This window comes from Bos grunniens, chromosome 8, assembly GCF_055505025.1.
Source record: "Bos grunniens cultivar Pamir isolate PY7600 chromosome 8, Bosgru_T2T1.0, whole genome shotgun sequence".
Lineage (NCBI taxonomy): Eukaryota > Metazoa > Chordata > Mammalia > Artiodactyla > Bovidae > Bos > Bos grunniens.
In genome coordinates this window covers 64,249,630-64,393,808 of record NC_141172.1, presented here as the reverse complement: position 1 = coordinate 64,393,808, position 144,179 = coordinate 64,249,630, and the positions used below count along the sequence as shown (strand labels likewise).

General features: G+C 43.3%; 1 protein-coding gene, 1 long non-coding RNA gene and 5 pseudogenes across 5 annotated transcripts; 2 read left to right on the top strand and 5 right to left on the bottom strand.

Moving 5' to 3' along the window:
• Positions 1–31,577: 31,577 nt before the first annotated feature.
• LOC147367277 (small ribosomal subunit protein eS4, X isoform-like) lies at positions 31,578–32,478 on the bottom strand. Its single transcript, XM_086416110.1, has one exon. The coding sequence runs from the start codon at positions 32,434–32,436 to the stop codon at positions 31,645–31,647; it is 792 nt and encodes a 263-aa protein (XP_086272236.1). The 5' UTR covers positions 32,437–32,478; the 3' UTR covers positions 31,578–31,644.
• Positions 32,479–51,983: 19,505 nt separating this feature from the next.
• On the bottom strand, positions 51,984–95,431 carry LOC147367271 (uncharacterized). The gene is made up of 2 exons (XR_015169983.1): positions 95,301–95,431; positions 51,984–52,078 (listed from the first exon to the last, which is right to left on the bottom strand). It is a non-coding gene; the product is annotated as an uncharacterized LOC147367271 (long non-coding RNA).
• Positions 71,407–72,980, bottom strand: LOC147367276 (spermatogenesis-associated protein 31E1-like; annotated as a pseudogene). Its single transcript, XR_015169980.1, has one exon. The product of XR_015169980.1 is annotated as a spermatogenesis-associated protein 31E1-like (transcript).
• Positions 71,657–75,219, bottom strand: LOC147367275 (spermatogenesis-associated protein 31C2-like; annotated as a pseudogene). The gene has a single exon (XR_015169981.1). The product of XR_015169981.1 is annotated as a spermatogenesis-associated protein 31C2-like (transcript).
• On the bottom strand, positions 74,953–76,293 carry LOC147367274 (spermatogenesis-associated protein 31A1-like; annotated as a pseudogene).
• Positions 81,441–82,497, top strand: LOC147367273 (spermatogenesis-associated protein 31A6-like; annotated as a pseudogene).
• On the top strand, positions 82,200–85,886 carry LOC147367272 (spermatogenesis-associated protein 31E1-like; annotated as a pseudogene). The gene has a single exon (XR_015169360.1). The product of XR_015169360.1 is annotated as a spermatogenesis-associated protein 31E1-like (transcript).
• Positions 95,432–144,179: the final 48,748 nt, after the last annotated feature.

Here is a 144,179-nt window from a genome sequence, read left to right as displayed (position 1 = left end):
TTTTCTGGCTGTTGTACTGAAAATGTCAGAATAAATCACTTCACCATGCCTCAGTGTCCAGGATCTTGCTGTGGGAACCTGTGACATCTGAAATTGCCTAGAAATTACTGTTAAACATCCATTGGCCTTCTTTGAACAGAATATTTTGGACTTTCTTCCTTATAATTTTCCTATATTGTTTTGTTTATTTTTCTACACTCTTTTTGAAGGAAATGCTGTGTTTAACTCCAGTTTCTCCTCTATTACATTGAAATCCATGTCTTCTAATTTCACTCTGTTATTGGGATGGGATTTTAACACTCATACTTAAAAGTATATACTTGAAAATCCAAAGTTTAACATATTTCTACAGTCTCCTTAAAATTGTAAAATGCTGAACATAATTCCTTTCCTTTTACATATTTATAAGAGCTCAAGATTTTAGTTCTGTCTTTTTAAACCTAAATGTTCCATTTTTCTAAACAGTCAGTTTTCATTTGGATGTCCTTAACTATACTTATTTATTTTTCAGAATTATTTCCTGTCTCATCTCTTCCTTTAGGAATCTTTTCTTCTTCTGATACTTCCTTTAGAAGTAACTTTAATTATGTTTGTTGTTCGTTATTGTTCAGTTGCTAAGTTGAGTCTGTCTATTGGTGACCTCATGAACTGCAGCATGCCAGGCTTTCCTGGCTTCACTATCTCCTGGAGTTTGCTCAAACTCATGTCCATTAAGTCGATGATGCCACCCAACCATCTCATCCTCTGTGCCCCCTCCTTCTCTTGTCCTCAAACTTTCCCCGCATCAGGTACTTTTCCAATGAGTCAGCTCATCACATCAGGTGGCCAAAGAATTGGAGCTTCAGCTTCAGCATCAGTCCTTCCAATGAATATTCAGGATTGATTTCCTTTAGAATTGACTGATTTGATCTCCTACAGTCCAAGGGACTCTCAAGAGTCTACTCCAGTGCCATGGTTTGAAAGTATCAATTCATCAGCACTCAGCCTTCTTAATGGTCCAACTCTCACATCCATACATGACTACTGGAAAAACCATAGTTTTAACTATATGGACTTTTACTGGCAAAGTGATGTTTCTGCTTCTTAATACACTGTCTAGGTTTGTCATAGCTTTTCTTCCAAGGAGCAAGCATCTTTTAATTCTGTGGTTACAGTCACTGCCCACATTGATTTTGGAGCCCAAGAAAATGAAATCTGACACTTTCCACTTTTTCTCCATCTATTTGCCATGAAGTGATAGGATGGATGCCATGATCTTTGTTTTTTGAATGTTGAGTTTTAAGCCAGCTTTTTGGCAATGAAATTTGTTTTTTCCACTAAAGTACTTGCTGTTGGTACATTTCTGGGTTTTAAATATTCTCTGCTGCATTCTGGCCTCCATTGTTGCTTATGAGATGCCCATCATCAATTTGTTTTCTTTGAAATTAATCTATGTTCTCTTTCTGGATACTTTTAAGATATGTGTTTTACCCTTATTGTTCTCTGAGGCATACCTCTTCCATAAGTGGTACTGGGAAAGGTGGAGAGCTACTTGCAAAAGAATAAAATTAGAATACTTCCTAATACCATGCACAAAAATAAACTAAAAATGGATTAAAGACTTAAATGTAAGGCCAGAAACTATAAAGCTCTTAGAGGAAAACATAGGCAGAACACTCTTTGACATAAATCGCAGCAAGATCCTCATTGACCCACCTCCTAGAGTAATGGAAATAAAAAACAAAAATAAACAAGTGGGACCTATTTAACTCAAAAGCTTTTGCATAGCAAAGGTAACAGTAAACAACATGAAAAACAAAAAAACCCCCACAGATTGGGGGAAAATATTTGCAAATGATATGACTGACAATGGATTAGTCTCCAAAATCTACACACAGCTCATGAAGTTTATTATCAAAGCAAACAACCCAAGCAAAAACTCGGCAGGAGACTATAGACATTTTTCCTCAAAAGACATACAGATGGCCAAGAGGCACATGAAAAGATGCTCAACATCACTAATTATTAGAGAAATGCAAATCAAAACTACAATGAGATATCACCACATAACAGTCAAAATATTAGAGTGGGTAACTGTTGCCTTCTCCAGGAGATCTTCCCAACCCAGGGATCAAACCCAGGTCTCCCACATTGCAGGCAGATTCTTTACCAGCTGAGCCACCAGGGAAGCCCAAGAATACTGAAATGGGCTAGTATTCTAGGCCACTAGAATACTATCCCTTCTCCAGAGGATCTTCCTTACCCAGGAATCAAACCAGGGTTTCCCGCGTTGTAGGCGGATTCCTTACCAGCTAAGCTACGAGGGAAGCCCTACCAGTCAAAATAGCTACCGTCAAAAAATCCACCAATAATAAATGCTGGAGAGGGTGTGGAGAGAAGGGAACCCTCCTACACTGTTGGTGGGAATATAAATTCTTGGAACCATTATGGAGAACAGTATGGAGGTTCCTTTAAATACTACAAACAGAGCTACCTTATGACCCTGCAATCCCACTCTGTTCTATAAATTCAACTTACATGCCCTGAGTTAATTTTCCATGTGAATTTTGCCATTTTTCTTAGCATTAAGTTTCTTTGTTCAATAACAAAAATGTTATTGAAAGCAAATATGTATTGGTGTTGGGAGCAAAGGAGTTGCATCTATGAGGTAATCTATTGAATCATTTTTACTGGAATTTCCTCTAAACTGTCTAAAAATATACATAGTTACAATTATAACCTTGCTTAAAACTCTCAGTGAACCTCTGCTGTTTTGAATACAAAGACTACATTGCATATAATGATGTAAAAGGGCTTCTATATTTTTATTTTTCAGGAAACTCCTCTAGACTTTTTGTGTTTCTCATGTTCTAGAAAGCTATTTAAGACAATTAAATTTTTTGAGTATATTTAACACATGGCTAGAGAGGAAAACATCTAGAACAATTTCTGGTACATAGTGATCAATCTATAGATGTTAGTGGCTATTGCTGTTTTCACATTTAGCCAAATGCTACATTCCACTATTTAATTTTTAAACCCTCTCTATTAGCTGTAAATCATTGTTTTTATTTTGTGCAAGATGAAACTTAACTGCTACTTAAACAGTTTAGATAGAGTTTCTATTATCCAGAGATAGTATAAAAAAGTTAAGATTTGAATTCATATCACTCCTTTTCTTTTTTCCACTAGTTACTAGGATATTCTAAATTATAAGCAATGATGATCATAGTATAAACAGATTTCTGCCACATGTTCAGATATTGGTAGAAAAGACTCAATGTCTACTGTTCTTACTTAAGTGCTAGCATTGTTTTCACCTTTTGTTTTGTCAGACATAACTAATCAATCATTGCACTCTTCTCTGAGTTGAGATGAGGCTTTAAGGATTCACAGTGAATCAATCAGATTTAAAAAAGAGATGAAAGCAATTTCCCATCCCTGCCCAAAATATACTACCATGTACTGACTGCTTCAAAGAAAGCAAATGGCTTACTTTTGAAAGTTTATCACTTTCAGAAATTTTAAACCTACAGCCTACTTTTAATAGCACAAAAAAGATGGAATAATAGATTTTACCAATGAAATTAAAAGTTATAAAGTTCAATGATTAATCTTACTTTGAAAAAAAATTTATAATATGCTGTCTAAAATTTCTGATTATTTTAAGCATATTTAAAGTAAGGTAATTGGCTCCATTGTCTCCCAAGTAATTGTTGAGTGGGAAGCATTGCTTAGGAACAAAAATATATCCAGATCACTTGGTGATAACTGATCGTAAGAAATCAGCACAACCAAAGCACATGTGCACGTCAGGAGGATCTTTCAGAAAATCACAATTTTAAAGAGGAGGACAGTGCAGAAGGACAAAGCGTTTTTGTTTTGTGACCGCATCAGACACATGACCCAGAAGCATGCTCTAAATCTCGGCAACCGCTGATCTTCCAGATCGTCCTAGGACTTACACCTCTAAACTGCATGTGTCCCTTGAACTCACTGAATTACATATTTTTTTCCTATTAACCCATCCTGATAACATTTTTCTACTTCTAACTCAGCACATTCTTTTCTTATCAATGCTTGCCTCTCAATAGTAGTAGAGGTGATTCAAGGAAACACAGAGTATCAGTTCAGTTCGCTTCAGTCGCTCAGTCGTGTCCAACTCTTTGCGACCCCATGAATCACAGCACGCCAGGCCTCCCTGTCCATCACTAACTCTGGGAGTTCACTCAAACTCATGTCCATCGAGTCACTGATGCCATCCAGCCATCTCATCCTGTTGTCCCCTTCTCCTCCTGCCCCCAATCCCTCCCAGCATCAGGGTCTTTTCCAATGAGTCAACTCTTCACATGAGGTGGCCAAAATATTGGAGTTTCAGCTTCAGCATCAGTCCTTCCAATGAACACCCAGGACTGATCTCCTTTAGGATGGACTGGTTGGATCTCCTTGCAGCCCAAGGGACTCTCAAGAGTCTTCTCCAAGAAGTCAAGTGGGCCTTAGAAAGCATCACTATGAACAAAGCTAGTGGAGGTGATGGAATTCCAGTTGAGCTATTTCAAATCCTGAAAGATGATGCTGTGAAAGTGCTGCACTCAATATGCCAGCAAATTTGGAAAACTCAGCAGTGGCCACAGGACTGGAAAAGCTCAGTTTTCATTCCAATCCCAAATAAAGGCAATGCCAAAGAATGCTCAGACTACTGCACAATTGCACTCATCTCACACGCTAGTAAAGTAATGCTCAAAATTCTCCAAGCCAGGCTTCAGCAGTATGTGAACTATGAACTTCCAGATGTTCAAGCTGGTTCTAGAAAAGGCAGAGGAACCAGAGACCAAATTGCCAACATCCGCTGGATCATCGAAAAAGCAAGACAGTTCCAGAAAAACATCTATTTCTGCTTTCTTGACTACGCCAAAGCCTTTGACTTTGTAGATCACAATAAACTGTGGAAAATTCTGAAAGAGATGGGAATACCAGACCACCTGACCTGCCTCCTGAGAAACCTATATGCAGGTCAGGAAGCAACAGTTAGAACTGGACATGGAACAACAGACTGGTTCCAAATAGGAAAAGGAGTACGTCAAGGCTGTATATTGTCACGCTGCTTATTTAACTTATATGCAGAGTACATCATGAGAAACGCTGGGCTGGAAGAAGCACAAGCTGGAATCAAGATTGCCAGGAGGAATATCAATAACCTCAGATATGCACTCACACCACCCTTATGGCAGAAAGTGAAGAGGAACTCAAAAGCCTCTTGATGAAAGTGAAAGAGGAGAGTGAAAAAGTTTGCTTAAAGTTCAACATTCAGAAAATATAGAGTATAAAATGTGGTTATTATCACCTTAGAGCTAGGATACTATTTGCCCTATAAATACAAAATAATGTTGTTTACAGAAAAGTCAGAAAGCACTCCAGAGTGAAGTGAAAGTGGCTCAGTCATGTACGACTCTTTGAAACTCCAGTCCATGGGATTCTTCAGGCCAGAATACTGGAGTGTGTCAGTTCAGTTCAGTCATTCAGTCGTGTCCAACACTTTGTGACCCCACGGAATGCAACATGCCAGGCTCCCTGTCCATCACCAACCCCCTGAGCTTACTCAAACTCATGTCCATCGACTCAGTTATGCCATCCAACCATTTCTCCCTCTGATGGCCCCTTCTCCTCCCACCTTCAAACTTTCCCAGCATCAGGGTCTTTTCTAGTGAGTCAGTTCTTCACGTTAGGTAGCCAAAATATTGGAATTTCAGCTTCAGCATCAGTCCTTCCAATGAATATTCAGGACTGATTTCCTTTAGGATGGACTTGTTGGATCCATCCTAACAAGTTGGATCCATCCTTGGTCCTTGCAGTTCAAGTGACTCTTAATAGTCTTCTCCAACACCACAGTTCAAAAGCATCAATTCTTCAGCACCCAGCGTTCTTTATAGTCCAACACTCACATCCATACACGACTACTGGAAAAACCATAGCTTTGACTAGATGGACCTTTATTGGCAAAGCAATGTCTCTGCTTTTTAATATGCTGTTTAGGTTCATCATAGCTTTTCTTCCAAGGAGCAAGCATCTCTTAATTACATGACTGCAGTCACCTTCTGCAGTGATTTTGGAGCTCAAAAAAATAAAGTCTCTCATTGTTTTCATTATTTCCCCAACTATTTGATGTGAAGTGATTGGACAAGATGCCATGATCTTAGTTTTCTGAATGTTGCACATTAAGTCAATTTTTTCACTTTCCTCTTTCACTTTTATAAAGGGGTGTGTCATCTGCATGTCTGAGGTTATTGATATTTCTCCCAGCAATCTTGATTCCAGCTTGTGCTTCATCCACTCCAGCATTTCTCATAATGTACTCTGCATGTAAGTTAAATAAGCAGGGTGACATCATGCAGCTTTGACATACTCCTTTCCCTTTTGCAACCAGTCTGTTGTTCCGTGTCCAGTTCTAACTATGGCTTCCTGACCTGCATACTGATTTCTCAGGAGGCAGGTCAGGTGGTCTGGTATTCCCATCTCTTGAAGAATTTTCCACAGTTTGTTGTGATCCACACAGTCAAAGGCTTTGGCGTAGACAATAAAAAAGAAGTAGATGTTTTTCTGAAACTCTCTTGCTTTTTTGATGATCCAACAGACGTTGGCAATTTGATCTCTTGTTCCTCTGGCCTATTCTAAATCTAGCTTGAATATCTGTAAGCTCATCTTTGTGCCCATCTTTGCATGAAATGCTCCCTTGTATCTCTAATTTTCCTTGAAGAGATCTCTAGTCTTTCCCATTCTATTGTTTTCCTCTATTTCTTTGCACTGATCACTGAGAAAGGCTTTCTTGTCTCTCCTTGATATTCTTTGGAACTCTGCCTTCAAGTGGGTATATCTTTCCTTTTCTCCTTTGCCTTTCTCTTCTATTCTTTTATAGCTGTTTGTAAGGCCCCCTCAGACACCCATTTTGCCTTTTTGGGTTTCTTTTTCTTGGTGATGGTCTTAATCACTGACTCCTGTACAATGTCATGAACCTCTGTCCATAGTTCTTCAGGCACTCTGTCTATCAGATCTAATTCCTTGAATCTATTTGTCACTTCCACTGTATAATCGTAAGGGATTGATTTAGGTCATATCTGAATGGTCTGGTGGTTTTCCCTACTTTCTTCCATTTCAGTCTGAATTTAGCAATAAGGAGTTCATGATCTGAGCCACAGTCAACTCCTGGTCTTGTTTTTGCTGACTGTATAGAGCTTCTCCATCTCTACCTGCAAAGAATATAATCAATTTGATTTTGGTATTGACCATCTGATAATGTCTGTATGTAGTCTTCTCTTGTGTTTTTGGAAGAGGGTGTTTGCTATGACCTGTGTGTTCTCTTGGCAAAACTCTGTTAGCCTTTGCCCTGTTTCATTTTGTACTCCAAGGCCAAATTTGCCTGTTACTCCAGTTATCTCTTGATTTCCTACTTTTGCATTCCAGCCCCCTATAATGAAAAGGACATCTTTTGGGGGGTGTTAGTTCTAGAAAGTCTTGTAGGTCTTCATAGAACAGTTCAATTTCAACTTCTTCAGCATTACTGGTCAGGGCATAGATTTGGATTACTGTGATATTGAATGGTTTGCCTTGGAAACGAATAGAGATCATTCTATCTTTTTTGAGATTGCATCCAAGTACTGCATTTTGGACTCTTTTGTTGACTATAATGGCTACTCCATTTCTTCTAAGGGAGTCTTGCCCACAGTAGTAGGTCATCTGAGTTAAATCCACCCATTCCAGTCCATTTTAGTTCGCCAATTCCTAAAATGTCTATGTTCACTCTTGCCATCTCCTGTTTGACCTCTTCCAATTTGCCTTGATTCATGGATCTAACTTTCCAGGTTTCTAGCAATATTGCTCTTTATAGTATCATGCTTTACTTCCATCACCAGTCACATCCACAACTGGGTGTTGGTTTTGCTTTAGTTCCATCTCTTCATTCTTTCTGGTGTTATTTCTCCACTGATCTCCAGTAGCATATTGGGCACCTACCGACCTGGGGAGTTCATCTTTCAGTGTCATATCTTTTTGCCTTTTCATACTGTTCATGGGATTCTTAAGCCAAGAATACTGAAATGGCTTGCGATTGCCTTCTCCAGTGGACCACGTTTTGTCAGAACTCTCCACCATGACCCATCCATCTTGGGTGGCCCTACATGGCCTGGCTTATAGTTTCATTGAGTTAGACAAGGCTGTGCTCCATGTATCAGTTTGGTTAGTTTTCTGTGACTGTGGTTTTCATTCTGTCTGCCCTCTGATGGAGAAGGATAGAGGCTTATGGAAGCTTTCTAATGGAAGAGACTGACTGAGGGGGAAACTGGGTCTTGTTCTGATGGACAGGGCCATGCTCAGTAAATCTTTAATCCAATTTTCTGTTGAAGGGCAGAACTGTGTTCCCTCCCTCTGTTTGACGTGAGGCCAAACTATGGTGGAGGTAATGAAGATAATGACGACCTCCTTCAAAAGGCCCCGTGCATGCACTGCTGCACTCAGTGCCTCTGACCCTGCAGCAGGCCACTGCCAGCCAACACCTCTGCCAGAGACTTCTGGACACTCACAGGCAAGTCTGGGTCAGTCTCTTGTGGGGTCACTGTTCCTTTCTCCTGGGTCCTGGTGTGCACAAAATTTTGTTTATGCCCTCCAAGAGTCTGTTTCCTCAGTCTTCTGCAAGTTCTGATGGCTCTGTGGTGGAGTTAATGGTGGCCTCCTCCAAGAGAGCTTATGCCATACCCAGGTCTGCTGCACCCACATCCCCTGCCCTTGCAGCAGGCCACTGCTGACCGGTACCTCCACAGAAGACACTCAAACACAATTCTGGCTCAGTCTCTATGGGGTCTCTGGTTCCTGGTGCACACAAGGTTTGTTTGAGCTCTCCAAGCATCTCTGGCAGGTATGGGGTTTGATTCTAAACTCGATTTCATCCCTCCTACCATTTTGCTGGGACTTCTCCTTTTCCCTTGGATGTGGGGTATCTTTTTTTGGTGGGATCCAACATTCTCCTGTCAACAGTTGCTCAGCAGAGAGTTGTAATTTTGGAGTTCTTACAGGAGAAAATGAGTGCACCTCCTTCTACTCTGCCATCTTGAAACTTCAGTGGATATACATTCCCTTCTCCGGGGGATCTTTCCAACCCTGGGATTGAACCCAGGTATCCTGCATTGCAGGTGGATTCTTTTACCAGCTGAGCTACCAGGGAAACCCGGAAGTTTAAAACAAAAACAGATGCCCCTAGAGTTAGGAGAGAGTGTTCATAGAGCAGAAAGACCTTGAGCTCAGTAACACTGTGTCACTGTTATTTTTGTCAGATCACTAGAGATGGTCCCTGAAGGAGGAGGTCACAGCATACATCTCTGTACCTCTCCTAATACAAAATAGGTATTATCAATGAGACTGGTCACACCTGGAGCACAAGGGATGGCTAGTCAAGGAGACCAGATGGACACACAATGCAGCAGTTGAAGAAACCCAGTGTCCATGGGAAGATAGAGGAACCCAGGATCTGACCACATTGGCCACAACCAGCCAGCTCAGTCTCAGCTCAGCATTACCTGGAGAGTGTTTCAGACTCCACCCCAGATCACCTGTCTCCAGTCAACTCTGATCCCTGACTGTTTCTTTTCCCATGATCATTAGAGGGTCTCACTTATGCCATCAATAAGATTCCTTTATCTTGTTGATGCTTTTAGTGGTACACTAGAGATGAATGCTAGATTTTATCCAAAGCCTCCAGGCTGCTAAAGGGAAACTGCATCAGTGACTTTCTACCTTTGCTTAAATGTTGGCAGTTTTAGAATGAAATTTCAAAAATGTTTTTAATAGTCACCAGAATTCTTACATATTTCTGCTTATGAGAACACTGTTTTTCCTTATTCCCTGACAAATTTACGTTTCATCATCAGTTTCTTCACTAAAATTGAATAACTGTTCAATAATTTTCTTAAAAGTTTTTATCTACGGTTGATGGACTGAGTTCTGTTGCTCTGGGATTATAATCAGTGGGTTTCACCCCCAGAAATAAAGATCTCCACTGAGTCACACTTCAATCTTGTGAGTGAAGACATGACCACTCTGCCTTGGCAACCAGATTAAGTGTTCATAGCAGTTGAAAGTTACAAGCAGTTGAAGGAAGAGACTCATTTGGAAGTAGGCATTTGGTTTTAGACATTTAAATGCAGGTAAATAGAATCTTACTTCCCTGGTAGCATAGTTAGTAAAGAATCCTCCTACAATGTAGGAGACCCAGGTTCGATCTCTGGTTGGGGAACATCCCCTGAAGGGAATGGCAACCCACTCCAGTATTCTTGCCTGGAAAATCCCATGGACAGAAAAGCCTGGCAGGCTTCAGTCCTTGGGGTCACCAAGAGTCAGACATGACTTAGCGTGTGCCTTGCTCTCTTGCTTGCTAAATAGAATCTAGTTACCTAGAAAGACTTTAAACCAAGATATCCCTCTAGGTGTTAGGAGGAAGAGGGACCATGTCATGAGGTAAGAGATGCCAGGGAGATGCACCAGGAATGGATCCAAGCCCTAGGTGGGCATTTCAGGGAGAGATCCCATAGAGTTTGCAATGCATGCAGTACATCTGCCTCTTCTTCCTGCTTTCTTGTCCCCAACCCTGCTCTCCATATGTCTAGATCTACAACAGGAGCACACTGTAGAGCTCTGCAAATGATAATATTTGAGCACATTTATCAGCCACAATATCTCTAAACAGCAGTTGTACCAGCAGACAAAGGAGAGGACAATCCAACTTACCTCCTGAGCAAAAGAAATTGTAGATCCAGGCAACCAACAGTGACAATCCAAAGGGTTGTCTCAGTTGCTGAAGCTCAGTTTTATGCCCAGTTTTAGCAGGTTAGGTCTGCTGCTAAGTCACTTCAGTCATGTCCGACTCTGTGCAGCCCTATAGACGGCAGCCCACCAGGCTCCCCCGTCCCTGGGATTCTCCAGGCAAGAACACTGGAGTGGATTGCCATTTCCTTCTCCAATGCATGAAAGTGAAAAGTGAAAGTGAAGTCGCTCAGTTGTGTCCGACCCTTAGCGACCCCATGGACTGCAGCCTACCAGGCTCCTCCATCCATGGGATTTTCCAGGCAAGAGTACTGGAGTGGGGTGCCATTACCTTCTCTTAGGTCAAGTTTCCTTAAACTTATTGTACCTCCCCTGAAATGTACTAAGATGTTTATGCATCTGAAAAGTATCTAATGCTGCATTTGTTCTTTAACATTTAGAAAATACACTTCTTGTTGCCTGCAATTCATACATTACTTAGAGGTTTTTCTGTGGTCTCATTATCATCATCACAAGACAACCAGACCAAAATCTACTGAATCAGAATCACAACAAAAAGAAAATTTATCAAAGTTTGCAAGAACTGCTTTCCTAACAATGCTGGATACTTGCAAATACCTTCTACTTACACATGGGAGAGCTCAGGGGTTCAAAAGGCTGAAAGAGGGTAAAGTGAGTTTGCTGAGCTCAGTTTCTGTCAGTATCATTTCGCTGGGAATGCATCAACTTAGGCTATTGCTGCAGCACAACCAGTAGGAAAAACATCAAGAGCAAAGAAGTAGAGAGGAAAGACACATCAAAGGGAATCAGCTTAGAGGAACAATACATAGGCTTCAGTGACAAAAATGAAAAAAAGTTTGTATTAGAAAATATCACAGACTAAATACATGACTGTGAATGGAGAACTGAGAAGGGTTTTGAGTTAATTTCTAAATCAATTACATGCTAAATGGGAGGCTCATGGGGTAAAAATACAGGTGGTGGGACCCAGGGTCTGAGTGTCCTTGGTGCTCTCTCCAGGTCATCTACTGGAGTATTGTGGTGGCCACAAAGATGCCCTCCACAGGCTGAAGTTATTTCTCAATCGTTTCATTGCTTAGTTTCCTAATACCCAGATTTTTAAAACTTGCCTGTCATGTCTGTTCTTGGCATTGCCTTCTCATGGCCTTTTAAGCCTTGGCTTGAAATAATTTTGCTGTTTCTAGGACAATAGGTGCAAGGGGAAAATGTGGATATTAATCATCCAGTAGAAGGAAAGGGAGAGAGGGGATAGAGAATGGAGGTGAAATGTCGCTGGAGACAGGCCTCTACACTTTTTCCCTTCCATCCAGAGATTCTTTATTGACTCTGAACATTTCATTTTCATTCTATTTTTTTAGTTAATTAATGCATTTATTTTACTTTACAATATTGTATTGCTTTTGCCATACATTGACTTGAATCCTCCATAAGTGTACATGTGTTCCCCATCCTGAACCCCCCTCCCACCTCTCTCCCCATCCCATCCCTCTGGGTCATCCCAGTGCACCGAGCACCCTGTATCATGCATCAAACCTGGACTGGCTATTCGTTTCACATATGATATTTTACATGAAACATTTTCATTCTTAATGACACTCACATTTTCTTCATGAATTACAGAGCAGGAAGGACCTCAGCTTCCAAAAATGCTGGGAATGTAACTGTACCATGTGGATCTTATTATTTGTTTCAGATCTTTCAAAGGACAACTTCTTGTCTACATTTCTTAAAACGTCATCAGAAGTTTGAAAAATCTGGCCCCACCTCTTTCTCTGGTCCCTCTGTCTATCATTGTTCCCATAAACCTTATACGTAGCTTCAAGCTGCTCTGGACACAGTAGGTTCCCTGTGTTCTGTTTTGCTTGCTCACTTGATCCATTTCTTTACGTCTTTTTTTCCAGAAATGCCCCTCCTTACCTGGGCTCTCCCACTGCCTCTTCATGACCAAGCATCTTATCTTACCTGAGATGCTCTCTCCCACCCCTTCGGAGGAAGTGGTCACTTCTTTTCAGGGCCCTCGGGGCTCTGTGGAGGGCTCAACTTCAGCCCTCGGTACATCGTCTGTTTCCCATGCCCCAGTTTACCTTTATTACCACTTCTCTTCACCTCAGCACATAACATGGGTCAGGCAAATGGGAGACATTCATTAAATGCACTAAATGAATCAATAAAAGAAGAAATGAATGCTTAAATGATATCATGATCACTCCTAAAATCATAGTTTTTGTGGTCAATCAAAATATCTCTTTTATGTCTCTTCTATCGTAGTGAAACAAGGTAGGTTCCCTGCTCAGCACACCTTTGATCTAACTTTTAATCTGCGTCAAAGACCTTGAGGAGTGCTTTAAATCCTCTGTCCAGAATAGCCATGTCTTTGTCATTCAGTAATAACTCTCTGATGGTCCTAAAATCTGACTTTAAAGCACAACCAGGGCTGGAACTTTACAAGAACACTGTAAAAGCTAAATTTTTCAAAGCAAGATAAACCTTAAAATAGGTTTGATCTTTTTTTTTTTTTTGAAGACTGTGATATGCACAACAGAGTCACTTTACAACCAGCATGAACAAATCAAGATTCAGTGAGCCAAAGGTATGAGAAACTTGATAAGACATTTTAACCCAAAATGTCCAAAATTAAATATTGTGATGTGAAATATTATTTCACTGTGCTTGAATATGGCTGAACTTTCTGAAGAAATAATAGTCCTTTGCAATTTTAGAGAGAATGAACTAAACCAAATAGGATTTTGCAATGCCATAGTTCTGGTTTTGTTCTACTAACAACGAAAATAATGTACTCTCAGTTCATAAAAAGTTAGAGAAAATAATCCAGTTAACATGATTACTGCACTTTACATATATATATTCAGCTCAGTTCAGTTCAGTTGCTCAGTTGTGTCCGACTCTTTGTGACCCCATGAACTGCAGCACACAAGACCTCCCTGTCCATCACCAACTCCCGGAGTTCACTCAGACTCACGTCCATCGAGTCAGTGATGCCATCCAGCCATCTCATCCTCTGTCGTCCCTTTCTCCTCCTGCCACCAATCCCTCCCAGCATCAGATTCTATTCCAATGAGTCAACTCTTCGCATGAGATGGCCAAAATACTGGAGTTTCAGCTTTAGCATCATTCCTTCCAAAGAAATCCCAGGACTGATCTCCTTCAGAATGGACTGGTTGGATCTCCTTGCAGTCCAAGGGACTCTCAAGAGTCTTCTCCAACACCACAGTTCAAAAGCATCAATTCTTCGGCGCTTAGCTTTCTTTATAGACCAACTCTCACATCCATACATGACCACTGGGAAAATCATACCCTTGACTAGACGGACCTTCGTTGGCAAAGTAGTGTCTCTGCTTTTCAATATGCTATCTAGGTTGGTCATAACTTTTCTTCCAAGGAGTAAGCGTCTTTTAATTTCATGGCTGCAGTCACCATCTGCAGTGATTTTGGAGCCCCCAAAAATAAAGTCTGACACTGTTTCCACTGTTTCCCCATCTATTTCCCATGAAGTGATGGGACCAGATGCCATGATCTTCGTTTTCTGAATGTTCAGTTTTAAGCCAACTTTTTCACTCTCCTCTTTCACCTTCATCAAGAAGCTTTTTAGTTCCTCTTCACTTTTTGCCATAAGGGTGGTGTCATCTGCATATCTGAGGTTATTGATATTTCTCCGGGCAATCTTGATTCCAGCTTGTGCTTCTTCCAGCCCAGTGTTATATATATAAATATATAAATATTACATATATTTATATATATATATATATATGAATTTTCTTTCAGCAAAAAATACAAAAGCAAAAGCACAAAATGCCTAAATACATAAGAGATAATACATAAGATGTATATGTAGCCCATGTATTGGAACTGACAATTCACTCAAATGGAGTTAATTCACTTAGGAACTGAATAAGTATCACAGACTGTTTAGTTTTCTATTGTCAAGTACTACAAAATTAGTGGCTAAAATGACATTCATTTGTAAGAGCAGTTTTGTAGATCAGAGGTTCAGGAGGACTTGACTGAACTCTTCTCCCGGTGCCATGAGCTAAAATCAAGATTTAGGGTGGGTGGGTGCTTATGGGGAGATTCTGGGAAACCAGTAGGCTTCCAGGCTTATTCAGATTGTTGGCAGAATTGAGTCCTTAGTGGTTTAGGTCTGAGGTTCCCAATACCCTGCTGATTGTTACCTGGAAATCATGCTCTACTCCTAGAGGTCACCCATATTCCTTCTCACATAGCCAACTCCATGTTCAAATCCCTCCAGTGCTTTAATCTCTGATTTCTCCCTTTGCCCCTGTCTTCTGTGACCAGCTATAGATGTTTTCTGCTTTTAAAGGCTCATGTGATTATATCAGGATGACTCAGATACCCTCTCTATTTTAAGGATAACCGCCGTACAGCAGCATACTCACAGGGTTGCCATCCCACCATGCTCACAATTTCCAGGGCTTAACATGGAACCCAAGGGCCTTTCGCAGACTTCTGTCACAGAGTATGGTTTAGGATTAGACCCACAGCAGATCACAGAATGCCAGAATAGAAAGGAAACTTGGAAAATAATAGCTTCACTTTCCAACTAAAGCAAAAATCCTGTACATGGAGTGAAGACCCTTCATTTAAACACATGTAATGATTGAAAACACATTTCCTCATTTTTTTGACCAGTATCGTGTTTCTGTTTCTTTTAATTAATTTTTTGAATGAAGTATAGTTGCTTTACAATGTTGTGTTAGTTTCTGCTGTACAACAGTGTGGATCAGCCATACATATACATATATCCCCTCACTCTTGAGCCTCCCTCCCACCCATCCCCCATCCCAACCCTCTAGGTCATCACAGAGCGCCAGGCTGAGCGTGTGTGCTATACAGCTTCTTCCCACAATTTACTTTACACATGGTAGTGTATATATGTCAGTGCTACTTTCTCAATTCCTCCCACCTTTCTTCCCCTGCTGTGTCCAGAAGTCCATTCTCTATGTCTGGGTCTCTATCCCTGCCTTGCAAATATGTTCATCAGTACCATTTTTCTATATTCCATATACTTGCATTAATATTACATTTTTCTCTTTCTGACTTACATCATTCTATATAATCAACTCTAGATTCACCACATCACTACAAATGACCCAATTTTGTTCCTATGGCTGAGTAATGTGTGTGCTTAGTTGCTCAGTCGTGTCCAACCCTGACTCTGGGATACCATGGACTGTAGCCCTCCAATCTCCTCTGTCCGTGGAATTTTCCAGACTAGAATACAGGAGTGGGTTGCCATTTCCTACTCCAGGGAATCTTCCCAACCTAGGGATTGAAACTGTGTCTCTTGCATCTCCTGCATTGGCAGGCAGATCCTTTGCCACTTTGCCACCTGGGAAGCCCATGGCTGAGTAATGTTCCATTGTATGTAAATACCACAACTTCTTTATCCAGTCGACTGTCAATGGACATCTAGTTTGTTTCCATGTCCTAGCTATTATAAATAGTGTTTCAATGGACGTTGGAGTACGTGTGTCTTTTTGAACTATGGTTTTCTCAGGGTATATGCCCAGAAGTGGGATTTCTGGGTCATATGGTAGTTTTACTCCTAGTTTTTAAAGGAATCTCCATGCTGCTTTCCATAATGGCTGTATCAATTTATATTCCCACCAACAGTGCAAGAAAGTTCCCATATCGCCACATTCTCTCCAGAATTTATTGTTTGCAGATTTTTTGATGAGGGCCATTCTGCTGGTGTGAGATATTACCTCACTGTAATTTTGATTTGCATTTCTCTACTAATGAGCAATGTTACGCATCTTTTCGTGTGTTTGTTGGCTATCTGTATGTCTTCTTTGGAGAAATGTCTGTTTAGTTCTTCTGCCCATTTTTTGATCGGATTGTTTGTTTTTCTATTGAAGTGCATGAGCTGCTTGTATATATTGGGATTAATCCTTTGTGAGTTGCTTCATTTACAATTTCCTCCCAATCTGAGGGTTGTTTTTTAATCCTATTTATGGGTTTATGATTTCCTTTGCTATGCACCTGTGCACCTGGTGGCTCAGAGGTTAAAGCACCTGCCTCCAATGCGGGAGACCCGGATTCGATCCCTTGGTCAGGAAGATCCCCTGGAGAAGGAAATGGCACCCCACTCCAGTACTCTTGCCTGGAAAATCCCATGGATGGACAAGCCTGGTAGGCTACAGTACATGGAGTCGCAAAGAGTTGGACATGACTGAATGACTTCACTTCACTTTGCTATGCAAAAGCTTTGAAGTTTCATTAGATCCTATTTCTTTATTTTTGTTTTTATTTTCAATTACTCTAGGAGGTGGGTCAAAGAGGATCCTGCTGCAAGTTATGTCAAAGAGTGTTCTTCCTATGTTTTCCTCTAAGAGTTTATAGTATCTGGCCTTACATTTAGGTCCTCAATCCATTTTGAGTTTATTTTTGTGCATGGTGTTAGGAAATGTTCTAATTTCATTCTTTTACATGTAGTTGTCCAGTTTTCCAAACACCACTTATTGAAGAGACTGTCTTTTCTGCATTGTGTATTCTTGCATCTTTTTTCAAAAATAATATGCTCAAAGGTGCCTGGGTTTATCACTGGGCCAGCAAGAAACCTGTGATGATATTTGCTGCCAATAATTTTTTGTGAACTAATTATTTTATTGAAGTACATGCTTAAACTACCGTACAATTGCACTCATCTCACATGCTAGCAAAGTAATGCTCAAAATTCTCCAAGCCAGGCTTCAATAATACATGAACCATGAACTTCCAGATGTTCAAGCTGGTTTTAGAAAAGGCAGAGGAACCAGAGATCAATTTGCCAACATCTGCTGAATCATTGAAAAAGCAAGAGAATTCCAGAAAAACATCTACTTCTGCTTTATTGACTATGCCAAAGCCTTTGACTGTGTGGATCACAATAAACTGGAAAATTCTTCAAGAGATGGGAATACCAGACCACCTGATCTGCCTCTTGAGAAATCTATATGCAGGTAAAAAAGCAACAGTTAGAACTGGACATGAAACAACAGACTGGTTCCAAATAGGAAAAGGAGTACGTCAAGGCTGTATATTCTCACCCTGCTTATTTAACTATATGCAGAGTACATCATGAGAAACACTGGGCTGGAGGAAGCACAAGCTGGAATCAAGATTGCCGGGAGAAATATCAATAACCTCAGATATGCACTGACACCACCCTTATGGCAGAAAGTGAAGAAGAACTAAAGAGCCTCTTGAAAGTGGAAGAGGAGAGTGAAAAAGTTGGCTTAAAACTGAACATTCAGAAAACTAAGATCATGGCAACCGGTCCCATCACTTCATGGAACATAGATGGGGAAACAGTGGAAACCGTGGCTGACTTATTTTTGGGGGGGCCCAAATCACTGCAGATGATGACTGCAGCCATGAAATTAAAAGACACTTACTCCTTGGAAGGAAAGTTATGACCAACCTAGACAGCATATTCAAAAGCAAAGACATTACTTTGCCAACAAAGGTCTGTCTAGTCAAGGCTATGGTTTTTCCAGTAGTCATGTATGGATGTGAGAGTTGGACTGTAAAGAAAGCTGAGTGCCTAAGAATTGATGCTTTTGAACTGTGGTGTTGCAGAAGACTCTTGAGAGTCCCTTGGACTGCAAAGAGATGCAACAAGTCCATCCTAAAGGAGATCAGTCCTGAGTGTCCTTTGGAAGGACTGATGTTGAAACTGAAACTCCAATACTTTGGCCACCTGATGGGAAAAGCTGACTCATTTGAAAAGACCCTGATGCTGGGAAAGATTGAGGGTGGGAGGAGAAGGGGCCGACAGAGGATGAAGTGGTTGGATGTCATCACTGACTCAATGGACATGAGTTTGGGTAAACTCCAGGAGTTGGTGATGGACAGGGAGGCTGGAGTGCTGTGGTTCTTGGGGTCACAAAGAGTCAGACACAACTGAGTGACTGAACTGAACTAAACAGAGGATTTAATAATTTTTAAAATTGAATCTAATTTTTTTCTGATATATAGTAGTCTTTTACTTTTTCTATGTTTCAATGCTGTGACTTTATTTATAAATAGTTCACTGTGTTATTTCAGTCTAGAAATACTAAACATCTCTTGTAAAATGAAGGCTGACAAGGAATATAGTCTTCAACATGTGGCCTCATTCTATATAAAACATGGACATTCATCCAGGTGATTCTCTCTGCTACTAAGATATTTTTCCTTTTAAAATTACACTTACTTCAATTCCAGACTCATGTGTTCTCATGAAGAACTTAGTTTTCTGAATAGGCTTCTAGAATTTGGAAAGTCTACTAAAGAGTAAAAAAAAAAAAAGCAGCAAAATGTATTCTTAAATAGTTTCCTGTGATTTAGTATCACCTTATTATATCATTATTTGAAGAACTGGCACTAGTGATAAAGAACCCGCCTGCCAATGAAGGAGACATAACAGACTGGTGTTCAATCCCTGGGTTGGGAAGATCCCCTGGCGAAGGGAAGGGCTACCCACTCCAGTATTCTACCTTGGAGAATTCCATGGACAGAGGAGCCTGGCGAACTCTGGCCCATGGGGTCTCAAAGAGATGGACATGACTGAAGCAACTTAGTATACTTGCACCTATTCATTCAACCTGTGACTTAGTATCGCCTTATTATATCATTGTTTGAAGAAGTGTTAAATATTCCACAAAGCATAGGGTCCTTTGACGTCCTTAAAATGAAACATATAAGTAAGCAAGTGAGAAGAAAAATGCTGCTCGAGAAGACTGTGAGTCCAATCGTGCTTTTGTGGTTTAAACATCTGGTTATCCAACCATCCGGGCTGCCTTTGTGAGCCCAGTAACCCAGGAGCTGAGTGAATGACCCCGTGGATTTCTTTGGGCTTGCTGATTTCCATAAGCAAGAGTCGTTTTCTTTTAAAAGGCTGATTACTACCAAAGAACTAATAATGCAGGAAGCTTAAAACCTGTGAGCACAATTTTTTTCCTTTTATTCTTTCTGGTCATGAGAAAATCTTAAAGTTCATTGGAAATATTTTTGTCAGTTAGATTATGAGTTGAAATGCCACAAAGCAAAAACCAGCTTTCTGCTGAAGCTACATTCCCCAGCCAGGAAGTTAGTTGGTTTGTTTTCATTTTGATTACTCAAATACTAGATTATAGTCCATTTCATAAAAGTTTACTTTTAGTAAAATAATGATGAAATAGCATTATCATCTGGGATATTATGATGAATAATTAGTGCCCTGTGAACTTGAATAGCACAGTGTGATCTTTCTTGGTAAAATCTATATAGCACTTAAATAGCATTCATCTGAAATGTCCAAACTTGTTTCTGAAATAAATAGATTTTTCTCTTCAGCTAGATGGAATTTCTCATGATGGAACTAGAGAGGAAGTCCCTGCTTCCCCTAAGAATGCACTATATTATATTATGTGAATATTTTAAATATATTGCAATTTATAATATATTGAATTCTGAGTTTATTGGGTTATCAAGAAACCTGTGTGGGAGACAAAAAGGTATAATTCATTTTCATGTTCGTGAACTTCCCAGAAATAAAAAAGTTTATAACTTTAGTGATTGAGTATACTCTCCCAACTCAAGTTGCTCCCAATTTTTTTTATTTGAACCACATGTCAGCTGATAGAGCATTTAAAATATCTTTGATTTAGATAATGCCATGATTTTCAACATGAAAACTTGGAGGAGTTAAAAACAATGAAGCAAGGTGCCATAACAAATTCCTGCTCTCTTCAAGTTCTTTGAGTCAGAGTTCATGTACTTGGGCTTCCCTGGTGGCTCAGACAGTAAAGAGTCTGCCTGCAATGCAGGAGACATGGGTTTGATCACTGGTTCAAGAAGAGCCCCTGGTGAAGGAAATGGCTACCCACTCCAGTACTTTTACCCAGAGAATTTCATGGACAGAGAAGCCTGGCAGGCTATACAGTCCATGGGGTCACAAAGAGTCAGACAAGACAGAGAACAACACTTTAACTTTTCACTTCACTTAACGGTATTAGACTGAAAAACAAGAAGAAAGTCAATCCTGAACCCTGTCTCAATCCAGCAGTGAGTGGCATTTATTCACAAGCTCATTAACTAACTGGAAAATAAGCCTCAGCCCTTCCATCTCATCATGAGAAGCATTTTCAGTGTGTTTTACTTTTGCATCATGCTCCTTTGCCCTGTACATTTCACTACTGAACTTGTGGAGTTCAACAGTGTTTTTCTTTAAAATAGAAACCTCTCAACCCAAAAGGAAGAGAGATAGACTGCACGTTGGGACAGAATACCCTGAGGGTTGGGCCCTGAGCTCTCTCTTCCACCACCACTGCTGCACAGACAGCAGGGAGAAAAAGTAAATAATCATTATTAATGTGACCACAAAGTACCACACTTTATATTCTTATAGAGAGGTATCATTCACTTATTTTGGAAAAGAAGTTTAATTCGGTAGGAGGTATATGCCAATGGCTTCTCTGCTCACCTCATTACAGGGTTAGTAACAGGACTGGCTGTTAAGAAAGGACCACCACTCCCTGGGAATGATATATGAAAACTTGCGACAAAGTGTCCAGTTCAGTTCAGTCGCTCAGTAGTGTCCGACTCTTTGCGACCCCATGAATCGCAGCACGCCAGGCCTTCCTGTCCATCACCAACTCCTGGAGTTCATTCAGACTCATGTGCATCGAGTCAGTGATGCCATCCAGCCATCTCATCCTCTGTCATCCCCTTCTCCTCCTGCCCCCAATCCCTCCCAGCATCAGAGTCTTTTCCAGTGAGTCAACTCTTCACATGAGGTGGCCAAAGTACTGGGGTTTCAGCCTCAGCATCATTCCTTCCAAAGAAATCCCAGGGCTGATCTCCTTCAGAATGGACTGGTTGGATCTCCTTGCAGTCCAAGGGACTCTCAAGAGTCTTCTCCAACACCACAGTTCAAAGCATCAATTCTTCAGCGCTCAGCCTTCTTCATAGTCCAACTCTCACATCCATACATGACCACTGAGAAAACCATAGCCTTGACTAGACGGACCTTTGTTGGCAAAGTAATGTCTCTGCTTTTGAATATGCTATCTAGGTTGGTCATAACTTTCCTTCCAAGGAGCAAGCATCTTTTAATTTCATGGCTGCAATCACCATCTGCAGTGATTTTGGAGCCCCAAAAAATAAAGCCTGACACTGTTTCCCCATCTATTTCCCATGAAGTGATGGGACCTGATGCCATGATCTTCGTGTTCTGAATGTTGAGCTTTAAGCCAACTTTTTCACTCTCCACTTTCACTTTTATCAAGAGGCTTTCTGCCATAAGGGTGGTGTCATCTGCATATCTGAGGTTATTGATATTTCTCCCGGCAGTCTGTGAACCGTGAACTTCCTGATGTTCAAGCTGGTTTTAGAAAAGGCAGAGGAATCAGAGATCAAATTGCCAACATCTGCTGGATCATCGAAAAAGCAAGAGAGTTCCAGAAAAACATCTATTTCTGCTTTCTTGACTATGCCAAACCCTTTGACTGTGTGGATCACAATAAACTGTGGAAAATTCTGAAAGAGATGGGAATACCAGACCATTTGACCTGCCTCTTGAGAAATCTGTATGCAGGTCAGGAAGCAACAGTTCAAACTGGACATGGAACAACCGACTGGTTCCAAATAGGAAAAGGAGTACGTCAAGGCTGTATATTGTCATCCTGCTTATTTAACTTCTATGAAGAGAACATCATGAGAAACTCTGGACTGGAAGAAGCACAAGCTGGAATCAAAGTGTCTAAGTGGACATAAAAATACCTGCTATCCTGAGCAAGTATAACAAAATATCATAGTCAGGTGGCTTAGACAACAAACTTTTTCCCTCACAATTCTAGAGAGTGAGAAGTCTCAGATTAAGACAGATCTGGTGTTTGGTGAAAGAGCCCACTTCCTTGTGCATCAGTTCAGTTCAGTCACTCAGACTGGAGTGACTTTGTGTCTGACTTTGCAACCCCATGGACTGCAACACACCAGGCTTCCCTGTCAATCACCAACTCCCAGAGCTTGCTCAAACTCAGGTCCATCGAGTCGGCGATGCCATCCAACCCTCTCATCCTCTGTCGTCCTCTTCTTCTCCTACCTTCAATCGTCTTACAGTGCCCTATCTTTTTGCCTTTTCATACTGTTTGTGGGGTTCTTAAGGCAAGAATACTGAAGTGGTTTGCCATTCTCTTCTCCAGTTGACCATGTTTTGTCAGTAATCTTCACCATGACCTGTCCCTCTTGGGTGACCCTACACTGCATGGCTCATAGTTTCATTGAGTTAGACAAGGCTGTGATCCATGTGATCAGTTTGGTTAGTCCTTGTGCATAGACAGCCACTTTCTCATTGTGTCCTCACAAAGAGGGGAGGAAGACAAATACCATACAATATCCCTTATATGTGGAATATAAAATATGACACAAATGAATCTATCTGAAATGGCAAACCACTCCAGTATTCTTGCCTGGAAAACCCCATGGACAGAGGAGCCTGGTGGGCTATACAGTCCATGGGGTTGCAAAGAGTCAGATACAACTGAGAGACCAACACTTTCACTTTAACAAAACAGAAACAGACTCAAAGACATGGAGATCAGACTTTTGGTTGCCAAGGGGGAGGGGGTTGGGGAGGGACTGGAGTGAAAGTTTGGGTTAGTGGATGGAAGCTATTACATATAGAGTGGATAAGCAACAAGCTCCTACTGTACAGCACAGGGATGTACAGCATGTCCTGTCATCTTGGATGGCCCCATCAGCCTAGATAGTTCTATGCTCTTCCCTTCCTCAATTTCAGTCTGGGCTACAAGCTGAGAAAGAATTTTTCTCAGGTCAGTTCCATTTGTCTCTTAGTCTCCTGCATTGGCAGGCAAATTCCTTACCACTAAATACCACCTGGGAAGCCCCATTCATATCTAAACACCCAAACATTTCAGCCACATCAGGCTCTATGGATATTATTTACGGACAATTATTTCCCCCACTGATTCTTTCTCTATATAGTGGAAGTTTAACAAGAACATGTGTCCTCCCTATTGTGTTTACCACTCATGTTATTTTCACAGTACAATTCACCCTCAAGCCTGTGGGATCCTTTTGCTAAACTGTGAGTCATTGGAAATGCAGGAGGGCGGGGGATCAGTCGTTATTGGTTAAGGTGGAGAAGAGAATATAGATGAAAATTACTTTTAAAAAATCCCGTAGGAGGAAAATCAGTCTAAAGAATGCAAGACATAAATATACTGTGGCCAGTTTGAAGAAATAGGGGGAGTGATGGAGGATTTCATCCACACTTTTATCAGTGTATCTACCAGAAGAGAATGCCCTTCAAGTGTTTGTGGGCTAGCTCCCTGCCTCCCAAATAGCCTTGAGTTGTGTTTATTGTCAAGGTGTGTGCACAGTACGTGAGCATTTAGCACACACACTAAAATCACAGCTTCAGGTCCCAAGTTTTGCAAAACGCTTCAAAGTCAATGTGTTTTCCAACTAAAAATAACTGACTGTATCATTTGTTCCGTTACTCCCTCTTGTCAGTCGGTCCCTTCCAAAACTCCAGGAACAAGGCACTGGTGTCCTATAGAAATGTGAAGATGAGAGAAGAGGAAAAGTATGAAAAAGAAATGCAATTTTATGGAAAAGGCGTTTATTTTAGTGTAGGATAAAGTCAGACAACTAAGATCATGGCATCCGGTCCCATCACTTCATGGCAAATAGATGGGGAAACAGTGGAAACAGTGGCTGACTTAATTTTGGGGGCTCCAAAATCACTGCAGATGGTGACTGCAGCCATGAAATTAAAAGACGCTTACTCCTTGGAAGGAAAGTTATGACCAACCTAGACAGCATATTAAAAAGCAGAGACATTACTTTGTCAGCAAAGGTCCATCTAGTCAAGGCTATAGTTTTTCCAGTAGTCATGTATGGATGTGAGAGTTGGACTATAAAGAAAGCTGAACACAAAAGAATTGATGCTTTTGAACTGTGGTGTTGCAGAAGACTCTTGAGAGTCCCTTGGACTGCAAGGAGATCCAACCAGTCCATCCTAAAGGATATCAGTCCTGGGTGTTCATTGGAAAGACTGATGTTGAAGCTGAAACTCCAATACTTTGGCCACCTGATGCAAAGAGCTGACTCATTTGAAAAGACCCTGATGCTGGGAAAGATTGAGGGCGGGAGGAGAAGGGGATGACAGAGGATGAGATAGTTGGATGGCATCACAATTCAATGGACGTGAGTTTGGGTAAATTCTGAGAGTTGGTGTTGGACAGGGAGGCCTGGCGTGCTGCAGTTAATGGGGTCACAAAAAGTCGGACACGACTGAGTGACTGAACTGAACTGAAAGTCAGACAAAGAAAAACAGAATTTCTAAGGTAAATTTATACTGCTTTCTTCCATGAGTGTTATGAATACACCAGAAATTACAACATGTCATGCACTCAGGTGCAGGTTGTTTCTGATCTTCTCAAAATAATGTGTGAACACTTTTGACCAACGGGTTTAATTCAAGCAGCCAAACCAATCATGAATATGGACACAGAATCACTCACAGGTACTGATCACCATTGCTGGCTTAGGAGGGATCAGTTTGAGGTGTATTGAAGCTGAGAGGGATGAAGTGAAAGGTGTGACTGACTTAAGAAGACCCACTCCTTCATTCATTTATTTGATGAATATTTCTGGGTTCCTTTCACCCACTCATAGGCTACCAATAGGTGCTAAGTAGTAACAGAGAGATCCAGTTGGGACATAGGTGGTACTCTGAAAATACTTGGCCCTGATGAGAAACTGAAATTATAATGAAGCAGTCATAGCCCAGGCATACTAAAGAGTTGTCCATCAGCCGTGGAGGATCTGGTGTTAGATGCTTTTCTGAACTGCTGAGAACTTGAACTTTCTCTGAACTGTATCAAACAAATACCAGGCTATTTGAAACAACATCTGTCACCTGCAACTTAATGGTCTCAAGTTGTTCCCCCATGTAACTCTGTAACCGTTTCAGACACCAACCAATCCTTGCCGGACAAACACTCCTACTTCTTGCCGGCTCCAGGTATAATTCTTGACACATAAATTATGTAACTAACTGTGACCTTGCAGTTTTGGCCTTTAAAAGCTTCTTCCATTCTCAGTCCAGCTACAAAATGTGCTTCTTGAATCCCAAATAAACAGCTCTTTATTTCAATCAAGACTCTACTTCTGAAATTTGGCATAACACTCCACATAAATGTAATATAGGTGCCCATCCCCGGCTTAACTGTGCTGAGCCATGGGCTCTTGTACTTTCAGTATGAGTCTTCTCATGCAAAGGGAGAAGACAGAGCCCTGCTGGCTAGCGGGAGAAATGCTGCTGTCAGAATCGGAGGCCCGCGGTGAAAGGATCCAGGAGCTGCCCAAGAGCAAACCTGTTGTTGAACTATTAGAAAACCGCGTCTCTGGCTTAGCTCCAGCCTGCAGGCCATCAGCCTCTTTGAGTCTCTAGTTAGAAGCTTCATCAAAAAAAAAAAAAAAATAAGTGGCTTGCAAAAAGCCAGCACAATTTCTGACAAAGGAACAAGGACCAATATACACTCGGACTTTTTCCACAAATAGAGCACATTTAAAAGTCGGATTCAAGTAAGTTAAGAACTAGAAAGAACTTTTCAAAGTGAGAGCATTCTTGGCATTAAAACAAAGGAGGGGAGAAGGAAAAAAGATGGATCTATTTGATTACATGAAATTTAATAAATTTTATAAGTGAGAAAATATAATACACAAAGTTAAATCATAACATATGGGGCAATATTTGTAATAGCCAAGAGAAGGGTGTATTAAAAGACCATTCCAATCAATTAAAAGTTATAATGATCCTAATATATAAATGAGCAAAAAAAAAGGCAAATTACAAGATCTTCACTAAAAATGGCAAATGTGTATTTAAAAAAATTGCCTCAAAGGGTTAATAAAATTAAAACTATAAAACAAGTGTGTTTTTTCTTTCATCAATGACAGTGAAAAGACACAAGACACCCCCAGGATTCAGTACTGGTGACAAAGTGCTCATGAACATTGTAGTAAAAAGGAATAAACTGAGAAGTATAGCTCTGCGGAAAGAAAGTTGGTAATGTACTTGAAGAGTCCTAAGAATGTTTAGATAGTTCTACTTCTGTGTGTGTCGTGCTTAGTCGCTCAGTTGTGTCCGAGTCTTTGCAACCCCATGGACTGCAGCCCGCCTGGTGCCTCTGTCCATGCGGATTTTACAGGCAAGAATATTGGAGTGTGTTGCCACGCCCTCCTCCAAGGGCTCTTCCCAACCCACGGATCGAACCCAGATCTCTCGCATTGCAGGTGGATTCTTTACTGTCTGAGCCACCAGGGAAGCCCAGTTCTACTTCTAGGAGAGTATAATAAAAGAATAGTGCAAACTTTGAATGATGCATGAGTTATGTTAGAAAACTGTAAATAATCTTGTGCAAAATAGGAAAATGTTAAGTAAATTATGAAAACACTAATAAGATGAAATATTTAAGATGTTTAATGTTTGCATAGAGCATTTCAATTACATGAGGAATTACTATGGCAGAATGTTAAAAAGAATAAAATTGTAAATAAAGTAAATATCCACTTCAAAAATAAAAAGAAAATAAAGCTTGAAGTAAATATTTTTATAATTTACTGATGTTAATTTCCTAGTTATAACAAACATAACAGAAATATGTAAGTTGTCAACATTATGGGAAACTGGGTGAAGGGTCACACAGGAGCTTTGTTACCATCTTTGCTATTAATACATTTCAGTGAATCTAAAATTATTACAAAATACACAGTTCATTTTAAAAAAAAAGTTATCATGTATGGATGACACTTGGTAAAAGAAAATTTCAGTGAATTTTTCTTTATTTCATGTTCCCATCTTTTTGAAATTTTAATGTACGATCAAGTATTCATAATATGAAGAAAAAGGAATCATTTTTTTAAAGCCTCAGATTTTAAAATCCTCAACACATCAATTATTGGTGGTGGGGAGACAGAAAAGTGTATTGACTTATATATCCTCCCCCATAAAATGCAGAAATCGAGTGATGATGAGGAAATTGAGAATCCATAATGACAAAGACACCTAGATGCCTCCTGTCCGTGAGACTCCGAGAGGAGCACTGTGGTGACTTAGTCATACCACTTCCCCAACATGGGGCGGAGATCACCAAGGCTCTATGAACACAAGATAGGGGTGAACACCCATTACCTCTGGGGCTAACTGGGGAGAGCCCTCTGACCAGCCTGGCCTACGGGAACCTAACATGAATGGATGGAGAGTCTGAATCCAGAAATGTCTCCAAAGAAATGGTTTATTTCAGACACTCCCTGAGCAAGCAAATTTCCCAAGGAAGTGCACTCTTTAAAGAATAATTAAGAATTAATAGTGGGCCAAAGTTAACATATCTACATGTGGTGACTGCTTCTAAAGGACAAAAATATTTGAATTCTCATTGAATACACTATTCCCATGAAAAGATGCTCAACATCACTTATGTTGATTACGTGATTAATTTCCTTCACCTTGATGCAAAGCCTCACAGTTTAAAAAGAGTCAAGGTCAGAACTAATGAATGTTCATGGGTGCTCCAACTTTTCCTATGGGAAGTGTTTGAGATCTTCCAAGAATGGCCTTTTTCACTCATATTTTTACAAGTACATTTTCCCCTCTGTAGGCTATTCATGTGGAGAAGGCAATGGCACCCCACTCCAGTACTCTTGCCTGGAAAATCCTGTGGATGGAGGAGCCTGGTGGGCTGCAGTCCATGGGGTTGCAAAGAACCGGACACGACTGAGTGACTTCACTTTCACTTTTCACTTTCATGCATTGGAGAAGGAAATGGCAACCCACTCCAGCGTTCTTGCCTGGAGAATCCCAGGGACAGGGGAGCCTGGTGGGCTGCCGTCTATGGGGTCGCACAGAGTTGGACACAACTGAAGTGACTTAGCAGCAGCAGGCTATGCCTGTGGAATTGAATCACCAGCCATCCTGACTTATTTTTCCCCCTTTCTTTGAGTTTTTTTTTCCTACCAGCTTTATCAAGATATAATTTACACACAGCACTGTATAAGTTTAAGGTGTACAGCATAATGACTTGAGTTATGTATATCATGAAGTGATTAGCACAGTAAGTTCAGTGAATATCAGTGATCTCATATACATACATAATGAAAGAAACAATTTTTTTTCCTTGTGATGAGAACTCTTAGGACTGACTCTCTTAGCTTTTACATATATAGAATAGTATTAATTTATCAGGTTGTACATTACATCCATAGTACATATTTATCTCATAACTGGAAGTTTGTACCTTTTGACTGCCTTCACTGATTTGCCCTTCTCCTGACCCCCATCTCTGGTAACCACAAATCTGCTCACTTTTTCTTTGAATTTGTTTCCTTTTGAAGTACAATTATTTCCTATTGTACAACATAGTGATTAGTTATTTCTTTATATCCCAAACTAATCACACAATAAGCTTGACATCATTAGTTAATGACAATATTCCCCACACTGTACATTTCACACCCAGGACTCATTTGCTTTGCAACTGGATATTTGTGCCTCTTAATATCCCTCAGCTAATTCTTTCCCTTTTAATTCCAAGTTGTAACTAACACTTGCTAGCTTTATGGTTAAAACTCATGGCGGTCCCAAACTTCTTGAGGTGGAAGTGTCTTTATTGATGAACATGTCAGGCACCATGGGTCTATGTCTCTTTGACTGTCCTGGTCTTGACATGGAAAGCCTTGCATCCTTCCTTGGGATGTGAAAGTGCTAATTTCGGTGATGGGTGGTTGTGGAGGTTGTAGGGAAAGCTCAGAAAAGAAGGGTTGAAAGTAACCCCATGTTCGGTGTCAAATGGTCATGGCAAAAATTATCCTCCTGACCACTGGCTGATATCGCCACCATGATGTGCAGTTTAGGACAGTGGATGAGGCATTGCTGCTTTGACCTAAGTGTGGAGCCTGAGTGTTGTAAGCCTGAGCACTACAGCTTCTCTACTTTGCGTGTGAGTTCATTACTGTACTTTGATAGTGCTAGTTTACTTTTTAACTTTATGAATAGTATAAATATGTTTGCTACTTCTACTGAAATTCCCTGAAAGTGTTAGTCATTCAGTCATGTCCAACTCTTTGTGATCTCATAGATTGTAGATCACAGGCTCCTCTGGCCATAGAATTCTCCAGGCAAGAATATTGGAGTGGGTAGCCATTCCCTTCTCCAGGGGATCTTCCTGACCCAGGGATCGAACTCCAGTCTCGTGCATCGCAGGCAGATTTTTCACCATCTGAGCCACCAGGGGAGGGTTAAGTCCCCTCAGTTAGTTCAGTCACTCAGTCATGTCTGATTCCTTGTGACCCCATGGACTGCAGCACACCAGGCTTCCCTGTCCATCACCAACTCCCAGAGCTTTCTCAAACTCATGTCCATCAAGTCAGTGATACCATCCAACCTACTAGACTTTTATATTTTATTGTTTATCTTACAATGACATTCCTCTCAATCTCTACTTGAACCCAGCCAATCTTAATTCTCAGTCCCCACAAAAACAGCAAAAAATGTGTTAAAGCTGCAAATAAGTAAATAAGGGCATAAAAGGTACACCAATCAGGTAAAACATAATATGAAAATGACACACACATTCAATAGTTTCAGACTCAATCCTCCCTGCCTCCTAAGAAGGAACATGAAGGAGTCTCACGGGACTGAGCCCTTAACCCGTGGGAGCTGAAACTTCTAGGTTAATATTGTCAAATGGAATAGAATCAAAGACACCCAACTGGTGTCAGGGAATTGTTTGGTGGTGTGGAAAACACATACACACATATACACTGAGAGGCTGAGCTACAGATGAAATTATTGACCTTAATACTCAACCCTCTCTATGGTCATGTCTTTTCTCATTCAATTTTGCAATTCCTCCCATAAAAGATGGAGTGCATTTCCCCATTTTTTGATAGTGGACTCAGCTGGTGACTTGCTTTTAATTCCTTCTAGGTCCAGACTCAAGTGATCCCCGTTTTCTGCTTGCCCTCTTGTGTTTCTGCAATTGCCAGGTGAAGAGCATGCCCAGACCAGCCTCCCAATCAGAGTAAAAGGTCAGATTCTTGGAGGATGTCCTCATGCAATCCACAGATTGTCCAGCAGAGTTAAGCCTGACCTAAATGGGCAGACCTCTGGAAAATCTTCTGCCCTGGAGGACAGGCATGTTTCTTATCTGCTCTGAGATTGATCCTTCAAAAAAACAATCCCCTGCATTATTTTTTGACCAACAAACTGATGTAGGGTGGATTGGGCCAGTCTTCGCCCAGATTGCTCTCAGATTATTCCTCATAGTTTCTTTGCACTTCCTCTGTGTTACAGGGGGGCTGGCTCCTGCAGGCTGCATTTCCCAGGCACCCAGGTTTGGCTTCTGGATGGGTCTGACAGTGAAGACCTTGTTGGGAGACTGAGAAACATGAAGAAAGGAGATGCTAGTGCCCTCTGGCTGCTCCTCCATTGTCGCAGGCCATGGTGAAGAAGCCCACCTGTGATGCCAGCTCCCAGCAGTGGTCCTGGTCATCAGGGACACTCCTTCCTACCTGGGCCCTGTGATCTGGGGTTAGCAATTCCCAGTTACACCTCTGGTGGCCTCAGTGTTCCATCTGGCTTGTCAGTTCCATGTGTACCCTACCCCTGCAATGACACCTCCTCCCCTTTTCCCTTGGCATGTTGACAAAATTTATTTTATTGATGTCGTGCCATATGTTGGGCTTTTGCTTTGCTTTCCTTTTTTTTTCACTTGGTATTATCTTTAATTACAAAGACTTTTCCAATCACATCATATAGAGATCATTTTATCCACTGCTCTGTTTGGCTGCCAATCTCTTATCTCTCTCCTCAGCAATGGTAAGGCAAATACCCTTTCCACGGGGAAGAGAGATCCACGGTTTGTTGCCTTTACCAAAAACGAAAATGTTTGAGAGCCGTGTGGCAAAGCTGTTGCCGTTCGCATCTTTCACATGAACCACATCGAAAGAACCTGGATGTCTCTCCCGGTTTGTAATCACACCAATTCTTCCCAGGCTAGCACCTCCAGTCACCATGCACAGGTTACCAGTGTCAAATTTGATGAAATCAGTAATCTTGCCAGTCTCCAAGTCAATCTGAATGGTACCATTCACCTTGATGAGTGGATCAGGGTAACGGATGGTACGAGCATCATGGGTTACCAGATGAGGGATTCCTTTTGTCCCCACAAATATCTTTCTTACTTTGCACAATTTATACTTGGCCTCCTCAGGTGTAATACGATGAACAGCAAAGCGACCCTTGGTGTCATAGATCAAATGAAAATTCTCTCCAGTCTTATCAATGCTGATGACATCCATAAAACCAGCAGGGTAGGTTATATCTGTGCAGACTTTGCCATCAATCTTAGTGAAACACTGCATGCAAATCTTCTTTACTTCATCTCCAGTTAGGGCATACTTAAGTCTATTCCTTAGGAAAATGAATAGGGGGAGACATTCCCTTAGCTTGTGGGGGCCAGTAGATGGACGAGGGGCAAACACACCAGTCAGTTCATCCAGCATCCAATGTTTTGGAGCTGCTACGTATTTCAGGTGCTTCTTGGGACCCCGAGCCATAGCTGTGCTAGGCACGAAAAGAGCTGTTTTTCTTTTTGTTCTGCAATTATATGCAATACTTTCCCATACAACTTAAAGTTACTCCTTAAAGCTAAGTTGGTTTCTGTTTCCTAGTTAGGCCCTTGTTAGGCAAGGTGTGGTGGTGCAAGGTTAGGCAATTTAGAAAGATAGCCTTGGAGTAGAAAAGGAATTGACTTGAGACACTGTCGTTCCAGCCTGATACCCAGAATAGGAATTCCCTTGCAGTCTCTATGAAGAGGGCCATCAAATGTGACCTTGGTCCTCATGGGGACAGCACACTCCACTCAGTGCTCGTGGAGGCAGCACGTTTTCTGGCCTTGTTTTCTCAGTCCCTGGTGAGATTTCCCTTATAGCAGCCAAACCCAACCCCCTCCTTGCTACTCTTCACAGAATTACAGCAGGTAGTTCTGTACCTTCTCTTCCTCTCCTTGCCCCAATATCTTTTTCTTCTTCTCCAACTTTTTATGGAAAGCGTACAGACCGTCAGCATCATGGTGCAAGGAGCATCTGGAGCATCACTTTTAAATGGTTCTTATGGCCATCTTCCCCTGCCAAAGGACTGATTCAGATTGCAGGGGCCAAGACTTAACCTTAACTGCAACACTCTCATTGGCTGGAGTCTGAGGTTGCATTAACTGTTGATGTAGCCACGTTAGCTCACTGGTTTATATGTAAATGTTCAGTCCAATAAAACCCCTGGCAGCTTTGGGAAGCCATGAGAGCTTGTGACTTGCAACACTCAGTAAAAAGTCTCCAGGCTGTTGAATCAGAGGGATGGTATGGGGAGGGAGGTGGGAGAGGGGTTCAGGATGGGGAACATGTGTACATCTGTGGTGGATGCATGTTGATGTATGGCAAAACCAATACAATATTGTAAAGTAAAAAAAATAATAATAATAAATTTAAAAAAAAAGAAACAAATAGAATGACAGATTTTTTTTTTTTTTAGCAAAGGTGGGTTTAATTGGGGTCCACAGAAAATTGCAATTCAAGTTTTGCAATTATGGTAAACCGTGTACAAATACCTAAGCAGCAAAAGAAGGATAACAATTTTATAGAGAGGAAAAGGAATATAAGCAGAGTCCATGGCTTTTCATTGGCTGACTCCTTGTCAGGAACGAAGAGGAGTCTTTCTTCTTCCTAGTAAGGTCTGCTAGCCTCTCAGGACATGAGAACTTGCCCTTCTGGTCTCCCAATTCTATTTAATTGAGGTTTCTGTTTATTCATTTTTTTATGAAGCCTCGATTGGAGTCTCTGATGTACATTCAATTTTCTGAATGGAAGATGCTACAGCTTCAGTGATCAGAAATAATTTGGGGCTGACTGTCCCACTGATTGTTACATCTTTCAGGTTCACCCTTTTTGTGACCCCCTAGTCCTTTCTTGGTTCTGTGTTTTTGTCAATAAATGAAATGTTTTATTGTAGGCGCTCTTAAGTTTCCAACATTACATTTTCGGGAAGCTTGGACACTTGGCCAGGGTAGTAATGGTCATCAGCCTGACTACCATTTATAACGGGTTCCCAAAGAGGCAGGCACTTTATACACATGGTTTAATCCTCTTAATAAACCTATAACACAAGAAATATTACTATCTCCACTTTACATGTGAAGAAACTGGGCACTGGAGAATGAATTGGGAGTGACGGCAAGGCTACAGGCAGCTGGGGTCTGAAGCCTGACTCACCATCTCAGGCCACCATAGCAAATGCCCTCCCCCAAGTTCACCAACTCAGGACATGAGTATTGTGCTGAACTGAATTCAGTTGATAACATTATCTGAAAATGTGGGTGGGCTGATTACTTATGGAATTAAATCAGCCATGCAATCTAGGGACCTAAGAGCAAGCACATGGTGGTTTTCTTCTTATTCTAAAAGTAGTTCTGAGCTTTTCTCTTTTAGGGATTTCTACTGTGTTTACAAATCATTGAGCCTTATGCTTTCCTAGGCCAGTAATAAATGGAACAAGAGGGAACAATAGAGATTAGAAATGTGTTGGGTGGATCACGTCTGATAAATAGATAGCTGTATTTTTAATGAAGATGGCATGACTGGAAATCCCATTTATAGTTATCTAGTTTTCTTATTTTTTAAATGGATAACAATAATAATAATATAGGGCTCATTTCCAAAACCACTTGAAGAAAATAATATGAAATTTTAAGAAATATTATAGAGTTATTATAAATTATTTGGTTGCAAAACAAAAATAAAAGGTCACCTCAAAAATCAAGATTTTTACCCAATTGATGCAAAAAAAAAAAAATCCTAATACATTTCTCTAATGTTCCCAGTCGAAAACAAAATCATTTTTAAAAGGACTGCCAATTCATTCAGAACTAAAAACTTGATTCATCTTACCACACGATTTGGTTTCTCCCAGTTCACTTTTGAGAAGGATTAGATGACAGGTGTTCAACCAAGACTTTCTGTATTACTTGTTTGATGATTAATGGGGTCTTGGCACAAGAGTGGAGTTTTAGAAAAGAAATAGGAGACGCTTTGTTGAATAGACATGGAGCTTCATTGTCCCAGAATGTAGGTATCATTTCAGAAAGGAATCTCTCCCTGAGAAAACACATTCATGAAAAGTAAAACTGTTCATGAAAACAAAATCTGAAAGCAGTAATACAAAGGGAAGTTAGGATGCCTACTCCTGAAATCTTAGTTACCACAATGTCAGCTGGCAAGCCAGGGTGAAGTGGGCTGTCTGGAGAAACAAAACAAAAGCATAAACTGCAAAAGACAAATCATTTTAAGCATCAATTAACCATTTACTGGATGCTAAAATTGTGCAAAAAGTCTTTTTCTTTCTTTCTTTTGTATTGGGGCATAGTTGATTAACAATGTTGTGTTAGTTTCAGGTGTACAGCAAGTGATTCAGTTATACATACACATGTATCTATTATTTTTCAAAGTCTTGCCCCATTTAGTTTATTATAAAATATTGAGCAGAATTCCCTGTGCTATACAGTAAGTCCTTATTGATTATCTATTTTAAATATAGTAGTGTGCAGAGGGTCTTTTAAACCTTTAAAAGATAATGTGTTCTGACCCTATGAGAAGTCATGACAGTATTGCCCAGACTAAGGTTGAGTCACTGAGTAGAGAATTCAGAGGAAAGAAAGATTAATATAAGCTTATGAGATGAGGTGAAGACTGTTAACCCGAATAAAGAGGTAAATTGAGGCAGGTTCAATTGAGAAGAAACTGAGTTGTTTTTCTGGTTTAGCAGAAGAATTATAATTTAGGAAATGCATGCGTTAGTGCTACAGGTGAGTCCACTGAGGGCTTGGGGTCTGCTTTACTTATGGCCTGATGTGCAAAGAGGGGAACGTCCACACAGAATCCAAGCAGTAAGTTCCTTGGCTTGAGGATGGGAAGAGATCCTTGGTGAATGTTCATTGATCAAGAGATATCTCTAGGTGTTCTGTAAATCAGGCATTTACAGGAAATCAGTCTCTCCATTCTTCTGAGGGTACATGCATGTGATTCTCCATTTCATATCCTCCAGTTTCATTTCACATTGAAATCCTTTCACACATCTAAAGTGAAGTGAAGTCGCTCAGTCCTGTCCGACTCTTTGTGACCCCATGTACTGTAGTCCACCAGGCTCCTCCCTCCATGGGATTCTCCAGGCAAGAGTACTGGAAAGGGTTGCTATTTCCTTCTCCAGGGGATCTTCCCGACCCAGGGATTGAACCCGGGTCTCCTGCATTCCAGGCAGACACTTTAACCTCTGAGCCACCAGGGAAGCCCCAAAGGAGAGGTGTAATGCCCTGGACTCCTGGTTTTTCTACAGCTTTTGTTTGGGGAATCAAGTCCCTCCATCCTCTCTAATTCCCTTGGCTCATGTCCCAACAACTGGCCAGACAGCCCACTCTCCTGTGGCTGTCTGGAGAACAGACACCACTGCAGCCAGCACTTTGGGTAACCCTGAACTTACCACCCACTTTCTAGCAGTCTTTTCACTGTCTCAAGGTCTTATTACTTACAGGATAATCTGGGTCCCATTGGGCACTAGACTCACGGAGAAGGACCTGGGCCAGGAAGTGTCACAAGCAGGCAGGGCAGCACCAGGACCTCTGTCAGGGTCAGTCCTTGCTGCAGTCCAGTGCCCAGACACAGCGCAGGTGAATGAGGTGACAGCAGGTCCACCTGGGTACTCAGAAGCCCCAGCCCCACAGGAGCCCGGGTCTCTCCTGTCGCCAGTCCCAGTAATGAGTCACCTCAGTTGGAGAAGCTTCCCACCAGACATGCCCATACACTCTCAGAGCCCCAAAGTCAGATGCAATTTACATGGTCGGGGTTATTTCACCACAGTCGGTGCTGCCTGGTGGCTCAGCTGCCAGCCCCTTTCTCAGGGTTCAGGGGAACAAAAATCACAAGGTCAGCCTGAGGTCAAATGTGCCCTCAAAGGAGAGGGTTCTGCCAACCCTCCACACACAAGGTCACCTGGTATTTTGATCACAGGGGTCCTTGAGAAGAAGGTGATTTCTATTACAGTTGGGTTGGCTTTGGAGAATAAAACAAGAACAGAGAGGAGCCCCATGTTTCCCTGAACTGGGATGCACTGTTTTCTTCTCTTCCTCATCAGTGTCTAGGTCCACTCTTATAATTCTTATCTTTTTTGCACCTCTCCACATCCCATAACCAAAACCCCATAATTGAAGAAGCAAATCTGCAAAGATGATGCTGGGAGAGGGCAACGCACAAACATACCCTGATGAGTCAACACAGGCTGTGAGTTCCAAACAGATGGTGAGTGTCAGCAATTCAAATAAAGAATGTAAATATGTAATGTTTGGAAGTCTATTGACCAAATTGATAATAGTATTTATGTCTATGGGAAGATAATAAGATCTTTAGCTTTCAGCACTACTAATTGCAATTTTGAATTTTCACTGTGTATATTTCTTTTACAATTTTTAAAATGGCTTCCCATTTTCTCATATGGTAAAGAATCTGCCTGCAAGGCAGGAGACCTGGGTTCGATCCCTGAGTTGGGAAGATTCCCTGGAAAAGGGAATGGCTACCCATTTCGATATTATTACTTGGAGAATTCCATGGAGGAGCCTGGCAGGCTACAGTAGGGCTTTCAGCACAACTGATTGCTATTTTGAATTTTCAGTGTGTATATTTTTTTACCACTTTTTTTAAAGCAAGTATTCATAATTTATACTATCCTGATGAACCGAAGCAAGGATCCTAAAGTGGGGAGAATGTGGGGCCCAGGTGTCCCAGGCCATGCATGACTGATTCATAGGGAAGCACATGGAGCCCAGTTGAGCACCCAGTATGAGAGCAGCAGGCACCCATAGCAACTAGTCAGGCGTTGCTTGATCCCTTTTGGGGCTGCTGCATCTTGTTCCCTAGAATCAGCTCAGGGCTCCTGGCACATTTCAAAGTCTTTGGCTCCTTCTTCTGGACAATCTCTGCACAGCAACCATTTTCCTCGGTGAAAGCAAGAGCCGCGTTTCTGTTATACAGAGGCAGAAATCAAACACTGAATAATTCATGGAAATTCTGTTTAGAAATGATTGCTTAATTCTCCAAGAGACAAACTCCATGAAATAGGAGTCTGAGTGCCTGTAGTGCAGAATGTTTCCTTCGGCTGCATCCTTCTCTCCTTGGAGGTTCAGAGAACTTCCCAATGCTACTCCAGCAAGCTTGCCAGGTGGCACCAGTGGTAAAGAACCTGTCTGCCAGTGCAGGAGACATAAGAGATTCAAGATCCATCCTTGGGTTGGGAAGATCCCCAGGAGGAGGGCATGGCAACCCATTCCAGTATTCTTTTCTGGAGAATCCCATGGACAGAGGAGCCTGGGGGGCTACAGTCCATAGGGTCAAAAAGAGTTGAACAGGACTGAAGCAACTTAGCATACATGCTCTCCAGCAAGAGATTAAAACACTTTTAAATCAGTCTTTCTAATTATTATCATGCTATTAAGCTTTAGCCCCAAATGTGAAACCTCATAGCCATGTTTCCTCTTTGCCTACAAAGATGGACAAAAGATACCTGTCCTCACAAGTGTTCACACAGCCCAAACTATCACCTCTGTTGGGGCAGTGACACAGGGGTGAGGCCCATATCAGGCCTCAGTGGAATCCAGCAGAGCTCTAAGCCTGAGGAATGTGGAAGGTTGAGTCATGACCCAGAAGCATCCTAATCCCTGGGACGTGTGACTTTGTTATCTCAGGGGGCAGGCATGATTAAGGTAAGGATCTTGTAGGGACTTGACCCTGCAGTACCTGGATTATCCCCATGCAATTATCAAGGTCCTTATACAAGGAAACAGAGCAGAAGCTGACTACAGAGGGAGCAACATGACAGAAGGCAAACAACAGGACAGAAGGCAAACAACAGGGAGAAAGAGATTTGAAGAAGCTGTGCTGCAGACCTTGAAGGGGGAAAGGGGGCCATGAACAAAGAATGTGGGTGGGCTCTGGCAACTGAAAGGGGCAAGGGACAGGTTGCCCCCTGCAGCCTCCAGAGAGACCACAGCCCTGCCAGCCCATTTTAGACTCTGACCTCCACACTGTAAGACAATACATTTGTATGGTTTTAAGCCACTGGATTTGGGGTAATTTGTTACAGAAGCAATCAGAAACACACAGGCATGATAGGGTTAAATGATGGACTCTCTGTTCAGTGAGGAGAGGAAGGCAGCTGTCTTCCCTTCTCCCCTCCTCAGAGTATCTCCTTGTAAGCAGGAGGTTCAGTAAGAGACTGACATCTCAATATTATAGCTCCAAGGTCAAAGGCTTGTAACCCCTGGAACTGTAAACACATTCACCTCCAAAATTAACTCCTGAGGTGTGCCAGAGACATCCCAGAGGCAGCCACTTGTCTCTCAAGGAGATAAGAAAAGCTTTAATTGTTCTACTTTCCTGTACGCATTTGCATGAAAGTCTCATCCAACTTTGCAATCTATTCATGCTTGCTGCTGCTGCTGCCGTTGCTGCTAAGTCGCTTCAGTCGTGTCTGACTCTGTGCGACCCCATAGACAGCAGCCCACCTTGCTCTCTAATAAACCCTCTGCCTCAATCAGTCTCTCTCTCCTTCACTCTCTGTTTTTCTGTTTCTGTCTCTCTCCCCAACCCCTATACTGTATAGGGGGTGGGTATTTTGTCATTGTCTTTCCCCAGCAAGGCCCCCATGGCCATACTGTGTCCATCATTACTGAAGTCATCCAGGGGCTACCCAAGGCCTGAGCACCAGGCAACATCAGTTTGGGATGCCCAAGTGACAAGACCGTGGGCAAGTGGTGGGAGGTGAGTGCCCTGGGTGTTTCTGCTAGAACTCTGACCTGAGGTCAGGGAAACTTTAGTGCCCTTCCAGGTTCTGCCAGTCAGAGGAGCAGGACCTCGGTGGAATCTATTCCTTTAGAGATCCCAGGTTCCTAAACTGAGAGAGTTGGTCATTAGCTGGACTCCAGGCTCTGCAGCTTTCATCAGAGGTTCAAGAATAAGAGAGCACCTCTCTCTAGATGATGGACTGTGACCCTCTTCACATGGCTCCAGTGATCAGACACATCTGTGCAAACAGACTACAGGACAAGCCCAGAGCAGGGAATGAAATTCAAGGGGGCTGGTTATCACACGTGTACACTCGGTCAGAAAGCTGGCCTGAAGTTTGGGGGAGGGTGGCAGAGCCAGGGACAAGACTAAGAAATCAAATGGCTCCAGTCACCCCTGACTTAGACTGATGTGTGGTCAGAGCTATAGTCCTACCCACACGGCATCTTCAATTGAAGGCTTACCACAGGAAGTTCACTGTTCTTGATAGTAATTCACTGTCAGGTCAGTGTGGCTAACATCAGAGTGAACCTGGAGAAAACATAGTCATTTCAGCCTGCTAGAATTCTGAACCTGAAGGAATAAAGTAGAAATATAACTTCTATTGTCCGTTGGCCATCACAGGCTGGGCACTGTCAACTGAAAAAAAAAAAAAGATGTACAACGTGAGAGTTGTGAGTTAAGTTTTATTTGGAGAAAAATGAGGACTGCAACCCAGGAGGCAGCATCTCAGATAGCTCTGAGAGGCTGCTCCTAAACGGCAGTGGGGGAAAGTCAATATATAAGATTTTGGTGAAGGGGGAGTTCAATGCCATGAAGCACTCATTTTACAAAAGGTTTTCATGAGGATCTGATATCACCATGAAGGGATTTAGTGCTTCTCTAGTATGAGGAGATGCAAGGATTGAGGTCATAAAATCTGTTGCTAAAAACATCCAACTACCTAAAGACCGGTCCCAGCTGATTCCCTGGAGCACAGAGTGCCTCACTCCACCCTGAACTCCCTTAGATATTGTTGAAGGTCAACAGCTATAGCAGCATGGGGTTCAGTCTCCATAGAGGCAGATGGCAGATGCCTTCGTTCAGTTGTTCAGTTGTTGGCAATGCTCTTGGTAAGTGCCAATTTGTAGTTGACAGCACCGAGTTGAAGGCAATCAGCAATAGAATGAACTGAAGTGTTTCTCTCTGGCACTCATTTTCCTAACATCCCCAAACTGTTACTGAAGTATCGCTCAAACACTTCAATTCTAAGATATTCTGAATATATGTATATGCATAACTGAATCACTGCTGTATGCCTGAAACCAATATGGCATCATATTAATACATCAATTATTGTTGTTATTCAGTTGCCCAGTCATGTCTGACTCTGTGACTCCATGGACTGCAGCACACCAGGCCTCACTGTCCCTCACCATCTCCTGGAGGTTGCTCAAGTTCATGTTCATTGCATCAGTGAAGCCATCCAGGCATCTGATCCTCTGATGCCCTCTTCTCCTTCTGCCCTTGATCCTTCCCAGCATCAAGGACTCTTCCAATAAGTTGTCTGTTCCCATCAGATGATCAAAATATTTGAGCTTCTGCTTCATCATCAGTCCTTCCAGTGAATATTCAGGTTTGACCTCCCTTAAGATTTGGCTTAAAGCTCAACATTCAGAAAACTAAGATCATGGCATCCGGTCCCATCACTTAATGGCAAATAAATGGGGAAACAGTGGAAACAGTGGCTGACTTTATATTTCTGGGCTCCAAAATCACTGCAGATGGTGATTGCAGCCATGAAATTAAAAGACGCTTACTCCTTGGAAGGAAAGTTATGACCAACCTAGATAGCATATTCAAAAGCAGAGACATTACTTTGCCAACAAAGGTCCATCTAGTCAAGGCTATGGTTTTTCCACTGGTCATGTATGGATGTGAGAGTTGGACTGTGAAGAAAGCTGAGCGCCGAAGAATTGATGCTTTTGAACTGTGGTGTTGGAGAAGACTCTTGAGAGTCCCTTAGACTGCAAGGAGATCCAACCAGTCCATTCTAAAGGAGATCAGCCCTGGCATTTCTTTGGAAGGAATGATGCTAAAGCTGAAACTCCAATACTTTGGCCACCTCATGCAAAGAGTTGACTCATTGGAAAAGACTCTGATGCTGGGAGGGATTGGGGGCAGGAGGAGAAGGGGATGACAGAAGATGAGATGGCTGGATGGCATACTGACTCGATAGACATGAGTTTGGGTGAACTCCGGGAGTTGGTGATAGACAGGGAGGCCTGGCATGCTGCAATTCATGGGATCGCAAAGAGTTGGACACGACTGATAGACTGAACTGAACTGAATAGAAACCAAGATAATAATGCTGAGCACTAAGTCAGTTTCAGGCAATGGGGAACTGGCTGCTCTGGAGCAGACATTCGGTCCATCTGTTATGCAGATATGGCATGTGTTGGAATCCCCTGGTTAGAGGTCTAAGGACAACCAGAAGGGGCAGGGAAATAGAGGAAAACAACAGGCTCTAGGTCAGTGATCACACCATTGTGATTATCTGGGTCATGAAGATCTTTTTTGTACAGTTCTCCTATGTATTCTTGCCACCTCTTCTTAATATCTCTGCTTCTGTTAGGTCCATACCATTTCTGTCCTTTATCGAGCCCATCTTTGCATGAAATGTTCCCTTGGTATCTCTAATTTTCTTGGAGAGATCCCTAGTCTTTCCCATTCTGTTGTTTTCCTCTATTTCTTTGCATTGATCACTAAGGAAGGCTTTCTTATCTCTTCTTGCTATTCTTTGGAACTCTGCATTCAGATGTTTATATCTTTCCTTTTCTCCTTTGCTTTTCGCTTCTCTTCTTTTCACAGCTATTTGTAAGGCCTCCCCAGACAGCCATTTTGCTTTTTTGCATTTCTTTTCCATGGGGATGGTCTTGATCCCTGTCTCCTGTACAATGGCACAAACCTCATTCCATAGTTCATCAGGCACTCTGTCTATCAGATCTAGGCCCTTAAATCGATTTCTCATTTCCACTGTATAATCATAAGGGATTTGATTTAGGTCATACCTGAATGGTCTAGTGGTTTTCCCTAGACCTAGACCTAGGAGTTCATGATCTGAGCCACAGGCAGCTCCTGGTCTTGTTTTTGTTGACTATATAGAGCTTCTCTATCTTTGGCTGCAAAGAACATAATCAATCTGATTTCGGTGTTGGCCATTTGGTGATGTCCATGTGTAGAGTTTTCTCTTGTGTTGTTGGAAGAGGGTGTTTGCTATGACCAGTGCATTTTCTTGGCAAAACTCTATTAGCCTTTGCCCTGCTTCATTCTGCACTCCAAGGCCAAATTTGCCTGTTACTCCAGGTGTTTCTTGACTTCCTACTTTTGCATTCCAGTCCCCTATAATGAAAAGGACATCTTTTTTGGGTGTTAGTTCTAAAAGGTCTTGTAGGTCTTCATAGAACCATTCAACTTCAGCTTCTTCAGCGTTACTGGCAGGGGCATAGACTTGGATTACTGTGATATTGAATGGTTTGCCTTGGAAACAAACAGAGATCATTCTGTCGTTTTTGAGATTGCATCCAAGTACTGCATTTTGGACTCTTTGGTTGACCATGATGGCCACTCCATTTCTTCTGAGGGATTCCTGCCCGCAGTAGTAGATATAATGGTCATCTGAGTTAAATTCACCCATTCCAGTCCATTTCAGTTCGCTGATTCCTACATGTTGACATTCACTCTTGCCATCTCCTGTTTGACCACTTCCCATTTGCTTTGATTCGTGGACCTGACCTTCCAGGTTCCTATGCAATATTGCTCTTTACAGCATCGGACCTTGCTTCCATCACCAGTCACATCCACAGCTGGGTATTGTTTTTGCTTTGGCTCCATCCCTTCATTCTTTCTGGAGTTATTTCTCCACTGATCTCCAGTAGCATATTGGGCACCTACTGACCTGGGGAGTTCCTCTTTCAGTATCCTATCATTTTGCCTTTCCATACTGTTCATGGGGTTCTCAAGGCAAGAATACTGAAGTGGTTTGCCATTCCCTTCTCCAGGGGACCACATTCTGTCAGACCTCTCCACCATGACCCGCCCGTCTTGGGTGGCCCCACATGGCATTGCTTAGTTTCATTGAGTTAGACAAGGCTGTAGTCCTAATGTAATTAGATTGACTAGTTTTCTGTGAGTATGGTTTCAGTGTGTCTGCCCTCTGATGCCCTCCTGCAACACCTACCATCTTACTTGGGTTTCTCTTACCTTGGGCATGGGGTATCTCTTCACAGCTGCTCCAGCAAAGGGCAGCCACTGCTCCTTACCTTGGACGAGGGGTATCTCCTCACAACCACTCTTCCTGACCTTCAACGTGGGATAGCTCCTCTAGGCCCTCCTGCACCCGTGCAGCCACTGCTCCCTGGACGTGGGGTAGCTCCTCCCAGCTGCCACCCCTGACCTCGGATATGGGTAGCTCTTCTCAGCCGTTCCTGTGCTGTCGCAGCCTGGCACTCTCTGCCGCCACCCCTGACCTCGGACGTGGGGTAACTCCTCTCCCCCCGCCTTCGGGCATGGGGTCCTCCTGGCTTCTGCCCCTGACCTCGAACGTAGGGTAGCTCCTCTCGGCCGTGCTTACTCCTCATCTAGAGAAGCACTAAATCCCTTCATGGTGATATCAGATCCTCATGACTAACAAAAAGCCTTTTGTAAAATGAGTGCTTCATGGCATTCAACTCCCCCTTCACCAAAACCTTATATATTGACTTTCCCCCACTGACGCTTAGGAGCAGCCTCTCAGAGCTATCTGAGATGCTGCCTCCCAGGCTGCAGTCTTCATTTTGCCCCAAATAAAACTTAACTCACAACTCTCAAGTTGTACATCTTTCTTTAGTCGACAACAGTGATGAGAGGGTAATAGGCAAACACCTGGTTCTGCCTTGAGCTAACCAATGAGTTTTCCTTATGTTCATGAAACTATGTATTTGCTTTGGAATTTGACTTTCTTCACCTGACTTTCCTGGTGGCTCGATGGTAAAGCATCTGCCTACAATGTGGAAGACCTGGGTTTGATCCCTGGTTCAGGAAGATCTCTTGGAGAAGGAAATAGTAACCCACTCCAGTACTCTTCCCTGGAAGATCCCATGGACAGAGGAGCCTGGTAGGCTGCAGTTCATGGGGTCACAAAGAGTCAGACATAACAGAGCCACTTCATTTTCTTCAAAATAGTTTCTCCTAAGACTAGCTTTTTTCTTTTCTTAAACCTTGGCTTGACAATGGCTCAACAAACCAGAATTCCTGTCAATTGTTTTATGGCCAGGGGATGCCACACCTCTTGCCATCCTATCTCAAAAGTGCATATTGTGGGCGAAGAGCCTGGTGAAACTCCCTCAGCCTTGAGGTGTCTCTCTTACCTAATTAAATAGCTTTCTAACAGACATAAAACACCTTGTTAAAAACTAGCAAGGGGGACTCTTTCTGTTCCCTTCTGATGTCTATGTCAGAACCCTTCCCTATCTCTATTATAATTTAATAAAACTTTGCTGCACAAAGAGCTCCAAGTAGTCAGGCCTCATCTTTGACCCCAGATCAAAATCCTCTCCTCTGGAGGTCACAAATCCAGTGTAACTGATAAAGAATTAATCTCAAAATTATACAAGCATCTCATGCAGCTCAACTCCAGAAAAATAAGCAACCTAATCAAAAAATGGGCCAAAGAACTAAACAGACATTTCTCCAAAGAAGACATAGAGATGGCTAGAAAACACATAAAAAGATGCTCAACATCATTCATTATCAGTTCAGTTCAGTCGCTCAATTGTGTCCGACTCTTTGTGACCCCATGAACTGCAGCACGCCAGGCCTCCCTGTCCATCACCAACTCCCAGAGTCCACCCAAACCCATGTCCATCAAGTCAGTGATGCCATCCAACCATCTCATCCTCTGTTGTCCCCTTCTCCTCCTGCCCTCAATCTTTCCCAGCATCAGGGTCTTTTCAAATGAGTCAGCTCTTGGCATGAGGTGGCCAAAGTACTGGAGTTTCAGCTTCAACATCAGTCCTTCCAAAGAACACCCAGGGCTGATCTCCTTTAGGATGGACTGGTTGGATCTCTTTGCAGGCCAAGGGACTCTCAAGAGTCTTATCCAACACCACAGTTCAAAAGCATCAATTCCTCGGTGCTCAGCTTTCTTCACAATCCAACTCTCACATCCATACATGACCAGTGGAAAAACCATAGCCTTGACTAGACGGACCTTTGTTGGCAATGTAATGTCTCTGCTTTTGAATATGCTATCTAGGTTGGTCATAACTTTCCTTCCAAGGAGTAAGTGTCTTTTAATTTCATGGCTGCAGTCATCATCTGCAGTGATTTTGGAGCCCAGAAATATAAAGTCAGCCACTGTTTCCACTGTTTCCCCATCTATTTCCCATGAAGTAATGGGACCAGATGCCATGATCTTCATTTTCTGAATGTTGAGCTTTAAGCCAACTTTTTCACTCTCCACTTTCACTTGCATGAAGAGGCTCTTTAGTTCCTCTTCACTTTCTGCCATAAGGGTGGTGTCATCTGCATATCTGAGGTTAATGATATTTCTCCCAGCAATCTTGATTCCAGCTTGTGCTTCATCCAGCCCAGCGTTTCTCATGATGTACTCTACATAAAAATTAAATAAGCAGGTTGAAAATATACAGCCTTGACGTACTCCTTTTCCTATTTGGAACCAGTCTGTTGTTTCATGTCCAGTTCTAACTGTTGCTTCCTGACCTGTATACAGGTTTCTCCAGAGGCAGGTCAGGTGGTCTGGTATTCCCATCTCTTTCAGAATTTTCCACAGTTTATTGTGATCTGCAAAATCAAAGGCTTTGGCATAGTCAATAAAGCAGAAATAGATATTTTTCTGGAACTCTCTTGCTTTTTCCATGATCCAGCAGATGTTGGCAATTTGATCTCTGGTTCCTCTGCCTTTTCTAAAACCAGCTTGAACATCTGGAAGTTCACTTATCAAATATTGCTGAAGCCTGGCTTGGAGAATTTTAAGCATCACTTTACTAGCGTGTGAGATGAGTGCAACTGTGTGGTAGTTTGAGCATTCTTTGGCATTGCCTTTCTTTGGGATTGGAATGAAAACTGACCTTTTCCAGTCCTGTGGCCACTGTTGAGTTTTCCAAATTTGCTGGCATATTGAGTGCAGCACTTTCACAGTGTCATCTTTCAGGATTTGAAATAGCTCAACTGGAATCCCATCACCTCCACTAGCTCTGTTCATAGTGATGCTTCCTAAAGCCCACTTGACTTCACATTCCAGGATGTCTGGCTCTAGGTGCGTGTTCACACCATCGTGATTATCTGGGTCGTGAAAATCTTTTTTGTACAGTTCTTCTGTGTATTCTTGCCACCTCTTCTTAATATCTTCTGCTTCTGTTAGGTCCCTACCATTCCTGTCCTTTATTGAGCCCATCTTTGCCTGAAATATTCCCTTGGTATCTCTAATTTTCTTGAAGAGATCTCTAGTCTTTCCCATTCTGTTGTTTTCCTCTATTTCTTTGCATTGATCTCTAAGGAAGGCTTTCTTATCTCTCCTTGCTATTCTTTGGAGCTCTGCATTCAAATAGGTATGTCTTTCCTTTTCTCCTTTGCTTTTCGCTTCTCTTCTTTTCACAGCTATTTGTAAGGCCTCCTCAGACAGCCATTTTGCTTTTTTGCATTTTTCTTGGGGATGGTCTTGATTCCTGTCTCCTGTACAATGACACGAACCTCATTCCATAGTTCATCAGGCACTCTGTATATCAGATCTAGTCCCTTAAATCTATTTCTCACTTCCACTGTATAATCATAAGGGATTTGGTTTAGGTCATACCTGAACGGTCTAGTGGTTTTCTCCACTTTCTTCAATTTCTGTCTGAATTTGGAAATTAAGGAGTTCATGACCTGAGCCACAGTCAGCTCCTGTTCTTGTTTTTGTTGACTGTATAGAGATTTTCCATCTTTGCCTGTAAAGAATATAATCAATATGATTTTTGTGTTGACCATCTGGTCATATCCATGTTTAGAGTCTTCTTTTGTTGTTGGAAAAGGGTGTTTGCTATGACCAGTGCATTCTCTTGGCAGAACTCTATTAGCCCTTTCCCTGTTTCATTCTGTACTCCAAGGCCAAATTTTCCTGTTACTCCAGGTGTTCCTTGACTTCCTACTTTTGCATTCCAGTCCACTATAATGAAAAGGACATCTTTTTTGGGTGTTAGTTCTAAAAGGTCTTGTAGGTCTTCATAGAACTGTTCAACTTCAGCTTGTTCAGCGGCACATAGACTTCAATTACCATGATATTGAATGGTTTGCCTTGGAAATGAACAGAGGTCATTCTGTTGTTTTTGAGATTGCATCCAAGTACTACATTTCAGATTCCTTTGTTGACTATGATGGCTACTCCATTTCTTCTAAGGGATTCCTGCCCACAGCAGTAGATATAATGGTCATCTGAGTTAAATTCACCCATTCCAGTCCATTTCAGTTCGCTGATCCCTAGAATGTCAATATTCACTCTTGCCATCTCCTGTTTGACCACTTCCAATTTGCCTTGATTCATGGACCTAACATTCCAGGTTCCTATGCAATATTGCTCTTTACAGCATCAAACCCTGCTTCCATCACCAGTCCCATTCACAACTGCATGTTGTTTTTGCTTTGGCTCCATCCCTTCATTCTTTCCGGAGTTATTTTTCCACTGATCTCCAGTAGCATATTGGGCACCTACTGACCTGGCGAGTTCCTCTTTCAGTATCCTATCTTTTCACCTTTTCATACTATTCATGGGGTTCTTAAGGCAAGAATACTGAAGTGGTTTGCCATTACCTTCTCCAGTGGACCACATTCTGTCAGACCTCTCCACCATGACCCGCCCGTCTTGGGTGGCCCCACATGGCATGGCTTAGTTTCATTGAGTTAGACAAGGGTGTGGTCCATGTGATCAGATTGGCTAGTTGTCTGTGATTGTAGTTTCAGTCTGTCTGCCCTCTGATTCCCTCTCTCAGTGCCTACCATCTTACTTGGGTTTCTCTTACCTTAGACGTGGGATCTCTCTTCACGGCTGCTCCAGCAAAGCATAGCCGCTGCTCCTTACCTCATTATCAGAGAAATGCACATCAATAGGTACCTATTGCTGTGCATCAAAAAGTCTACAAACTGCTGATATCAAAAAGTCTACAAACAATAAATGCTGGAAAGGGTTCAGAGAAAAGGGAACCCTCTTACACTGTTGGTGGGAATGCAAACTAGTACAACCACTATGGAGAACAGTGTGGAGAGTCCTTTAAAAACTGGAAATAGAACTGCCATATGACCCAGAAATCCCACTGCTGGGCATACACACAGAGGAAACCAGAATTGAAAGAGACACTTGTACCCGGATGTTCATCGCAACACTGTTCACAATAGCTAGGACATGGAAGCAACCTAGATGTCCGTCGGCCGATGAATGGATAAGAAAGCTGTGGTACATATACACAATGGAATATTACTCAGCAATTAAAAAGAATGCATTTGCATCAGTTCTAATGAGGTGGATGAAACTGGAGCCTATTATATAGAGTGAAGTAAGTCAGAAAGAAAAAAACAATAAGGATAATAACGCATATATATGGAATTTAGAAAGATGGTAACAATTACCCTATTTGAGAGACAGGAAGAGACACAGATGTAAAGAACAGACTTTTGGACTCTGTGGGAGAAGGCAAGGGGATGATTTGAGACAATAGCATTGAAACATGTATATTACCATATGTAAAATAGATCGCCAGTCCAGACTTGATGCATGAGACGGGGCGCTCAGGGCCGATACACTGGAACAATCCTGAGGAATGGGATGGGGAGGGAGGTAGTGGGGAGGGGGGTGGTTCAGGATGGGGAACACATGTACACTCATGAATGATTCATGAAAATGTATGGCAGAAACTACCACAATATTGTAAAGTAATTAGCCTCCAGTTAAAATAAATTAATTAATTAAAAAAAAAAATCCAGTGTAACACATGGCTCACTGCAGCAACCTTTCAGTGACAAGCCCACCTCCCACCTCTTTTTCCTGTCAATCCTATCCTCTTCCCAGAGGAAACCAGGGTTATCTGTTTTATTATAGTCCTTCCATAGATGTGATTTGCAACTAAAAACGAGTGCAATCTATTTTCGTTTTTACAACTGTCTTCAGTTTTTCTTCTGGTTGAATATTCATGTGGAAGTGAAAGGAAAAGTCGCTCAGTCATTTCTGACTCTTTGCGACCCCATGGACATAGTCCATGGAATTCTCTAAACCAGAATACTGCAGTGGGTAGACTTCCCCTTTTCTGGGGGATCTTCCCAACCAGCATTGCAGGTGGATGGATTCTTTACCAGCTGAGTCACAGGGGAAGCCCAAGAATACTGGAGTAGGTAGCATCTATGTTTCAATATATCTGAGTGTATTTCCAATGATTGTCTTTGTACTGATATCATGGCTCCACTGTTCCTGAACTAGATTCCTAGAACAAAAATCTTCTACCGTCTCATAAACTTCAAAGTACCTGAAAGGATAGGGTGCACAGAACTAGCAAATAAAAAAAGCAAATGCTTAACTGAACTTGATTTTTTAATTTCACAGAAATGATGAATTAATTTTTAGTATAACTGTGTCCTATGAAATATTTGGAAATAGTTTTATTGCAAGTTTTTTCTCTGATTATATGAGATTTACAGTTACCTCAAAATATGCATTTTATCTGGCAACATTTTCAAGGAAAGTACAACATGCTAAGCCGTGCATAACTATCAAAAGATAGTTACTTATCTTTTGAGAAAGAGAACTGGCAGTCAATAGACAGAAGTGTGTATTTTGTGTCCAACACAAAACACAATTGCAAACATGTACAAACCCTTCAGACTCTTTGGAGGAAATTGATTTGGAAGAGCCATCATACAGCATTCAATGTTTAGATTTTTAGTAAGGCTAAGGCAGAAGTAAGGAACAAGAAGGCAGAAAATCTTCTCTTTCCTTGTGATAAAGGGACTAAATATCCTAGAGCTCTGGTTTTTCTAGGTTTTAAAAATCCACTACCCATGAAATGGATGTGTGCCTTCTGACAATGTCAAGAGTTTATCTACCAATATCCATTCTCCATTCACATAAATCCACTTCCATCTAAATCCTAGCCTGCAAGCCCAGTTTATAAGCTTGTGAATTTTATGTTTGCATCACATTCCCTTGCTCTTTAGAACCTGGGCTCATCATTGCATAGGGTCCCATCTGCATGGAAATCATGGGAACATCTCTTCTAAAAAAATTTTGCCTGATTATTTTCCTATTGTGAATCAGTCAGTTTATCACTATCAAAATGATATGAAAGAGTATTCGCATTTTGTGTTGTGAGAAGAAGGACTTAAGCATCTTGTCAAGGGAGATGAAGGGTGAAAACCTCAGAGGACTGCAAACAAATATCTTGAGAAACAAGAGTCACTCCCTGCTATAGCAGCAGTACTGATTATGGGGTGTTGGGGAAAGAAAGACAGGTTTAGAAGGACAATTCCACACTGTGAAAAAGACTCTTGTTGGTGCTTCAGAAGTTCCTTGCCCCTTGCAACGGATTCAAAAGAAGATGAGAAGATGAGGTGAGAGTATTTCAAGCAATATCATGGTGAAATTTGTATCAGGAAACTCCATTTGGGGACTGAAAAAATAACTTGGCAATATCACTCAGTACTTGAGCTTTTATCATTAAGGAAAACTTACAAGATTCTCAACCTATAACTTCATGCTAGAGGGATGGTGAGGCAAAATATTGTACCTAGGCATCCAAAAAAGGAAAGCTTCCTTGTTGCTTTGTCCCCTTGTTAAGTCATTCTATCAGCTACTTACAAGATTCTTACTCATAACTGGGATACGATATTGAATACATCTTCTCAGGGCCACTGATATAGAAATTGCATTGTGGAATAGCTATCCGGTCATAATTGTATAATCATTTTTGTACTATTACAAAATGCTACACCCCAGAGACAGATATATTCAAATCAGCCCAAATATAATTTGAGAAGACCAGTCATGGAAGGGAGTATCTAAATTCCTTTAGATATTACCTCTGACTATTCCTGCAGAGAGGCTGGGCACAGGTATTTACTACAGAGACAAAACATCTCTGGACATGGATCACAAGCATCAGAAGACAGTACATCTTCCATTCCACTATGGAACATTAAAGAAACAAAGACATACCATGTTTGTGTCTTGCGGAGTTTTCAGGTCTGTGTAATTGAAAGTTCTTAGTGCTGTTAGATATGAGGGGTCTTCAGAGGCATCTTGTTGAGTGAGAAATGCTCTCATCTTGCAATGGACCAGAAAGAGGATTTGGAAATTATTACAAAGTCAAGTCAACAATTTGATTCTGCTACTAATTTTTTTTATTGCCAACTAAAACTCTGCAATATATTACCAAAGAAGGGGGACAGTAAAATTGTTCTTTTGTTACTTGCTTGTGTTGAAACTGGACCAGATTGTCATTTTCGTCGGAGTTACAACAAAAACCTTACAAAGGAAACATTTCTTGAAAAAGGAAAAACAAAAACCCCCAGTATCAAATACACTTAGAAGAAACATTCTAGTAGAGTATATGCACTTGTAAGAACTCTGGGAATGGAGTCAGGAGAAGGTATCTTAAGAGCCTTCCCAGGTCTGAAACTCTTAGCTACAGTCATTCTCTAACAGAAACTTACAGCTTGCTAGGAAAAAGGAGCTACTGGCTTTTGATCAGCATAAACAAGAAGGAAGGAACTGCATTTGGAAGGTCATGAAAGTACCTGCCCCAATTTGAGGATACCAAGCTTAGGGTGGAGCTCTCCAAAACACTTTGCATCTAAGGGCATGGACTTCACGTGTGCAATTTAAAAATCACAAGTGCTCATCTCACAATAAGATGAGCACACCATCGTGCTCATCTTATTGTGAGATGTGCTCATCAAGAACACCACAAAGTTTCCCAGCAAGGAGACATGGCCAGAGAAGTTTCTCAGGATACCCGACCGTCAATTTCTCTCCTCTCCTACAAAGACCTAATAGGACAGTTCCCCACACGCCCTCTGCCTGTACTCATGCACAGGCTCACTGGGCGGGGGCACTCTCGGGCATTCAGAGTATGTCTTCAAATGGTTCATCCAGGTGCCTGCTGAGGCCATTTGCACAGGAAACAGGAGCTCATGCTCGAGTTTGGAGGGCAGGGTCCCAACAGTCAACCTGGCTGGGATGGGGCCTCTCTCATGGAGGCCTAGGTTGTCAGTTAAAGGAACATCAAAGTAAGGGATACGGGGACTCTAAACCCCTCAGGTGTCACACTCTGCACTGCTATTCACTTTGTTGGTTATTTGTGGCCTTGTCCATGTAGGGAGACTCCCCAGAATGTGGATTCAAGCCTCCATAGAGCTCAGTTCCCTTGCTCTGTTTACACCAGGGTTAGTGACCCCACAGGGGAGCAGGCTGCATAGTCAGTTCACTGACTGCAGGCATACATTTCAGGATAAATAGTTGTGAGAACCATTAAACAGGTGCCATTCTGTCCATGTGTTCTGAGGAGTACAAAAGCTAGAGGGGAGTTCTTCTGACTTGAAAGCCCTCATCAGGTTCCCAAGAACCAGCACAGGTTATAGGAAAATGAGAGGAAAGTGAGTGAAGATCTAACTGTACATTCTCATCATTTCACGAGTGTCTTCTTTTTAATGTGAAAACATCAACACATATATTCAAACTGCACTCTTGTCCACAATAGGAGAAACTTTGCTGAATGTTGTAATAGACATCAGTTTGTAGTTTGATGTGAAATCATGACTGGTTTGCAAGTTTAGATGGGGTCTGTACCCATTTAGTTGACTGGTGGAATCTGATATGTAGCCCAATGTGTAGGTTGGTTTTGTTTGTGGATATTTGTGTTTAAGGGCAAGCTGTGTTTTTGTGAGGATGTGTAAAGGTGAATCTTGTATTTGAAGGAAGTTGAGATTTCATACAGGCATACTCCAGGTGTGGATGGTTGCTGCTGCTGCTGCTGCTAAGTCATTTTAGTCGTGTCTGACTCTGTGCGACCCCATAGACAGCAGCCCACCAGGCTCTGCCATCCCTGGAATTCTCCAGGCAAGAACACTGGAGTGGGTTGCCATTTCCTTCTCCATTGCGTGAAAGTGAAAGTGAAGTTGCTCAGTAGCGACCAACTTGTAGCGACCCCATGGAATGCAGCCCACCAGGCTCCTCCATCCATGGGATTTTCCAGGCAAGAGTACTGGAGTGGCTTGCCATTAAATTGGTGTTTTGGAAATATTTTCACATGTGTTTTTTTCACCCATGAATTTGGAAATTTGTATGGGTGTAATGATGACGGACGTGAATCTGAGTGAACTCTGGGAGTTGGTGATGGACAGGGAGGCCTGGCGTGCTGTGATTCATGGGGTCGTAAAGAGTTGGACACGACTGAGCGACTGAACTGAACTAACTGAATGGTGAATTTCTGTATGCATAAAGGGCAATATTAGGAAAAGGACTGGGGTATATTATTTTGGGTATACAGTCTTTTGTGTATTTGGGGAATGTCGGATGATCATTTGTGTATTCAGGATATCATTTGTGTATTGTGTATGTTGGATGGATTTGAGGTTTGTGTGTGTGTGTATTTGCAGGAGCTGTCTATGTATGTTTTGCTGTGTAGGGGGCAAGTCTGTGGCTATTGTATGGTACTGGTAGATGTTGTATATGTAGGTGTGTTTTGTTTGTGTGATTCTGTATTCTTCATGATGGGAGAGAATTGGGGAATCTGGGCTTATGTATATGCTGGCAGTGTGGTATTATATGTGTATTTTGAACAAAGGTTATATACCGCTCTATCTTTGTATATTTGTAGTGTAGTGGGTAATTGTGATTGTATTGGGGCTTGTGGATAGTTGTGTGTATAATGAGTTTGTATGTGTATTCAAGGGGCATGGTCATTTGCAGGAATATTTGTGGCTGCTTTGCATTTGTATTTTTACTAGGGGCCTCTTAGGCTTACATATTTTGAGAAGTGAGTATGTGTGTATCTGATGTTGAGGTGGAGTTCTATATTTCTAGAGGAGATGCAGAGTTGCATTTATATGTATTAAGAATATGTGATATGGTTATTTGTTGGTCTTTGCAGATGTAGGAGCTGGCTCGTACTCGCTAAGGATAATTTGGTATATTGTCAGGAGCCAGTGTGAGGAGCTCCGCCCGTGGCAAAGGTCATGAGGGAGAAGGCTCAACATACGCAAAGGCAGGATCGAGCCTCAGGAGTCCCCCTGGAAATTCTCGAGCATCTACCCCCATAACCAGAGCCTGCCTACTTTACTACTTTGTGCTCTCACCTACACCTCTGACCTTACGGGGGGCTGTCCCCCACCACCTCTTTCGGAGAAGGAGTTAACTTAGAGCTCCAGTTAATAATAATTCCTGGGCGTGACAGGAGTGTTTCAACCTACAAACTCCTCTGAAGGTTCTCTAGCCTGCCTGACAGGCTTGTCCAGCCACATGTGATTGTTCACAGCCTCCCAACTGTGAGAGGCACGAGATGCTTTAAACCTTCTAAAAACAGGTTCTTTAGAGAAGTTAGAAAACTATTAGTATAAGTATAGTGGGCTGATTAGAAATTGTATTGGTGAAGGGCTTTTCATTTGTTGAGCCAATGTTTGCTGCTAAGTCTCCACATCCCCTACCCTTATACACATTAATGAATATATAGAAGAAATAAGTATTAACCTTTGATATTAATCACGTTGGACCTTAGGCTAAGTAAATTCTTTTCTTAATTAAAACCCACTACACCCTCACCTTATAGGAATGTAACTTTATCTGGTACCTTCGGAAGGTGGCGTCTGTTTTAAGAATAATCACCCCTGGAGAAATAAGTGTTCTGGTTGACTGACCTCTGTCACAAGGAGAGGGTCATAAATTGTCAGCAGGCCCCCTGGCCAGAAGATGATGTAACACCCCTAAGACCTCTGTATACATTTGTATGAAGCACCTGACTTTAATAAAAGTCAGGACTGCTGGCCCCGCGTGACTTTTGTATAACATCTCAGTGTATAAAAACAGACCCTGGAAAAATAAAAAATGGGATCAGTTCCTCGAAAGACTGGTCTCCCCATGTCATTCTTTTTCTCACCTTCTAGCTGAATCCCCATCTGGAACGTGGAGGCTCGTCAAGCCTACTAATTATGCCTGGGCTTCTAAGATCTGACTGGGGAGGCCTTAGTGTCTCCTCTCCTTCGGGGGAACAGGAGGACGCCTGTGGCCTAAGTAGGTGATGTAAATTCCTTGTATTGGAATTTTATTAGCTTTCCACGTAAACCAAGTTATTCAGCCTCTTTTCTCCACTGAATTTTCCTACTGAGCTATCCTCACTTAACCACTCTATAAGCCTCTAGTTAATATTTAATCCAGCAGTTGTTTCCTGATTGCCGAAGCCATCTCTCCTTTGAATTTCCCTGGATCCACTGGGGCTGGACCCCAGCAGTATACGGAAGATATTTCATTAATGATTTGCTGTAGATATTTCTCTGTGTCTTATTGTGTATTGTAATTTGTATGTCCATCATCATGTGGATGAATTATCAGTTTGTTCATAAGGTATGGAATTGTTAGGTATATTCTTAGTGCAGTTCTTTGGAGACTCCTAGGATGCTTATACATGGGTTTCAAAGTAGGTAGTAAGCAGTGGTCTGTTTGTGTATTAGTGTGAGGGTAGATATATGTATATAGTGTCTTTTGTTGACATTTTTTGGGATCAGTGGGAAGGTTGTATTCTGGAGAGGGAGCATAATGTATAGTGTTTGGGGCAATCTCTACATTGAGGGGTTGGGAATATTTGCACGTGTGTATCCATAGATGTGTGAGAATTGTGTATGTATATTAGTAAGATGCAGAGATTGTTGGTGTTTTTCTGTTTTGTGTGTGTCTGAGCATTTGGGGTATATACACATAGGTGGTATGTAGATGTGTGTATTTGTGATTTGTGAGTATATCAGCAGTCCTCTTTGTATCTGTCTCAAAATGTAATGCCTAAAGATTTTAGTGGTGTTGCTTGTATGTGTATTCTCAGTTGGACATATAAGTACAGTTGATTCTGTAACATCATGGGTTTGAACCACACGGTCCACTCCTAGTGGTTTTGTTTTTTCTGTCTTTTTTTTAGTAAATACTATATAGTACTGGATGAAGCACAAGCTGGAATCAAAATTGCCAGGAGAAATATCAATAACCTCAGATATGCAGATGACACCACCCTTAGGGCAGAAAGTGAAGAGGAACCGAAGAGTCTCTTGATGAAAGTGAAAGAGGAGAGTGAAAAACCTAGCTTAAAGCTCAACATTCAAAAAACTAAGATCATGGCATCCGGTCTGATCACTTCATGGGAAATAGATGGGAAAACAATGGAAAGTGACAGATTTTATCTTCTTGGGCTCCAAAATCACTGCAGATGGTGACTGCAGTCATGAGATTAAGAGACGCTTGCTCCTTGGAAGAAAAGCTATGACCAATCTAAATAGCACATTAAAAAACAAGACATTACTTTGCTGACAAAGGTCCATCTAGTCATAGCTATGGTTTTTCCAGTAGTCACGTACAGATGTCAGAGTTGGACCATAAAGAAAGTTGATGCCTGAAGAATTGATGCTTTTGAACTGTGGTGTTGGAGAAGACTCTTAAGAGTCCCTTGGACTGCAAGGAGATCCAACCAGTCAATCCTAAAGGAGATCAGTCTTGAATATTCATTGGAAGGTCTGATGCTGAAGCTGAAACTCCTATACTTTGGCCACCTGATGTGAAGAACTGACTCATTGGAAAAGACCCTGATGCTGGGAAAGATTGAAGGCAGGAGGAGAAGGGGACGACAGAGGATGAGATGGTTGGATGGCATCACCAAATTGATGGACATGTGTTTGAGCTAGCTCCAGGAGTTGGTGATGGACAGGGAGGCCTGGCATGCCGCAATCCATGAGGTTGCAAAGATTTGGACACAACTGAGCGACTGAACTGACTGACAGTACTAATACGTGATCCATGCATACAGAAGCACTGAATGGAGGGCTGGCACCCTATAGCCCAAGTTGTTCCAAGTTCAGCTGTATTTGATAAGTGTAGGTGGTTTGTGCCTGTGTGTGATTTGAGTTCCTGGGGCTATTAAGTAAGTATTCTGGTGGATGTGAGGATTCAGTAGACTGTGAATGTTATGTATACGTTCAGAAATCTGGAGTATTTGTATTTTGGGGCTGTGGGATTGCATGTGAGTATTTTTGGAGTTATACATGAGGCAGGTTTGTACTTGCTGAGCCTGTGTGTGTATGTATTCAGTGTGTACATCTCGGTGGTATATTGGTTGCATGTTTGTGTTTAGGCCCATGCTGTGCTTGTTTATATATATAGTTGTAAGAGTGGCATGGAAATATTCAGGGTGAGTAGGGCTCTGTCTGTGAAAATTTAGGTAGTAAAAGTTGCTCTGTGTGCATATTTATTCAAGATGAGGGTAGGAATGTACATGTGTATTCAGAATAGATGTATATGAACACAACACACACATGCACACATATATGTATATATATATGTGGTGTCCTTCTGCTTATATATCTGTGGTGGGAGTTGAGGGTCCTACTCTTGGTGTAAGTAGATTGTATGCACATGCTCATATGAAAAGATTTGGGATGTGCTGGAACTGGTTAATACTAGCATCAGATAGTCAATGGTACGTATCTCCTCCCAGCTCTGTATTCAGTGATGTCAAGTAGGTAGGTTGAAACTGATCATGGTGGGAACATTTATGTAGATACCACAAATAAAGTCCTTCCTGCCTTTCTCAAAGAGCTTTTTATTAAGCATTTATCAGCACACACTGATGTTGTGTTTAGAAGTATGTATGTGTCAGCAAGAATGTTTGGGCATCAGTGGGAACGTTGTAGGACACTTTTATGTGACTGTGGGTGTGGCTTCTGGGGTTTTGGGCCCTTGTATGTGTGAATGGACCCTCATCATTCTGAATCATTGCATTGTTCCTATCAGGTGGGTCAAAGAATTCCCATCAATGTTGGAGATTCCCAGCAGAAGTCATGCAGATGTATAGAGGGATGTCTGTACCTTAGGCTGGTGGGCACTCCTTCAGCATTTGTGTGGTGGGTCATAACATCTGGGCCCCTAGAAGGGCGGGCCTGGTCAGATGGCATGCAGCGGAGAACCTTCAGAGGTGTGTTGTTGGTATAACAGGCAGCAGTCAAAAGTCATGACGCTTCCTGGATAAGAGATCAGATAACCAAGTGCTCTCTCAGGAAAAGCCCCTGCGAGTTGGTTGGACATCTCCAGGTGGTGCTGGCTCTTCTGTGGCACAGCTGATGGGCAAGGACAACTCCATATCGGGTCCAGGTGGTGTAAGTCTACAAAGTCATGTGTGCCTAAACACAGTTGCCCCAGGATGTCATGGGCACTACGGAGTATCAATCTGTATCACAGTGATACAGTATCAGCTGTATCACTAGGTCTCAACCAACCTGTGTGTGTGCACTCAGTCATATCTGACTCTTTGTGACCTCATGGACTATAGCCTGCCAGGCTCATCTGTCCATGGGTTTTCCCAGGCAAGAATACTGTAGTGGGTTGCCATTTCCTCCTTCTGGGGATCTTCCTCACCAAGGGATTGAACTCAGGGATCCAGGGATCAATCCACATTGCAGGTGGATTCCTTACTAGTAAGGCGCCAGGGAAGCCCTTCAACCAGCCTAGATGTGTGGAAGCCTAATATCTCAGGGATACACAGGATCTCTGGGATCAGTGAACTGACAAGGATGAAGGTGGGTGTTTTGCAGAAAGTTTTCACATTCGTCTCAGATTCAAAGAATTTATTAACAAATTGCGTGGATTTTGACCAACACCCAGACATAAATAGCACTGGAAAGTTGCATGACATCACATATCTGGAGTCCCAGTTGGAAAAAGTTTCCATGCACACCATGAGTGAGATTTCAAATGTTGGGATTTGGGATTCCAGTTTATAATCTGAGGACTCAAACTGATACCATCATCAATCTGTGAGCAAATTGCAGCCCTGGTTTCATATTAATGCTGTTTGTTTGACATGCAAAACTGGAATCTTGTTAAGCCTTGGACTTAGTTGGCCAGGGACCCTCCAGTTCAGTTCAGTTGCTCAGTTTTGTCTGACTCTTTGGGACCCCATGTACTGCAGCACTCCAGGGTTCCCTGTCCATCACCAATGCCCGAAGGTTGCTCAAACTCATGTCCATTGAGTCAGTGATGCCATCCAACCATCTCATCCTCTGTCATCCCCTTCTTCTGTCTTCAGTCTTTCCCAGTATCAGGGTCTTTTCCAACGAGTCAATTCCTCACATCAGGTGGCCAAAGTATTGGTGTTTCAGCTTCAGCATCAGACTTTTAAATGAATATTCAAGACTGATTTCCTTTAGGATTGACTGGTTTGATCTCCGTGCAGTCCAAGGGACTCTCAAAAATCTTCTGCAACACCACAGTTCAAAAGCATCAATTCTTCAGGCATCAGCTTTGTTGATGGTCCAATTCTCACATCCATACATGACTTCTGGAAAAAACCATAGCTTTGACTAGATGGACCTTTGTGGGCAAAGTAATGTCTCTGCTTTTTAATATGCTGTTGAGGTTTGTCACAGCTTTTCTTCTGAGGAACCAGCGCCTCTTAATTTCATGACTACAGTCACCAGCTACAGTGATTTTGGAGCCTAAGAAAACAAAGTCAGAAACTGTTTCCATTCTTTCCCCATCTCTTTGCCATGAAGTGAAGGGGCTGGATGCCATGATCTTAGTTTTTTGAATGTTGACCTTTAAGCCAGCTTTTTCACTCTCCTCTTTGATTTTCATCAAGAGGATCTTCAGTTCCTCTTCACTTTCTGCCATAAGGGTGGTGTCATCTGCATATGTGAGGTTATGCAGATAACAATCTTGAATCTAGCTTGTGCCAATCCTGGCAATCTTGATATCCGTTTGTGCTTTGTCCAGCCCAGCATTTTGCATGGTGTACTCTGCATGTAACTTAAATAAGCAGGGTGACAATATACAGCCTTCACCTACTCCTTTTCCAATTTGGAACCAGTCCATTGATCCATGTCCTGTTCTAACTGTTGCATCTTGACCTGAATACAGATTTCTCAGGAAGCAGGTAAGGTGGTCTGGTATTCCCATCTCTTTAAGAATTTTCCACACTTTGTTGTGATCCACACAGTCAGAGGCTTTAGCATAGTTAATGAAGCTGAAGTAGATGTTTCTCTGGAACTCTCTTGCTTTTTTCATGATCCAAAGGATGTTGGCAATTTGATCTCTGGTTCCTCTGCCTTTTCTAACTCCAGCTTGTACATATGAAAGTTCATGGTTCATGTACTATTGAAGCCTCACTTGAAGAATTTTGAGCATTACTTTGCTAGCGTGTGAGATGAGTACATTTGTGCAGTAGCTTGAACATTCTTTGGCATTGCCTTCTTTGAGATTGGAATGAAAACCAACCTTTTCCAGTCCTGTGGACACTGCTGGTTTCCAAATTTGCTGGAGTATTGAGTGCAGCACTTTCACAGCATCATCTTTTAGGACTTGAAATAGTGCAGCTAAATTCCATCACCTGCACTAGCTTTGTTCATAGTGATGCTTCCTAAGGCCTACTTGACTTCACACTCCAGGATGTCTGGCTCTAGGTGAGTGATCACACCATTGTGGTTATCTGAGTCATGAAGATCTTTTTTGAATAGTTCTTCTGTATATTCTTATCATTTCTTTATATCTTCTGCTTCTGTTAGGTCCATACCATTTCTGTCCTTTATTTTGCCTATCTTTGCATGAAAATGTTTCCTTGGTATCTCTAGTTTTCTTCAAGAGATCTCTAGTCTTTCCCATTCTGTTGTTTTCCTCTATCTCTTTGCACTGGTCGCTGAGGAAGGTTTTCTTCTCTCTCCTTGCTCTTCTCTGGAACTCTGCATTCAGATGGTGTGTCTTTCCTTCTCTCTTCACCTTTCCTTCCCTTCTTTTCTCAGCTGTGGTAAGGCCTCCGCAGAAGCTATTTTGTCATCCCCAAGACCATCCCCAAGACAAAGAAATGCAAACAGGGTCCCTCCCGGGGCTCAGCAATTTCAAGACTCGTCCCCTATCTTATCTATGGTGCCACCAGGCTTGCACTCACAATAGGCAATCAGGGTACTCAAAGTCAGAGCAGTGTGCAGGCAAGTTAGAAGCTAGGTCAGAGGCCTGCTCTGCTCTGTCTCTGAAGCCTGAAAGAGACTATTTATTTAATTTCCCTTATTGTGGGGAGGTGCTGTCCCTGAGATAGAGTTGAGGTCAGAGAACCAGAGAGACTGAGGAGTCCCACTATGAGGAGATATGGCTCTGATGTTCCCAAATCCTTTAGACGTGTTCTCTGTTCCTTTGTGAAGGTTTAGGATTCTCCCAGCAGTGGGAAGCTCATCTCAGTTTCATGTTTCACTGATGGGATGAAGTGACCCTTTTTTTTTTTTTTTTTTAATTATTCCACAGCAAGCTGCAAAGCCATCAGATGGAGCCATGTGATCAGTGTGGACTCCAGCTGACCCCACAGCCACCTTCTGCCTCCCATGCATCCACTCAAGAATTTCTGAACTTTCTTAATCGTGAGTCTTCTTGGCCTTTTCTCCCTCATTGTCAATCCTCCTGCTAACAAAACATGCTGTGAAAATTAAGAAAAGTAAACCGTAACTATAATTGGAGTCTGCAAGGTCTATAGAGGGCGCTGTCACGCCCTGTCATTCATCCTCCATTACTTCAACCTGAAGAGGTCATTTACATATCCCATCAGGAAGAAATACACCTTGCATTCCCAAACTAGAAGTGCAGCCACATTACCACTCCAGCTGGAGGAGGGAAGACTTGCCTTTTGGCCAGCAACAAACCCAGCTAATAGAAAATTCTGCCATTTAGCTAATGAGAAGCCATTGTCACCTGAATGTTTACTTTCCTCCACAGATGTTACACTTGTTCTCTTGCTGATGACTTATTTCCTTGTCCTGCTCTACTTAGCTTAGACGCCATCAATGATGTTTAACCCCTTGGAGTATCTCCCTATCTTCTGAATGAAATGCTGCCTGGTTCATGAATCATTTACTAGAGTCAGTTTATTACAAATTCAAAGTAAATCTTCAACTTTACTCAGTTAATTTTTGTTTTTTAATATACTGGTTGCAGCGATGGGATCTCAAGGGAATTTCTGATGACATTTGGAGACAAGGAGGGACAACTGTGGTGCCCACACATCCTCTGAGTTTGCTGTCTGCCGGGGACCAGCCCCGGCTGATCCAGGGTATTCGAAGGAGAGACGGCGTAGGCGAAGATCAGGAAACAATTGCTTAATTAAATGTTAATTAAGGATATAAAGAGTAATAGAATGAGGATAGCTCAGTAAAATTCAGTGAAGAAAAGAGGCTGAAATAAGGATAGCTCAGTGAGGAAATTCAGTGGAGAAAAGAGGCTGAATAATTCAGCCAGAAGGTAAGAGAAAGAACGACATGGTGAGACCAAGTTTCGGTGAACAAGGCCCGCACTTTATTTTCCAAAGTAGTTTTTATACCTTAAGTTATGCATAGAGGATAAACGGGGAAGGGGTAGAGTCATGCAGCAAGCCAGGCTTTCTTCCTGCAAACTTATCATATGCAAAAGCTTAGGTGATTTGCATTATCTTCTGGCCCAGAGGCCTGTTAACAGTTTAAGACCTTTTCTTCAGAAAACTTATTTTTCTCTAAAGGTGATTGGTCAGGAGCCACCCTCCAAAAGCATTAGATAAAGTTGCATTCCTACAGAGCAAAGGTGTGGTGGGCTATAACAAGAAAAAGAATTAACTCAAGGGTCCCAGGTTACAAACATTAAAGCTACTATTTACACCAACTATATTAATCAATACACTGCCAGGGACACAGCAGGTAAGGGATATGGAAACTTAGCAGCAAACATTGGCCCAACAAGTGAAAATCCCTTCACCAATACAATTTCTAATCAATCTTTTAACTATTCAAAAGAATCTGTGTTTACACAGTTTAGAGCATCTCCTGCCTCTCACAGTTGGGAGGCTCTGAACAATCACATGTGGCCGGAAAAACCTATTCAGGCAGGCTAGAGGATTTCCAAAGGAGTTTGTAGGTTAAACACTGTCACACCCAGGAATTATTAACTGGAACTGTAAGCTAACTTTTTTCAGAGAGGTAGTGGGGGACAGCCCCCCATAAAGTCAGAGGTGTAGGTGAAAGCACAAAGCAGAAAGTAGGCAGACTCTGGTTTTGGGTGTAAATGCTCGAGAATTTCCAGGGGGACTCCTGAGGCTCGATCCCGCCTTTGCGTGTGCCGAGCCTCTTTCCTCATGACCTTTGTCATGGGCGGAGTTCCTCACTGGCTCCCAGCAGTGATAGAATTCCAGTTGAGCTATTCCAGATCCTGAAAAATGATGCTGTGGAAAGTGCTGCACTCAATATGCAATATGCACTATGCACTCAATATGCAATATGCAATATGCCGGCTCCCGGCAGCTGTCTTTCTTGCCATTCACGGAGGTTGTTAGTAAGCTCCTCTTGGTTTGCACTGCATTCTCTTTGCATTTGTGCCCCTAATCTAATTGGCTTTCCTTTCAAGGCAGGTTGGCTTCGCTGGCAGATCATTCTGCCCGAGGCCAAACCCACCTATTAGATCAAATTTCCAGTGCACAGTAACATTTCTTGGTTGTTGCCAATCTATTTTTGAGTGGTAAACCCTAGCTCCTAATTTTGTTTGCTAGACCCCATGTTGGGAACTGCTGACAATGTAGTCTTTACTTCCCCATGTGTTTGGAATCAGTATCAGCCCCTAGATTCTGCACTCAGAACTGTTGGTGACCAGCTAGACTTCATTTTGCATGGAATCAGTCTGTACTCCTCATTTCTTGGGATTTCCTGGTTCTATGCTCTTCCTCAGTACAAGGTTCTCTGGGAACTGGTGGTTGTCTATGCCAGGCCTTATTCAGCCAGGTGGTCGTAGCATCTCTCGGGTAGTGCTGATATATTATGGCACAGGTTTGTTTGTCTTGTTTTGGGATGACAATGCTAGCTAAGGAAAGGGTAGCCATACCCCTACTGAGCGTGCCACCTTCTGGCACACCAGTTATTTTATATTTTATATGTAAGAGCTATAGACCTTGAGGCTGTAGATATCTAGAAAGATGGCAAAATTTTACCAATGTTGATCTAGAATTATAACAGTCATTGTTTGGAGTGTTCCAGTTAGACAAGATTTTTCATTTAAGGAAAACTCTAGAGAGCATCAGATCCCAAATTGGACAAGGAGAATGAGACGCCTAATTTAATTGATATGAAAAAGCTTCCAGAAAGTTTCAAGATTCCTAAATAAAGGTCTGCTTCTTTTAAGGACTCAGTACAAAAAGCTAATGAATGCATTGAAATGGGTGCATTACTCTATGTAGAATATTTAGCTAGTGAGAAGTCGCTATATGACACAGGGGGTTCTACCTCCTGCTCTTTGACAACCTAGAGAAGTGGGATGAGTTGGGGTGGGAGGGAGGTTAAAGAGGGAGTATTATATATGTATATACTTCTGGCTGATTCACATTCTTAAACTGCAAAATCAACACAACATTGTAAAGCATTTATCCTCCAAATAAAAACGTTTATAAAAAAGTAAAGAGACAAAAGGTACCTTTAAAAAAAGACTATAGACGATGTAACTAGATTTCAACCCTACTGCCCACCTCCCATGTCTTTTTCCACCTGAGTACTCATGTTTTACTAATTGTCTGAAATACTTTCTTAATCTAAAGAGATATTTAACTATTATCATTTAAGACAATTGTACCTGAGGTTTTAGGCGAGCCCCCTCAGTTGTTCTTTACTCCTTGTCAGAACTGAACTGAGAGCTCTAGTCAAAGTATTCTTGAAACTTAAGGAGGAGCCCCAACATTTTTTGAAGAGCTAAGAGTCACTGTCAGGGCCTGTGACCCCAAAGTGCTAGATCTTTCTCAGCTTGCACACATGTTGGCAGGACCTGGGGAGGACCCAAATGGATGCAGGAAGCAAAATGGAAAACTCCTAGGATGATATTCAAGGATGGGGAAGAATCCCCCGGGGGAAGGCATGAAACCCTACCCCAGTATTCTTGCTTGAGAATCCTCATGGACAGAGGAGCCTGGCAGGGCTACAGTCTACGGGGTCACAAAGAGTTGGACATGACTTGAGCAACTAAGCAAGCACAGCAACCTTAAAAGGCTTCCAAAATAACAACTGACTTTTTATAAGCCATTTCTAAAATCATCCCTGCTCAGACTGATTGATCTATTATTTGATCATACAAACAAAAGAGGGAAGAGTCTGTGCCATTCTACAGCCAGTTTGGAAGCATTCTTTTTACCGCATTTGGGGTTCCATGTAATAAAAAGGACATTCAGCCAACTTTAGCTGCCCTCTTTGTAAACGTATTATCTTCTGAGATAGTTGTTGTTCAGTCACCAAGTCCTGTCTGATTCTGAGACTTCATGGACTGCACCACGCCATGCTTCCCTGTCCTTCACTATCTCCCTGAGCGTGCTCAAACTCACGTCCATTGAGTCAGTGTGCCATCCAACCATCTAATCCTCTGTCGCTCCCTTCTCCTCTTTCCCTCAGTCTTTCCCAGGATCAGGGTCTTTCCCTGTGAGTCAGATCTTTGCATTAGGTGGCCAAAGTATTGGAGCTTCAGCTTCAGCACCAGTCCTTCCAATGAACACCCAGGACTGATATCCTTTGGGATAGAGTGGTTGGATCTCCTTGCAGCCCAAGGGACTCTCAAGAGTCTTCTCCAACACCACAGTTCAAAAGCATCAATTCTTCAGCATCAGCTTTCTTTATGGCCCAACTCTCATCTATACATGACTAGTGGAAAAACCATAGATTTGACTATAAGGACTTTTGTCAGCACAATGATGTCTCTGCTTTCTAATACACTGTCTAGGTTTGTCATTGCTTTTCTTCCAAGGAGCAAGCATCTTTTAATTTTGAGGCTGCACTTATCATCTGCATTGACCTTGGAGCCCAAGAAATGAAATCTGAACTGTCTTCATTTTTCCCCCCTTTTATTTGCCATGAAGTGATAGGATTGGATGTCATGATTATTGTTTCTGAATGCTGAGTTTTAAGCCACCTGTTTCCTTCAACTCTTTCACTTTCATCAAGAGGCTGTTTACTTTCTCTAACTTTCTCCCATTAAAGTAGATCTGCATATCTGAGGTTATTGATATTTCTCCTAGCAATCTTGATTCCAGCTTTTGAGTCATCCAGCCCAACATTTCATGTGATGTATTCTGCATATAAGTTAAAAAAGCAGGGTGACTGCATACAGCCTTGACACACTCCTTTCCCAATTTGGAACCAGTCTGTTGTTCCATGTCCATTTCTAACTGTTGCTTCTTGTCCTGCATACAGGTTTCCTGGGAGAGCGCTAAGGTGGTGTTTTATTCCCATCTCTTTAAGAATATTCCACAGTTTGTTGTGATTCACTCAGTCAAAGGCTTTAGCGTAGTCAATGAAGCAGATTTTTTTCTGGAATTCTCTTGCTTTTTCTATGATCCCACAGTTATAGGCAATTTGATCTCTGGTTCCTCTGCCTTTCTAAACCTAGCTTGTACATCTAGAAGTTCTCAGTTCATGTACTGCTAAAGCCTAACTTGAAGAACTTTGAGCATAATCTTGCTATCATGTGAATGAGTGCAATGGTATGGTAATTTGAACATTTTTGGCATTGCCTTTCTTTGGGATTGGAATGAAAACTGACCTTTACCAGTCCTGTGGCCACTGCTGAGTTTTCCAGATTTGCTGGGATACTGAGTCCAGCACTTTGACAGTGTCACCTTTTAGGATTTTTAAATAGCTCAGCTGGAATTTAATCACCTCCACTCGCTTTGTTCATAGTATTGCTTCCTAAGGCCGAATTGACTTCACACTCCAGGATGTCTGGCTCTAGGTGAGAGATGACACCATCATGGTTATCTGGGTCATTAAGAGTTTTTTGGACAGAGTTCTACTCTGTCCATGGAATTCTCCAGGCAAGAATACTGGAGTGGGTTGCTATACTCTCCTCCAGGGGATCTTTCTGACCCAGGGATGGAACCCACGTCTTTTATGTCTCCTGCATCGGCAGGCAGGACTTTACCACCATGCCACCTGATTAAAATAAATCAGCCAAAAGAGCTCTCATATCAACCCTGCTTCTCTTAGAGGGAAGATTGTCATCCTGTGGATAATCTGACTTAACAATGGTAAACACATGCCAGCTGTCATTAAAGTCAGTTTTAACAAAGCAGGGAAACTAGTTGCTTATGAGCAATGAAAAGTATGTCTGTGATATCACTGAAGTCCCTCTTTGGAAAGGCTGGATATACAATGTGAGGATTTTGATGATTGCTGTACATGTTGTGTATGTTAATGCACACTTTGATTATTTATGTAAACTTTGTTCAATTCAGATGTGAAGTCCCTTCTGGTTATATTATTAGGGCATGAGTATACATCAAACATAGACTATATGATATCTTTTTGTAAATTCCACACTTTTTGAGGCAAAGTACGCTTTTTTAGCCCCGGAATGAACATAAAATAGAGCCCATTTGAGTCTTGGAAATTGTGCATTTTAAAGAATTATTTAAATACTGAATCTTCTTCTATAGTTCATCAGTTTAAGCTATGTTACCTGGACGTTAGAATTTTATCATATGTTGGAAATATGCATAATATCATTTGAGGGCATACCATATTTTGAGAAAGAAATAAGTGTATTTTTGCAGGAGACCAAAAAGGAATATTGCCAGATAGATGATTCATTTGAAAAACATACACATTTTCATTGAAAAATAAAACCCAAGCCTGACACAAGCTGTTTTGTACAAAATGCTGCATTAGTTGCACAGCCCCCTGGGAGGTGAATGAAACTGCACACACCTTGTTGCTGCTTTATTTTATTCTAGAGCCAATTTGCTACAGTCCTTTACCTTGTTCCCAAAGTAAAGAAATCTGCATCTTGAGTTCAGATCTTATCCTCCTTGGATAAGAAAAGAAAAAAATGCGATCTTGGCACCATCTGACAGGAAGATGAATAAAATGGGACAAATAAGATACTTTCATGGGAAGTTGGCAGCATTTAACTCATGTTTAAAATCTGTGGTTCTCTAAGCCATGGACAGAGCTGAAGTTAATGAAGATCTGTGGAGGAAAGACTTCTGCAGGTCTGCACATAGAACACTGTGACTCTTTGTTCAGAGGCAATGGTGACAAAGGACAGAAGGTATGAGCATTTCCCCAGCAGAGACCCCACCCCACCCCCACCCCCGTTTAGGACAATGCTGGTGATGTCTGGATGTCTTAGAGTTCTGGGAGCAGGAGTCGGGGCCGGACACCATCTCTGGTCCTTCTCCTGTGCTGCCAGTTTGTTAACTGATAACAAAATCACCATGATGGACCTGTCAGTGAGGGAATACTCAAAACCTAAAGAACACCTGTGAGGCGTGTGCGTGGGACGTCTCAGACAGAGGTCTCTGTGGGATGCTCTGAGAGGTCTCTGGGTGAGATTTCTCAGAGTGGGTGTGCGGGAGGTCCCCATGTGGGGACAGTGTGGGTCTCTCTGTGGAGACTCTTAGTGAGGGGACCTCCGTTGCTGGCTGTTCTTCCCCTTACAGCAAGAGAAGGGCACAGGGATTTTCCCCTTCCATTTTCTTGCTGTTCTGTTGGTGTCCCTCTGTGTCACTTATCCCCACAGGTGTCTTTGGACTCAGCGCCCCCGCCCTCAGCACTCACCTCTCAATGCCTCTGAGAGGACCAGGCAACACCCAGGCTCAGAGTCTCTGCTTTATGGCTCCCTCCCGCCTGAGCCCTGGAGGCCACTCTGTGTCCTGGTTTCAGCCTCTCCCTTAGGTCCTGGCTGAGCCCCCACTGCTGTACGCACCCTGGGGGATGGGGCCCAGAGACAAGACCTGGCTACAGGTAGAAACCACAGCACAAGTAGGCCTGTGCATGCTGCCCTGCAAACCTGGTCCTTGTCCCACATGTGGGGGCCCTTGTCCCACATGTGGGGTCCTAACAGGCATGAGGGCAGGGCCATTCCAGCTGTCACCTGGATCAGAGGCCCTTCCTGGAGCTGGTCTGTCCACAGCCTTAGTGACTATGACACAAAGCCCTGAATCACTCTAAGAATTGCTCTTGTCTCCCTGCTTTCCAGGGCTTCCATTGTGGTTCAGATGGTGAAGAATCTGCCTGCAATTCAGGAGCCCTGGGTTTGATATCTCGATCAGGAAGATTCCTTGGAGAAGGGAATGGTTACCCACTCCAGTATTCTTGTCTGGAAAATTACATGGACAGAGGAGTGTGGCAGGCTACAGTCCATGGGGTCTTAAAGAGGTGGACATGACTGAGTAACTAACACTTTCCTGTGTAGATGGGTCCTGGGGAAGAAAGCTGACCGCTCCCTTCTCCACAGGTCACTTGCCACCCGCTGGGTAACACATCGTGTCTGCTGGCTTCCTCCCCTTCCAGGCTCTGGGCTGAGCAAGGCTGATGACAAGTGAGACTTGCTATGACTTCAGAGAGCCCTTGGGCTTGTTGAGTCCCACCTGTCCTCTGGGAGCCTCCTTGGGCCACATGCATAGGTAGAGGCCCCAGACCGCGAGTCTGTCCTGAGCTCCCCGTCCTGTGAAAGCTGATTACACTGTGGAGAAGTATTCCATGCTCGGAGGCACCTCTGCCTCTTGGTGCCTGGCCCTCTGTCAGGGACTCCAGGTGGCCTCCCTCTTTCTGGGCTCTGGGAGCTAGAGTAGAAGGGAGACTCTGGGGTGGGGCCACCAGGAGTCAATGGGCCCCTAACTTCTTTACTCTGGGCCTGTAGATGCTGGTGGGACACCAGGGGCTCCTTGGTCACTGCACCATCTATAGACAGCTCTGTCCCCTGCCTCCTTTTCCCGCTTCTGACACTAGGGGCACAATGTCCCACTCAGACAGTGAGGTGACTGCACACAAAGACATGCCCCTGCCCGTTCCCTGGCAGAGGTGGGTGCTATGGGCAGGCTGTCCTCTTCTCCAGGGTGGAGGTGGACTGGCCTTTGGAGGCCTCCATGCTCCACACCGCACACGCTTAGAGCTGAGAGTGTGTGGGCCTCATCCTCGCCACTGCTCCAGAGCACGAGAAGGACAGAGGACGGGCGACAGGCCTGGCCCATCTCATTACAGCCCATCCGCAAGAGGAGGGGCTTCCAGGAGATTCATCGAATCCCACCATTACACGGGGACAATCTCTCACCCTGGACTCTGGGCCAGCAGTGCCCCAAACTTCCTCCTTATTCTTACATGTGAATTGTCTCTGACACTTTCTGAGCCTGAGGGGAATTTCAACTTATGCAAACTCCTCCCCTACAGACTCACAATTTCAAGGTGGACAGAGAAGTGGAGACCACAGAACTAGATCCTGAGAAGAGGGAGGTCTTTAGGGTTAGTTCACTGTGACGTATCCTGAATGCTGTTGCTTGTTTCTGTAATGCTGGTATTATGGACACTGAGGTGCAGGGAGGGAATTAGGGTATGGATGAGTATCCATGCTGGGGTTCACTTTCCTTCCATGGCCTCGTCCCATGTGGAAGTCAAAACAGGCACCTGGGATGAGTGGACCCTGATCCATTTCCTTCCCACCAGCAGGGCACAGACAGAGCACCATTTCTCATGAGAAAAAACATTTCAGGAAACTAATTTTGTGGTAGGAAGAAGCTTTTAGCACATAGAGGATGTTCTAACATGAGAGAAAAACGTTCTCATATGCATGGTATGCATTTTTTTTGGAGAAGTTTTCCTCTCAGGAAAGCTGTGACAAGCATGTTCTGATTGACCAGAAGAGGTGTATTTCTGAAGAAGACAGTGCCTTGGACAGTGGAGGGGATGGCCTGGGACACTTGTCACTCTTGATGGATGCTGGCAGGCTCTGCCTGGAAGGGGACCTGACTCCCTGGGAGGGAAGGTCCAGTCCCTGGGACTGGTCCACTTACTCTTTGTAGGACAGCTGTGGCCCATGGGGGTAGCACACTGTTTGTCCCCCATTTGCCCCCCCTGTTTTTCCATCACTCTCCTTTGCTCATTGTTGGAGAGAAACTTATGGTAGCAGTAAGCTGGACCTCTGGGCCCTGGAGTTCTCCTTTGTACCAATGAAACTCTGAAGCTGAGGTCCATGGTGAAACTCCATCTTCTCTACGATCTGTCCAACAGCTGTCATGAGAGCCTGAGCCTCAACAGTCTTGATGTCTATAATCAGACTTCTTTTGACTGTTCCCTGGCTCTGGGCAGTGTCTGCGGCAGGCTTGCCTTTTTGCAGGGGCTGTTCTGGTCTTTTGCTTTATTGGGGAAAGTCCACTGCAGAAAGTGCTTAATCCTTTCTCTGAAGTGGTTTTCTGAAGAAATATGTCCCTTCATCAGGATTATCTTGTGAGACTTGCTTTGTACTCTGCTGATTCCTTTTTCTCAGCAGGGTGGCTCATCCTGCAGGCCTGGTAGGACCTCCGTACCACCAACCACTTTCTATGCTGTCCTAGTTTGGGATTCCTATTAGTCTCTCTCGCATCAGTGGAGATGAACTTCCTGTGCTGACTCTTACGCTGGGGCTGCCTTCTCAGGGCCTCCTGCTTTCCCTGGCTGCTCCCTCCACTCGATGTAACATCACATGTGTGGGAATCGGATGTGTCTCCACTGGACAAGGTCTCAGAACAGCACAGAGATTCCTGAGAAGCCAAGGTGTTTGTGGCAATGAATATATCCGAATGACAGTCTTTGAGAAGCCTCTCAGTGGCACAGTCTTGAAGGAGCAGGCAAGTGGCCTGGCTCTGAGCCTGTTTCTGCCAGTCTGTGAACCCTTGGAATTTAAGCTTATGAGACTGTTCATCAAAGTATACATCTTCTGGATATGTGGCAACAGACTTTGTGTTCGAGGAGGGATTTTTATGGGACCTTGGATACCATGATCTCCTCATATCTATATTAATTATTTGGTATGTGATTAAAAGACTAGGTTCAAAAGTACCTTTCCAAGTAGTGTCTCTGCCCATCGCCTCTTGTTCTCTGGAAGACTGGGAATATTCATCGAGGTCCATGACTCTCTCACTAGAGCAAGTTTCTGGGGAGGCCCATCCTCCAGATTCCTCCTGTGCCTCATTCATGAACTCTGCTGGATTTGGATTGGGCTCCAGGCTGCCTTTGTCAGTCTCCACAACAGACTCATTGTGCCAAATTCTGTTCTATGTGGGGGCCTGAGAAGGTAGCTTGTCTTCCTGTCCAGTCAGAGCGGCCTCTGAGGGCTTCTGGACATTTGCCAGTTGAGGTTCCTCCCAGAGCCCCCCGGGGTTTCCTCAGTCACACAGTAGGGGGCAGGGAGGGGACTGTCCAGGGTGGGCACTGCCTACATTATCACTTTCTCTCCTGGATGGGGATGAGAATGTTTTCCCAAGCCCTCTGGTAACTGGGCTTTTGGGTGGTCCCCAGAGTGGCATATGCGGTGAGTACTCTTCAACTTCAAGCTAAATGTGATCTTGAGGACCTTGGGTAGTAGGACCCATCAGTGCCCGACGCGAAACTTTGTCATATGCACTTCCAGCTGCTATTGAATATAAGGACTGAGGACAAGAGACTTCATGGGAAGTGTTCATGGAGGCTTCCCAATCCTGAGAGGAACCTGCATTTTCTGTACCCGGAGGAGCATTTGACTCTCCAGGAAGGTCTAAGAAGTGGTTGGCAGCAAGCCTTGAACAACAGACATTAACAGGGCTCCGTCACTCATGCATCTGCTGTCCCTTACTGCTTATAAGGACCCCCAGGACTCCTGGATGCTTCCTGCCTAGACTCAACTCTTTCAACTCAGGCTTTGCACTTGGAACCTTCACGGAGGGTTGGCTGAGATCATGTACAGATCTTTTAGGATCCTCCCCACACTCTGTTTTACATCCTGGCACAGGTGCTTCCCTGGTGGGATCCTTGCTGGGTACCAGGATCTCATCTTCTGTGCATCTGGATTGCTTTTGCCTAGACCTCCAGAGGGACTTGAGGGCCCCTTCTTTTCCAGTGCCTGACAAGGCCTTAGGGAATTGCCCTGAGTCTGCATCACTTTCTGAGATTCTTGGATTTTGCAGGGCAGGGCACTCTCTTGTTGCATGAACCTTTTGGAAAGATGGTACTCCAGTTTCTCCCAAACCTCAGGGCTGATCAAATCCCTAGGAGTGATGGAGACAGAGGTGTGGGCCTGAGAAGTCCTGTTCCCCTGGGGAATATTGGGGGTGACCTAGCTAAAGACTTGCTGAGATTTTTTAACCAAAGAGGATAAAGTTCTCCCACTTTCTAGTTGCTTTTTTAAAAAAATGATATTCCAGGATTTGAACTGCATTGGGGATCAAAGATTGTGGCTTATTTTAGATTATAGGGCAAGACTTCATAGTACCTAGTCTGCAATTGAGAGGAAGATGGTTGAGTTGGGAAAGACAGTGTGAGATGGGCAGCGGTCTCTAACTGAGCCCAAAGTGGTCCTTGATCTTGGGGTTTGGTTAGAGTCATGAGTTGCAGGAGGGCCTGCCTCTCTATGTGAGCCTGAAGTTGTGGCTGTGAGTGAGATATGATTGGACTCAAGGGTTGGGGTTGGGCGAGTGTTCCAATATGATCCCGAGGTTGTGATTGTGAGTGAGGCTTGGTTGGAGTCAAAGATAGGAGTTGGCCTGAGTCTTTATGTCAGCCTGAGTTTGTGGCTGTGAGTGAGATATAGTTGGAGTCAAGGGTTGGGGTCAGACCTGGGTTCCCATGTGAGCCCGAGGTTGTGGTTGAGACTAAGGTTTTATTGGAGTCAAGAACTGGGGTCAGGTCTGGGTCCTCATGTGAATGTGGGGTGGTGGTTGAGAGTGAAGCATGGTTGGAGTCAAGGGTTGGAGTTGGGCCTGGGTCTCCATGTGAGCCTGAGATAGTGGTCAGTGAAAGTGAGCTGTGGTTGGAGTCAAGGGTTGGGGTTGAGCATATGTGTCCACATGAGCTGGAGGTGGTGGTTGAAAGTGAGTCATGGTTGGAGTCAAGTGTTTTGATTGGACCTGGTTCTCCACTTGAACCTGAGGTGGTGGTTGACACTGGGGCATGGTTGGAGTCAAGAGTTGTGGTCTAGCCTGAGTCTTCATGTGAGCCCAAAGGTGGTGATTGAATCTGGGGCATGGTTAGAGTTAAGGGTAGGGGTCTGGCCTGGGTTTCCATGTGACCCAGAGGTGATAGTTGCAACTGGGACATAGTTGGAGTCAAGGACTGAGGCTGAGCCTGGGCTCCAGCGTGGGTAAGGGCTGGACCAATGATAGCTGTGAAGTTAATTTAGCTGGAACTTGGAATTGTTCAGCCTTAGAGCACTCATTGAATAAGATAGGCTATAACTCTAGAGGGGACCCAGGTACTGTGTCAGTAGCCACCAGAGACTCACTCTGCAGAAAGCGGAGACCCCAGAAGAGCTGCCTGCATGTCTTCTGTAGATGGTCCCCCAAAGTGTCAGGTATCAGCTCTTCTGGGGACCAAGCAGCTGTTCTGGTTTGCCTTTTATGCTCCAGAAATGTTGGTGACCCAAGGTGTCCTGCTTGTCACTCAGTGACTTAATTCTCATCCCCAGTGAAGTCAGATGGTAGCCTGCCTCCTCCTCCTTTTATTTCTCCTTCCAAATCTTCAGTTCCACTCTCTTGGTGATTCATATCTCCAGCAGCTTCTGGACATACAGGTTGACAAAAGAGAAGCTTCCAGCCTCTACCTGTCTGTTTCTGGGGTGTCCTAACAGCAAGGCCTCTGGTGGGTGGCAGTGAAGGTGTTCTTGCTGGGACTCCAAGTGTGTCAAGGTGGAGACGCTCCATGCTCTGGCAGCCCGCTACCTACAAGACAGGCTTGAAAGAGGACAGCTTGTATGGACAAGCCCTGGGTCTCCAAGGGGAGCATGGGGATGACCTTTGTGGGATGGTGCCTAGTAGGTGAGACTCAGCATGGAGCCTGATGGTGGTGAGGTGGAGGAGGGTGTCAGAGGTGGAGGGCAGGTCCCTTCATCAAGGCGACATGGTGGGGAAGGGGAGACAGCAAGTGGCCTTGGTGAGAGACTGTGCAGAGGAAGGAAAGGCTCTCGTGTTGAGAGGCACTCAGGGATGAATTAGAGTGAGTGGAAATGAAGCAGGGAACTAAGCCTGGAGAAAAGGAGGAGGCTCGAGGTAGAGGCTGTTTGGGCAGAGGAGACATGGTGGGAACAGGCTCTTCCCTCCACTGCTGTTGGGCTCCAGTAGGTGTTGCTTTGCACGGCTCCCCAGGAGTATCTTGAGAGGAGACCTGATGAAAGCCACCCTTGTCAGGGAACCACCCCAGGTGTCTACAGGAAACTTGAGGAGCAAGCTGCAGCCAAGAGCTGCCGGGCCAGGAGAGATGGGCAGGCTGGCCGGGGTGGGCATCTACAGCCCACAGCCCTGCACGCCCCCTATACTGACTTTACAATGCTCCTGCTGTTCCTCACCCCAGGAGTTTAGCCATAACCCACCCCCAGGACTCCCCCTGCCAGCTCAACCCCAGGCTACCTGCAGCCCTGGGGTCACACCATAGGCTCTGGGAAGAAGAACCACCAAGGAAAGAAGAGGAAGATTCTCTGCCTTTGCAGAAGTGATAGGTCCCAGACCTCTTCCAGTGCTTCCAGGCAACCTCTGCAAGCTGGAAATCAGCAGACTGGGTCATGGTGAGGAAGCCAGGGTGTAGGGGTATTATAGGAGGCTGATGGCAGTGTCCCTTTAAGGGGACACAACTGGAAGATTGTACCAGGGTCCAAGGCCACGTGATCCCTGACAGTGATGGTGAAGCTTATGATAGGGTTTACATTAACAAAGTGCTTTCATATCCATTACCCCTTGACGCCCTCACCAACCCCTCTGTGGGGAAGAATGGACAGTAGTCACGGCATAGACGAATATGAGAGAAGTTAAATGATGTGCAAAAGTGATTATCTGCCAGTTAAAATAAATTAATTAAAACAAAAAATGTGTCCACAGTTGGACCTGGAGTCCCACCTCCCAAACCAGGTGCTATTAGCTCCATGCAGCCCACAGGCACCTGCTGGGCCACACCTTTTTCCAGGCCCCTCACAGCTTCATTCTCTACATGGACCCTGGGTAGTATCTGGGTTCTGCTCTTCTTCCAGGAGCTTCTCTGAAGTTTCTGTTTCCCAAGGGATGGGCCCTGTCACTGGCCTCTTCTGAGCCAGTGGTCCTGGGCCCTCAGGGCCGGAGAGATGGGGCTAACTCCAGGGGCACACATAGCTGAATGGCAGAATGTACCTTTCAAAGCTCCATTTTCCTTCCTACTCCCGCTTCTCCCCTTTGGCTCCATTTGATGCTGAGACCCACCCAAACATATGAGGGCTTGAGACCCAATTTTCAGGCTCCCCTCTCTAGACAAGCATCAGACACTCAGTGTCCATACATAATATAATTTTCTGCATTTCACTAACAGAGCTCTGTGTTTTTTTGTTCTTTTCATGCATTTTTAAGGTGGATAAAAATATTTTCTGTTTTCCTTTTTTGAAGAACATAAGGATTTTGAAGTGAGATTCACCCGGATCTTTTGTCATTGTTCCTCTGCTCAAAAACGCACACATTCTCAGAATAGGTGAATCTGAGCGCGTCAGGTGGGCCTCTGTTTCCCAAGTCCAGGGCCCCACTCCAAGCCTCTCAAGACTTCAGCACTCTCCTCAGATCAGACCTCGTCCAAGATACCTTTTCGTGGCTGGTGAGGCGGTGCTCGCGCACCTGTGCTGTAGTTGAGATTGAACTCAGTATCCAGCCCTCGGGCCCTGGTCACTGTGTTTGGGACATACCCTGGAACCCTCGAACGTACCTGGACAACTGATATCTGAGATCCTTGGAGAGAAATGCTCACTCTGCCCCCTGCCCAGCCTGGGGCACCCAGAGGGTGATGCTTTATTCTTTCATGAGAATAGATGTCCTATGCTTTCCTTTCTCAGGGATCTCTCTAGATGATTCAGAAGAGTAGAAATAATAATAGAAAAGAAGAGAGGATCTCATACTTGTGGGTCTCTGCTAAGGTTTCCTTACCTTCCTGATATTTCCACATTTCCTAGGAGGAGGAAAGGATGGGTTATTCTCGAGGTAGGGAAGAAACAGGAAAAGGAACTCTAGTCCACACAGAAAGGCGAGAATGGTATAGATCGCCCAGGAAGTGGAACTGGAGTTCAGCCAAATATCAAAAGTGCTTTTCAGAGAAAAGCGAGGATTCTCCATCGCCTGCATCACAGTGCTGCCCTTAGGCAACTGCGAACAGCGTATGTACTTGGGGACTAAAGTACTAGGCCCACATCTTAGAGCTGTGGTCTGGTCACATTTGACTCCTGAGGGTGAGGAGGGAGTAATAGAGGAGGAGGCTGGAACATGGCCCCTCCCCAACCACTCAGCCCTGCAGCTCCATTCATCCCCATCATTCTCTGAGCCTCCCATCCTGCCTTCTCATCCTGTTAGGCAGAGACATTCGTCAAGTTTCAGTTCATTCCACCTGGAACTCACAATACTTGCACTTATGATGGTTTATGTCAGCAGAAGGATACAGATTAAAACCAGCAAAAGAATATAGATCAGAACTAGCCAAAAAAAAAAAAAAAGATGCAGGGAGCCATATGCAGTCTTCCAGATGTCTGGCCTAGTGGGGCTCTACAGACAGTGCTTAGTTCTCTCAGCAAACAGTGTGACAGCATGTGTAGAGTAGTGTCAACCATCATCCAGCCTTGAATGTCCAGGGTTTCTATTGTGGGGTAGGTCACATAGGGATGAAGAGCCCGTATACTTGACCTTAGCTGCTTAGTCACCAGTACCCCTCCCTGAGATCAGACTGATACAGCCTTGCCAGGCCTCCATGTCGACTTAATACAGGTGCACACTGTAAATCACATCATTTCCATAAACTATTTGGCGAGACCAAGGTCTCATTTATACAAATATGATCTTATCAAGTAGGCTATTCTCAGGACTGAAAAGTGATCTTCAAGGATCAAAAGGTCCGTGGTCACTCTGGAATGTGAAGGGCTTGAGGGACCTCAAGCTCATTGACTTAATGCTTTGCTGGAACTTTGAAAGATGCTAGCAACTTATGAAAAATTTACCCTGAAGGCTTAACTATTTCAATTTGCTTTATATTTCATGGCCTTGTAAATTTCAAATCATTTTTTATCTAATTTTTAATTCCCATAGTTGAATATAGTAAAGATTAACTGAATTTTTAAAAAAATTAGTATCATAAGAGTAAAAATACCTGTGATTAACCAAACTTAGGAGAACTCCAGATTCTTTACAGTATTGATGAGGCTCAAGCAGTTATGTCAGAGGAATCAGGAATTCTCTTGAGTTCTAGGTGGACTGAATTGACACTTGACTAATGTCTCTATATAAAAGATGATAAGGTAGGAAGGGAAGGCTCAGAGGAAGGGAGATGCATGAAGCTGTGGGGCTGGATGGTTAGGGAGGGGCTATAGTCCCACCTCCTCTTCTGCTGCTCCCTCTTACCCCCAGAGCCCTTTGTGACCAGACCACAGCTCTATGAGGTGGGCCTAGAACTTTAGCCCCCAAGTGCACACCCTGGCTCAGTTGCCTGAGGGCAGCGGTATTATTCAGATGATGGAGAATCTGCTCTTTTCTCTGAAAAGCATTTTTGATATTTGGCTGAACTCCCGTTTCACTGCCTAGGCAGTCATTACTGTAATCACCTTTCTGTGTGAACTGGGGCTCTTTTTCCTGACCCTTCCCTACCTCAAGAATAATTCATCCTTTCTTCCTCCTAGGAAACATGGAAACATTAGGAAGGTAAGGAACTCTTGGTCCAGACTCACAAGCACATATTTTTCTGTTCTTTTCTATTATTATTTTCACTTTTCTGAGTCAACTAATAAGACCCTTGAGATAGAAAAGAACAGGACATCTATACTCAAGAAAGAATAGATGAATATCCCTCTAGGGACAAACCAGGCTGAGCAGGGATACAGTGAACACTAGGATTTCTATTTAAAGATATCAACCCATGTATCCAGGTAGGTAGATGGCTCCAAGGCAAGTCCAAAACACAGTGACCAGAGGCCAATGACTGGATTCTGAGTTGAATCTCAGCCAGAGGATAGACTCCTGAGCACTAGTTCAGCAGCCGAGAACAGTGTCTCAGACAGGAGTGATCTTCTGGCAGTGGTGAAGCCCCGAGAGCCTCAGAGCAGGGGTTGGAGGGCTGGGGGCCTGGTATCAAGAAGCAGAGACCTACTTTATGGAGCTCAGATTCACCCATGCGTCTGAGTATGTGTGTGTTTCTTGAGCAGAACAGTGACGAAAGAAGTCCAGAGTGAATCTCACATTGAAAATACTTCATTATGTTCTTCAAAGAAGGAAAACAAAATATTTTATCTCTTTTAAAAATGAGTGAAAGGAAAGAAAAATCACAGAACTCTGTTAGTGAAATGTAGAGAGTCATATTCTGCGTGGACACTAGTGTCTGATGCTTGTCTAGAGAGGGAAGACTGAGATTTGCGTCTTACGTCCTCATTTCTCTCTCTCTCTCAGTATCAAATGGAAAGAAGGGGAAGAAGCAGGAGCATCCAGAGAAATGGAGCTTTGAAATTTGGAAGGTGAGTTCTGACATCCAGCCCCAAGTGTTAGTCCCCACCTCTCTGGCCACGAGAACCCAGTTCCACAGACTCTGAGGGGGTCTGCGGCAGGACTTCTCCCTTGAGAAATGAACTCCAAGGGAGGCTTCTGGGAATGAGAGCAGAACCCAGATACTTCCCAGATTCCATGTGTAGAATGAAGCTGTCCAAAACGGCATGCGGGTTGCGTTGGACCAACAGGGCCTGGATTGGGAGGTGAGCCCTCCAGGACACGTAGGACACATGGTTTTACTTTGCTCAGACCCAACTGCAGAGTGGTGCCTGCCCATTCTCCCCACAGGCAGGCTGTGAGGGCATCAGGGGTAATGAATATGGAAACACTTCGTAAATGATAAACGCTTTCAGAGCTTCAACATCACTGTCAGGGATCATGTGGCCTTGGACACTCATGCTTGGGCTCCAATCTCCCAATGATGTCCCCTTAAAGAGACAGTGCACTCAACTTCCTGTAAGACCCCTAGGCTCCCATGTTCACCATCATGACCAGTCTTCTGATTTCCAGCTTGAAGAGATTGCCTGGAAACACTGGAAGAGGTTCCAGACCTGACTTCACTTATGGAAAGGTGGAGAAACTTCCCCTTCTTTTCTAGGTGATTCTTCCTCCTAGAGCCTATCGTGCGACCCCAGGGACACTGGCAGCCTGGGGCTGAGCTGAGAGGAGAAGTCCTGGGGGTAAGGCCAACGTCCTGTGGTGAGCAACACCAGGAGCACTGTGAGGTCAGCACTGGGGCCATGCAGGCTGTGGGGTGTAGGTGCCCACCCCTGCCTGGCCTACCCAGTCCTCCAGGCCTGGCAGCTCCTGGCTGCAGCTTGTTCCACATATCCCCTGCAGATGCTTGGGGAGGTTCCCGGACAAGGGTGGCTTTCATCAGGTCTAATGTCAAGATTAACCTGGTGAGGTTTGCAAATCAGTGCCCACTAGATCCCATCAACCATGCAGGGAAGAGGCAGCTCCCACCATCTACCCAGCTCCTCAGACCAAGCAGCCCCTACCTTGGGCTTCTACCATTTCTCCAGGCTCAGCGACCTCAGTTTCCATTCCCTCATGCTCATCCCTGAGTACCTCTCCATCACCAGAGCCTTTTTTCCCCTGGACAGCCTTTCAACCTGGCCACTTATACTTTCCCCTTCCCCACCAAGCCCCCTTTATGTGACAGCCTGCCCTCCACCTCTGACGCCCTCCTCTGCCCCACCACCATCAGGCTCCAAGTTGAGTCTCAATCAGGGGGACTCCACAGCACTCACACTGGGCACCATGTGACACAGGTCATCTCCAACTCCCCTTGGAGACCAGCCATCAACAGCTTTGTCTGTTCAAGCAATCCTGTATCAACCTGGCCTGGTGGCAGGAGACAACAAAACGATGGAGCTTCTCCACCTTGACATACTTAGAGTTCCAGCAAGAACACCTTCCCCTCTACCCACCTGAGGCCTCACTTTGGGAGACCCCAAAAATAGGCAGGCAGCCTCTCTCTTGTCAATGCGGATGTTGAGAAGATGCTGGAGATACTAATCACCAATAGAGTAGAACTGAAGATTTGGAAGAAAGAAAAAGAGGATGAGGCAGGCTACCAGGTAACTTCACTGGGAAAGAGGAACAAGTCACTCGGTGACAAGCAGGATACCTTAGGTCGCCAAAACTTCTGGAGCATAAAAAGCAAACAAGAACAGCTACATGGTCCCAAGAAGCCCTGATATCCTGACACTTTGAGGGATTATCTACAGAAGACGTGCAGCCAGCTCTTCTGGGGTCTCCTCTTTGTGCACAGTGAGAGTCTGGTGGCTACCATCACAGTACCTGGGCCCCCTCTTGAGTTATGCCCTGTTTTATTCAGTGAGCATTCTAAGGCCGAACCATTCCAAATTCAAGATAAATTAACTTCACAACTGTCATTGTTGCAGCCCTTGACTTACCTGTAGCCCAGGTTGAACCTCAAAACAAGACTCCAACCATGCCCCAGGTGCAACCTTCATCTCTAGGTCACCTCTAGGGTCACATGGAGACTCACGCCCTAACCCCAACTCTTGGCTCCAACCATGCCTCACTTTCAGCCACCACATCGGGCTCACATGGAGACCCAGGCTTGACCATTTCTGGACTCCAGGCATGGCCCAGTTTCAACCAGAACCTTGGCTTGCATAGAGATAAAGGCCCAACCCTTACCCTGGTCTTGCTTCAATGTCAATCACCACCTGAAGCTTCCATAGAATCCCAAGGCCAATCCCTACCCTTGGCTACAACCATGTCCCAGTTTCAACCACCACCTTGGGCTCACATGAATACCCAGGTATGACCTCTACACTTGACAACAACCATGGCCCAATGTCAACCACAACCACCTCGGCCTCTCATACAGACCCCAGCCCACCCCCTACCCTTGACACTAACCATGTCCCCATGTCAATTACCACCAGCTCAGGCTCACATGGAGACCCAGGCCCAACCCCAACGTTTGACTCCAACCCCACCTCCTCAGGCTCACAATGGAGATCCAGGCCCGACCCCAACGTTTGACTCCAATGCCACCTCCTTAGGCTCACATGGAGATCCAGGCCCGACTCAAACCCTTGATTCCAAACATGTCAAGCATGACCTCAGGCACAGTTAGAGACCACTGTCCATCAATCACTCTCTCTCTGAGTCTGACCACCTTCTCAATACCAGATTGGGTCCTGTGAAACATCTTCCCTACAGTCCCAAATAAGGCACATCTTTCATCTCAAATGCAATTGAAAACCTGGAATGTCACTTTTGGAAAAAGGAACTAGAAAGAGGATGAACTTTCCCTCTTTGGTTAAATCTCAGCAAGTCTTTATCCAGGCCACTCTCAACCTTTCCCAGGAAAATAGGTCTTCCCTGGCTCACAGCTCTGTCTCCACGCTTCCTGGGTAAAGGATCAGACCTGAGATTTTGGAGGTACTGTGGCATCAGTTTTCCAAAATGTTGCTGCACCAACAGAGTGGCCTGCCCTGCAGAAAGCAAGCATCTGAGAGACTGATGCAGCCTCAAGATCAATTCCCAAGGCCTTGTCAGGTGCAGGGAGGGGCCCTCAAGGCCCTCCACAGGTCAAGGCAAAATCAGCTGGGAGTCAGAGAAGATGAGGTCCAAGTGCCCAGCACAAATCCCACCAGGGAGAGAGTGACACTATGATGTAGGGCAGAGTGTGGGGAGGATCCTAAAAGATCTGTTCCTGATCTCAGCCAACCTCCAGTGAATGATCCAAGAGTGAAATCTGCATCAGAGAGTTGAGAGTAGGCAGGAAGAATCCAGAAGTTTCAGGGGTCCTTATAAGGAGGAAGGCACAGGAGATCCACAAGAGTGAGATCCCTGTTGAATGTCTGTATTTCAAGATTTGCTGACAACCTTCTTTTAGACATTCCTAGAGAGACACATGCTCCCACGGAGACAGAAAATCCACACTCGTCTCAGGATGGGGAAGCCTCCATGAACACCTCCCTTGAGTCTGTTGTCCTCAGTCCTGATACTCAACAGGAGCTGGAAACACATATAGTAAAGTTGAGGGTGAGGCACAGGTGGGACCTACTCTTCAAGGTCTTCAAATTCATACTTAGCTTGAAGTTGAAAAAGGCTCAAGGGTCTACCTTGAAGGCCACCTGTGAATCTGGGGACCACTCAATAGCCCTATTAACCAAAGTTTGGGAAAAGCTTCTTAGCCCCATGCAAAAGAGAAAGTAGTAACAAGAGGGCAAATCCCTCCCTGGACAGGCCCCTTCCCACTCCCTCACAGGTGAGTGAGGAAGCCCAGGGAGCTCTGGGAGGACCCACACCTGGTGACATCCATAAACCCTCAGAGGTCCCTCTGACTGGACAGGAAAGCAAGCCACCTTCTCGCACCACCACATACAGTTTAGTGACCAGAATTTGGCACAGCGAGTCTGTCGTGGGGGCTGACAAAGGCAGCTTGGAGCCCAGCTGTAGTCCAGCAATGGCCAGCAATGAGACACAGGAGGAAGTTGGGGGACAAGCCTCCCCAGAATCTTACTCTATCATGATATTAGTGGACCTCAATGAATGTTCCGCATCTTCCAGGTAACAAGAGTCTGTGGAAGGAGACCCTGCTGGAAAAGAAACTTTGGAACCTAGTGTGTGGGACAAATCCCTACTCACTAATATGAATTTAAAGAGTCCACGATCTCCAAGGTCCAGTAGAAACCCCTCCCTGAATACAAAGTCTCTTGCCTCCAATCCAGAAGATCTAAATTTTGAAGCACAGTTTCATAAGCTTGAGTTTCAAGGTTCACAGACCAGCAGAATCACAATCGAGGTTGGGCCACCAGCAAGCTCCATCAAGACTGTGAAACTGGTGTGCTCCTTCAAGATTGTGCCACGGATACACTTCTCAAAGACTGTCACTCAGATATGTTCCTTGCCGTAAACATCTGGCTCTCAGGAATCTCTGTCTTGTTCCCAAACCTTGTCCAGAGGAGACACATCCACGTCCAATTCCCAGACACTCTATGATATTTCATCGAGTGGAGGGAGCAGCCAGGGGCAGCAGGTGGCCCTGAGATGGGAGCCCAAATATCAGAGTGTTCCCACTGAAGGGTGAGAGACATATAGGAGCCCCAAAGTTACACAGCATCAAAAAGGATTGGCAGAACGAAAGGCTACCAGGTCAGAGGGATTAGTCACTCTGGCCAGAAAAAGAAATCAACAGAGTGCCTAAGATGCAAGTTTCGACATTTAATCCTGAAGATGGGACAGGTTCTTTCAGAAAGCTGCTTCAAAAACAGGATTTATCTCCTTCTACAGTGGGTTTCCCCCAGTAAATTCAAAGGCCTAGAAGAGCCACTACAAAAAGGAAAATCTGAAACAGCCACAGCCCAGAGCCAAGAGGCAGTCAAAAGCACATCGAGCACGGAGAGCAGGGCTATTGAGGCTCAGACTCTCATGACAGCTGTTGAACAGATCCTAAAGGAGAAGATGGTGCTTCACTATGCCTTGGAGTTAAATTGGTACAAAGTGGAACTCCGGGGCCCATTAGGTCCACATTACTGCAACCAAAGTTTTCTCTCCACCCAAGAACACACAAGAGTGAGAAGAGACATAGCCCGTGATTACCCAGTTACCCCCATAGGCCATAGCTCTCCAAAAGAGAATAAGTGGGCCAGTCCCAGGGACAGCAAGTGGGCCTCCCACCCAGGGAGCCAGGTCCCCTTCCAGGCAGAGCCTGCCAGCATGGCTCGAGTAACAAGTGTCCCAGGCTGTCCCCTCCACTGTCCAAGGCTCTGTCTTCTTCAGAAATATGCCTCTTTTGTTCAGTCAGAACATGCTATTCACAGCATCCCTGGTAGCAAAACTCTTCTACAAGGAAAAAATGTTTATCTTGCAGAGACCCTTTTTTTCCCCTCATATTAACACATCTTCTGTGTGCTAATAGCTTCCTGTTACCACATTTTTTTTTTTTTTTTGGTTCCTGAAATGTTTTTTCTGATGAGATCTGGTGGCCTCTGTCTGTGCCCTGCTGGGAGAAAGGCAATGGATAATGATCCACTCTTTCCAGGTGCCTGCTTTGGCTTCCAGGTGGGATGGGGCTGTGGAGGGAGGTTGACCCCAGAGTGCAGACTGCACTTCTGTTTCCATCATCTCAGCATTATAGAAACAACCAATAGCATTTAAAACATATTAAGGTGAACTAAAGCTAAAGACCTCCCCATTTTCAGGATCTGGCTCTGTCTTCTCCTGCTCTCTCTCTACCTGGAAATTGTGAGGCTGTAGGGGAGGGGTGTTCAGAATACAAAATGTTTGTCTGAGGAGGCAAATAGAAGGGGAAAAAGTAGAAGCAGTGACAGATTTAATTTTCCTGGGCTCCAAAATCACTGCAAGATTTCATTTAACTTCTATTAAACCTATGTGCATCAGTTTACAAAAGAGGTTCAATAAAAGTTGGATTTCTGGCAAATAGAACAAATTAAGCTCATTTATCTATATGGCTATATATTTACAGAAAAGGCACTTAACGATATCTATTTAGCCTTAACAAATCAATTTCAAAATTACTTTACCCTCTTTTCAAAATCAGCATTTTAAAAAGATAGCAGAGATGAGAGTTCCTGAGAAGACCAGATAGGACTTTTGCATCTCAAAAACACAGGCATGTTTTCCTTGGATGACTTTGTTTCCCTTTTGTTTGATACTTAAAAGCCTCCTAAGATAAATACGGAAGGTTTGGTGAGTGGTATCTATTAGAAAGTCCATCAACTTCTTACCTACTGTCAAAGTTACCCAGGACTTTTGTGGGGAAATTGAAATAGGATGCCTCAAGTCCAAGGGAACCCTCTGGCCTATTACAGGAGAGTAGTGCAAGGGAAATTGCCCTGCTGTGGAAGTGGCTCCTGGTCCAAATTGGGTACCCTGTCAAGTCTTACATGGTTATACCAGACAAGGTTCCTGTGTGCCACGGGCTAGCATAGAGCCTACTACTTAATCTCCATGGGTAGGAGAAATAGGAGGTGGTGAATATGTTGATGGCATGGGGGGAAAGGGCAGTTGGAACAAGTACCAGTGTTGCCTGCTTGACTACTGGGGAGCTGCATAGACTGGAGGGATTAAGTTTTGAAGTAACATGTCCCCACTCTCACTTTTTCCCTCTTTCCTTGTAGAATAGGTTCTTCCCTGGGTTTCCTTTCAAACTGCTGCACATAAGGTGGGAATTCTCCCACTACTTTTCCTCCGGATGCCATAGCATAATTGCCTCTACATATGGAATCAAATCTCTTTTCCCTGCTTTTTTGCAAAACACTTCTAACCATGAGAGCCCTTCAGGGGCTCTCTTTTGATTCTAACATATATTAGGTCCACACCCTACCTATTACAATGGTATATCATGTCTTAGTCATAGGCTCATGGCTAGGTTTTGCCCATTTCTCTAATATATGTCCCAAAGGGGTCTCCTTCAGGATAAGTGGGAATATTTCTCATTTCTATAAGTCTGACAAAAGACACAAATTCCAGCACAGAAAGCCCAAACAAATTCCAGTATCGATGCACACAAAACCAAACCAAAACCAAAACCAATGAACCAGTTTTCAAATCAAATAGACTTACCCTACAAAACCAGTGAACTGGTTCCCAAACCAGGTAGAGGCCATTACAATTCCCTTCTCCAATTGGGTGCCCCAATTAAACAAATTGGCTTGCCCTGTAGAGGTAAAGCCCAAACTGAGGGAGAAATATGATTCCGGGGTGCACAATGGAGTGACTTACCCTACAAAATTGAGTCAATCACCTCGCAGAAGTTTGTTGTTTCCTTGCTTAACTGCCAAGTGCTGGGGCAGTCAGTGTCACTTCAGGGAATTTTGAAGGGAAAATCTTCAGGAATACTTGCCCCAGTATTCCCTGACTGGGACTGGCTAGACTAGAATAGCGGGGCTCCTGACTGGCTCACCAAATTTGTTTCTGAGTCCAGGCTCTTTCTGCCTGCAGTGTGACAGACCATAAATTTGGAGATGAGGTTTTGGGACAAGGAAGAATGACTTTATTCAGAAAGCAGGCAGACCAAGGAGATGGCAGACTAGTCTCTTAAAAAAAAAATCTCTTTAAAAAATCCAGTCTCTTAAAAACTGGATTCCAGTTTCTTTTATAGAACAGAGATGGGGAGGAGCCAAGGAATTAAAGGAAAAGTAAAGAAAAAGGCCAAAAGTCTTCCTAAATATCTCCTGAATAGCCAAGTTCTGGGAGAGGATGTGGCAATATCTTCTTCTTTCTTGCAGCTATTCAAAGGGGGCTAGGGTCAGGATGTTTCTCTGAACCAAGGCACTTTGGTTTAACACGCAGGCAGAGACAGTGTTCCCTAAGGCAAACCATTGTGTATAGACAGTGTCCTTTCAGTGAACAAAAGCAATGGGAAGCAAAGGTCAAAGTGAAAGAAACAGACTCAACAGCAGTCCGATTTTGTTTTGCCCTGTAACATCACTACTTATCAATAAACCATCAGTATATTGTTGCCAAGTACCCTTATGAAGACTCAGTTCCTTTGTGTTTCCAAAAAGATCCGGGCTGTCCTGAAAACCCTGTGGGAGCACTGTCCAGGGATATTGAGTAGCCTCCCAAGGTCCCTCCTTTCAAAGGCAATAAGGTATTGAGAGTCTAGATGTAGGGGAATACAGAGAAATGCATCTTTGTGGTCCTAAACAAATACTGAGTGCTTCCTGGCACTTGGTTGAGGAAAGTGCATAGGTTTGGCAGCAGTGGGTATATAGGGATGACTGGCTCATTCACTGCTCGTAAGCCTTGCACAACTGATATTCCCTATTAGGCTCCTGAATGGTGGGGGGTGGGGGTGGGGAGGATCGGGGTGTTACAAGGGGATTGGCAGGGCCTAATGAGTCTGTATTTTAGGAATTTGGTGAACAGCAGTTGGATTTCCCTCATGGCCCCAAGTTTTAAAGGACATTGTTTTCTCCAGGGGTATATTTCCCCAGGCCTTAACCTTATTTTTATTGGAGGAACATGTTTTCCCTTTCCTGGTCCTGAGGTATCCCTACTTGTTCTCTGACTTTGGGGGGAATATTTTGATGACCAGCAGGTGGGTCATCTGGGGTTACTAATCGATGCAATCTCTGCTTGAATTCTCTACCTTCTTGGACTTCACCCCATCCTAATAATATACTAGCTCCTAACTTATTTATCAAATCTTCTGAGAAGGGGGACGTGGAACTCTGGAATATACAAAAGGGAATGAGTAGTAACAATGGACCGGACTCCTCAGGTGAGGGAAGATGTAATTGCCTTCCCTTTGACAGTCCATCAGCTCCCATCACAATACAGTCTCAGTTGGAGACAGGGCCAAGTCAGAACAGAGCAGGCAGCTCCAGTGTCTTCAAGAAATTCAGTTCTCCTCCCTGCCATATCAGGGGTGACCCGAGACTCCCCTGGAGTGATGAGGATGGATCAAGTGGAATCTGGAGCCAGGCAGGCACTCAGGCCCCAGCAGTTGATGTGTGGGACTTTCTCATCCAAGAGATTCACAAGGCCCTGGCGTCAGTTGGGATTGCCCCTTAGGCATCCCACAGGAGAGCACTAAGGACGTTCCCCCCTGCAGGGCCTCCCTTATGACAAAAGGCACATTGGTTCAAGCCCAGGCAGCTTCTTTGCCATCTGCCCAGACATCTCAGCCCTCCAGGGTCCACTCAAGGCAGTGGGTGAATCACAGCAGCCAAAAATTGTTTTCTTTACTAGCCCCTTATCCTTATTGGCCTCTTCCATCAAGTCTTGGTTATTCTAGACCTTGAATGCCTCCTCTACCAAGACTGACAATGGGGATGGGAGTCTAGCCTCAAGATTTTATAATTTTCTCCTTATATCAGCAGTAGCCTGGGTGATAAAATGCATGGCAATACCATCCTCCCTTCTGTGGACGGAGGCTTGCCTGAAGGCCTCTGTCACCCAGTTCAGGAAGACTGTCAAGTTTTCATCTCTTTCCTGTGTAACCTTTCAGATCTTATCATAATTTACAGGCTTCACCATAAACTTTTTCATTCCTTCTGATAGACAAGTAATATAATGTCTCATCCTAGTCTGACCTATACGATCTTCATAGTCCTGGTGTGGGTCATGTTCTGGGGTTGCATCCCCACCCACCTGGTAAATTTGGTGGCATGGATCAGTGGCCAACTGCTTGTTTCCTGGCCTTCTTCAGAATATACTCCTTTACAGCCGGGGTTTAACTGTAGGCCAGAATAACCATGATGTCCTGCCAGGTGAGAGAGAATGTCAACTCCAGCCTGATAAATTCATCCCTCAACTTTTCAGGGTTCTCTGAGAACCTGTGAAGCCTCTCCTTACAGATGCTTAAGTGTCCCACTCAGAAGGGGACATGCACTCTAGGAGTCTCTCTGTTCCCTCGGCCACTTCCCGAAGGGTGTGAAGGCCTTGTGGGGCAGAGGTGGGGGCTAACTTTGAAGCTGATCCTGGGGGACAGGAAGTTCCACTTACAGATCACCCCAGAGGGACAAGTCTCTCTCTCCTGAGGTAACAGAGGATATAAAGGAACATAAGGAGGCAGAGTTTGGGGGTAGTCAGAGGGCTCCAGAGAAGTAGGTGGTTCTGGGAAGCGGGTGGGGCTTGGTTTTTCTCACCTGAGAGTTGGGGAAGGCTGGAAGGGGATCATCTAAAACATCAGAAGTGTTTACTGATTTGGTTTTTGATTACAGGAGCAAGAGAGAGTAGGGTTTTGGTAAAGGACCATGAAGCCTTTTTCCCCTTTTTGTTTGCCAAAGAGACCTGTGGGATTTTAGTTTCCCAACGAGGGATCAAACGTGGCCCCTCAGCAGTGAGAGCTTGGAGTCCTGACCACTGGACCACCAGGGAATTCCCAGGACCCTAGGGAACCTCAATCCATTTTTCCATGTTGCAACATAAAGACCTAATTGCAAGATGGTATTATAATTTAGAGAACCATTTTCAGGCAATGTTTTCTCCACTTTCCAATTTATATAAGGCCCAGTCCATGTTACAATAGAGTTTTAAGTTTTTCCCTTTTCAGTCTATTTTGAAAATTTTTCAGGTTTTAAAAATACACTCCAGAGGTTTCTCTTCTGGCTTAGATCCTCACATGTTGAATAACCTGCAATCCAGAAAGAGCGCTCCTAGAAATGTAGTTCCATGTCCTGGAGACATTCACCTGGAGCCTTTTGCCCTGTGATATGTTTTCTTATGCTGGGGGTGGTATTCCTTGAGTATGAGCATCTGTCAAGCCTAGGATGTGGGCTGCCTGGAAGCGACCAGCACAATAGGTATTCTGTGGCATGGTAAGGGCTGCCAAGGCCTGGAGAGAAGGGAGTCCCAGAGGCGGACAGAAGCGCTCATGAAGGAACCGGGAGTTGAATGCCATGAAAAATGCCATGGGCGACACGACTTGAGAGCCTAGAGGTGCGATTATTCCCACAGGGGTTTTCTTTTTAGGTAGTGAAAGAAGAAACAGCAGAAGAACCCAAAACCCTTTCCCCTATTTGGCAGCTACAGTAACACTGGGGAGAGCCTGGTAACTCCATCTGACACAGGCAACAGTGAGTTTGGACAAGGTTTCCCTTGTAACTTAACTACTAAATGAGCACAATTAGTTTAGGATCTCTCTTTCGGATGCGCCACGGGCCCCTTGAAGCATTCCAAAGTTTACTGGAAGTCAAAAGAAATTCAACCAGAATTTGATATTTGGGGAATCTTTCAAAATTTCAAAAAGTTTTAAAATACCCAGTCAGAGAGAACCATAGGTTGCTGTGAAACAATTATTCCTTGAGCTAACAAAATTTCAAAAGTAAGTACAGATCACTTAACACCACAGAAACTCACAATCTGTTATCAAAAACAGTGTTTCAGGAAAATTTCATTCTCTTATGAAAGAAACCAAATCCAGTCTCATATCAGCCTACTCTTAATAAAATCCATCTATCTACTTAAATTTAATCCAACCTTAGACAGTTCCAACCTCATACAAAATTCTTTTCTCAATGTTCCTTTCCCAGAAATCCTCTACAATTTTCTGTAGCCATATTTTGTACCTTCTTTTATCCATGCAGAGCTAACCAGCTCTAGAACAAAATCACCTCTTTCCTTTTATTAATAGCAAAGTATATTTCCATTCCTCATACCTTCTTTTCTGAAAACATACATACTATTTTTCTGAAGCCACCATGAACTGCATTTTACATTCACATTCCCTGACTGGAATATCCCATAACTTCTAGAAACACATATCTTTCCAAAGCACAATTTCTTTCCTTGATGTGCTGCAAGACATGTGTCTAATAAAGCCAAACATCTTTAGTTTCTCTCTCACAGGAGAGAAAAAATAGGTAAATTTAGACCTGTTCAGCAATTAAAGTTTCATTTAATTTAATATTTCATTTCATTTAAAATGTCCTGGATGCTCAGTAGATTACCATCCTTTAACTTAATTTAGTTTCAAGTTACCAAAATTAGGAGGAACTATTCTAGATAGATATTTCCAAAACAAATCATTCCTATAAAAGTGTGGATATGTTAGTCACTCCGTTGTGTCCAATTCTTTGCAACCCCATGAACTATAGCCAGCCAGACTCCTCTGTCCATGGGATTCTCCACACAAGAATACTGGAATGGGTAGCCATTCCCTTCTCCAGAGGAGCTTTCTGACCCAGGGATGGAACCCAGGTCTCCTGCCTTGCAGGAGGATTCTTTACCATCTGAGCCACCAGGGAAGCCCAATTATTCCCTTAGAATTTACTGAAAACTCTTATCCCAGTCATATTTACTTAGAAGTTTAATCATATCAGGTTATTTTCCTCAATGGCAGATTTTACAATAGAAACAATATGTACTTATTGACTTCCAGTAACTCTAGGTACAATAAAAGTATTATACTTATTGTTGATAATACAGAGGAGTCTGTATTGATTAAACCCACAAACTTACGCCAGACAAGTTAATTTTTACACCAGAGATGTCATAGTTTTCCTGCTGAATTCTAAAAGGCCTTTTATTTCCCCCTCAGTCTGGGGGTATTTCCTGAGAGAGTCCTGGCCAAATACATTTCCCAGGTGGTGCTAGTGGTAAAGAACCCGTGTGCCAATGCAGGAGACATAAGAGCCGCAGGTTCAATCCCTGGGTCAAGAAGATTACCTGGAGTAGGAAATGGAAACCCACTACAGTATTCTTGCCTGGAGAATCTCATGAACAGAGAAACCTGGCGGCAGAATAGTACACTACAAATCAGAGGAGAGAGATACGGGCTCCTCTCTTCTTTTTTTGTTCTTTAAACTCCCACTAAGTTGGCTCAGTGGGTAAAGAATCTGCCTGCAATGCAGGAGACACAGGAGACAGGAGTTCGATCTATGGGTTGGGAAGTTCTCCTGAAGAAGGAGAAAGCAACCCACTCCCCTATTCTTGCCTGGAAAACCACACAGACAGAGGAGCCTGGCGGGCTACAGTCCAAAGGGTTGCAAAGGGCTGGAAAGCACACAGGAAAATAACCCAAGGCTGGAGTCTCAGACAATGTGGATTATATTTGTACTTCAAGGCATAGGTGCTCCACCATGCCCATAATGTCAGCAGAGACTTGCAGGAGCAGTTGGACAGACAAACCTCAATGACAGAAACTTAAAGACACAAACAAGAAGTATTCAGGATTAAGGGGATGGGAGTGCAGGTATAGGACTAAGGGAGAGCTAAAGGCAGGAGGGACAGAAAAGACTGAAAAAAGAGAAAGGGACAGAAAGAGATTGCAGGTTCAACCACTCCCTGTGGGTGTCTATTCAGGCACCAACCTGTGTGCTTCCAGAAAGGGCCAGTTAAGGAGGGAGCACCCTGTGCACTGCCCACTGGGGTGATCAAGCCTGGAAACCAGCCAGTTGTACATTGACTGTTGGACTCTAAGCCACAGGTGGGACTCACCCATGTGTACACCAGTATATGGGAATCCGCTGCAGCACTTCAGCAAAGGGCTCCATGCCCCAGTCTGTCTCAAAAGTGGAGGAAAGATAAGAGACATACAGAAAACAAATTGCAAACTGGATAATGTGATTCCAACCATATTAGTCATCACATTAATCTGAATAGATTCAATACTCAAAATTAAAGACACAGGTTGATAGACCATATTTTAAAAACAGGATCCTTATCAATGTCAACTCTATAAAGTGGAGGAAAGAAAGAAAGGGGGAGAGAGAGAAAGAGGAAAGAAGGGAGGAATGGAAAAAGAAAGAGAAAAGAAAATAGGAGGGAAATAAGAAACTACAGGAATCCAACTTTAAATGGAAAGGTTAGAACTTTTATTGCAGAAGACATGATTGCATGTGTTAGAAAACCCCAATGAACCCACCAAAACAAAGTAAAACAAGATGAAGTAGACTAGGATAAAAAAAGTTTAGAAAGTTCATAGGGAGCAATATTTCTTATAAGAATAAATTGTGTTCCAAAAATTAGGTACAAAAATATGAAAAGGGAATTAAAACAATTTCATTCAGAATAGCATGGAAAATGATAAAATACCTAGCAATAAACATAATAAAGAAGTATACATCAGTACACTGACAACTACAAAATATTGCTGACAGAAATTAAAGATCTATCCAAAGAGAAAAAGAGTTCTTGTTCATGGATCAGGAAATTTCATATTATCAAGAAAGCAATTCTCTTCCAATTGGTCTATAAATTCAATGCAGTCCCAATGAAAATTCTAGCAGGCTTTTTTTGGATGGAATTTGACAGCTGACCTAAAATTCAGAGGGAAATGGGAAGAATTCAAAACAGCCTAAACAATTTGGCAGTAGAACAAAGCTGGAGAACTTTTATTACCTGATTTCAAATTTTACCATAACATACTAATCTAGACAGTGGATCGGGCATGGGAAAGGAATACAATTCAATGGCACAGAATTGAGAGTCCAGGAATAGAACCTTCCTTTTTATTATGAATTGATTTTCAACAAATGTCCTAAAACAGTTCAATATGAGAAATACTAATCTTCCTTTCTAACCAAGAAAAGGTACTGGTACAAATGGATAGCCAGAACAGAAACTTATTATACCACACTAGGCAAAAATGAACTTAAACTTGATCATGGCCTCAAATGTAAGAAACAACCTTTAAAATTTCTCAGAGAAACATAGGGGAAACTCTTCACGAGCTCTTAGATATAACATCGAAAGTATGAGTTACATAAGAAAAAATTAGTAAATTAGACTTCATTAAGTTAAAAACTTTTGCTCTTCAAAAAGCCACTGTTAAAAGACAAACCACAGCCTTGGAGAAAATACTGCAAATCATATATTTGATAAAGAATGAAATCTTACCATTTGTGACAACAGGCATGGACCTAGAAAACATTATGTGCTCTGTTCTGTGCTAAGTCGCTTCAGTCATGTCTGACTCTTTGCGATCTGATGACTGTAGCCTTCTAGTCTCCTCTGTCCATGGAATTCTCCAGGCAGGAATACTGGAGTGGGTTTCCATGCAACCCAAGGAATCTTCTGTTTCTCCAAGGAATCTTCCCAACCCAGAGGTTGAACTTCTGTTTCTTAAGTCTCCTGCATAGAAAGGCGGGCTCTTTACCACTAGCGCCAACTGGGAAGCCCAGAGAGTATTATGCTAAAGTGAAATAAGTCAGACAAAGACAAGCATTTTATGATGACACTTGTGAAATCTAAAAAATAAATGAACAAACATAAAACATAAGCAGAGTTACAGACACAGAGAACAAACGAGTGGTTACCAGAAGAAAGAGGATTGAGGGGGAAGAAAGCAAAAGCTGAGGGAGATTGAAGTTCCAGCTGTGAGAGTTCCATGGTGGTCCAGTGATTAAGAATCCGCCTGCCAATGCAGGGGACACGTGTTCAATTCCTAGTCCAGGAAGATAACACATGCTGAGGGGCAACTAAGCCCATGCGCTTCAATTGCTAAAGCCTCCGCGCCCTAGAAAAAGAGCTCCACAAGAGAAGCCACCGTATGAGAAGCACCACATCACAGCAGAGAGTACCCCCTGCTCTCCACTGCTAGACAAATCCCTCGTGGAGCAACAGAGACCCACACAGTCAAAAAGAAGAAATAGATAAATAGTATCCATGTAGTTGCAAAATAAATGAGTATGAAACGGGTAAGAAATGTCCAGTGTGGGGAATACAGTCAATAACTATGTAATGTCTTTGTATGGTGATGTATCGTAACTTATCATTTTGAAATGTGAGGAAATATCCAATCACTACGTTGTGTAACAGGAACTAACATAGCATCGTAGGTCAATTATACTTCAAAAACAAATGCATAGAAAGAGAGATATTAAACTTGTGGTTACACGAGGCCAGGAACATGGAAGTAGGAACTGGATAGCTACAGTCAAAGACACAAATTCCCAGTTATAAGGTAAATAAGTACTAGGAAAGTAAAATTCCCAGTTTTAACATACATAAGTACTAGGAATGTAATATACAGCATGATAAATATAATTAATACAGCTCTATGTTATACATGAAAGTTGATAGAGTAAATCCTGGGTTCTAATCACCAGGAAATACACTTTTTCCCAATTTCTTTCATTTTGTACCTATGTGGCTTCATTAAATTTATTGTGATGACCATTTCATGATGCATGTAAGGCAAATCACTATGCTATGCACCTCAAACTTAAAAAACTGAAGAAAAAAGAGTAGACAAAGGTTAACAACCATGTATCAATATTGGCTCACTAGTTATGATAAATGTACTGTAGTAATATAATATCTTAACATTAGGAGAAACGGGGTGAGAGGGATATTGGAAGTCTTTGTATTATCTTTGCAGCTTTTTCATAAACCTAAAACTTCTAAAATAAAAGGTTTATTTAAATATAAAAAATTTTTTAAAAATTTACTGAAAATCATTGAATTGTCCTTTGTAATAAGTGAACATCATGGTATATAAATTTTATCGAAGTAGATTTGTTTATTAAGTTATTAAGAAGATCCGGGTGGGCTTGGGGCTTGGGGCGGGGCCAGAGCAGGGTGGGGTCAGGCTGGGGTCAGTAACCCTGGCAATGGGTGGGGAGGCGGGGATCCCCCAAGGCCTAGGCCAGCCCGCGGCTCTTCTCTGGCTGCTGCTGCTGAACGTGGCCACCCTGGAGCTGCGAGGGTCCCCAGCCACGGCCGCCCCCGGCCCAACTGCAGGCGATGGGGGAGCATTAAGGGGCTGCGCTCCGACTTGGCAAGCACAGAGGTTGGCTCCGGGAGCTACAGGTGCGTTGGGGCCTCCATTCGGGCCAAGATCTCCTAACCTTCAGGGCCTGAGGGCGGCCGGCTCTGACCAGGGCCTGGTGAGTCACTAAGTCTCATCGTTTCTCTGCCCTTCCCTCCAACCAGGCAGCCCAGAGATCCCCTCCACACAGGTGGGTCAGGCCCTCCACTGTGAGGCCTCTGGTGGGAAGAGACCCAATCCCTTTGTGGGGCTGTGGGAGAGGGTACTAGCAGGGTTTGGCCCAGAGGTTGGAGGCTGGGTGGAGGAAAGTTCTAGGACTATTGAGTGAATGGGCCTGAGTCCAGGGACCAGGGTGTCATTCCCCTCACTGAGGCCCTGGGAGTCCAGGCCCTAGACCAGGATGCCTGGTCTCAGGGGGCCTGGGCACACTCCTGCCTCCCAGGTGTAAGTCCCTGAAGCAGGGCTGTCTCCTTTAGCCCCCTCCTTCTTCCTTTTGAAATGGAGACTCCTACAGAGTCAGTGAGGGGAGTGAATTGCCCCAGATCACACAGCACCACAACTTCTGCCTGCAAATCTCCCTCCCTAAGACATGGGGTAGAGTGGAGAGAGCACAGGCCCTTAGAAGCCATGATCTTGAGAAAGCAATGTTGGCAACTTCTGAGACCTTTAGTTCTTTGATGTACAAGATAAGGCATGGAGGTGTGCTAGGTGAGGGAAATGAGGTGTGTGTCATGCCCAGCACTTGGCAGCCTTGCTCAAGGATGTCCATCTGCCTGGAGATGTTCCTGGGAGCTGGTCCCCCCAGACCCCTGGGTCCTCATCCTCACAGGGCTTGATGTGTTGTGCTCTGCTCTCCAGTCCTCAGTGGCAGCCAGTGAAGGCAGAGTCCAGGTAGCCCTGTCATTTTGGCTAGGCTGCTGGAGGCCAGGCCTTGATTTTCCTATATGTGAAACAGGGAGGCTTTCCTATGCAACATTTGGGGTACCACCAGTGTCTCTATTGTAGGCAGCAGGGGAGTCTCCACAGTGTGCGGGATATCCAAGGTGATGGGGAGGATCTATGGTGGCCGGGATGTGGAGGCTGGCCAGAGGCCGTGGCAGGCCAGTCTGTGGTCCCAGGGCTCACACATATGTGGAGCTGTCCTCATTAACTCCAGCTGACTCCTTTCCACTGCCTACTACTTTCTCAAGTGAGTCTCCTTCCTAGGCTGCCAGCACAGGCTCCGGCAGGGGAGGGGGATGCAGGGGAAGATGAGAAAAGGGGGATGGTGTCCCACATTAGCTCCTCTGGGCTTTCCTCTGGGCAGTCTGTGGCCTTCAGAGGCATGTCGTTCCTGCCTTTGGCCTGTGGACCCTCCACCTGGACTGTCCTCCCCGCTCACCTGCCCAGATCCTCCTCATGCTCTGCCCTCGGCCCCTGTGTCCGTTCCCCAACACAGGTGTGCCTCAGGAGAGCGGCAGTGTCAGTCCTCGCTGCCATGTGGTGTGGACCCATCTCAGATCACAGCTTCTTCTCAGTGTCCCCTTATTTCCAGGTATCAGCCTCTAGATGGAGGCCTGGGACCACATGTGTGACCAGCAGCTGGGCGATTCTTCTATTACTCCTGCGAAACTGTGTGCCCAGGAAGAGTCATGGTCACTGGCATGCATGTGGGGAGCTGTGGTGCCAAGCTGCATAAGGGGGAGGTGGGCTCCCTGCGAGAGTGACAGGGCTGCTCAGGAGTCTAATTCACCTAGCCAGGTGGGGCTGGCTCAGTGACTGATTTCTAAACGAATGAGGAGGGGTCGCCAGGGAGTTCAGGCATCAAGCACAGGTCTGGGCACTGGAGCTTTGAGGGCTCAGAGTCTATCGGCACCCACTCTGTGCCATGTTCCGTGCAAGGCCTCGGTGGCATCAGGGGTGGCAAGTCCCACCTCACCATGTCTCCATCCTGTCAGAAAAGAAAGCCCAGCATGGTTGAGAAGGGCAGAGCAGATGGGGTGGGGGATCAGGAGAAGGTGTGTGGAGAGGGAGGCCTTGCTGGAGGGGAAGGGTTGGGTGAGGGGAACGTGAGAGAGGGTCTCCAAGTAGATGAGCTGTGAAGACAGTGAGGGAGGGAGGAAGATTCAGCACCTGTGTTGGGGGGTCAAGGCAAGGTTCTGTTTCCTGCCTTCATTTGCTCATTTATTTAACAAATCTTTTGCAAGTCCTTGTAATTCAGTGGAGAAGCAGGCTTTCAGCAGGTAGGTGTTGAAAAAAGAAAGAGTGTGGGGCCAGAAGGTGGGTTGTATGGAGTCTCAGGAAAGGTAAAGTTGGATCTGGGACTGAGCCAGAATGCCTGCTGTGTACAATCAAAAGGCCTTCATTTGATGACCCCACAGAGGACCTTTCCAGAACAAGGATACAGTGCTTCTGCCATTCTAGTGTGTGATGGAGAAGCCAGCCATATATCTGAAACTGTAAGTACGGTATCAATTAGCCTCAAGAAAGAAGGCCTCCTGAACATTAGAAATGGGGAGACAGAAGCTGTCTGGCATCACGTGGAGCAGAGGGGTCCAGAGGCGTGTGGCAGTTAGATGAGGATGCAGGGAAAGAGCTTGTCCTCACTTGGAGATGATGGTGACAGTGTGCCTTTCCTTCTCCAGGAAATCCAAAGCCCCGTGGAACTACGGGGTCTGTTAGGAAGCACCCAGCTGTCCCAGCACACCCAGCACACCCGGGAGGTGTCTGTGAGCCAGATTATCACGCACCCAGACTTCGAGAAGTTACATCCCTTTGGGAGTGATATTGCCATGTTGCAGCTGCTCTATCCTGTGAACTTCACTTCCTACATCATCCCTGCCTGCCTCCTGATCCCTGGCATGAAGCTCCCCAGTAACTCATCCTACTGGATACCTGGCTGGGGGATGCTCAACGAGGAAAGTGAGGGGGTGTGGGGGAGTTCGGGGGATGAGAATGGGGAGGAGGAGGAAGGGGAGAAGGACAGAGGAGCAGGGAAGGGAGGTGTGTCTCCACCTGAGGGGTCCCCAGGCAAAGGTCCCCTTGGCCCACTATACTTCATTTTCAGAGGACTGGACCATTCTAGTTCTGTTCTGAAAGTGTGTGATTCTAAAGCTTTGGTGTTCCCTAAGTGTAAAGCTCTGAAGTCTGGGAATCTTTGACTTTGGAATCAAGAATCTGAGTTCTTGAAGTCTTTCTGGTTCTTGATTCCAAGGTTTAAATCAACCGTAGATCTGAATGACTTGATCCAACTCAGAGATCATGGTTGGGGCCTGACTCCATCCAAGTCATTAACAAACTCTCTGATTTCCCAGTGCCATAGGAGGCGCTGGGGAAAAGTGGTAAGAAAACTCCAATATGACCTCTGACCTCTGAGCTTGCCTGATCAATTCTGAACCTCGCTTTGCTCTTCTCCCAACCCAGTTCAGTCATCTACTTGGTAGGCTCATTAGGTGAACTGAATGACACAGGAAAAAAATTGTATTTTTTAAGTTTGAAAGTGGAGAGATGTAGGCAAAAACTTATGAGCAAGAGTTTGTATTAAAGAAAAACTTTAATAATTTGGTGAAATGCTTATGATGCAAAATTAGGGAGGGAAAGAGTACTTATTTGTAATTATTAAGTTGAGTCATAATTTGATATGGTGTTTCTCTACAGAGCTGCTACAGGGATTTTGAATTGATGCTGTCTTCATGGGGTGGGATGTTCCAGCATCTCTGGTCCTTGCCTATCAGTATGTCACTAACACGCCCTAATCATAGGACAAACAACCAGGTCCGCAGGATTCTCACACCACACACACACACACACAATACACAGACACACACACAAACAACACATGTATACCACACTTCACACACACACACACACACACAGGCACAATACAGAGACACACACACAGCACATGTATATACACTTCACACATACACACACACACAGACTGGTTCCTCCTGAGCACAGGGACCCTGTCTTTCTTGTTTCAACATCCCAGTCCGTGCCCCAGGCAGGGCCTGGCACCTGGTAGGTATCCCACTGCTGCCCCCGCGTCCTTCTTCCCTGGACCTCCAGACTGGTCTCAGCTCCCACCCTGTGTGCTCTATGTTAATCTCCATGTAGCTTTCTGAGTATTTGCTTTAGAGCAGGAGTCATGCCAGTTCCCTGCTCATCACCCCCAGTGCCTTCTCATTTCTTCTTAAAAAAAGGTTGCAACTCCCTGCCTTGGCTCTCAGGCCCCCTCCTCTCTCTCATCTCCCACTGCATCCCTCACCCACCCCACCCCAGCCAGCAGGCCTCCTTCCTGCCTTGACGATGCCAAGGCCATTCCCACCTCAGGTCTGCACCTTGGCTGCCTCCCTGGACGCATTTACTCTCCCGACTAACCTTGTCATGAGTCGTTTCTTTACATATGCAACTCAGCTGCTCCTCTGAGGAGTTTTACTTGATCACGTGAGCTAAAACAGGCCACCCCTAATATCACATCTCCCTGTTGTATTTCCTCGACACCACTTCTTAGATCTAAAATAACGCTACTTATTTACTTCATTTACCCTGTCTGCCCCAACTAAAATGTTCCCCTGTATCATTAGTTAAAAGATAACTTAACACGAGGATACAGGAATAAATGAGTAAATTGGGTGATGAATAAATGAGTGAGTGGATGAGAGGGTGGATGGGGAAGTTGGGAGGATGAATGGGTGGAAGGGAAGATGGTTGGGAGGGTGGGTGAAAGGCTGCTGGGCAGAGAGATGGAGTGAGCAGTCTATTGATAAAGGGGAGAATGGAGAGATGTAACAAAAGATGAGTTTATAGGCAAACAGATGGAAGGATGAGTGGGCGAACGGGACATAAGGAAAGATAGCTAGATGGATGGAGGAACAAGTGGATGGAAAGCAAGGTTAATGATAGACAAAAGGTGAGTGGATGGGATGGTTTGTGAAAGGGTAGATAGGTTGGTGAATGTTTGCTAAGCACCAGTGAGTGGCATGTGTTGGTGGGATTTGCCTTTTTCCTTTGTGAAATAAGAGTGTGGTCTGTTACTATGAAAGAGGTGGAGGGAATAGGATGAATTTGGAAAAGTTTGAGAAACACGGGAGGGCTTACTAGGCATAGGTAGAAGACTGAAACATGGAGAAGGAAATGGCAACCCACTCCAGTACTCTTGCCTGGAAAATCCCATGGATGGAAGAGCCTGGTAGGCTCCAGTCCATGGGGTCGCAAAGAGTTGGACATGACTGAATCTACTTAGCAGCAGCAGCATCAGAAGACTGAAACAAGGATGAAAGCTCAGCTGTGCAGAGAAAACCCCGTGTTGAGGGGCAGTGCTGACTGGTAAGGCAGAGCTCTGTAGCTCGGCTACAGCATCCTTCCCTGATTTCCTCCTTATCCTCACAGCACCTCTGCTCGAACGCTTCCATCTCCAGGAGGGTAAGGTAAGCTTCCTTGAGAACAAGTTCTATAAACTGTTATATGTAGATGGAAGAGGCAAGAACTGCGCTGTGCACATGGACATGCTGTGTGCTGGGGACTTCTCCACAGGAAAGTCCATCTGCCGAGTGAGTAAGGCGCTTTCTGTTTTTCCCTCGCCTGTTCTCAGGGCCCTGGTTTCTCTGGGGAGGGGCTGTGTTGCCTCTGCTCTCTTTGTGGAGCCCCTGGGACTTCCCATTTCCTCCTCCATGCGTCTTCCTGGGCTCCATCCCTTGGCAGTGTCCGCCAGGCCACACCCCCTTCATAAGTCCCTTGCACATGAGGGCATCTACAGCATCTATTCTTGAGGAGTATATTAAAGTGTTTTTGAAGTATAATATACATACTAAAGAATATATCCATGCTCTTTTCATCAGTTGGATGAATTTTCACATAGTGAGGCAACATGTGATCAATACCCCAGAGGCCCCATTCACACCTCCTTCTGGTCACCAACACCCAACAGAAACCACCATCTTCACCTTTAATACCTTAGATTTAATTCTGAATGTTCCATAAAAGAAGAAAAGAAAGTGAAGTTGCTCAGTTGTGTCCGACTATTTGCGACCCATGGACACCAGCATCCTCCGTCCATGGGATTTTCTAGGAAAGAGTACTGGAGTGAGTTGGCATTTCCTTCTCCAGGGAACTTCCCAACCCAGGGATTGAACCCAGGTCTCCCATGTTGTAGACAGACGCTTTACCATCTGTTCCACTTGTCAGTCTTTCTTAACATTAGATTTGTGAGATTCATCCATACGGTTACCTGTTCAGAATCCTTGCTCTACAGGACTCTACTGTGTGCTTTGAATTCTATGATCAGTTATACTGTTCATGGATATTTTAGTACTTTCCAAGTTTTTCATTTCGTTTCACTTCCAAATGTTTTATCTTCTACTTCACAGAAACCCTTGAGTAGAATTGTTAGAATAAATAGTATGTGTATATTCAGCTTTGGCAGATATTACCAAACATCTCCAAAGTGGTTCACCATTTCCACTCATTCAAGCAGTGGATTAGAGTTTATATTCTCATCAATACTTAGCATTTTCCATCTTTTCTCATTTTATATGTTTGTTTTTTATTTTTTAAATTTTATTATCATTATTATTATTTTTACTTTACAATGTTGTATTGGTTGTGCCATACATCAACATGCATCTGCCACGGGTGTACACATGTTCCCCATCCTGAACCCCTCTCCCACCTCCCTCCCCATACTATCCCTTTGGGTCATCCCAGTGCACCAGCCCCAAGCTTCCTGTATCCTGCATCGAACCTGGACTGGCAATTTGTTTCTTATATGATATTATACATGTTTTAATGCCATTCTCCCAACTCATCCCCCCCTCCCTCTCCCACAGAGTCCAAAAGACTGTTCTATATACATCAGTGTCTCTTTTGCTGTCTCGTATACAGGGTTATTGTTACCATCTTTCTAAATTCCATATATATGTGTTAGTATACTGTATTGGTGTTTTTCTTTCTGGCTTACTTCACTCTGTATAGTAGGCTTCAGTTTCATCCACTTCATTAGAACTGATTCCAATGTATTCTTTTTAATGGCTGAGTAATACTCCATTGTGTATATGTACCACCGCTTTCTTATCCATTCACCTGCTGATGGACATCTAGGTTGCTTCCATGTCCTGGCTATTATAAACAGTGCTGCGATGAACATTGGGGTACACGTGTCTCTTTCCCTTCTGGTTCCCTCAGTGTGTATGCCCAGCAGTGGGATTGCTGGATCATAAGGCAGTTCTATTTTCAGTTTTTTAAGGAATCTCCACACTGTTCTCCATAGTGGCTGTACTAGTTTGCATTCCCACCAACAGTGTAAGAGCGTTCCCTTTTCTCCACACTCTCTCCAGCATTTATATCTGGTAGACTTTTGGATCGCAGCCATTCTGACTGGCGTGAAATGGTACCTCATTGTGGTTTTGATTTGCATTTCTCTGATAATGAGCGATGTTGAGCATCTTCTCATGTGTTTGTTAGCCATCTGTATGTCTTCTTTGGAGAAATGTCTATTTAGTTTTTTGGCCCATTTTTTGATTGGGTCGTTTATTTTTCTGGAATTGAGCTGCAGGAGTTGCTTGTATATTTTTGAGATTAGTTGTTTGTCAGATGCTTCATTTGCTATTGGTTTGCATTTTCCCAATGACCACTTAAAGGTACTTTCACATATTTATTATTATTGGATATCTTTTTTCTGTAAAGTTTCCTTTCACGATTTTTCCCCCCTCTTATTTTTCTGTTGGGTTCTCTGTCTCCTCCTTTACGTATTTTATATATTCCTGATATTTGTTTACTGCTGGGTATTTGGTTTTTGTGTGTGTTTGCTTTCGCATCTGTTCTGTTTGTGTTGTTTTGCTGTGTTGGATCTTGGTTGTGGCACACAAGCTCCTCATTGCAGAGCGTGGGCCTCTCTTAGTCATAGCGTGCGACCTCCAGAGCGCATGGGCTCAGGAGTTGCAACATGTAGACTTAGTTGTCCCGCGGGGTGTGGGATATTAGTTCCCTGACCAGGGATGGAACCCATGTCCTCTGCAAGGAGGGAGGACTTTTAACCACTAGACCACCAAGGAAGTCCCCTTGTTGGATATTTTAATTGGGAACCTTTCTATACACTCTGTGTAGTGCCCTGTTTTATAGTTGAGAAAACAAGCCAGGAGAGGGAAAGTGGTGACCCTAAAATAAGGCAGCACAGCCTGGGCCCCTGTGTTTTCACTCAAAGCCTAACAAGACCTCCACTGCATCCCCCTCAGGGCCGAGCCTCCCAAGCTGGCATCATGTGCCAAGCTCTTCTGTGGCCCTTGGTCTGCTTGCCTGCTGGACACCCATAGTGCCCTTGAGCCCACTCCTCCTCTCATTTTTCCTCAGACTGAGGACACCACTGAGATGGACCCTTAAGACCTAAGGCAGCATATGACCCCGCTCCTGCCTCTCTCAGCTTTTCAGTCACCACAGCCTACCTGAGAGACTCCATCTAGACTCACCTTCTGCTGTATCTCTGGCCCCCATGCTCCAACTCAGGCCCCTCTTCTCTCCCTGAAAGTGCCTCCCCGCTTGCACAGGGCACCCAGAAACAGGTCTGTGGAGTGACAGACCACAGGGGCACTCAGTGCTTAGACTGTGGGGCAGAAAAGACCTGGTTCCAGTATTCAGTCTGTCATTTCCTGGGATTGTGACCTTAGCTGTTTCCTCACCCAAGAAATGGATTTGCTAAAGCCTCCTCTTAATAAGATCCCTGTGGGAGGCTGCCGTATATGGGATCGCACAGAGTCGGACATGACTGAAGTGATTTGGCAGCAGCAGCAAATTTAGAACTGTACTGGCATTCAGGAGGTATTTACCAAGTCTTGGTTTTAAATCTCCTGGCCTGGCCAGTCTCCATCTACCTGGGTGGTACCTGCTCTTCTGGACCTGTGTTAGACCTATCCTCTCACCCAATGTGGAATTCACTGCCCAAGCTCCACTCAGCACACACAAAACCCACACACCCACACACCCACGCTCAGTTTTCTCAGTCTTTTCAGTAGTGCAAAGCACAGCTCATTTTCCATGGGATATACTAGTGGTGGGGCTTCCTCTGCCTTCTCAGAATTCCCGTTGGGTCAGGAGGCTATTGGAGCCCTTCCCATCTCCCCCATTCTGGCCCAGAATCCACCATAATATCAGCAACCACAAGACTCATCTGCATGAATCCCTGAGGCTCGGAGTGTATAGTGACCAAGCCTTCCTTGGCCTTAAAGTGCGAGGTATGGGTACATTAAGGGGAGGGCCAAGGGGACCCCAGGTGGGGACCCCAGAGGAGAAAAGCTGAGGGGATGATGGCACATGCCCAATGTCCAAGAAGCCCCTGGTGTGACTTTCTTGGTGCTCTGGTGACATCACCTTAAATTGGTGGCTCAGACAGCAGGATGTACTATCTTACATTTCTGGACGTCAGAATCTAAAGTCAAGGTGTTGGCCTGGCTGCTCCCTTCTGGAGGCTCTAGGAGAAAATGTTTTCTTGCTTTTTCTATCTTTTTAGAGGTCCCCAGCATTCCTCAGTTCATGGCCCCTTCCTACGTCACCAAATCACATTGCTCCTCCCTCTGCTCCTGTCATCACATCTCCTCCTCTGACTCTGACCTCCTGCTTCCCTCTTTCCTCATGAGTACCTTTGTGTTTATGTTGGGTCCAACCAGATCATCCAGGATTATCTTCCTATTTCCTGATTCTCTACTTCATCACAGCTGCTGAGTCCCTTTTGCCGTGTAAGGTAACATACCCCAGGTTCTGGTGATGAGGATGGCCGTCTTCGAGGGATACTTTTGGCCAGCCACACGATGTACCCTTCTGTTTCCTTCAAGTCACCACTTCCCCCACCCCTCCCTCTCAGCTGGAGAGCTTGCTTCCTATTTCACTGAGAACACTGAAGCATTCAATGGGACTAGGTGCCATTCATCTTCCCAGTCCAGCAGGCATCTTCCATCTCTCCTGAGCCTCCTGGCCCACTGTAGCCAGTCCCTCCTGGAGCTCTGGGTGTCCAGAGGCTCCCTTGCTCCATGTCTTCTCTCCCCTTTCACGGCTCTTATATAAAGATGCAGTGGCACTCTCCTTCCTGTTACTGCCCAGTTTTTCTGCCTCCTTTCAACCAGAGACTCCTCCTAACAGCCCTGAATCTAACCCACTCTGCCCAGGAGCGTTCCAAGTACCACCAGAGCCTCATGGCCAATGTCCCCAGGAACCTGTCTTGCCAGAGACACCCATAGCCCCAAGTCCTCCTCTCATTCAGCACTTGACCAAGTCTTACTGCCGTTCTGGGCACCAGGACCAGCCAGCTACTCCACTCTGCACTGGTCCCCTCCCCTCCTACCTCTAAACGCTGGAGAACCCAGGGCTCTGTGCTCAGCCTGCTCCTCCCCACTGCACTTCTTCCCTGGTTGGTGAGACAGGCTCAACTTTGACAGGTCCTGTTGCCTCCTTCAATATATTGTCCCAAATCTGTTTCTTACCGCCCTGGCCCCTCCCCACCCATAATCTCTCACCTTCTCTCCTGTAGCTGCCTCCAAACAGGTTCATTCTCCACACAGCACCAGAGCAATCCAGGTGCTAGACTGACCCAGCAGTTCTCCATGGGTGTCAACTCCAACCCCCACCTAAAGGCCCTGGGAACCTGAGTCCTGTCTACCTGCCTTGCTTCCCACTTGTCATTGCTCTTCCTCCCACCCACCTGGCCATCCCTCCTCTCCTCGTCTGCACTCACTGCTCCCTCTGCTCCAGCATCAGAAAGTTGGATTGTCCTATTTAGAATCTCAGGTTGGGAAAGCTCCATGCTTCCACCCTATGAAATGTCCTTCCCTTCCTGTCCTGTCCCTTCCGTGGCTTGCTTCCACATGTCACATCTGACAATGCCAGCCTAGTTGGATTCTTTACAAAAGCTTCATGAAAGAGGAACTTCGTCATGTCACTCCTGTGCTCAAGGGCAGAAGCTGCCCTGGATGCTGGATGTGTGTGTTGGACAGGTGCTTGAAGGGGCCCAAGCACAGCTATGGCCCCTGCTCCTCTACCCACCTCCAACGATGAAACCTTCCATTTGGCTGGTGAAGTGAGGGAGTTTCCACCCAGATGGTCCTGCCCTGACAGCATTCAGGACTCCAGTAACTCCCAGAGGCTTTCAGGAGACCCTCAGCTACTCCCTGAGCAATACAGGCTGCCTCTACCAGGCCTGGGTATGGGCACTTTCTGAAGAAATCAACCAAGAAGTTGAAAGAGAACTAAAGGCTTGACTAAATGAAGGAAAAAGGATGACTCAGGTGGGGATGTGCTGCTGCAGCTCAGTTTGCAAAAGCCATGTCTATTGCAGCTTCAGCTGGCCAGTTTCCACTCACACACCAGCTCTCTCTGCATCAAACCCTGTAGCTGTCCCTTCTTGGCCTTAGAGAGTGCTTTCTCTCTAAGAGAAAACCTCTGTATATTGATGGATTTACATTTGTGATTGTTCTGAGGGTCGATCACAAACTTCCTGAAGCATGATTCCAGTGCTTACCAGCATGACTTAATCAGGCTGGTCAGAGTGGGATGCTGGTGCTTGGAATTTCACAGCTGTCCCACCCAAGTGAGGCTGGAGGGCAGAGACTCATAAGCCCCACTTTGCTACCTGGTCTTCTCAGACCTGGCTCAGTAACCCACCTGAACTCCCATTTCTTTCCTAGAGTGATTCTGAGGGGCCCCTGATCTGTGACTTCACTAGTTTTGGGTTCTGATGGGGCTGGCCAGCTGGGGCTTTGACTGCCGACACCCCATCTACCCTAGCATCTTCACCAACGTTACCAACTGGATGGATGAGATCCAGAGACTCACACCCCTCCCTGAGCCCACGTCTGCTCTTCTCCACAGACCCAGTTTCCACAACAGCCTCCTCGCTGGAACCTTCCCCCCTCCAGTGGTCCTTCTTGACTTTCCTGTCCATCAGCTGCAACCCCCACAAACCAAGCTTGAAACACCAAATAAAAATAAATGAAAGACTCATCCCGATCCTGTCTTGGGGCCCTATTGCTCCTCCTGATCCTCAGCACTCACCCCTTCACTTGAGGTTTGTCGTCTGACCCTCCAGACAAGGGAACAGCAACTGGCAGGAACATTCCAGCAGGAGGAGGGTGGGGGTGGGGACACTGGAGCCCAACCGGGGAGAAAGGGCGTCTCCACTTGCACGCACCACTCCTGCTGTGGGAGTGCACAGACTTCGGTGAAAGGACATCAGTCAGCTCCAGCTGCCATAACAAATATCACAAGCAATGTGGCTTAGACAACAGGAACCTTCCTGGCCCTCAACCCCACATGACTGCTCCCTTCTGGCCAGGGGCCCAGGCCAGCATGTCCCAAGGTATCCACACACCTTCAGCAGTAGGAGCCTAAGACTCCTTTCTGCTTAGCTGACTCAGGACTCAGTGACCCTGCCAATAAGCCTTGAAGCAATGCTCTCATCATCTTTCCTGCTAGTCTGCCTGACACAGAGTCCTTGTGTAGCCAGCAGGATCCAGGAAGCCTCACAATGCACTTGTCCCAGCCTTCAGAATCCCTGATAATCTGGTAAAGTTCCCCTTTAGCACATAGCCAATATGGACTAGATGCTATTCAAAAGATTCAGGCCACATTCTTTCCAATCCTGGCATTGCCCACATATCCCGGACTCTCACTGGCAGATGAGCACAAATGGACTCACATGGACTCTCACACGGATCCCACTGGCTGGAGCCAGGAACTTGCGCAGGAACTCCCTCCCCAAGATGAGCTTGGAGGTGGATTCCCAGCATCCACACATTTCCACAGTCCCTGCCTCTGGGTGGAGTTCTACCACTGAGGTACCACCATGCTTAGCCATGTGTCCACCACCAGCATCAGCCCTTAGGAGCCCAGCAGTGTCTGGAAGCGGGGAGACTAGCATTCCCTCTCTTGTTGATCCTCAGGCAAGACTGCTCAGGGCCCTGGAGTCAGTGAGCTACTACCGCACCATGTGGCCCACACACATTCCCCAGAAGATCAGGGGAGCTCAGGCAGTTTAGCTGCACTTGTAGCCACTCCACTGGTCCTAAGTTCTTATTTTCCTCCCAACTCCAGCATCCTCAGGCTGTCCGTGCCCTGGAGGCTGGCCTTCATACACCTTATTTCTGGAGTTAGGTGGTCCTCTGTCCCTCCTGGTTGTCCTTAGACCTCTAATCAGGGGATTCCAACACACACCTCATCTGCGTAACAGATGGACCAAATGTCAACTCCAGCCCAGCCAGTTCCCCATTGCCTGAAACTGACTTAGTGCTCAGCATTATCTTGTTTTAGCTGCTTTTTGAAGATAAATGGAAGCCTAGCAGGGTTAAGCAGTTTTTCAGAAATGACATAGGTAGGAATCAGTGGGAACAGGAATTGAAATCTTGACTTTCTTACAGAACTCGAATATCTTTGTTCTTTGTACTCCTGCAGACTGTCCCCAGATGCCTGTTACCTTGTGTTCATTTTCCTGGAGTAAACAGCCAGGGATGCAACTGCTGGACCATATGGTAAGTACATATTTAGTTTTTTTAAGAAATAGACAAACTGCTTTCCAGAGTGACTTTATGATTTTACAGTTCCATTAGTAACACTATGAGAAATCCAATTTCATGGCATACTCAACTAACAATAAAGTTAATTTTTATTTTAGCTGTTCTAAATTAACATGATTATTCTCATTGTGTTCCTAATTTGAGTTTCATTAATGACCAGGAGTTTTGAACATCTATTCATGACTTACTTGCCAAACACATGTCCTCTTTGGTGAAATATCTCTTCCCCATTTTCTAATTGAATATTGCCTATTTTTATTGAGTTTTGATAGTTTTTTATACGCTCTAGATACAAGACTTTTGTCAGATGTGTGACTTGCAAATAATTTCTCCAAACTCATAGCTTCTTCTCATCCTTAACAGTCTTTCTGGTAGGAAAATACTGAATTTTGGAAAAATCTGATCTTCTCTGAGTAATGTTTCTGCTCTCATGTGTAAAACCTCTTTACCAAGCCCTAGGATCCAAAGATTTTCTCATACCTTTTTTATAAAAGTTTCAAAATTTAAAATTTTACATTTAAATCTATGTTCCACTGTGAGTTAATTTAATATTTGTTAAAAACTCTATCCTTTTTCCATTATACTGCTTTTTAACTTTTGTGAAAAGTTAAAAATGCAGTAGAATCTCTTGGGATATAAGTTTTTCTTTCTGCTTAAAAAGTCTTTTGCTCCTTGTGAAAAAAAAAAGAGGGGAAAAAAAAATGCCTCAAAAGGGCAGAGGTGTATGAAAACCTAACAGTGGCCATACTAAAAGAGAGAATTGGGATCCAGAGCTCAGGTTTCTTTCCTCCTCTTTGTTACAGTTGTGTAGGAAATTTGTCCCTAACTCCTGCCCTACTTCCTCATGATTTCTAACATTTTTCCTAACTCTAAATCTGAACATTTCAAATATATATATATATATATATATATATATGGGATAATTTCAGAGGGTTTTACCAGTCACTTGAAGGGAATGACTTGTCCATCTAGATATTTCCCAGGTCTTTAACTACTCTTCCATACAGAAATGTCTTCTTACATGCACCTTACTTTTTATTTTTTATTCTCTGGGTTAGCCACTCTGTGCACTCTCCCTTGATCTTAGTTGAGAAGATGAGGTGACTCTGTGGGAGAGGGAGAGGGTGGGAAGATTTGGGAGAATGGCATTGAAACATGTAAAATATCATGTATGAAACGAGGTGCCAGTCCAGGTTTGATGCACGATACTGGATGCTTGGGGCTAGTGCACTGGGACGACCCAGAGGGATGGTATGGGGAGGGAGGAGGGTTCAGGATAGGGAACACATGTATACCTGTGGCGGATTCATTTTGATATGTGGCAAAACTAATACAATTATGTAAAGTTTAAAAATAAAATAAAATTTAAAAAAAACTTATTAAAAAAAATCACAGTAAACTTTATTTTAAAAAAACATTAAGGGTTGAAGAAATTAACAACTTGGAGACATTTCTCACTATTTGAGCTTTTCTCATGGGAAAAGATGAAATTATTTTTAACCAGGAACTTCATACTAGAGGAATGGGGAGGCAAAATATTGTACCCTGGCACTCCAGAAAGGCCGGCTTTCTTATTGACTCTTCCCCTTGTCCTGTAAATCAGTTGTTAAGAGTCTCATTCATGGCTCTGAAGAGAATTTGAGTAAGTCTTCTCAGGGCCACTGACATACAAATTAAATTGTGGAAAAAATTAATCCATCTCATGTCTGCAATCATTTTGTACTCCATCAATATCTTAGACCACAAGGCAGATATAATTAAATCAGTCCAAAAGTAATTTGGGCAGACAGGCATTAGAAGGGAGTAACTAGAAGTCCTTTGGACCATGATCTCTGACTGTTTCCTTGCAGGTTTTTGTTATCTATCAAACATGCAGAAAGGTGGGGGCAGGTAACGTTTGCTGAAGAAAAAATCTCTGGGTATGGATCACAGACCTCAGATGACCAATCACATTCTACTGAATAATGGAACATTACAAGTACAGTGCAGAGAAGGCAATGTCACCCCAGTCCAGTACTCTTGCCTGGAAAATCCCATGGACGGAGGAGCCTGGTAGGCTGCAGTCCATGGGGTGGCTAAGAGTCGGACACGACTGAGCGACTTCACTTTCACTTTTCACTTTCATGCATTGGAGAAGGAAATGGCAACCCACTCCACTGTTCTTGCCTGGAGAATCCCAGGGACTGGGGAGCCTGGTGGGCATCTGTCTATGGGGTCACATAGAGTTGGACACGACTGAAGCGATGCAGCAGCAGAAGTACAGTGGGATTCCATGCTTATGTCTTGTAGAGTTTTCAATCTGTGTGCTTGGAGGCACTCAGTATTGTTAGGTACCAGGGGTTTTAAGAGGTATCCTGTGAAGTAAAAATGGTACTAATCTTGGAATTGATCACTAAGAATCTGATGATCGAATCTTCTTTCAAAAGTATTACCAACCCAAGTCAATAAGTTGATTCTGCCACTATTTTTTTTTTTTAAGATTTGGCAGCTAAAATTCTCCAATATATAATAAAAATGAAAGGGAGCATAAAATTATTCCCATGCTATTGCTATCTCAACTGAAACTGACCCAAATTTTTAAGTCTTAATTAAAGTGATTGATTAAAAACAACCTGAAAGGAAACATCTGAGAGTCATGTAGTAAATAAATACAGTAAGAAAAAATATTCTAGTAGAGTGAATGCATTTGGATAGTCCAGGAATGGAGTCAGCAGACAGTATCTGAGAGCATTTCCCAGGTCTGAAATTCTTTGTCAGAACTGTTCTTTAATGTAAACTTTTGGCCTACGAGGGAAAAGGACCTCCTGTTTTTTGACAGACATAAATAAGAACCAAGCAACTGGAGTCCAAGGGCATGAAAGGGCATGAAAACACTTTCCCAATTTAAGGATATTGTGCTTAAGGTGGAGTTCTCCAAAACTCTTGTATCCAAGTGCATGAATGTCACTTGTGCAATGTAAAAATCAACAGTACACATCTCATAAGAGCTGGTTTTAAGAAGAGAGTGCTATGAAGGTTCCTGGTGAGAATCCATGGACAGAGAAGCTCCCCAGTGTGTCCGGACCCTCCACTTCTCTCCTCTCCTGCAGCGACCTCCTGGGACAGTTGGCTGTGTGCCCCGTGTCTGCATGCATGCACTCGCCCTCTGTGGGCAGGCTGATGGCCATTATCCAACAGCTGCTCCCAGCGTCTGTTCAGGTTGTTCCCTCAGAAAGACAGGAGCTCTAGCTGCAGTAAGGAGGGCAGAGCCCCATCGGCTAACCTGGCTTGGGCGGAGCTCTCATGGCAGTCTCTAGAATCAATTACAGGAACTGTGAGGTAAGGGAGACACAGATTCTTCAACCCTCAGGTGTTCGCCCTGTGCTGTTTTTCACCCCGGGGGTTACTTGTGCCCTGATCAGTGTAGGGAGACTTCCCTATAGCGCTCAGTTCCCTTGCAGTGTTTACACCAGGGTTATTGGCACCTCTGGGGAGCAGGCTGCAAGAATGCTTCCCTGACTGCAGGGCCTACGGTGGAGGATAAATCGTGAGAGCAGTTAAACAAGTGCCATTCTACTCCGTGCCTTCTGAGGAGTACAAAAACTACAGGGAAGATCTTCCACTTGAAAGCCGTCATCCGGTTGGCAAGAAGTAGCGCACGTCATTGGAAAATGAGTTCAAAGTGAGAAGATCTAAGATACATGCTCATAGTTTCACGAGTTTCTTCCTTTTGAATATGGCTCCGAGTTTCATTGATACAAAGGAGAACTCCAGGGCCCTTAGGACCAGCTTACTGCTACCATAAGTTTCTCTCCAACAAAGAGCAAAAGAGAGTGATGGAAAAACGGGGGACAAATGGGGGACAAACAGTGTGCTACCCCCATGGGCCACAGCTCTACTACAAAGAGTAAGTGGACCAGTCCGGGGGACTGGACCTTCCCTCCCAGGGAGTCAGGTCCCCTTCCGGGCAGAGCCTGCCAGCATCCATCAAGAGTGACAAGTGCCCCAGGCCATCCCCTCCACTGTCCAAGGCACTTCTTCAGAAATACACCTCTTCTGGTCAATCAAAACATGCTTGTCACAGCTCTGTGAAAGGAAAACTCTTCTCCAAAAAAAAAATGCATACCATGCATATGAGAACGTTTTTCTCTCATGTTAGAACATCCTCTGTGTGCTAAAAGCTTCTTCCTACCATAAAATTAGTTTCCTGAAATGTTTTTTTCTCATGAGAAATGGTGCTCTGTCTGTGCCCTGCTGACGGGAAGGAAATGGATCAGGGTCCACTCTTCCCAGGTGCCTGCTTTGACTTCCATATGGGATGAGGCCATGGAAGGAAAGTGAATCCCAGCATGGATACTCATCCATACCCTAATTCCCTCCCTGCACCTCAGTGTCCATACCAGCATTACAGAAACAAGCAACAGCATTCAGGATACATCACAGTGAACTAAACCTAAAGACTCCCCTCTTCTCAGGATCTAGCTCTGTCATCTCCACTTCTCTCTCTACCCTGAAATTGTGAGGCTGTAGGCAAAGAGTTTGGATAAGCTGAAATTCCCCTCAGGCTCAGAAAGCATCAGAGACAATTCACATGTCAGAATAAGGAGGGAGTTTGGGGCACTGCTGGCCTGGAGTCCAGGGTGAGAGATCGCCCCCGTATAGTGGTGGGATTCGATGACTGTCCTGGAAGCCCCTCCTCTTCCGGATGGGCTGTAATGAGATGGGCCAGGCCTGTCGCCCATCCTCTGTCCTTCTCGTGCTCTGGAGCAGTGGCGAGGATGAGGACCGCACTCTCAGCTCTAAGAATGTGCGGTGTGGAGCATGGAGGCCTCCAAAGGCCAGTCCACCTCCACCCTGGAGAAGAGGACAGCCCTGCCCATAGCACCCACCTCTGCCAGGGAACGGGCAGAGGCATGTCTTTATGTGCAGTCACCTCACTGTCTGAGTGGGACACTGTGCCCCTAGTGCCGGACGCGGGGAAAGGAGGCAGGGGGCAGAGCTGTCTATAGATGGTGCAGTGACCAAGGAGCCCCTGGTGTCCCACCAGCGTCTACAGGCCCAGAGGAAAGAAGTTAGGGGCCCACTGACTTCTGGTGGCCCCACCCCAGAGTCTCCCTTCTACTCTAGCTCCCAGAGCCCAGAAACAGGGAGGCCCCCTGGAGTCCCTGACAGAGGGACAGGCTCCCAGAGACAGAGGAGCCTCAGAGCAAGGAATCTTCACTTCTCCACAGTGTAGTTAATCAGCTTTCACAGGACGGGGAGCTCAGTACAGATTCGCGGTCTGGGGCCTCTACCTATGCATGTGGCCCAAGGAGGCTCCCAGAGGACAGGTGGCACTCAACAGGCCCAAGGGCTCTGCTGAAGTCGTAGCAAGTCTCACTTGTCATTAACCTTGCTCAGCCCAGAGCCTGGAAGGGGAGGAAGCCAGCAGACATGATGTGTTACCCAGCGGGTGGCAAGTGACCTGTGGAGAAGGGAGCGGTCAGCTTTCTTCCCCAGGACCCATCTACACAGGAAAGTGTTAGTTACTCAGTCATGTCCACCTCTTTGAGACCCCATGGACTGTAGCCTGCCACACTCCTCTGTGCATGTAATTTTCCAGACAAGAATACTGGAGTGAGTAGCCATTCCCTTCTCCAAGGAATCTTCCTGACCCAGATATTGAACCCAGGGCTCCTGAATTGCAGGCAGATTCTTCACCATCTGAGCCACAATGGAAGCCCTGGAAAGCAGGGAGACAAGAGCAATTCTTAGAGTGATTCAGGGCTTTGTGTCATAGTCACTAAGGCTGTGGACAGACCAGCTCCAGGAAAGGCCTCTGATCCAGGTGACAGCTGGAATGGCCCTGCCCTCATGCCTGTTAGGACCCCACATGTGGGAGAAGGACCAGGTTTGCAGGGCAGCATGCACAGGCCTACTTGTGCTGTGGTTTCTACCTGTAGCCAGGTCTTGCCTCTGGGCCCCGTCCCCCAGGGTGTGTACAGCAGTGGGGGCTCAGCCAGGACCTAAGGGAGAGGCTGAAACCAGGACATAGAGTGGCTTCCAGCGCTCAGGTGGGAGGGAGCCATAAAGCAGAGACTCTGAGCCTGGGTGTTGCCTGGTCCTCTCAGAGGCATTGAGAGGTGAGTGCTGAGGGTGGGGGCGCTGAGTCCAAAGACACCTGTGGGGATAAGTGACACAGAGGGACACCAACAGAACAGCAAGAAACTGGAAGGGGAAAATCCCTGTGCCCTTCTCTTGCTGTAAGGGGAAGAACAGCCAGCAATTAAGGTCCCCTCACTAAGAGTCTCCACAGAGAGACCCACACTGTCCCCACATGGGGACCTCCCGCACACCCACTCTGAGAAATCTCACCCAGAGACCTCTCAGAGCATCCCACAGAGACCTCTGTCTGAGACGTCCCACGCACACGCCTCACAGGTGTTCCTTAGGATTTGAGTATCCTCCCACTGACAGGTCCATCATGGTGAGTTTGGTATCAGTTAACAAACTGGCAGCACAGGAGAAGGACCAGAGATGGTGTCCGGCCCCGACTCCTGCTCCCAGAACTTCAAGACATCCAGACATCACCAGCATTGTCCTAAAAGGGGCTGGGGGTGGGGTCTCTGCTGGGGAAATGCTCATACCTTCTGTCCTTTGTCACCATTGTCTCTGAACAAAGAGTCACAGTGTTCTATGCGCAGACCTGCAGACGTCTTTCCTCCACAGATCGTCATTAACTTCAGCTCTGTCCATGGCTTAGAGAACCACAAATTTTAAACATGAGTTAAATGCTGCCAACTTCCCATGAAAGTATCTTATTTGTCCCATTTTATTCATCTTCCTGTCAGATGGTGCCAAGATCGCATTTTTTTCTTTTCTTATCCAAGGAGGATAAGATCTGAACTCAAGATGCAGATTTCTTTACTTTGGAAACAAGGTAAAGGACTGTAGCAAATGGGCTCTAGAACAAAATAAAGCAGCAACAAGGTGTGTGGAGTTTCATTCACCTCCCAGGGGGCTGTGCAACTAACGCAGCATTTTGTACAAAACAGCTTGTGTCAGGCTTGGGTTTTATTTTTCAATGAAAATGTGTATGTTTTTCAAATGAATCATCTATCTGGAAATATTCCTTTTTGGTCTCCTGCAAAAATACACTTATTTCTTTCTCAAAAGATGGTAATACCCTCAAATGATATTATGTATATTTCCAACATATGATAAAATTCTAATGTCCAGGTAACATAGCTTAAACTGATGAACTAACTATAAAAGAAGATTCAGTATTTAAATAATTCTTTAAAATGTACAATTTCCAAGACTCAAATAGGCTCCATTTTATGTTCATTCCAGGGCTAAAAAAGGATACATTGCCTCAAATAGTGTGGAATTTACAAAAAGATATCATATAGTCTATGTTTGATGTATACTCATCCCCTAATAATATAACCAGAAGGGACTTCACATCTGAATCGAACAAAGTTTACATAAATAATCCAAGTGTGCATTAACATACACAACGTGTACAGCAATCATCAAAATCCTCACATTGTATATCCAGCCCTTTCCAAAGAGGGACTGCAGTGATATCACAGACATACTTTTCATTGTTCATAAGCAACTAGTTCCCCTGCTTTGATAAAATTTACTTTAATGACAGCTGGCATGCGTTTACCATTGTTAAGTCAGATTATCCACAGGATGACAATCTTTCCTCTAAGAGAAGCAGGGTTGATATGAGAGCTCTTTTGGCTGATTTATTTTAATCAGGTGGCATGGTGATAAAGTCCCCCCTGCGATGCAGGAGACATAAGAGACGTGGGTTCCATCCCTGGGTCAGAAAGATCCCCTGGAGGAGAGTATGGCAACCCACTCCAGTATTCTTGCCTGGAGAATTCCATGGACAGAGTAGAACTCTGTCCAAAAAAGCTCTTAATGACCCAGATAACCATGATGCTGTCATCTCTCACCTAGAGCCTGACATCCTGGAGTGTGAAGTCAATTGGGCCTTAGGAAGCAATACTATGAACAAAGCTAGTGGAGGTAATTGAATTTAAGCTAAGCTATTTAAAAGTCCTAAAAGATGATGCTGTTAGAGTGCTGCACTCACTATCCCAGCAAAATTGGAAAACTCAGCAGTGGCCACAGGACTGGTAAAGGTCAGTTTTCATTCCAATCCCAAAGAAAAGCAATGCCAAAGAATGTTCAAATTACCATACCATTGCACTCATTCACATGATAGCAGGATTATGCTCAAAGTTCTTCAAGTTAGGCTTTAGCAGTACATGAACTGAGAACTTCCAGATGTACAAGCTGGATTTAGAAAGGCAGAGGAACCAGAGATCAAATTGCCTATAACTGTGGGATCATAGAAAAAGCAAGAGAATTCCAGAAAAACATCTACTTCTGCTTCATTGACTACGCTAAAGCCTTTGACTGAGTGGATCACAACAAACTGTGGAATATTATTAAAGAGATGGGAATAAAAGACCACCTTAGCGCTCTCCCAAGAAACCTGTATGCAGGACAAGAAGCAAAGTTAGAAATGGACATGGAACAACAGACTGGTTCCAAACTGGGAAAGGAGTGTGTCAAGGCTGTATGCAGTCACCCTGCTTTTTTAACTTATATGCAGAAGTACATCACATGAAATATTGGGCTGGATGACTCAAAAGCTGGAATCAAGATTGCTAGGAGAAATATCAATAACCTCAGATATGCAGATCTACTTTAATGGGAGAAAGTTAGAGGAAGTAAATAGCCTCTTGATGAAAATGAAGGAGTTGAAGGAAACAGGTGGCTTAAAACTCAGCATTCAAAAACAATGCTCATGACATCCAGTCCTATCACTTCATGGCAAATAAATGGGGGGAAAAATGAAGACAGTTCAGATTTCATTTCTTGGGCTCCAAGATCAATGCAGATGATAAGTGGGGCCTCAAAATTAAAAGAAGTTTGCTCCTTGGAAGAAAAGCAATGACAAACCTAGACAGTGTATTAGAAAGCAGAGACATCACTGTGCTGACAAAAGTCCTTACAGTCAAATCTATGGTTTTTCCACTAGTCATGTATAGATGAGAGTTGGGCCATAAAGAAAGCTGATGCTGAAGAATTGATGCTTTTGAACTGTGGTGTTGGAGAAGACTCTTGAGAGTCCCTTGGGCTGCAAGGAGATCCAACCACTCCATCCCAAAGGAGATCAGTTCTGGGTGTTCATTGGAGGGACTGGTGCTGAAGCTGAAGCTCCAATACTTTGGCCACCTAATGCAAAGATCTGACTCATAGGGAAAGACCCTGATGCTGGGAAAGACTGAGGGAAAGAGGAGAAGGGGGCGACAGAGGATTAGATGGTTGGATGGCACACTGACTCAATGGACTTGAGTTTGAGCATGCTCAGGGAGACAGCGAAGGACAGGGAAGCATGGCGTGGTGCAGTCCATGAAGTCGCAAAGAATCAGATAGGACTTGGTGACTGAACAACAACTATCTCAGAAGATAATCTGTTTACAAAGAGGGCAGCTAAAGTTGGCTGAATGTCCTTTTTATTACATGGAACCCCAAAAGCGGTAAAAAGAATGCTTCCAAACTGGCTGTAGAATGGCACAGACTCTTCCCTCTTTTGTTTGTATGATCAAATAATAGATCAATCAGTCTGAGCAGGGATGATTTTAGAAATGGCTTATAAAAAGTCAGTTGTTATTTTGGAAGCCTTTTAAGGTTGCTGTGCTTGCTTAGTTGCTCGTCATGTCCAACTCTTTGTGACCCTGTAGACTGTAGCCCTGCCAGGCTCCACTGTCCATGGGGATTCTCCAGGCAAGAATACTGGAGTAGGTTGTCACGCCCTCCCTCAGGGGATTCTTCCCAACCCTTGAATATCATCCTAGGAGTTTTCCATTTTGCTTCCTGCATCCATTTGGGGGCCTCCCTTGGTTCTGCCAACATGTGTGCAAGCTGAGAAAGATCTAGCACTTTGGGGTCACAGGCCCTGACGGTGACTCTTAGCTCTTCAAAAAATGTTGAGGCTCCTCCTTAAGTTTCAAGAATTCTTCAACTAGAGCTCTCAGTTCAGTTCTGACCAAGGAGTAAAGAACAAGTGAGGGGGCTCGCCTAAAACCTCACGTACAGTTGTCTTAAATGATAATAGTTAAATATCTCTTCAGATTAGTAAAGTATTTCAGAGAGAGAATTAGTAAAACATGAGTACTCAGGTGGAAAAAGACGTGGTAGGTGGGCAGTAGTTTTGAAGTCTTTAGTTGCATCTGTCTGTAGTCTTTTTTTTAAGGTAACCTTTGTCTCTTTAATTTTTTTATAAACATTTTTATTTAGAGGATAAATGCTTCACATTGTTGTGTTGATTTTGCAGTTTAAGAATGTGAATCAGCCAGAAGTATATACATATATATACTCCCTCTTTAACCTCCCTCCCACCCCAACTCATCCCACCTCTCTAGGTTGTCAAAGAGTAGGAGGTAGAACTCCCTGTGTCATATAGCAACTTCTGACTAGCTAAATATTCTACATAGAGTAATGCACCCATTTCAATGCATTCATTAGCTTTTTGTACTGAGTCCTTAAAAGAAACAGGCCTTTATTTAGGAATCTTGAAACTTTCTGGAAGCTTTTTCATATCAATTAAAGTATGCATCTCATTCTCCTCATCCAATTTGGGATCTGATGCTCTCTAGAGTTTTCCTTAAATGAAAAATCTTGTCTAACTGGAACACTCTGAACCATGACTACTATAATTCTAGATCAATATTAGTAAAATTTTGCGATCTTTCTAGATATCTAGCCTCAAGGTCTATAGCTCTTACATATAAAATATAAAATAAGCTGGTGTGCCAGAAGGTGGCACGCTCAATAGGGGTATGGCTACCCTTTCCTTAGCTAGCGTTTGTCATCCCAAAACAAGACAAACAAACCTATGCCATAATGTATCAGCACTACCCGAGAGATGCTACGACCACCTGCCTAAATAAGGCCTGGCATGCACAACCACCAGTTCCCAGAGAACCTTGTACTGAGGAAGAGCATAGAACCAGGAAATCCCAAGAAATGAGGACTACAGACTGATTCCATGCAAAATGAAGTCTAGCTGGTCACCAACAGTTCTGAGTGCAGAATCCAGGGGCTGGTACTGATTCCAAACACATGGGGAAGTAAAGACTACATTGTCAGCAGTTCCCAACATGGGGTCTAGCAAACAAAATTAGGGGCTAGGGTTTACCACTCAAAAATAGATTGGCAACAACCAAGAAATGTTACTGTGCACTGGAAATTTCATCTAATAGGTGGGTTTGGCCTTAGGCAGAATGATCTGCCAGCCAAGCCAACCTGCCTTGAAAGGAAAGCCAATTAGATTAGGGGCACAAATGCAAAGAGAATGGAGCTCAAACCAAGAGGAGCTTACTAACAACCTCCGTGAATGCCAAGAAAGACAGCTAACTCAGAGGATGTGTGGGCACCACAGTTGTCCCTCCTTGTCTCCAAATGTCATCAGAAATTCCCTTGAGATCCCATCGCTGCCACCAGTATATTAAAAAACAAAAATTAACTGAGTAAAGTTGAAGATTTACTTTGAATTTGTAATAAACTGACTCTAGTAAATGATTCATGAACCAGGCAGCATTTCATTCAAAAGGCAGGGATATACTCCAAGGGGTTAAACATCATTGATGGCACCTAAGCTGAGTAGAGCAGGACAAGGAAATAAGTCATCAGCAAGAGAACAAGTGTAACATCTGTGGAGGAAAGTAAACATTCAGGTGACAATGGCTTCTCATTAGCTAAATGGCAGAATTTTCTATTAGCTGGGTTTGTTGTTGGCCAAAAGGGAAGTCTTCCCTCTTCCAGCTGGAGTGGTAATGTGGCTGCACTTCTAGTTTGGGAATGCAAGGTGTATTTCTTCCTGTTGGGATATGTAAATGACCTCTTCATGTTGAAGTAATGGAGGATGAATGACAGGGCGTGACAGCGCCCTCTATAGACCTTGCAGACTCCAATTATAGTTACGGTTTACTTTTCTTAATTTTCACAGCATGTTTTGTTAGCAGGAGGATTCACAATGAGGGAGAAAAGGCCAGAAGACTCACCATTAAGAAAGTTCAGAAATTCCTGAGTGGATGCATGGAAGGCAGAAGGTGGCTGTGGGGTCAGGTGGAGTCCACACTGATCACATGGCTCCATCTGATGGCTTTGCAGCTTGCTGTGGAATAATTAAAAAAAAAAAAAAAAAAGGGTCACTTCACCCCATCAGTGAAACATGAAACTGAGATGAGCTTCCCACTGCTAGAAGAATCCTAAACCTTCAAAAAGGAACAGAGAACACGTCTAAAGGATTTGGGAACATCAGTCATATCTCCTCCTAGTGAAGACTCCTCAGTCTCTCCAGTTCTCAGACCTCAACTCTCTCTCAGGGACAAAACCTCCCCACTATTAGGGAAATTAAATAAATAGTCTTTTTCAGGCTTCAGAGACAGAGCAGAGCAGGCTCTGACCTTGCTTCTAACTTGCCTGCACTCTGCTCTGACTTTGAGTACCCTGATTGCCTATGGTGAGTGGTGGCACCACAGATGATAGGGGACGAGTCTTGAAATTGCTGAGCCCTGGGAGGGACCCTGTTTGCATTGCTTTGTCTTGGGGATGGTCTTGGGGATGATGAAATGGCTTCTGCGGAGGCCTTACCACAGCTGAGAAAAGAAGGGAAGGAAAGGCAAAGAGAGAAGGAAAGACACCCATCTGAATGCAGAGTTCCAGAGAAGAGCACGGAGAGAGAAGAAAGCCTTCCTCAGAGATCAATGCAGAGTGAGAGAGGAAAACAACAGAATGGGAAAGACTAGAAATCTCTTCAAGAAAACTAGAGATACCAAGGGAACATTTCATGCAAAGATAGGCACAATAAAGGACAGAAATGGTATGGACCTAACAGAAGCAGAAGATATTAAAAAGAGGTGGCAAGAATACACAGAAGAACTATACAAAAAAGATCTTCATCACCCAGATAACCACAATGGTGCTATGACTCACCTAGAGCCAGACATCCTGCAGTGTGAAGTCAAGTAGGCCTTAGGAAGCATCACTATGAACAAAGCTAGAGGAGGTGATGGAATTTAGCTGTGCTATTTCAAGTCCTAAAAGATGATGCTGTGAAAGTGCTGCACTCAATATGCCAGCAAATTTGGAAACTCACCACAGGACTGGAAAAGGTCAGTTTTCATTCCAATCCCAAAGAAGGCAATGCCAAAGAATCTTCAAACTACTGCACAAATGCACTCATCTCACATGCTAGCAAAGTAATGCTCAAAATTCTCCAAGTGAGGCTTCAACAGTACATGAACCATGAACTTTCATATGTACAAGCTGGAGTTTGAAAAGGCAGAGGAACCAGAGATCAAATTGCCAACATCCTTTGGGTCATGGAAAAAGCAAGAGAGTTCCAGAGAAACATCTACTTCAGCTTCATTAACTACGCTAAAGCCTCTGACTGTGTGGATCACAACAAAGTGTGGAAAATTCTTAAAGAGATGGGAATACCAGACCACCTTACCTGCCTCCTGAGAAATCTGTATTCCGATCCAGAAGCAACAGTTAGAACAGGACATGGATCAACGGACTGGTTCCAAATTGGAAAAGGAGTAGGTGAAAGCTGTATATTGTCACCCTGCTTATTTAACTTACATGCAGAGAACATCATGTGAAATGCTGGGCTGGACAAAGCACAAGCTGGAATCAAGGTTGTCATCTGAATAACCTCACATATGCAGATGACACCACCCTTATGGCAGAAAATGAAGAGGAACTGAAGAGCCTCTTGATGAAAATGAAAGAGGAGAGTGAAAAAGCTGGCTTAAAGGTCAACATTCAAAAAACTAAGATCATGGCATCCAGCCCCTTCACTTCATGGCAAAGAGATGGAGAAAGAATGGAAACAGTGGCTAACTGTTTTCTTAGGCTCCAAAATCACTGCAGCTGGTGACTGCAGTCATGAAATTAAGAGGCGCTTGTTCCTCAGAAGAAAAGCTATGACAAACCTCGACAGTGTATTAAAAAGCAGAGACATTACTTTGCCAACAAAGGTCCACCTAGTCAAAGCTATGGTTTTTTCCAGTAGTCATGTATGGATGTGAGAGTTGGACCATAAAGAAAGCTGATGCCGAAGAATTGATGCTTTTGCAGTTTAAAGAGTGAAGTTAAGTCTCAAGCAGGGTAAATAATAACAAACCTACGCTAGGATATAACCTGACTTTCAAGACAACAAAGAGAAAAGAGTCAAAAACCATAGAAGAGAACAGACTATTACCTACAAGACAAGAGGGCTCAGTTGAAGAGCAGATCTTTCATTTATTAACAGAGTCCAGGAAACAATACAACAGTTTCTTCAGAGAACTGTGGCCACAGTTTTGAATACCTCAATTGGTCGAGCCCGATTTTTTGGTTAGCACTTGTGAAATCAAAAGTTCCCAGTAGTTTGACTGGCACTCTCATTATCTGTAATCCCACAATTACCTTGTGTAGAAGGGTAGGAGCAGCCCAAAAGGGAAACTTAAGTACCTAAGGCTCGGGCTGCCAATCCTTTCTTGTGCCTAAGTAATGTCATCCAGAGATGCATGGTATGGTCCTGGTAGTATCAAACTTTCCAATAGCCAGCACAAAACACTTTTAAAACAGAATTTTTAAACAGGCAAAATGTATTAAACACACCGAATTTTTTTCAGTCCAACCACATACAATCAAAGCAGAATGTTCTATAAGAAACTAAGAAGATTCCATATATATATGGGGAGGGAGGAGGGAGGAGGGTTCATGATGGGGAACACATGTATACCTGTGGCAGATTCATTTCGATATATGGCAAAACCAATACAATATTGTAAAGTTAAAAAATAAAATTAAATTAAAAAAAAAAAAGAAACTAAGAAGACCTCTGAAACATAAGTATACCACGAAGGGCCTATATTTCAAGTGACAGGAAATGACAAATATCAAAATACGTATTTCATAAATGGGGATGTTCATTATAAAGTTTTTATAACCCAGAGAAGTTCCTTGCTATTTACAAAGGTTTTTCTTGGGCTATGAGACCTAAAATTTGATGATGTGTAAGAAAAGTACCATCAGATCTATTTATTTATGTGTAATTTTTACAGGATATCAACAGTGAAATCTACCAAGTTTTAAATACACACAACACTTTGTGGGAAAAATCCCCATCAGTAAGTTACAGTACATTCATAAAGCGGAATACTACAGAGCAAGGGTACCAAACCACAGCCAATCCTGCTTGCAGCCTGTATTTGTAAATAAAATTTTATTGGAACACAGCACACCTATTCATTTATGTATCATCTGATGCTCCTTTCATAGCATCAGGAGTGCTGAGTAGTTCTGACAAGTTCTGACAAAAACCTAAAATATTCACTATCTGACTCTTTACATAGAAAGAAGTTTGCTGACTCCTGGTATAGAGAAACAAAATGAATTACATCCTTAAATCAACATGAGTAACTCTCATGATGATGCAAATCAAGTCATAAAAAAATACACTATGATTCCTTTTATATCAAACTCTTAAAACATGCAAAACAAAAATGCGCTGTTTATAAATGCACATAAAAATTTTAAATAAAAAGGCAGCAAAGTACTAACACAGAAGTGATCTCTGGAGGTGTAAAAGAGAAATTTAACTATGGAAAGGACATGGACAGAGTGCATACTGACGACATTCTATTCCTAAACCTGGAATTTAGCTAAATGGATGTTCAGTTTATACTCTTTAAACTATTTAAATGTTTCATATAATCATATGTATGACATATTTCTATGACACTTAAAAGCTCAAAAAAGACTTGAAAGGCAAATGTCAAAATGTGATAGAATGATTTTTATTTTCTTATATGTGATCATCTTTTAAGACTGTTTAATAACCTTCTTGCAATGAACTGTAAACAGCATACCGAAAAGAACGTAAGCATGAGAACACTTTTTGAAAATGAAAGTGAAATCTTCCATACTATCCTAGAAGCTTTAGTCCAAAAATTATATAGGAACAAAAGTAATAATTAAAAAACACCAGCATCTTAGAACAATTTCCTTAAACCCATGAATTTAAAATTTGACTCTGGCTAGTTCTGCTAACTGCTAAGTCACTTCAGTTGTGTCCGACTCTGTGCGACCCTATAGACGGCAGCCCACCAGGCTCTCCTGTCCCTGGGATTCTCCAGGCAAGAACACTGGAGTGGGTTGCCATTTCCTTCTCCAATGCATGAAAGTGAAAAGTGAAAGTGAACTCGCCCAGTCGTGTCCTACTAGGCTCCTCCATCCATGGGATTTTCCAGGCAAGAGTACTGGAGTGGGGCGCCATTGCCTTCTCCGTGGCTAGTTCTAATGAAGCCCAAACAAAATACAAAGGCTCGTATTAATAAGTCCATTCTTCTAAAACATAGAATTTTCTTGCCAGATCTATAGCAAAGTTAAGGAAAGCTCCCAAGAAACTCTATAATACCATCTAACTTTTCAAATTTGTAGCTTACAAGAAAAAACAAAAACTAAGACTGCTATACCTCATCACAAAGGGGATTCACAAAAGAACAAAGAAGCAGGTAGCGAGGGATATACAAACTCTAAAAAAGAATTAGATTTTGGAAATATCTTTTATGGATTGATTGACTGAAGGGAGTTGAGCAAGTAGGAAAAAAATTAAAAGTTTAAGAGTACAAAACTATTACCTTTTTCTTAGATGTTCTGCTTCTCCTTTCTCTAAAGTAAGCAGAAAATAAAGCAGACTGTAGCAACAAGAAGCCAGAAACAGCAGTAGAATTTCACTAAGTACACACGTATGATCCAGGAGCTTACAGATAACACCCAAAACACAGCCAGCCGTGCTGTCAGGAATTACAGTCAATCCAACCTAGTCAGAGAAAAATGAGGTTAATGACCTCTTCACAACAGCCCTTCTCCCCAGAATAAAAACAAACACCATCACCTGGACAGTTAACCTCCCATCACTACTGGTGGCTCAGATGGTAAAGAATCTGCCTGCAATATGGGAAGATCCAGGTTTAATCCCTGGTTTGGGAAGATCCCCAGGAGAAGAGAATGGCAACCTACTCCAATATCCTTGCTGGAGAATCCCATGGACACAGGAGCCTTGGCAGGCTACAGTCCATGGGGTCACACAGTCGGAGATAACTTAACGACTACACTACTACTACTACTGGTGGAAATCGGTACAACCACAATACATGCCATGCCCCCCACCACACCTTAAGGTCCCGTTTTCCTCTGACAACTAACTGCTACCTGAAATGACTGAAAATATTTAAATTCAAGAAATACTATCACACTCTCTGACATACATCACAGCAGGATCCTCTATGACCCACCTCCCAGAATATTGGAAATAAAAGCAAAATAAACAAATGGGACCTAATTAAACTTAAAAGCTTCTGCACAACAAAGGAAAATTTTAGCAAGGTGAAAAGACAGCCTTCAGAATGGGAGAAAATAATAGCAAATGAAGCAACTGACAAACTAATCTCAAAAATATACAAGCAACTCCTACAGCTCAACTCCAGAAAAATAAATGACCCAATCAAAAAATGGGCCAAAGAACTAAACAGACATTTCTCCAAAGAAGACATACAGATGGCTAACAAACACATGAAAAGATGCTCAACATCACTCATTATCAGAGAAATGCAAATCAAAACCACTATGAGGTACCATTTCACACCAGTCAGAATGGCTGCGATCCAAAAGTCTACCAGATATAAATGCTGGAGAGGGTGTGGAGAAAAGGGAATCCTCTTACACTGTTGGTGGGAATGCAAACTAGTACAGCCACTATGGAGAACAGTGTGGAGATTCCTTAAAAAACTGGAAATAGAACTGCCTTATGATCCAGCAATCCCACTGCTGGGCATACACACTGAGGAAACCAGAAGGGAAAGAGACACGTGTACCCCAATGTTCATCGCAGCACTGTTTGTAATAGCTAGGACATGGAAGCAACCTAGATGCCCATCAGCAGATGAATGGATAAGAAAGCTATGGTACATATACATAATGGAGTATTACTCAGCCATTAAAAAGAATACGTTGGAATCAGTTCTAATGAGGTGGATGAAACTAGAGCCTATAATACAGAGTGAAGTAAGCCAGAAAGAAAAACACCAATACAGTATACTAACACATATATATGGAATTTAGAAAGATGGTAACAATAACCCTGTATACGAGACAGCAAAAGAGACACTGATGTATATAGAACAGTCTTTTGGACTCTGTGGGAGAGAGGGTGGGATGATTTGGGAGAATGGCACTGAAACATGTATAATATCATATATGAAACAAGTCGCCAGTCCAGGTTCAATGCACAATACTGGATGCTTGGGGCTGGTGCACTGGGATGACCCAGAGGGATGGTATGGGGAGGGAGGAGGGTTCAGGATGGGGAACACATGTATACCTGTGGTGGATTCATTTCAATATTTGGCAAAACCAATACAATATTGTAAAGTTTAAAAATAAAATAAAATTAAAAAAAAAATACTATCAATCCAATCCCCCACATCCCCTTCAAGACAAAGTCTCTTAAATTTTCTAGATGTTACAATTTCTACTGCTGGCCAAAAATATTATTTAAAAGGATTATTTCATGCATCCAAAGAAAATCTTGATACCAACAATCACATTTACATGATCCTGAGTATTCAGACTGGAAAACGCTAATCTGGCACCACCCTCATCCCAGGAAATTAAATGCACAAACCAGAGTTCATTTTACAATTATCCTTCCCCTGCCCTTTGATTTGACTGGTCATTCAGACATAACCAAGGAAAATCATCTGCAGTGGAGTAAGGTAATACTGTACTTACTCTTGACTGCCTCACTGCCCCAGACCCAGACAGGGGACATCATGGTACACTAGCTCACCTGGACTCTGCTGTGTAAACAGTCATTAAGGTGGACTCTGTGTAAGTATACACAGTTAAAATCTCCTGCAAGCAACTGTTGAGTAATCATAGTCTGCAGGCTCTGAGGTCTTAACCTTTCCACCAGGCTGTCTGAAGAAAGTGACCGACTGGAATGCTGATCTTGGAACAGTGAATGTAATCAAAGGAGGGCATACATTTCTAGAGTGGAAGTTAAAAAAAAAAAAAAAAAGACAGGGATCTTTGGAGATACAATGTATATGGATTGGAAGTTTAACAGCAGGAAGAAAAGGGTACTGAAGTCAAAGTGGTAGTCTTCCAATTTGAGGGAAGTAAAAGGGGGTATGCATGTGCCTATAAAATTATCCAAACAAGTGACAGTCCCTTGAAGAAAACCTTGGGGGCTCTCCCTTGCACTGTAATATATCATTATACTAAAAAGTCAAAGATCAAAGTGTAAAGGTTGGAGGAAGTTAAAAGCAAAACCCATGATATTTTACATGTTTCAATGCCATTCTCCCAAATCTTCCCACCCTCTCCCTCTCCCACAGAGTCCATAAGACTGTTCTATACATCAGTGTCTCTTTTGCTGTCTCGTACACCGGGTTATTGTTACCATCTTTCTAAATTCCATATATATGCGTTAGTATACTGTATTGGTGTTTTTCCTTCTGGCATACTTCACTCTGTATAATAGGCTCCAGTTTCATCCACCTCATTAGAACTGATTCAAATGTATTCTTTTTAATGGCTGAGTAATACTCCATTGTGTACATGTACCACCACTTTCTTATCCATTCATCTGCTGATGGACATCTAGGTTGCTTCCATGTCCTGGCTATTATAAACAGTGCTGCAATGAACATTGGGGTACACGTGTCTCTTTCCCTTCTGGTTTCCTCAGTGTGTATGCCCAGCAGTGGGATTGCTGGATCATAAGGCAGTTCTATTTCCAGTTTTTTAAGGAATCTCCACACTGTTCTCCATAGTGGCTGTACTAGTTTGCATTCCCACCAACAGTGTAAGAGGGTTCCCTTTTCTCCACACCCTCTCCAGCATTTATTATTTGTAGACTTTTGGACTGCAGCCATTCTGACTGGTGTGAAATGGTACCTCATAGTGGTTTTGATTTGCATTTCTCTGATAATGAGTGATGTTGAGCATCTTTTCATGTGTTTGTTAGCCATCTGTATGTCTTCTTTGGAGAAATGTCTATTTAGTTCTTTGGCCCATTTTTTGATTGGGTCATTTATTTTTCTGGAGTTGAGCTGTAGGAGTTGCTTGCATATTTTTGAGATTAGTTGTTTGTCGATTGCCTCATTTGCTATTATTTTCTCCCATTCTGAAGGCTGTCTTTTCACCTTGCTAATAGTTGCCAGTCCAGGTTCGATGCACGATACTGGATGCTTGGGGCTAGTGCACTGGGATGACCCAGAGGGATGGTATGGGGAGGGAGGAGGGAGGAGGGTTCAGGATGGGGAACACATGTATACCTGTGGTGGATTCATTTTGATATTTGGCAAAACTAATACAATTATGTAAAGTTTAAAAATAAAATAAAATTAGAAAAAAAAAAGCAAAACCCAGGCATACATAATGAGAATTCAATACCAATGGGAACAAGAGACATCCACAGGCCCAAAGACAAGTTTCATGGCTAAGCTCACTGTTCCCAGTGACCAGGCCCTTAAGCCTGTGAGGTGACAGCCCTACTCCACACCTCACCCCTTCTAGGTATGACACCAAGCACATGTTCATGAAAGCATTTCAAGTCAGAAAGACCCAAGGTATCATTTTAAGGTCTTTCATTGCTCATATGTAGAAAGTAAGGGCCATTTCCCTAAGGTCACAGAATTAATTAGCAACAGCCAGCAAACAAACCAAGATTTCTCAGTTCTCACCACAGATGAGAGGCCATGAAATTATTAAGCTTACATTTCTGGACACTCACTCTCTCCCTGATTATGGCAAACCAAATCTTAACCAGTGAATCTCTATGCTTTTTGTGTAACAGAAAAAAAATTTAAGTATATTTACCAAATGTTTACTGATGGCAGTCTGCAAGGCATCAAAGCTTTGGCTTCGGACAGGGACAACCAATAAACTGTGACAGACTGTCTGTCAGAAAGGAGAAAACCAGTACCAAATCAGAACACTGTAGGTCAGAAACAACTCCAACAGTTTTTTTTTAAACCTACTTGCTCTACATATTAAAAAGAAACTCAACAAGAAGTGACTCTAAAGATGCAAGCATCAAACAAGCAATCCTCATATATATGGGCTAATTTTCCAAATAATTCATATATTAAATACTTATTGAGCACTGTGGAGACGGAAATGGCAACTCACTCTGGTATTCTTGCCTGGAGAATTCCATGGACAGAAGAGTCTGACAAGCTACCAAATAAGGGGTCACAAAGAGTTGGACACAACTGCCTGACTACCACACAAACTGAGCTAGTCTTATCAGGCGCTACACACAGGAGTGAAAGAATGAGAAACTTCTGTCTCACGGCCCTCGGGTAGCTTACAATCAACCAAGGTAGAGTCTACATTCCCATTAAATAACTGCTACAACAGGTAGGTCTCAGTGATGTAAACAAAGAGCTAACAAAAGCTTTTCTCCCATTTGGTGGAAAAATACATCATTGAAAAAAACATGATCCAGAAAATAGAAAATACCACATGCAAATTATGCTGCCTCTTATTCCCTAAAGGTAAAAGAACAGTCTATAAGGAAGAAAAGTATGAATGAGAATCAAATCTTTAGTATCTTTAATTTTCTAAGATCTTAAAACAAGAAGCAGAATGATAGCATCAAGTCCTTCAGAGAATCACAACACAACTCCAAAAGCTGATGGAATGCAGTTCCAAAATGAAGTATGTAGAAAAATCCCATGGGGAGACAAAGATAAGGCTAGTGGAAAGAAGACTATGACTATAGGAAGAGAAGGAACAGTCAAGATAAATTCAAGAGAACTGTCAATTCTCAAAAATCAACAGTATCTGCATTATGTCTCTATAAAACCTCTTGCAGAGTGATAGTACCCAGAGTTTTCACAGGGCAATTGTCTTCGCTTTTAAACCTGTAGGTAACAATGTAAACAGGATTATTTTCAATGCTATCTTCCTTCTTCAAAATGAGCATAGTGAATATTATCATTCATAAAAGGTAAATCATATTTGAAAGGCCCATTCAATAATAAATGATCACTCAATCCCCTCCTTTTTCCATTCTGCCTCCCTCCCCTCCTGAACGAATCAGTTCTAAAGCTACTGCATGAGGCCAAGCTAGACATCAGCACTAGAGTCAATGGGAGAGCTTCAGTGGCCCAGAGTCAGTTATCTGTTAACAAATACAGGTGCTCTGTCCCCAAGAATTGGGAGTTCAAATGGGATAAGAAAGATGCCCACAGGGGAAAAGGGTGGCACCGAAAGGAGACGATCACAGACGAAGTGACCGAGTAGGTAAATATATTAAGTAAATGGAAGTCGGGTTTCTCACCATCAGAAAAAGCAGATACAAGAGGGAAAGGAGAAAACCAGAATGAACCCCATGGTGTTGAATTCCTGATTTCTGTTCACTGATAAGGTCTGGGAACAGCAACATCAAATAGCAATGAACACACTTACAAGAGTCGAGGGCTCCAGCCATATCAGCCTGAAGGCGCCCGATCTCGTCTGATCTCGGAAGCTAAGCAGGGTCGGGCCTGCTTAGTACAAAAAAAAAAAAAAAAAGAGTCGAGAATTGTTTCCTAAAATGCATTCTCCACCTAAAGGAAAACTGGGCTTCTTAAAGAAATACCTGATTGCTGGGCTGGGACAGGGGAAATACAACACGAATCTGAAACAATCTGTGATACAATAAAGGTAGTACAGCTAACCCCTGAACAACACGGGGAGGGGATTAGAGGCACAGACCCTCTGTGCGGTTGAAAATCTGCACGTAAGTTAATAGTGGGCCCTCCACATCTAACGCTGTTCGTATCTGCAGATGCAACCATGGGTCCATGCAGTAATGTAGTATTTACTACTGAGATAAATCTGCATGTAAGTGGGCCTGCACAGTTCACACCTGTGTTGTTCAAGGTCAATAGCACTCAGAGAAACACTAGGACACGTCAAAAGAACAAAGACGTTTGCTTCCAGGAGGTGACCATGGCAAACATGAATATCAAAATTAATAAAGATAGTAAGGAAATTTACCCCACTGGAAAATATAAGAAACCATACTAACAAAATGAAAGAAATGAATAAAAGAGAAGACCAAAAAGAAATGATATTTACACTGTTTCAAAACATCATAAAATGTTACTAAAGGGGAAAAACTAGAGTGCAGAAGGTGACCAGATACCACTTACTCAAGTGGGCAAAGTGAACACCTAATGGGACAAATCAAAACCCTGTACCATCTGACAAGCTGCCATCAGAATCCCACAGCATCTTGTGTCATATTCCTGTCACATCTGTATAACCTGATTTAACCATGCAGAAATAAACCTGAATTGAAAGAAATTTTACAGAATAACTGTCCTGCAAAAAAGATGCTTATTCCTTAGACGAAAAGTTATGACCAGCCTATACCTAGACAGCATATTAAAAAGCAGAGACATTAATTTGCCAACAAACGTCCGTCTAGTCAAGGCTATGGTTTTTCCAGTAGTCATGTATGGATGTGAGAGCTGGACTATAAAGAAAACTGAGCGCCAAAGAATTGATTTGGAGAAGACTCTGGAGAGTCACTTGGACTGCAAGGAGATCCAACCAGTCCATCCTAAAGGAAATCAGTCCTGAATGTTCATTGGAAGGACTGATGTTGAAGCTGAAACTCCAATACTTTGGCCACCTGATGTGAAGAACTGACTCATTTCCCTGATGCTGGGAAAGATTGAAGGTGGGGGGAGAAGGGGATGACAGAGGATGAGATGGTTGGATGGCATCACCAACTCAATGGACATGAGTTTGAGTCAACTCCAGGAGTTGGTGATGGACAGGGAGGCCCAGCGTGCTGCAGTCCATGGGTTCACAAAAAGTCGGACATGACTGAGCGACTGAACTGAACTGATTCTTCAAAAATGTCAGGGTCAATGAATGACACTGCTTTATCAGCAAAGTCAATGTACTATTCTAAATCCTTTGTTGTCATTTCAACAATCTTCACAACATCTTTACCAGGAGTAGATTCATTTGCTCATTCTTTGCTCATTCATTAGAAGCAACTCTTCATCTGCTCAAAATTTTATCATGAGATATCTGCAATTCAGTCATATCTTCAAGCTCCATTTCTAATTCTAGTTCTCTTACTATTTCCACATCTGCAGTTACTTCCTCCACTGAAGTCTTGAACTCCTCCTGAAGGTTGCAATCTTCTTCCAAAGTCATGTTAATATCAATATTTTGACCTCTCGCTACGAATCACAAATGATCTTAATGGCATCTACAAGCTGAACTCTTTTCCAGAACGTTTCCAATTTACTTTGCTCAGATCCGTCAGAAGAATCTCTATTTATGGCAGCTATAGCTTTAGAAAATGTATTTCTTAAATAATAAAACTTGAAGGTCTAAATGACTTCTTGACCCATGGACTGCAGAATGGATGCTGTGCTAGCAAGCTTGAAAAAAACATTAATCTCATTGTGTATCTCCATCAGGGTTCCAGAATGACCAGTGTTTTGTCAACGAGTAGTAATACTTTGAAAGGAAGCTTTTCTTCTGTGCAGAAGATATCAACAGTGGGCTTAAAATAATCAGTAAACCATGGTGTACTGTCATCCAGGCTTTTTCCTTTATAGGGCACAGGCAGAGTAGACTTAGCATAATTTTTAAGGGTTCTAGAATTTTCAGAATGGTAAATGAGCACTGGCTTCAACTTAAAGTCACCAACTGCATCAGCCCCTCACAAGAGTCAACCTGTCCTCTGAAGCTCTGAAACCAGGCACTCACTTCTCTCTAGCTAAGACAAGTCCTAGATGGCATCGTCTTCCAGTATAAAGCAGTTTTGTCTATGTTGAAAGTCTGTTATTTAGTGTAGCCACCATTTCAATACTCATCTTAGCTGGATCTGCTGGATAATTTGCTGAAATTTCCCCATCAGCTATTTCACCTTACACCTTCATGTTATGGAGACGGCGTCTTCCCTTAAGCCTCATGAACAGTCTCTGCTACCTTCAAACTCTTCTGCAGCTTCCTCACCTCTCTTAGCCTTCAGAGAATTGAAGAGACTTATTAGAGTTTTAGGGCTTCCCTTGTAGCTCAGTTGGTAAATCTGCTTGCAATGCGGGAGATCCGGGTTCGATCCTTGGGTCAGGAAGATCCCCTGGAGAAGGAAATGGCAACCACTGCCAGTATTCTTGCTTGGAGAATCACATAGACAGAGGAGCCTGGCGGGCCACAGTCCATGGGGTCACAAAGAGTCAGACACGCTTAGCAACTAAATCATCATCAGGGTTTTGCTCGAGATTTGGGTTTGACTTTAGGGAATGTTGTGGTGGTTTGATCTTCTATCCAGATCATTCAAACTTTTTCCATGTCATCAAAAAGGTTGTTTCACTTTCTTATTCTGTGTTCATGGAATAGCACTTTTAGTTTCAAGAACTTTTCTTTTGCATTCACAACTTGGCTAACCAGCAGAGAGGTCTAGTTTTCAGCCTATCTTTGCTATCAACATGCTTTCCTCACTAAGCTAATAATCATTTCTAGCTTTTGATTTAAAGTAAGAGATACCCAACTCTTCGCTTCACTTGAACACCTGGTGGCTCAGATGGTAAAGAATCTACCTGCAATGCAGTAGGCTGGGGTTTGATCCCTGGGTCAGGAGGATCCCCCAGAGAGGGAAATGGCAACCCACTCCAGTATTCTTACCTGGAGAATTCCATGGACAGAGGAGCCTCGTGAGCTACAGTCTATAGCATCGCAAAGAGTTGGATACAACTGAGCAACTAACACACACATACTCACAGAGGCCTCCTAATTTCAGTATTGTCGAGTCTCAGGGAATAGGTAGACCTGAAAAGGGGAGAGATAGGGAACGGCTGGCTGGCGGGGCAGTCAGAACACATATTTCACTAAGTTCACTGCACTATCTCATGAGGTTCATGAGGACAATTATTTACAAAGCCCGAAACAATTACAACAGTATTATCAAAGATCACCAATCACAGCTCACTGTAAGAAGTAACAATGAAAAAGTGTGAAATATTCCAAGAATTACCGAACTGTGACACAGAGACACGAAGTGTACCAGTGCTATTGAGATGACAGACAGCCTCAATGCAGCGCTGCCACAAAACTTCAGTTTGTAAAAACTGAATCTGCAAGTACAATAAAACACGGCCTACTTGTGCTAAAGTAGGGACTATGGGCATTTTGTCAAATAGTTTAAGAAAACAGAAGTTCTTTCTACTGCAGTTGTAATTTTTCTCTAGGTCTGAAATTGTTTCAAAATAAAAGTAAACAAAAATACAAACACAGAGACACACAAACACACACATACATAGGCAATCTTCACTTTTGCAACTACAGTGTTAACCGAAACTTGCACACCTCCGATTCCTGACCTCACAGTACACAATTCCAGAACAGGCACGGCAATGTGCTAGTGTGGAAATTAAGAGTTTTAAAAAAATACAAAAGTTTACTTTTCTTAAAAAGATTTTGTATGTTTAATTTCTACATTGAAGTATTTTCTACCTAATTTTATACAGAAATGTCATACACATAAAGCTGTTAATAAAATCAGAGGTTTCAAAAACAAAGAAAAATGGTCTATTTCTTAAACTATGGTAACGTTTTATTATTATTCTTCCGAATTTAGTTAAAAAGTAGTCTTTTCAAACCATTCAAAATTTTATAAATGACAATGAAAATTAACCTTAAAACCTTCCACTGGCTCTGGAAAAGACAATTCCATTTGGGAATGATATCTCTGTCCAAAGATTGCTTTTCCCTTTGTGATCTTTCCCTTTTAACTACTATTTCCATCATTAATGGCAAGATCATACAATTCTTCCTTCAGTGTTTGGAAGAAATGATCACGAAGACACCAAGTGAAAATTGCAAGGTCCAAATCAGAGTATGTTATTTGTATAAACGGAGAAGCCAAAAGAATACATATAATCATTTGTGAAGACACAGAAGTTATCCAAAAGAATACATTTAGAAACTAAGGAAGGGAAGTGGATGGCTGGGAGACAGGGAATGGAAGAACACTTTTACTATTATCCTTCAGTTCTTCTAAATTGTACTTTGTGGGACTTTCCTTGTGGTCCAGTGGTTAAGAATCTGCCATCAATGTAGGGGACACAGGTTCAATTCCTGGTCTGGGAAGATTCCACAGGGCAACTAAGCCTGTGTGCCAGAACTAATGAAGCCCTAGAGCCCATGCTCTGCGACAAGAGAAGCCACCACAGTGGAGTGTGAAGCCTGCACTCCACAACTAAAGAGGAGCCCCAGAGAGTAATCCCCACTTGCTGCAACTGGAGAAAGCCTGTACATGGCAACAAAGACCTCGTACTGCCATATGTAAATAAATAAATTCTTAAATGTATTAAGTAAATAAGTAAATTATACTTTGTGAAGAAAATCTACTCAGAAAATAAAGGTCCGATTTAAATAAAAAACCACTTCAGACTAAGCAGATAAAACAACTAAGCAAACCCACTCCATGGACTACTAACTTTTTCAAATGAAATAATAACAAAAAATCAATTTTTACACTAAGGCTGTCAAAAACTACATATATTTCAAATAATTTCATATGAAAAGGCCAACTTAAAGGCAAATTTTATCCAAAATAGAACTGGAATCTTAACTTCAAAAACGAACAATGTAACTTTCAGATTTTTCCTAATTTATGTCTTAACATTTCAAAGACAGCATCCTTGAAGTTTAATACATGTCCTTGCCAATGTACACTCAGAAATATAACCAATCACATTTTCACGACATGTGTCTTTACACAGATGATGTGATTCTGAAAACTTAAAATTGTCAAAGAAAGATTATTGGAGTTGTCCAAGTTATTAAACTAGACACTTAACAAGTCTATGTCTGGAATCTGGGGCCCACTGATCAATCCCCACACCATGCTTTCCCCAATCCATAATGATGTAGTTTAAAAACATTAGAAACAATCTCACAAAACAACTACTACTACTAAACCCAATCCTTCCAATCGAGTAGTGTGCAAGGCCTCAATCTCTTCATGCACTATGGATTAAGATAAAATGCCAGATATTAAATATGCAGGTTGGTTACCTAACTCATTAGTTTTCACTGTTTAAAATCCACTGTTTTTTGAAAGCCGATATATGATCATAGTTAGGCACCGGGTAATAAAGAGAAGAAAGTATCCCTGGCATGACCTAAGTATTGTGATCAGAGTCAAAAAAACCATGAGAGAAATGTGTTCAATGTCTACAAAAGGTGTAGCCCTAAGACACAGGAAGGACGTAAAGATTATTCTGGAAAAGAATGAAAGTAGTAGTAAATAGATCAGCTGAATAAAATCAACTGGTATAGCAATAAAACAGATTTAGGTTCTAGAGACTACCCTGTTGAGAACAATGACAAAGGTTGTTTTTTGTTTGAAAAGGCTATGGCCTAGCAATTATGAGTTACAAGAAAAGAATATACAGTCAATGCTCTAACCAAAAACCTTATGAATCATTAAAAAAAAAAAAAAAAGTTAGCTAGCACAGAATACAACCTCAGAATTTGCAAGAAAGGTTCCAACCAACATTATTTGGGATGACACAACTGCAATCCTACTGGGCAAGTACCTTTCAATGCAAGGAAAGAAACTGAAGAAATAAATAAAAGAAATTAACTAATATATAAATATCTTACAGACTCAAATCCTTAGTACTAGTATTTATGATGCTTTTACATATTTATATATTTGTAACATAAAACAATTCTGACCATTAGCGTAAAAGATCAGCCCTATAATTCCAATTTAAAACACTACTAACAGCTAACCTAGACTTGTAGTTTTAATTTGAATTTCACTATAAACAGTACTGAAACTTAAGATATTAAGATTCACCATGCTTGTAAGTTTATTAAATGTTTTAAGATTTACCATAAAAATTGTGAAGGTCTGTCTGAAAACTGAACTATTTACCAAATAGTGAATGTATTTATTTAAACTGTTTTTTAAAGCTTAAAATATATTTGCAAAAGGGATAAAATGTAATTAAAGTCTCCTTTTAAAATGATTGCCTAAACTTACTATATTTATCTAAAAAGATGTTAGGTTGAACTTTAAAATTCAAGGGAAATTTGGGGTTTAAAATGTAACTTTGATAAACTATATACTAATTCTTTAAAACCAAAGGAACTTCCAAATAATTTTTTCTGTTTAGAAAAACCCACCTTCAAGGATACAAAATCCTACTTAACTCTTACTCATCCTTCAATATCTGTGCAAAATTCTTCCTTTTCCTTTAAGCCTTTCCTCTTTTCGTTTGTTTTTATTTTTTAACTTTACAATATTGTATTGGTTTTGCCATGTATCAACATGAATCCGCCACAGGTATACACTTGTTCCCCATCCTGAACCCTCCTTCCTCCTGCCTCCCCGTACCATCCCTCTGGGTCATCCCAGTGCACCAGCCCCAAGCATCCAGTATCGTGCATCGAACCTGGACTGGTGACTCGTTTCATATATGATATTATACATGTTTCAATGCCATTCTCCCAAATCATCCCACCCTCGCCCTCTCCCACAGAGTCCAAAAGACTGTTCTATACATCAGTGTCTCTTTTGCTGTCTCGTATACAGGGTTATTGTTACCATCTTTCTAAATTCCATATATATGCGTTAGTATACTGTATTGGTGTTTTTCTTTCTGGCTTACCTCACTTTGTATAATAGGCTCCAGTTTCATCCACCTCATTAGAACTGATTCAAATGTATTCTTTTTAATGGCTGAGTAATACTCCATTGTGTATATGTACCACCGCTTTCTTATCCACTCGTCTGCTGATGGACATCTAGGTTGCTTCCATGTCCTGGCTATTATAGATAGTGCTGCGATGAACATTGGGGTACACGTGTGTCTTTCCCTTCTGGTTTCTTCAGTGTGTATGCCCAGCAGTGGGATTGCTGGGTCATAAGGCAGTTCTATTTCCAGTTTAAGGAATCTCCACACTGTTCTCCATAGTGGCTGTACTAGTTTGCATTTCCACCAACAGTGTAAGAGGGTTCCCTTTTCTCCACACCCTCTCCAGCATTTACTGCTTGTAGACTTTTGGATCTCAGCCATTCTGACTGGCGTGAAATGGCACCTCATAGTGGTTTTGATTTGCATTTCTCTGATAATGAGTGATGTTGAGCATCTTTTCATGTGTTTGTTAGCCATCTGTATGTCTTCTTTGGAGAAATGTCTGTTTAGTTCTTTGGCCCATTTTTTGATTGGGTCGTTTATTTTTCTGGAATTGAGCCATAGGAGTTACTTGTATATTTTTGAGATTAGTTGTTTGTCAGTTGCTTCATTTGCTATTATTTTCTCCCATTCTGAAGGCTGTCTTTTCACCTTACTTATAGTTTCCTTTGTTGTGCAGAAGCTTTTAAGTGTAATTAATTAATAAATTAATTATGTTTATTTTTGCTTTTATTTCCAATATTCTGGGAGGTGGGTCATAGAGGATCCTGCTGTGATGTATGTCGGAGAGTGTTTTGCCTATGTTCTCCTCTAGGAGTTTTATAGTTTCTGGTCTTACGTTTAGATCTTTAATCCATTTTGAGTTTATTTTTGTGTATGGTATTAGAAAGTATTCTAGTTTCATTCTTTTACAAGTGGTTGACCAGTTTTCCCAGCACCACTTGTTAAAGAGATTGTCTTTCATCCATTGTATATTCTTGCCTCCTTTGTCAAAGATAAGGTGTCCGTATGTGTGTGGATTTATCTCTGGGCTTTCTATTTTGTTCCATTGATCTATATTTCTGTCTTTGTGCCAGTACCATACTGTCTTGATGACTGTGGCTTTGTAGTAGAGCCTGAAGTCAGGTAGTTCCATTCCTCCAGTTCCATTCTTCTTTCTCAAGATTGCTTTGGCTATTTGAGGTTTTTTGTATTTCCACACAAATTGTGAAATTATTTGTTCTAGCTCTGTGAAGAATACCGTTGGTAGCTTGACAGGGATTGCACTGAATCTATAAATTTATCCTTTTACCCTATGGCATGCCACTCCAGTACTCTTGCCTAGAAAATCCCATGGACGAAGGAGCTTGGTAGGCTGCAGACCTGGTAGGTTGCTAAGAGTCGGACATGACAGCGACTTCACTTTCACTTTTCCCTTTCATGCATTGGAGAAGGAAATGGCAACCCAGTCCAGTGTTCTTGCCTGGAGAATCCCAGGGACTGGGGAGCCTGGTGGGCTGCCGTCTATGGAGTTGCACAGAGTCGGACACAACTGAAGCGACTTAGCTGCAGCAGCAAAAAGAAAATAAATGTGTCTCTATCATTCAAACAGCTGATTTATTTTATTCTAGTGGCATAACTTTTATGAACAGTCTTCTTTAGGAATCTACATCGCGTATCCAAGGATCACATGCACTTTCAGAATAGGGACTGTATTTTATACTACTCTGCTGCTGCTGCTGCTAAGTCGCTTCAGTTTATACTACTCTAAATCTCTAAAAATATCTTACACAAGGCAATGCTAACACATAGTAACTATTGGTGGCTGATGAACTGAATTCTAACAATCTTGCATGCCTTTTCAAATGGACCATTACCTCTGTTACGTCCCAATGGTGTAAAAACTGATCCAAGTCAGTGAGGTAAAGTAGCACAGGGGAAAGCTGCGTCTGGATGACATGAGGCACTCCTCGAAGGCTCTGAAGCCAAGTCAGTTCCTCTTTTGAAAACCCTAATTTGAGTAAGAAAGCCAGTTTAAAATAAATTGCAAAGCATGTAACATTCTCAAATAATTTTTAAAAAATAGACATGTATCTTCAAGTTAAATTGTTCAAGCTGTTTTCCCTGAATTTCTTCATGTATTATTTTAAAAAATGAAATGCCAGCAATGTAATAAAATTCATATAATTATGTACACAAAGATGTGACCTGAATCAAATGTGTAACACATCAAGAAACAATATTATACCCCTTATACTGAGGACTTTCCACCTTTATACTGAAATAAATGTGAAAGACATAATCATTCTAATTAAATGTCAGGTTTAAAAAGCAAATGAACAAGAGTAACAACATGCTCCTTCATACATATACCAAACTCGGATTCTTACGTAATAGCCTTTCAAATGTTTTAAAACTATTCCATCCCTCCTAAGTCTATTTCTTCAACAATTACTCTGTACTTTCTTCTACCTATCCTATATAGTAAGATTTCTGATTCTCTTACCACCTCTATTATACCTAATCTGACCTATACAAACAACTTGCCAAAGCCCCTCCTGAAAGACAGCTCTTAGAATGATCAGACCACCAGCACAATGTGGTCTGACCCCAGCTACCTGCTTTGATGTTTTCAGATCACTGCACTTCCACGAACATGCCCTAAAGAGTCATCATCTGGTTTGGAAGCCATATCACACTCCTGACTGAGTCCTCATGAGTTTCCTAAAACCACTAAACCCTCTGACAGGTACTACTAATTAAAACATAAAGCCCTCACACCCATCTCAAATGCATACATCCAAAACTATCAAACACACACATACAAGTCTACTTGTTTCTCTTATATAATATTTATCTTGCGACATTCAGCTCTTTATCAGAACCTTCCAAGCTATTTTGCGATTCTGACTTAACATATTAAATAAGTCTCTTAAGTTTAAGTCTTCAGAAAATTTCAAACACTGTCATCTTTATCATCCAATTACAAAACACTGAAGACAGTACAATCATTTAAAACAACAGTAATAATACTTACCAATCTAACACCTCAAGACTCATGTTACTAATTTTTCTTTGAAACCAATGGAAAGCAAAATATGGCTAATTAAAATCTGATGTTTTTCCTAACACACTGACCATTTTAAACATGTTTAAAATGAATATTCTGTTCACCATCTTATTAAACTATGCAGTGAGGTTCAAAACTTGGACCCAAACAGCTAAGACAGTAAATCTCAGGAGAATTTTCATCCTAGGTTCTTTTCCTTTCCTTAACTTGGCAGCTCAGTGTAGTTACCTGTAAGTGTTGAAAATAAGAAGCTGAAATAGTCCGCATTACTGATGTTTAACTGAACACTTCCATTCTGTTCTTTCACTGAAGACTTCCATCCAGAAAATGACGATCTATAATAAATGGAGACCTAGTACTAGAAGTGACCAACTTGAAGACTCAGGAATGAAGCACAGAATATATGACTATTTTTCTTTATTGAAAACAAGTCTAATTTAAGAGCTCAGACTCATGTATCATCTTTACATATAAGGGTTCAAGTACCATAATATGGAAAACATTTTTAGCATATATTTATGTAAAGTTTCCTTGAAAAGCATAACCGGTCCACATATATGGTACAACTTAAAAAACTTTCCACAGCACTCAAGACTCAGATTCCAGGCCAAGATGAAGTCCTGCTTTTCAGTAGCAGGTCCAGCCGCTGTG

What these genes read in the sequence shown, in the direction of transcription:
- LOC147367277 (XM_086416110.1), bottom strand. Translation starts at nt 32,436, where the DNA reads ATGGCTCGGGGTCCCAAGAAGCACCTGAAATACGTAGCAGCTCCAAAA.